The sequence below is a fragment of the Cibotium barometz genome, chromosome 46 (genome assembly GCF_041138505.1).
Source record: "Cibotium barometz isolate CiBa-2024 chromosome 46, ASM4113850v1, whole genome shotgun sequence".
In the NCBI taxonomy this organism is placed as follows: domain Eukaryota; kingdom Viridiplantae; phylum Streptophyta; class Polypodiopsida; order Cyatheales; family Cibotiaceae; genus Cibotium; species Cibotium barometz.
The window spans coordinates 16,823,740-16,967,918 of record NC_141091.1 but is presented as its reverse complement, the minus strand read 5'-3'; the positions used below and the strand labels follow the sequence as shown (position 1 = coordinate 16,967,918).

General features: G+C 38.6%; 4 protein-coding genes across 4 annotated transcripts; 3 read left to right on the top strand and 1 right to left on the bottom strand.

The window, feature by feature from the left end:
- The first annotated feature begins 800 nt into the window (after nt 1-800).
- On the top strand, nt 801-5,791 carry LOC147611939 (glyceraldehyde-3-phosphate dehydrogenase, cytosolic-like). The gene is made up of 14 exons (XM_086783802.1): nt 801-1,273; nt 1,852-1,922; nt 2,039-2,109; nt 2,230-2,268; nt 2,787-2,887; nt 2,983-3,095; nt 3,220-3,319; nt 3,475-3,621; nt 3,713-3,773; nt 3,895-3,992; nt 4,550-4,692; nt 4,902-4,985; nt 5,086-5,175; nt 5,273-5,791. Exons 1-14 carry the CDS (start codon nt 1,139-1,141, stop codon nt 5,334-5,336), a joined length of 1,317 nt encoding a protein of 438 aa, XP_086639928.1. The 5' UTR covers nt 801-1,138; the 3' UTR covers nt 5,337-5,791.
- A 6,806-nt stretch (nt 5,792-12,597) lies between these two features.
- LOC147611938 (uncharacterized) lies at nt 12,598-14,615 on the top strand. Its single transcript, XM_086783801.1, has 2 exons — nt 12,598-12,895; nt 12,971-14,615. The coding sequence occupies exon 2, from the start codon at nt 12,976-12,978 to the stop codon at nt 14,329-14,331; it is 1,356 nt and encodes a 451-aa protein (XP_086639927.1). The 5' UTR covers nt 12,598-12,895; nt 12,971-12,975; the 3' UTR covers nt 14,332-14,615.
- Nucleotides 14,616-54,247: 39,632 nt separating this feature from the next.
- On the bottom strand, nt 54,248-56,347 carry LOC147611937 (uncharacterized). Its single transcript, XM_086784148.1, has 3 exons — nt 56,291-56,347; nt 54,498-54,838; nt 54,248-54,414 (listed from the first exon to the last, which is right to left on the bottom strand). The coding sequence occupies exons 1-3, from the start codon at nt 56,345-56,347 to the stop codon at nt 54,255-54,257; spliced, it is 558 nt and encodes a 185-aa protein (XP_086640274.1). The 3' UTR covers nt 54,248-54,254.
- A 2,846-nt stretch (nt 56,348-59,193) lies between these two features.
- Nucleotides 59,194-112,124, top strand: LOC147611936 (uncharacterized). The gene is made up of 3 exons (XM_086784147.1): nt 59,194-60,125; nt 60,222-60,849; nt 111,986-112,124. The coding sequence occupies exons 1-3, from the start codon at nt 59,282-59,284 to the stop codon at nt 112,122-112,124; spliced, it is 1,611 nt and encodes a 536-aa protein (XP_086640273.1). The 5' UTR covers nt 59,194-59,281.
- Nucleotides 112,125-144,179: the final 32,055 nt, after the last annotated feature.

Sequence of the window (144,179 nt, the reverse complement as noted above, 5' to 3'; positions counted from 1 at the left end):
GTACTTTTTCTTTGAAAAATTAGAGGCATCATTGGGAGGCAAGGGTGCTACTGCTTGTGAGCTAGAGCCCGTAGTGTTTGGGAAACATATTTGAGTAAACCTAAGCATTTTCTTCATAACTTTCATCCGTTTACTACTATTTTTTGAAAAATTGGAGGTGGCATTTTTCCTTCTCTTGAGATGAGGCAGATTTTTCAAAAGTTAAACATGCTCCAAGATAAAGCAAACCCATCTTTTCCCAAACCCGGTTAGAGCAGAAGACTCATGAGGCAATTACTGCAAACCAGTGCTCACGAAAAACCAACCTTTAGTGTATTTTCAACTGGCTGAAATTCAAATTTCTCAGCAAGAATTTAACTGTCCTTATGATAACTGACTAAATTTTTACATATTTAGTTATAAAACTGGCTAGTAGCACGATTTTTATTAATGGAAACGGGCGAGGCTTGAACCTTGTCCTTTTTTAGACCGGTTGAGAAAAAAGTTTTTCGTGACTCGTAAGCACTCTGGTCCAAACGTGTGACTCGATGCTATAAAGGACACGTGTTTTGTAGAAAAAGCTGTTTGTAGACCAGTCCAAACGTGTGACTCCATGCTATAAAGGACACGTGTTTTGTAGAAAAAGCTGTTTGTAGACCAGTCCAACACATAAGTTACCAGCCAATGGTGTGGTGCGTGACGTGTACACATGTCTAAACAAATAAAGCGTGACGTGGTGGGCCCCCATCCCCAATATCTAAAATTTAAATGCCCGAAAAAGAGGAGCCTTTGAAAATAAAATTATTTTCAGAACTCGCTTCACCCGTTGGATGATGGGCGCAAGATCGGACGGTTAGACTGCAAGGGTGTTGATGTCCAGTGGGGTGGTGAAGCAGACGATCTCTGGGCCGTCGGATGAAGGATCGGTCGGTTTGACGGTGGGCCACGTCAGACGCGCGCTTCGAGGGTTTGTCTGCAGAAAGGGAGCTTCGTGTCTGCAGCGCTTCATCGTCTTCTTCGTCATCTTTATCGTGTGTGTAGGCGAGAGGGACTGCAATCCTGAGCTTCTTTGCCTGCTACATAGCTGCAGTTTGCCATCGCTGCGCTTCTTCCTCCTTCCCTCCCTCCCTCCAAGCTTCCTGCACAGGTCTTTTCACCGATGGCGGCCTCCATGACCTTCGCTCGATCTTGCCTCTCCTCGACCTCCTTAATCTCATCCGTTTCTGAGACTCACCAAGTCACAGCAGCTTCTTCTTCATCTTCCGGACGGTTCTCTGCTCCTCTCTTCGCCAAGGTTGGTCTTTCTGTTTATCTGCTTAGCTACTGCACGATAAGAGTCTCTCCGTTAAGCTAGGCTCTCTCTGTAACATTAGGGTTTCAGATCGCTTTTTGTTTCTTTCTTTCAGATGAGCCGCTAAGTTTATTAGTTGGGGTTTCATAGCATGCAAAAGATTTTTCTAAGATCTAGGGGGTTCTACTGCATGCAAGGAGTTTTGCTAAGCTGCTAGGTCAGATCGGTAGCGTCTTTTTTTTTTCCCCTTGCATACATGCAGAACAACAATTGCTGTTGAGCTAGGTAAACTGTTTCACAAGCTAGTGCTTCAGATCGAGCTAGGTTTTGATAACATGGTCATGCTCATCATGATCATTCTGATCATGATCATTCTCTTGCTGATAGAGTTTTCTGCTAATTTATGGTCTTGCAAAGTCTCTGCTAAATGAAGGTTTGGATCAAAGTTTTTCTGCTGAATAAGAGCTATGATGCATCAATTTTATCTGCCAAACTATGGTCTCAAATTCCATTTCTCGCTCACAAGGAAGGACGAAATGGATTATAAGTTTGAGACTTTTTTTTTGGGGTTTCTTGTTCAGAATGCCGGATTAACCTTGAAGTCCTCTGATTTTTGCGGCTCTGTTGCATCTTTAAAAAACGGCAGCTCAAGGTAAAGCTAGATCGCTCTGAATGAGCTTAGAGTATGTGTTCAAGAAGCTGATTAGTCAAACAACTGGCATCTGGTTATTGATGACTTTTGGTCATTCTAAATATTGGATCTGGTAGGTGCCAAAGTCTTCCAAGGCAATCACAAACAATCGGCGCAGTAGCCACTGAGATTCCTGCAAAAGTGCAAAGTATGGCTCTTAAATTGATTTTTGTTTTTGGTCCTAAATTTAACTGCAAAACTGCAAAGTATGTAAAACTTATTTTTTTTAAAAAGTATTAAATCCTTATTTTTCCACAAAAATTTTCAGAGCCTTCCACTAAAGAGGTTGTCAAAATTGGAATCAATGGTGAGCAGTTTACAACTTCACCCAAGTTTACTTCTTAGTTGGTCTTGTTAGATGCATTTACATATCAAGTTTTTTTCCCAACTACCCCTTTTGACAGCGTGTCCTTTGGTATCAACGAAAATGGAAGCATTGTTCACTTAGTAATTTGTGTTATTTTCTTTCTCACCTCAACCTTGTACTTGCATTCAACAGTGACTATGCGAAGAGTTTACGAATTTGGATTTCTGTGCTTATTAATCTTTCTTCATTAGGTTAAGCTTCTCATTAGTGTACTTAAATTGCTTCAAAGTAAACAAATATATGCATAGCAAGTGTGTTCAAATTTGGTTGATCTTGCATTTACACTGATGCATGGATTAAGGCACGCACACAATAATAAAGCATGACATAGGGATTCATCTGAATTTAATCTCAGATTTTTTGATGGAGGTAGAATGTGAGAGTTGAAATTTATGTGCAAGCAATCTTTGAATTTCCTATGACACTTAATTGCACATTTGTCTTATTCAACTCTGTAGGTTTTGGTCGCATTGGAAGACTAGTTTTGCGAGTAGCATTAGCTAGGCAGGATATCGAGGTGGTGGCCGTAAATGATCCCTTCATTGACACCAAGTACATGGTAAAATTATGGACCCTATATGCAAAGTATGAACTAATCTTTATGGGTGTACATTTGCTTGGTGTTAACAAGCGTTACGTCTGGTGTACTGGCAGGCTTACATGTTCAAGTATGACTCAACGCATGGTATCTACAAAGACGATACCAAGGTAATTGATGATACAACTTTAGAGATTGGTGGGCACTCCATCAAGGTCTTCGGGAAAAGGTCAGTGGCAGCTTCTCTCCTGAGCTTATTTGGAAAGATGATCTCTGATCATAAAAGCATTGAATTTATTTGACACGTGCACAAAAGATACAATGGAGGTCTAAGTCTAATCGTGTCTGTACAGAGACCCAGCTGAGATCCCTTGGAGCCAAGCTGGGGTGGACTACGTTGTTGAAGCATCTGGAGTGTTTACAACCATTGATAAGGCTTCTGCACATCTCAAGGTCAGTGTCAGAAAAATAACCGTCCTTAGTGTAATTTTCACTGCTCAAGTAGAGAAAAAACGGTTGTAATTTTGTCTATCACTTGGTGCCTGAATAGGCTGACAATCTGATTGGACTGTTCATTTGATAAGCAATTTAGTGTGGTGCTAATACAGGGTGGAGCAAAGAAAGTCATCATCTCAGCACCTTCTGCAGATGCACCAATGTTTGTCATGGGGGTCAACGAGGGATCTTACAAGCCAGAAATGCAGATTGTCTCAAATGCAAGCTGCACCACAAACTGTCTTGCACCACTTGCCAAAGTAATTTTATGAGTTTCCATTGTAGGGGCTCTGATACAGGTCATTTCCTTCAAAATGATGATGTACTCAGTTAGACACTGATGGCTTTCAGGTAGTTCACCAAGAGTTTGGAATTGCTGAAGGCCTGATGACAACAGTGCATGCTACCACTGGTGCTGTGATCTCAACTTAATATATTTGATAGTCATGTGCCCATCTCATATATAGTGCACCATCTAAAAACCAAAGCAAAAAATGACAATCAAAACTTACAGTTGACATTGTTTTTCTCAGCCACCCAAAAGACTGTAGATGGTCCCTCTGGGAAAGATTGGCGAGGTGGTCGAGGAGCTGGCCAAAACATCATCCCAAGTTCAACAGGTGCCGCCAAGGTGTGTAGAATCATGAGTTGCATAAGTATACAACCAATATCCTTAACATTTGATATAATGCTTAGTCATGATGTCCGACTACTTAAAATTCTACAAATGAGGTGCATCCTGAACTCGGTTGACACCATTGTTAACCTCAGATCGGATGACCTAGGCTTAAGGTAAACCCAGACCAGCTAAGGCTGAGGGTTGGGGCTAAAAGCTTTCCCAAGAAGAAAACCTCAGGCATAGATATCTTTGCCTGTGGATTCCTCCATGATTAATAATTGAGCCTGGGGCACACTTTTATAGACCGGCCCTAACTGCATTCAGCCCTATCCTTAGGCTTTTTGCTGCTTTCAGCCACTGGTCTGCTAATCTAGACCTCATCTTTGCTAGCCCTTGCCTCTTACCCAGCGTCTGATCAGCCATCCTAACTATAATCCTGTCCTAACCCTAAGCCAGAGACCCAAGGTTAACACTGGTAATCCCAGCTTGGGCTATAACACTCAACCCATGTGCAGTTGGTCCTCACAAGTAGTCATGGTATTTATGTTCAGTATTTATGATTACTGCAGGCAGTAGGGAAGGTGCTTCCAGAATTGAATGGGAAACTGACTGGAATGGCGTTCAGAGTGCCAACTGCTAATGTTTCAGTTGTGGACTTGACTTGTCGTCTGGAGAAAGGGGCATCATATGATCACATTAAGGCGGCTGTGAAGTAAGTTCATTTGAGCACTATTTTCTGTTGTATCGTTTCTGCACATCTTACTGTTACCAAGAGATGAGGTGCAGAAGGCCACACTTGTAATATAATCATTGTGAAAGTCTTGATTAGCCCTCATATCCTGGCTGTGCTCTAGGAGTAAGTTCAATCCAAAAGAGACTGTCTTTCAGGGTGAGGTGTGAACTTAATATGCTATTTTACAGGGCTGCATCTGAAGGTTCTATGAAGGGAATTTTGGGATACACAGAAGATGATGTTGTTTCCACCGACTTTGTTGGTGATGCAAGGTAACTGCAGAGACAAGGGCTGCAAAGTAATGCATTTCTTTCATGCAGGAAGTGTTGCTTTCCTCTAGGAGATTTTAACCTTGCATTTGGTTGGCTGCAGATCAAGCATTTTTGATGCAAAAGCAGGCATTGCCCTAAATAATGGGTTTGTAAAGTTTGTGTCGTGGTATGATAATGAGTGGGGATACAGGTACTCACCATACCTCCTATTACAAGTTGTAGCGGTTTTCTTAGCATTTTCTTCTACATCATCTCATACGCTTCAACCTGTCTTTTTGTAATGACAGCAACCGAGTTGTCGATTTGATTAGCCACATTGCAGTGGTTGTGGCTGCCAACAAGGGCAACTAGTTTACAGACATCAGAACAATATATACTTTCAGAGGAACTCAGAGAGATCCAATCAAAGTGCTTACAAAATTCTGCAATGCTATGGTATTGAGGTCCAAAACGGTGGTGTTAATTAGAGACTTGGAGCTTTAGAACAGTTTTGCAGAGGAAAGGTGGATCTCTCCTCTTATTGCTGAAAAATAAGGGATTTGTAGAGGCTGCTTCCTTGAGTGGCTGACTTGGTTTGCAGTTTTGATTCTTATTGCCGAATCTGGAACCTTCAATAGAAGCAAAATAAAGTATTTTTGGGTTCTCCCTGGAACTAAAGAGAAATGATGTATGTATGGATTATACGGCTTAACTTTGTTCGAGCTATTTGTTGATATAGGCACTGTGGGCTTGAAACCAGCTCTTATTCATCATGTCACTGGAATTATTAATGCCAAGGGCAAGTCCAACTTCTGAGCTTTGGGGAACTTGATGGTTCAAGTATATGCATGGTTGATACAAGTTTTAGGCAGTTGAGATTTCTCTGTTTTTGTAAGCATTGTGACTATGGTGTTATTGCATTGTTGTGGCTTCATTTATGTTTGTTGATTTACAAGGAATCTAGTGTGGAAAAAGTACAATTAATGATACTTGTGTGGGCCTGCTATGAATTTTAACTTGATGTGCATGTAAATAAATCATGTATCCCTTACTAATTAACCCTTAAGGTTGATTCCTTAGTTGTATGAACTGTCCATAGCATCTTGTTGCATATTGAAGGCCTTCATTTCAGACATTCCAGATAAATTACTGTATTTTGGATCTTAGCAAGGAAGTTGATACTTAGTTCAGAAAATCACTTCAACTTCTTATATTAAGTCAGGATTAATGAACTAGCACTTGAGTTCATTCTTAAAAGAAATAGCATTTTATCAAAGACCTTAAACATCTATCTGCTGTACTTTTTTTTTTTTTGCACTCACAATGACTCTTAAAGATGAGAAGGGTCTCTCCGCTATGTGAATTTGGACATTGACAGGCCATTTGACATGGTTCATGAACTTGTTTATAATTCCACATATATTCATGCACCAAGCAAGCTAAAGGATGATGAGGGCCTTGTTAGATAAATTTTGACATTTACAGGCCACCGCACATATGTAATGCATCAAGCAAGATAGAAGCAAGTACATAAAGTTAAAATTGTATAGGTACTAATGTTGCCCGTCTCTTGTGATAACGTGGTTCCTCGGGGCTTTCCATCCGTGATGGTTCCATGATCCTGCCAGCCCTGTTGCGTCTCGAGGGCTTTCCATCCGTGACGGTTCCATGATCCCGCCGCCCTGGTCCGTCGGCTTCCTGACATAATAACAAAGAGCATGTCACCAGAAGTCTTCAAGACATGTTACTGAGTTACCATGCTTGGTTCAAGTTTTGAGTTACCATGCTTGGTTGGAACTAGACCATGCTTGGTTGGAACTAGAACTTCATGCGCCTTGTCCTTTGTTGCTCTCATCACCACCAATCCATGGTGTTTTCCATTCTTTCGAGACGAAAGTAGACAGCCTTATGTGAAATTAAACAAGTTAAAGCACCATGTGTGCTCTGTGTCATTGAATACTAAAATAGGCCCTTACATGTCCTTTCTTTGAGTTTTGAAGTTATGTGAAATTAAGCAAGTTAAAGCACTATGTGTGCTCTCTGTCATTGAATCCTAAAATAGGCCCTTACATGTCCTTTCTTTGAGTTTTGAAGCAAGATGATGTGTAACATTCAGGTCCTCCAATGTCTCCAAAGATTTTAGTATTTCCTTAAGTACTTGATGCCTCGGGGCACAGGGTAACTAGAAATACCTGAGCCCATTTTGAATCTATCAAGCTAGGAGCATATCATCTATACCTGCGACTGGAATTTGTGTAAATATTCATGCCGGGCTTGTTAACTTGGTGTGCGGCCAACGATCAAACACAGAGCATAGGTGGTCTTTACACATGTGACTGCCCAACTCTATGGAGAAACCTTAACCATGCAAATAAGATGGCAGATGGACATGCAATCTTGCGCGCCCAACTCCCAAGCCCAGGCCATCTAACAAAATAGGGTATGTATGTATGGAAATAAGATGGAAGATGGACATGTCACATGCAATCTTGCCCGCCCAAGTCCCAAGCCCAGACCATCCATAAACATAGGGTATGTGTGTGCAGAGCATGATTTAGTAAGCCAAGGCCAATGGAGTCTCCCTTTAGCTTTTCATAGGCATTAGTTATTTGGTATTCGCATATAGTATGAATTAGAAAATCCGAAGAAGGATTGCAATGCAAATTTCCTTCAAGTCTGAAAGCCACTGGAAGGATTGTGAATTGTAGAAGTCATTAGGAAAGGAAGCCAATCTAAAAAAGTGTGAAAAATATGTAATTTGGGGTGTATAAAAGGAATGGACAAAAGGAAGACGAGGAGAAGCAAAAGAGATATCCGTATAGATGTTAGCATGCATCCCCAACATTGAATGAAGCTACTCTTTAAAAGGAGGGAGATATGGAGGAAACGACTCCAAAAGGGGTTTTAACTGGGCCTATTCTGCAGGCCAGTAAGCAGTTTGGATTCATATTAGATGGGATAAATGGTCTTTTGTCTTTGAACATAAGGTGTGGGATAAAATATGTAAATGACTGAATACTATGTAGTCTGTCTGGTTTTGAAATCATCAAATGTATATGGGTAACTTTTGAGAGATGAAAGGATGGTCATAATGTAATAGCCCTTATATAATATAATATATATTTCCCCAAAAAAGGAGGGAGATATGTGGGATGTGGTTCAAAAAAAATGGATAGAATGATAAGGGCTCAAACCTTAAACAATTTGAAACATATTATCAACCGTTTAGTATAGATAGACCAGAGAATGGGTAAGATATTGCTTACAACTTCACTTGCAACTTCATGACCCTGATTGAAGGAAAGAAAAATGATAAATGGAATGTTATGAAAGGTAGATCTAATACCTTGTGGAAATCAAATAGGGTGGAATTTTGTGAGTTGACAAAAGCATGTGGAAACGTAGATCTGATACTTTGTGAAAATCAGTTAGGGTCCCAAACTGGTTTTTTTAAAGGGACCATAGATCCATCTTTTTTTTTTTTCACCAATAATATTGATGAAGCCCAGGGAGACTTACTTGGCCTAATAAAGCCTTGTTCTAAATATTCAGCCAACTATTTTTCAACTTCTTGTCTTTCAATCAAACTTACTCTATAAGGTGGCTTACTAATTGGCTTTGAATCCTTTAAAAATTCTATGATTTATCCCTCTATTCGGAGGTAAACCTTTAGGTAATGTTTCTGGACAAACATGTTTAATAAATTGTTCAAAGAAGAATTAACTACTTCACAAATACTTAAATCAAGCTTTTCAAAATGGTTTTTAAATTGAGGCATTACATAACAAAAAAACATTTGTTCTATTTCATTATCTTGATGAAGCTTTTGGAGCTCAATATTACATATCAAAGGAGAAGATGGTACATTGTGCTCTCCTTGCAATGTAATAAATTTTCCTTTATGCTCAAATGTTAGTGTATTATGCAAATAGCTTCTTGAAAGTGTTTCCCCCAATGAAAATAACCATTCTCTTCCAAGAATTACATTTGTGCGGTTGACAGACACATCACTTGAAAATACAAAAGTACTTCATACTCTTGAATCTTTATCCCAACTTGGTTACCATAGTATCCCACTCATCTTTATCATAGCCATTAGCTAATGATACTATATACTTATGAGAGCTCGGGACTTGAGGCAACTTAAGTTTCTTAACCAAGTTGTAATTTAAAAAGTTATGTGTGGCCGTATTATCTATGAGGATTTTAACTTTTTTATTCTTAATATTTCTATACACTTGAACCAAATCATGTGGTCCAAATGATGGTTCCCACATAGATTTTGTCACCATACACCAATGCTTTTCATCAGAATGACAAACCTCGACCGATTTATATTTAGGAGAATCCTTAAGTGTCAACTCTTAAATAGTGTGTACTGATTTTCCTTTAGGTTTATTATTACCATTCCCAGTAAGTTCTTGTCCTTGGGACTTAGGATAATGCTTTTTATCGTGTCTTGGCTCAAGACAAGAGAAATAAAGTTTTTTTTTAAATTGCTCTCTCAAAATCTTTCTTTTTTAGAAACTTACTAGGATTGGATTTTTGCTTTTTTGAAGGTTCTTCCTTTTTAAAGAAAAAACCCTTTCTTTTTTGAGAGAGAAAATTTTTTCCATGAGGTTTATATGAAACATTTAAATCTTTTTCTTTACGATTACCATTACCCATGGTATCATCAAAATTGTTTGCAAATCTTATAGCCTCATCTAAGTTCTTTGGCTCTTTGGAGCGAACGTCCTTCTCGTACTTCCTTTTTAGGCCTCTAATATAGCGTCTTAATTTTTGAAAATTCTCTATTCCTATAAGCTTTAAGATAATTTCTCTATAGCGAGCTATATATTGAGCGAGATTTAAATTCTTTTGATCCATAGAACAATTATTCCACTCCTCCCAATTTCAGTCCTCTTCATTTTTATGAAGATATTTCTTTAAGAATAACTCCTTGAATGAATCCCAAGAATCGGGTACCTGCCTAGCTTTCCATAAACTCATCCACCACTTATATAAGTTTTTTCTTAGAAGGATATGCTAGCTTCAATGTGGCTGTTATGATTAGGCACATTTCTTAAAATATGCAACTTGCCATTTTTGTAGAAAAATATGGACCACATCTTTATTTATCTCCTTCTCTTCTCCATTAAAAATGGGTGCCTTTAAATCTTTGAATACCATACCCTAGTCTCTAGTTTTGGGATCCTCTTCAATTATGGTTTCATTAAACACTTTTTCTATAGTTTTTTTTCCTTCCCTCACCAATGTTATTTTTAGATATTTCTTTTCCAATCTTTCCCCTCCCATTAAGGAGCTAAGAAGACCCACCATTTTCTCAAGATTATTTTTTATATTAGAGATTTTTTGTTTCAATTTCTTCATTTCCATATCCTCATAATCATTAAGGTCTAAATCTTGCATATCTATTTTATTTGGTTTTGTAATATCCTCTTTCATGTGGAAAGAGGACATTAGGTTTTTCTCCTTCTCTCACCATTTTCATCCTTCCCACCTTGAGAAGCCATTTACTCTAACACTAACCAAAATGGAAAAATTCTTACAAAGCAAAAGAAAATTGCAACACAATGATCTTACTTGGTTGGGTAATTATGAATTGTCCCCAATGATGTGAAGAACAATTCCGTTGATCCCTCCTTGTTGCCATATTTGCTTCAAAGATCCTTCAAGGTTGTCTTGTACTTCACTTACTCCATGTATAACTCCAAAGTATGTCCAATTTATTATGCAAGAGATATTTTGTATGGAGAAGATTTGAGAAATATAGGTATTAGCTTATGGAAATGAACAGAGAAAAGATTAAGAAGTAAAGATTAGAGTTAGCAATGAGTAGCTCAATGAAAACATGAAAGAGAAAGAACTTGGCTCTGATACTAATGTAATGCTCCTTGAGTTATAAGCTTGAGGACTTGTAAGACTAGTACTTTGATTTTCCACCCAACCATATCCCAAATAGACCCTAAACTCATGGTTATATAGGCCTAAGTGGTGCATGACCTTCCAACTTCAACCCCTTGACCTTTCATTGGCTAAACATTGCCTTTTTAATCACCAATGCCTTTTCAACTACCCCTAGAAGGGGATGCCCTCCTCTATGTCCCTTGGGCTTCCATTGTGCACCATTTACTTCCTTTAAAAAAAAAAACTTTAATGCTTATTAACCATTGCTTAGGTATTTCCTATTTGAAATCCCATGAACCTTATTTATATACAAACCTTTTACATATAAATAATCTTTCCTAGTCTTCCTTTTAGTGTTTCCTGTCAGTCTCATAACAATGGCACTCTCCTCTCTCTCTCTCTCTCTGGCAAGCTATTGCTCAAGCTGGCATAGGGAATACCACCATTGGAACCTATTCATAAAAACTCCAAAGAGGGGTGGGAAATGGCTACCCTTTTAGATATGGATGATCCCACAACACGGAGAAGGCTGAGGAAGCCAAAGAATAATCGTACACAAGGGAAGGCATTAATAAAATGATGCGTGGTCCCGACTTCCTTACCTACATGCAGTTAGTGCTACTACAAGGTCAAGAGAGAATTTCGAATGAAGATGCAATAGAAGCTCCTCTTTCCCTAATGATCAGAGGTATAGTAGGACCCCATCGAGGAGTCAATGTAGGAAGGGGAAAGGGAAGAGGAAGAATAGTCACGTTCCCACACCGAGACCTACGTAGGAATCTAGTTCGGACTTAACCAACGACTATCCCAACTAATTTTCAAATGATAGTTGAAATCGTTTAACTTGTAGATATTGTTTAAATCGTGAACATACTTAGATTTACATGTTTTTATGCTTATTTGCTAGCTTGGTTTAGAAACCTAATTACTCCTTAGTTTACCAAACATTTCTAGTAGCGTGGTTTTAAAACCCTAGTTAATCCTTAGTTTACCAATCATTCCGAGTTTACTTTGAATGTGTAGTTTACCATATAGACCTTAGTTTGCCATATAGATCTAGTTTACTTTGAGTGTGTGCATGCAATATCCAGGTTTCTCGTAGTTTACTTTTAATGCGTGATACCCTAGTTTACATATAGCTACATCCCTAGTTTACTTTCAATTGAGTGTTAATTCTAGTTTATACTTGATTTTACTCTTCTCAAAAAGCCTTGTCTACCATATGATTTTCACATTTACTAAAATATTCTCATAATAGTCTCCAAATATTCTTGTAATGATCTCTTCTGAAAGGAAACTCGGGGAAAAGAAAACCACAAATTTTTCTCCAATATCCTTTGTTCACCTAATTGCCAAAAAGAGAGTGCTGAGAATTTTTTATGAACCCCCTAGTTTACTTTCCATAGTTTACTTATGCTAATTTACTTTAAGATTCGACAGTGGCGCAAGCAAAATCGTTTTTTTGCACGTCAATCCCACCTGTTTAAGTAATTGTTGAAAAGAAAATGCTGAGAGTTTTTTTCGAACCACCTAGTTTACTTTCCCTAGTTTACCTAAGCTAATTTACTTTAAGATCCGATGGTGGAGAAATGGCGACGCAAACGAAATCTTTTTTCACACATCTAGATCCCACAAGAGAGGTCTTTTTAAGACCTCATGAGATAGTGGAGAGAAAGAGAAGACATCGGATTTTATTTATTTATTTATTTATTTTTTGGCATAACGGCATCATGCATAGGGCACGTGACGTGGCATGCAGACGGCCGCGCGCAAACCTCCGTCTTCACAGAATGAACAGACGCAAACGATGCTATGTGATGCGCATCTGTGTCCTCGTGGGCATCTTGTCTTCACACGTGCCATGCTGCGACGTTTGGCTGCTCGCCCATCAGGCCAAAAGCCCTTACACCATCAATTGACGCCATGGCACCTCCATTGAACCAGTAAAAACCTCCAGAACCCTTTTCACTTCCTGTGCCGTTAGGGTTTCTCCCAACAGTGCGGCTGCGGCAGACCTTCAGGTACTTCTGTAACGCTCTCTCTTGCGCACATTTTCATCAAATCGGGTCATTGTTTTCTTCTCCGTATATGATTAGGGCAAATGTATACCTCGAGAGACAGAACAGGATTAGGATTTCAGCAGAGTACGCCTGGTTACTACTCCCCCTCTGCAAGATGTTACAGTCCTAGCCCATCAGCATGCCGTACTACTTGCAATCACTTATGTGGATGCCCCGTCTCCATCCCCCACTGTGCTAGGAAAACTGTGAGATTTGATCACAGAAACCCTCATGTCGGACGGAGCCGATCGGTCAGCAGAGCAGGTTTCCATGACACCTACCCGGATGGTGGCTCTGTATACAGGCATGGCAGCCCTACATTTTCCAGAGAGAGAGCTGTGGCATCGGATGCCAAAATGATGGAATATGCAAACCTGAATGTCCTCTTGCGTCGCCTTTCCATTCTCCAACTTGAAATGAAAGGGCTTTTAAATGGCAAGTCCCTTAGAGAGAGGGTGCAAATGATAGGGCAAAAGCTGGATGATGATAACCATGTCACAAACTCAAAGGGAAACCTGGGCAAGGATGTTTGGCTTGTGGAGAACAATTATGCTGGTAACCTTCATGGAAAATGCCATCATCAAGAGCAAAACCGTCCTGCAGAGACATACAAATGGCAACACCCACATCATCCTAAAAAGGAAGAACATTCATCTTTTTGTCGAAAGGAAGAAAGTAGCCCTGCCGGAGGTCTTGAAACTCAGGAGCAGCACATAGTTGGGCAGAAGAAGGGCAATGGGTTGAGTGAGGACAGGTTAGACCCAGATTGGAAAGAGAGGAAGCAGATTGTTCAGCTATGGCGGGAATATAACTGTGACTTGCATTTAAGAAGAATCATAGATGGGTCACGGAAGGAAGCCGCATGCAGGATACTGGAGAAGGTCGTGCATGCACGATTGACATACTACATGCTGCAGTATATAGCAGCAGTTGCAAAGGGGCTCATGGGGGATGAGAAGACACATTACTTGAGTTTCTTCAAGAGAGAAGGCCCCTTCAGAAACAAGCCATTGAATGAAGGGACATACGGCGAGCTGCTAAGCTTTGTGGGAAACCAGGCAAGCCCTGCCAAGGATGTTGTGAAGGCTTTGGAGGTATCAGAGGAAGGCTTGGAGGAGGAAGGTGGCAGAGGAGGGTACGATCCAAATGCCATTGGCGACATCAGAGCACAAATGAGGGTATTCTTCTCAGTTGCAGCGGCAGCCCCCTCCTCCTTACCTTCAAATTCTACTGCTGTTTCTCAAGCTGAAGATGATGAGGACCTTTTTACACCCGAGTTTCTTCAAGATCTCATCCAGGCGGCTGACCAGGGCAAGCTGGGCACCCTGCAAAATGCCCACAAGCTCATCAAGCTGGCCTGTTTCTTGGCCCTCAAGCGCTTGGATTCCTCCACTTAGGACTAATTATGGAGAAGAGAAACTCTAGGCCCCTGTCCCTTTTTGCTGGGAGGAAATCAGAGGGCCAGTATGACAAGCCGCCACAGAAGCAGCTTTCTGTCTCTCATGGGGACTTCGAGTTGCCAACTTTCAATCACTCCATGGACCAGCTCAATTTGAATACTGGATGGGGGTTGCTAAGTAACCACATTGCAGGAACAAGCATTGTTCTTGTACAGAAGGCAATGTGGTTGAGGGCATGGCGGCAAAGGAAACCTATCAATCAATGTAGCTTCTTCACTTGCTCGTTTTCTCACTGGAGAAAACTTAAAAATACCAAAGTGTCCAAATATCAAAATGTACATGTTATTCCAAATTACCATTCTGATATTTAAGAAAGGCTGCAAGCTTGTCATAACCTTATTTACGAATAAGGTTGCGAGCTTGTCATAACCTTATATTCTGATATTTAATGAGGCTGCAACCTTATTTTTGAATCTTCTTCACTAAGATTTTCCACTTTAATGAAGCATTGTGGCGGTATAATTGAAATTAAAGTAATAAACCACTTCCACACCCTCTTTCATCTTTACATGTAACCAATGGAGGATTAATCCTTCAATTAACCAGATTAATCAATGCAACTAACCCTTCAATTAAAGATAAAAAAAAGAGTATCATCTGCACATTGACCTTGATAGTGAGTATGAGCCCATTCAAAAGCACAAAAAAAACTATGCAATCCTCTCATCAAACGTTAAGGAAAACATGACAATGGTAGGGTTACATCACATAGATCTTTGGTGTGATGATCAATTTACCCTATCAACCCAATGACCACTTCCCATCCTCCCTTTCTCAAACCTAACTACTTTGTTACGTTTTATAGGAGATGGAGTCAATGGATTCCTAGGATATTGCAAATCCATTGCTACCTATGTAGATGGTAAAAGACATTATTCACAACATCAAGTAGTCAAACTCCTCCGTTCAATAGAAGATTGCAAAGCCCTCAGAAAGAAATTGGAGGAAAATGAGATTGAAATTGCAAGATTAAGGACACAAGTAAGGAGATATAGGGCAAAGGACACTAGCATTGGAGAAAGATAGAGGACGAGAAAGCTCAAAAACTTTGAGATCTTGAAGCCACGCTCAGGTGGTGTGAAGAAAAGAATTCAAGAAATCAGGTAATAAATGTATTTAAAGAAGTTGCTTTGTTAATATTGTCTTCTAGATGCTAGAATCTATCATTGTTCTAACTAGAGGGTTATAATGCAACCTGACAAAACGAGAATATCAATCCCAATCTCCATCCAGCAAAGCAATTAAAACCTTTGCTTACTTCAAGAACAGTAAAAGAATTGATGCAGGAAAAGAAGTTCAAGTTGATCAAAAGAGATTATAGAACATTTTGTTAGCAGTAATGTAGTTTCCACATCAGAAATACAGGAAGCTATGGATACTAATGGTGTCAGCAATCGTAAAGGTTACAATGATCTTCAGAAGTCACAATCTTCAGTTCTTAAGGCTGCCAAGATTAAAGAACATTTTGTTAGTAGTAATGTAGTTTCCACATCAGAAATACAGGAAGCTATGGATACTAATGGTGTCAGCAGTTGCGTAAAGGTTACAATGCTCTTCAGAAGTCACAATCTTCAGTTCTTAAGGCTGCCAAGATTATAGAAAATTTTGTTACCAGTAATGTAGTTTCCACATTAGAAATACAGGAAGCTATGGATACTAATGGTGTCAGTAGAGTCGTAAAGGTTACAATGCTCTTCAGAAGTCACAATCTTTAGTTCTTAAGGCTGCCAAGATTAAAGGGAGACTACTTCCAACTCCTATAGATGTTTGGGCTTTCCAGAGCAAGCTTAATGCCGAGGTCTTGCAATATATCGGTAAACCTTATCACATTGAAGAGGAGTTCAATGGAGAAAGTGGTAGCATTCAGTACAATGAATTCAATAACATATTCTTGGATATGGAACTTTTACAGAAGAGAATGGTGGAGTTCTATGACATAACTTTCAAGGAGACAGGAGGTCTGCTTAAATTTTTCATCAAGCTTGATGAATGCGAGATTATTAAATAAAAAAAGGTGAAAAGAGTGACAATAACACTGATGAATAGAGCACTTGATACAAGCATCAAGGATGATAAACCTCAATATTTTAGTGTGTAGTTTGAAGCAAATATTTGGTGGCTTGGATAATTTGAGGTAAATCACATTACATTAACTTCACATTTTTTTGGTATATTCTATTGATATTATCTATTTAAATATGTACACATCATGAAAGAAGATCATGAAACATTGTTTTGGATGTTTCATCATACATCAATTCCTGAGTTGGTTAGCCAACAAATGAATGGGATAAGAACACTTAATTAGTGTAGACGACATGGAAGACTTCTAGGTTGAGTGGCATCTTGCAGGTGACCTAAAGACTCTCAAGTGCTTATTTAATTGCAGCAAGGGAGCTAATGCAAAGTCGCCATGTCTTTATTGCATGGGCCTTGCAAAAGAGCTAGATTGTAAGTGGTGGAGAAGGCCACCAAACTGAAACTTGATTGATGATAACTTTCATCCTGCGTTTTCCATTCCTCTAGTCAATGTGCCATGTGCCGTATCATAGAGAAACTAGTGTTTCTGTACATTGGCTTTGCTTGGAAGATTAAGGAGGTGAAAGAGAGATAGGAAGCTATTGCATCATTAGAGAAAGTGTTCTCCGAAATTGGACTACATGGGCAAAATGTTTGTATTTTGCAAGACACAAAGAGGTTAACAAATGAGAAGGATGTTCCATTGAAATCATCCATTGGGGGTGTAAAAGCAAGAAGATTTCTTTCAAAACCTCTACAATCCCGGAAAAAGAAAAAGACCAAGACAAGAATGCTATACGAATCGAACTACGTTAGAAAAATCAAGTATGATTAATGGAAGAAGCTCCATAATGCTGTGAAAGACCAAGAGGGTGAATCAAGACATGCCAAAGCAGAGGTTTGGCGGTTAATTGATGTTCTGTTTAGGATGTTTGAGAAATCTACTTAGACAAAGCAATATAAAAAGAACTTTCAAGACAATCTGCAAACATTTAAACAAGTCGTGAAGGATGCTTGGACTGAATCCAACATAACACACTACATGGTAAGATTCATGCTTTTTTAAAGCAGAAGTAGCTTGTGTAATGCATAACCTTGTTTTTTTGTGTTGATTTGCAACATATTATCTACAATCATATGCCATTATTTATTCAAAAATATGGGTACCCAAGTATATGGAACATTCAAGGAATGGAGAAATCACATTACAAGGCTCGCAATGCATATTTCAGACATACACAACATGGTGGAGGAAGAAGAAAAGCAAACAACATGCATGAAGTATTCTTGTGGTTCTACTGCACAATACTGCACTAGCTTCATGGGAAAGAAACCTTTAAAAATTCAACAGCTATTGAAGCACAGAACATGTGGAGAGAAAAAAAGATGTATGTAAATCACTGCCGGATTAATAGATTGTAATGATGCAAAACTGCATTAATTAATTCTGGCTATCTTTGTATTGGAGTAGATGATTGTCAACTTTGTTGGTTGGTTGCTTGTATCTAAGAAAAAATGTTTACCATACTCATCTAACTTATCAGGATTATCTTCACCTACAAGACAGAGCGTATGCATGGGTAGAAGCACATGAGGCAATTTACAACAGTATGTCTTTTGGGTTGTAATACTCTTTCTATGAGAGATAAAAAGTTCCATTAAAAATTACAAACAAAATAGTATACAATATTGATGAGTATCATGATCATCATCTCACTGAAAAATCACTAAACCCTTCTCCTTTTCGGAGTTGCCTCATCGTCTACATGATCTTCGATTGGAGCAGGTAATTCTTTTTGATACGTGAGGAACTCCATTTTTCCAAAATCTTTAAGCAATTGGCTATCCTTAATTACACATAATAGTGCATATGTTGTGTAGGTCAAGTGATAAGGTCCTCTGAAGGCGTAAATGCCAGGCCCTTGACTGAAGACTTGCAAAGCCATTTGCTTCTCTAGTAGCATTATCTTATCGTTATTCCATCTGATAGGATAGTCCCCAAGATATCTAGACAAAGTCTTGATTATTGCAAACAATGGAAAACTTGCATTGTCTGAAAACTTTTGGTGATATATAACTAATTGTGGCAATTTGAAGGATTTTATGTATTCTCCAAGGGCTGAATCCTTTCCCAACATGAGCCTTTGCCTCGACAGATGAAATCATCTTCTGATGAGCTGCAAACAAGAAACACGTTTCATTTTAATAAGGAAACAAAACACATACATAATAGCTATCAAAAAGTGTGGATGATCCATTCATTCATAAACACTAGATTTTCATTTATTCTAAAAGTGTTATTTTTATTCTATGCATAGAAAAATGCATATTAGAAATATTTTTATTATAAAAGTGTTATTTTCATTAGAATTGATTTCTATGCATAGAAAGATGCATATTGGGAATATTTTGATTATAAAAGTGTTACTTTCATCAAAACTGATTTTTATGCATAAAAGATTTTTTTAATTATAAAAGTGTTACTTTCATTAAAATTGAATTTATGCATAAATAGATGCATAAAAGATTTTTTATTATTATAAAAGCGTTACTTTCATCAAATTTTGATTTTATGCATAGAAAGATGCATAAAGAAATTTATTTTTATTTCAAAAGAGTTATTCTCATCAATTTTGATTTTATGCATAGAAAGATGCATAAAGAAATTTATTTTTATTCAAAAGAGTTATTCTCATCAATTTTGTTTTTATGCATAGAAAGATGCATAAAGAAATTTATTTTTATTCAAAAGAGTTATTCTCATCAATTTTGTTTTTATGCATAGAAAGATGCATAAAGAAATTTATTTTTATTCAAAAGAGTTATTCTCATCAATTTTGATTTTATGCATAGAAAGATGCATAAAGAAATTTATTTTTATTAATTTTGATTTTATGCATAGAAAGATGCATAAAGAAATTTATTTTTATTAATTTTGATTTTATGCATAGAAAGATGCATAAAGAAATTTATTTTTATTTCAAAAGAGTTATTCTCATTAAAATTGAATTTATGCATAGAAAGACGCATAAAAGATTTATTTTTATTTTGAAAGTTTTATTCTCCTTAAAATTGAATTTATGCATAAATAGATGCATAAACGGATTTTTATTAAAGTGTTATTTCCCACTGAAGTTGTTCTTATGCATAAATAGATGCGTAAAGAATCTTTATATCAAAAATAAGAATTCACTTACATTCTATAAATAGAGAGATGTGATATGAATTAGATAGATGAGAATGAATAGAGAATGGATGTGATGAGAATGAGAGGTAAATAGATGTGATGAGATGTGATGTGAATCAGATAAATGTGAATGAACAGATGAGATGTGATGTCATGTGAATCAGGATGTAAATGAATAATATAGGATGTGAATGAATGTGTTAGCATGTAAATCGGGATGTGAATGAATGATATAGGATGTGAATGAATGTGATAGCATGTGAATCGGGATGTGAATGAATGATAAGGGATGTGAATGGATGTGATGTGATGTGATGTGAATCGGGATGTGAATGAACAATAAGGGACGTGAATGAACGTGTTAGCGCGTGAATCGGGATGTGAATGAATGAGATGTGATGTGAAATGGATGTGATAAGATGCGATGTAAACTGGATAGATGTTAATGTATGTGAAGTGATGAGATGTATGGGTAGATGCAAGAGGATGAGATCTGATGAGGATAAATGAGGAAATAAGTGATGAGATAGAAAAAGATGTGTTTAGATGAGAATGGGAATACTTATGAAATGAATGTGGATTGACGTGGATGGATATATGGATGATGTGGATTGATGTGTGGGTAATGTGGATTGACATGAATGGATGTATGAATGATGTGGATTGATGTGTGGATAATGTGGATTGACGTGAATGGATTTATGGATGGTGTGGATTGGCGTGTGGATTGATGTGGATGGATGTATGAAAGATGTGGATTGATGTGTGGATAATGTGGATTGACGTGAATGGATGTATGGATGATGTGGATTGATGTGTGGATAATGTGGATTGATGTGGATGGATATATGGATGATGTGGATTGATGTGTGGGTAATGTGGATTGACGTGAATGGATGTATGGATGATGTGGATTGATGTGTGGATAATGTGGATTGACGTGAATGGATGTATGGATGATGTGGATTGATGTGTGGATAATGTGGATTGATGTGGATGGATGTATGGATGATGTGGATTGATGTGTGGGTAATGTGGATTGACGTGAATGGATGTATGGATGATGTGGATTGATGTGTGGATAATGTGGATTGACGTGAATGGATGTATGGATGATGTGTGGATAATGTGGATTGATGTGGATGGATGTATGGATGATGTGGATTGATGTGGATGGATATGTGGATGATGTGGATTGATGTGTGGGTAATGTGGATTGACGTGAATGGATGTATGGATGATGTGGATTGATGTGTGGATAATGTGGATTGACGTGAATGGATGTATGGATGATGTGGATTGATGTGTGGATAATGTGGATTGATGTGGATGGATGTATGGATGATGTGGATTGATGTGGATGATGTGCATGGATATATGGATGATGTGGATTGATGTGTGGGTAATGTGGATTGACGTGAATGGATGCATGGATGATGTGGATTGATGTGTGGATAATGTGGATTGACGTGAATGGATGTATGGATGATGTGGATTGATGTGTGGATAATGTGGATTGATGTGGATGGCTGTATGGATGATGTGGATTGATGTGTGTATTGATGTGGATGGATGTATGGATGATGTGGATGATGCGATTGGATGTGATTTATGTGGGAATGATGTGATGTGATAGGATCGATGAAGAAAAAAAAATTATGGGAAGATGAGAAAAGATGGGAACTAATGTGAAAGGATGTGGAGTGATAAGAAAAGATGGAAATATTGTTGGAACTGTATTTGTATGTGAAATCTGTTTTTAAATGACTGTTTTATGTGAAGAATACTGGGGAAGCATTTTGACTGTCTTGTGAATGAGGTCGTGGGTGGAGACCTATCTGTTAAAGTTGCAACTGTTGAACGGAGAGTCAACGGAGGACGTCTCGCGTAGCAAGGTCGGCCGAGGTCTTGACCAGCCTCGGTTTGATTTAAATGGTGAGCATTCGGTATGAGGGACCAAGGAAGCGGCCTATGAGTGAAGCGCTAGGTGACCTGTGAAGGATCCTAGAGGGTGCTGACCATACACAGTGCTCGGGCTCTGGGTCACTGAAGATACCCACACGTACGTCGGGGAAGATATTGGAACAAGGAGTAAGAGTTGTTTTCTGAATTCGGGCATGGATCTGGTTGATTGACCTTGCTGGTCCTCAAAGGATGAGTCCATGGCTCTTTTATATGGATCTGTTGGTTGATCTTGCTGATCTTCAACGGAGACTCCATATTTGTTAAAGTGAATACTTGCCGGTTACTATGAGGTAGGAACTATCGAAAAGGCCCATGAGTGGACAGGGGGTGAGCGTTCTGGTTGCCAATGATGCCATAGGTACACCGATGAAGGAATGTTTGGAAATAAGGACTCAACTGGATAATTAGAGGATTATGATCAGTGACAATATGGTTTCATTAAATGATTGTTTTAAAGACTGTTGAATCTATGAAAAAGGCAATTTCATATTGTGTGTGTAAGTGGTGTGACTAGTTTTAAGTTTGCATGAATATCCGGCTAGGGGGCCTAGGAACTCTTTTCCCTGGTACCTGGGACAACCTAACCAAATTCTTAATTGGATCCCATCACTACAGTGGTTGGGCGGTTGGCTAACCCATGGGACTATAGGCTGGACTGATGGATCTCTAAATTGAGGCTCAATTCTGTTCTGGTTCGATAGATGAAGTAAATCCCGGACAAAAATTGTTCTATGGAAAAGAATCAAGGACTGTGCCTCTCAATGAAGAAAAAAGCATTGGTCTCTATGATCCAAGTACAATCTTTTCCCTGATCTGTGACTATGGGACTTACGGGTTCGGTCAGATCAGTTCAATTAGTTAAGGCTTTTGACTACGTTAGAGAAAAGTTATCTTGGAGGAATCGCCCGTGCTTTCCGGGCAAGGGAAGTTTTTCCGGGTTCGGTTTTGGAAGAACTGATGGATTAGTCTCTTGTCCGGATATCCGTTGGGTGAGGCCCCGAGTGTAGGACCCTGCCCCGCACAAGAAGTGCTACTTCCACTACTAGCACCCCTGAATTCGTTGCACGGTGGGGATAGGGACCCTACAGTCATGATATACTCTGTGTACACATTGTCATTAGGAAGTCTCACTCTATCTGCATTATGTATGTCATGCAACAAAGATACCCCCAATTAGGAAATTTGAAGCAATAAACAAACATGTGCAACCAATCTCGTATCTTCCTCTTGTAATTAGGTAAGTACTCCAAGGTGCATATAAGAGATTGGGAATTGTCAAGCATCCCCATAAGATAGGATTTATCTTCATCTTTAATGCAGGTAGCAGCAAATCATGTTCAATTTTTCCTCTGTGGTAATGTATTTTCTTGGCTCATGCCAAGGCAAAGAAAGGATAGCATGCTAGTAACACTCACCATTGCAAGAATCTTCAAGCCTCACATACTTCCATGCTTTTCCTCTATACAACACCTCCACCTCTCTTATGACCTTTTGTCTAGCCTCATCATCCATGCCCTTTGTCTTTTCATCCATTTTTATTCCATTTCATCCTTTGATAGAAAACATAATATAATAAAACAAGAACAATTAACGTAAGTTCATGTTTTCACTTTGCAAATGGAAGACATATATGTAATCTGACATTTTTAGAAATGCAAGTTACGAGTAGGAAATTACCTTGAAAACAAGTTGTGTGAGTATTTGAATTGGAATCTTGTACCAACCATTTTTTGCTCGTGCATCAACTATCTTGATCAACTCTACTTCAATCCATTTATTATCTTCAATCAACTCTACTTCAATCCATTTATTATCTTCTCCATCAAATTTAGCCAATAAGAGTAGTAAGGTCTAATTCCCCAAGTTTCATAATCTAAAAAAGCTTATCTCTAAATGTGTTGGGAACATACCCAAACTCATTGATCCTACCACACAAGACAACGTTTCAATCAACGACCCAAAATGCACATTGGTCAATCAGATGAGAGAATAAATAAGTTTAATCGGGGGAGAGAAATTTCTTACTTGTTCAATTGGGTGAGAGAAGACAAGGGTTCCCCAACACCATTGTTCTCAAACAAAACAAAATCACAAACAACACTGAAGTGCATCGACAAATCATTTTGTTATTCTGCAGCATCAAGTACACAATTATAAATAAGTAAAAAACAAGATTTTATCATCGACATAAACAATTATAATATAATGCTCACCTCTTTTAATGCAATCCATGAATGCTTTGTGGAAATTGTTTCCATCAAGTATGTGGATCATTTTGCCCCTAAGGTATGGACCCCACTTTGCATTTGTGTTTAAGAGTTCCTCAAACCTATCACTCATAGTCTTCCATGCATCACTCCAAGACTCCCTCCTCTCATCTGTCAGGGGTGTCTCCTCCCCCTCTAAATCAAGGATGGAAACAATGAAGGACCCCTTACTTTCCAAGTAACCACCCATCTTCATAAAAGACCTTAATAGATTTTTCTCTATTGATGGACTTAATTTTTTTATCGTCAAAATGAGCCTACATAGAGGGATTTTTGGAGGTGGTGTCGTAAAATTCACCCTAATTCTCTCTAGGAAACCTTGAGGTGTACTAGTTTTCAAGAGCTTACCAAATATCTCTATCTTCCTCTTATCCGTAGTTTTTGGCACATTTGTCTCCTGTGCACTTTCTTGTTGAGCACTTGATTCTTCAACAAATTCCTCACCTTTCTGATTTCCCCTTCAACACCTTCTACAGTCTCTTCTTCATCCCCCTTGTCATTACCTTCTTCACTCCCTTCATCATCCCCTTCAATATTAACTCCTTCCATCTCTTCTTCCCCATCCCCATCCCCTTCTTTCTCTTCTTCCGTATCCCCTTCCCCTTCTCTCTTACCGCTGTTCCCTTCCTTACCTTCTATGTTATCTCCTTCTGTCACTTCCCCTTATTTAACAAGAGGATGATCTTCAATGTCGGTTTCTCCAAGCTTGAATAAACCCTGAGCAATAGTAGATGAACCTTTTGCTACTTCACTTTGACGCACCTGCAAAATCTTTTTTTGCTTATGGTTAGGTCTTGGAATTTCAACCTCCATGTTTTCACATGATCGTTCAAGTTCATAGAGCAATATGACTTTGTAAAATATCTACTACCCTTTGACAAGCTAAGTGAACCCATTTTATTAGTGACATGAGAAAAACATAAGCAGTGACATGTTTTAAATTTTATTAGAAATAAAAATAAAAATAAAAATAAAAATTTCATTTTGTTTTTCTAAATTTTTTGGGATGGGGAATTCATATTGTCACTGGGTGAGTGATAATAAATATCCATACACGTATCTCAAAATTGCACCCATGACGTTGGTACTCATAATGTGATGTGCACCCACGACCTTTCTTACTCATAACAAATACATATTTTGAATACCATGCATTCAAGAAGACGCTAAAAATGTATAAACAAAGACATGTAGAAAACGAGAAAAAATTACTCAATTCGCATTGCTAATCGAACACTAGCTACCATGTAAGTTCCTCTCCCACTGTCTATGTGGAGTTACTATCTCCAGCTACAATGTAAGTTACTCAATAATTTGTTTTTGACTTAATTCTTCCTCTATCTATGTGAAGTCTTTGTCACTAAATTATTTCAAAAAACCTATGTGAATCGAACAATCTTTGTGTTTTTGAAGTCCTTGTGTCTGATTTAACTTTCATGTGATTAGGCTTCTAGTTTGATTGTGAATTAGCAGTGATCTATTGAAGCTAATGAATCTCTCTAGATTGAATCACATAAAAAAAGATGGTCTCTTTAGCTCACAAAATATTTATAATGAAAAACAAGTCAGAGAGTAAGCACCTTTAAGAAGCCCCCTCAACTTCCATGGAGTGATAATTCCCATCCACCATGGAAGGGATATTTTCTTGCATGCATCACAATCTCGTGCTTGCAAACATGGAGTTTTATTTGTGTGCCAAGAATAGCACAATTATTTGGTCACAATGCAAGTATGCAAATAGTAACATGGTCTTGTGTGGAGAACCATGTGTACTTTGAGATGGAATGGAAAGATTCTCATGTTCTTGATGAAGGGTTTAATCTTTGTTAACCCATTCTTAGGGTTAAAAAGGGCTAATACCATTATATTATATCAAGGAGTCAAGGTAGATACACCAACATGTCATACATACAAGATATGAAGCAATGGTGTCCAAATCTACAACTTGGACGTGTGCCCGTAATGGTCCTATGTAATACTTATGGGCTATTTTCGCTTTATGAGCATGTGATGCTAAGTTAGGATGAAGTCCCAAGTGATGTACTTCATGGATGTTTCAAGGAGGGTTAGGGTGAGCCATAACAATCTTGTGCATTGTAAGGATGATATAGTTATTTCATGGTTCTTCATGGATAGCTCAATCTATGCTGCAAAAGGAAGATGACATAGTTGTAAAGTTTTGTGTGATTCTAAGAGAACCATGTAGGCTATCTAGCAATGGCATGGGCCAATGTTTGAACTGATGTCATATGACCAATTGTAGGACTCCCATTTCTAATGTAGGACCAATTGTAGGACTCCCATTTCTAATGGCACCAAAGACATTTCACTCATAACACCACAGACATGTGAGTTGAAACATGTGATCACTAGAGGAACACTCTCTAAGCTTAAGCATACTCATTAAAGTACTCCTCAACTTTTTAAGGTCCTTGTCCCCACCGTGTAACGAATTTGGGACCGCTAGCAGCGGAAGTAGCACTTCTTGTGCGGGCCCGGGTCCCTCACTCAGGGCCTCACCTATGGATATCCGTACAAGAGACTAATCCATCGGTTCTTCCAAAACCAAACTCGGGAAAACTTCCCATTGCTCGGAAAGCACGGGCGATTCCTCTAGGATAATTTTTTTCTCTAACGTAGTCAAAAAGTCTTAACTAACTGAACTGATCTGACCAAACTCGTAAGTCCCATAGTCAGATCAGGGAAAGATTGCACTTGGATCATAGAGACCAACACTTTTTTCCTCATTGAGAGGCACGGCCGTTGATTCTTTTCCATAGAACAATTTTTTTCCGGGATTTACTTCATCTAGCATACCATAACAGAATTGAGTCTCAATTTAGGGATCCATCAGTCTAGCCTAACCCCATCCAGTCCCATGGGTTAGCCAACCACCCAAGCCAACCACCCAACCACTGTAGTGATGGGATCAAATTAGGAATTTGGTTAGGTTTTGTCCCGGGTACCAGGGAAAAGAGTTCCCAGGCCCCCTAGCCGGATATTCATGCAAACTTAAAACTAGCCGGATATTCATGCAAACTTAAAACTAGTCACACCACTTACACACCCAATATAAAATTGCCTTTTTCACAGATTCAGCTGTCTTTAAAACAATCATTTAATGAAATCATAGTCATTGATCATAATCCTCCAAAATTTTTTGGTTGAATTCTAATTTCCAATCATTCTTTCATCGGTGTACCTATGGCATCATTGGCAAACCAGAACGCTCACCACCTGTCCACTCAGGGGTCTTTTCGATGGTTCCTAGCTCATAGTACTCGGCAATATATTCACATAACAAAATGGAATCTCCGTTGAAGATCAACAAGATCAACCAGCGGATCCATATAAAAGAGCCATGGACTCATCCATTGAGGACCAGCAAGGTCAATCAACTAGATCCATGCCCGAATTCAAAAAACAACTCTTAGTGCTTGTTCCAATATCTTCCTCGACGCATGCATGGGTATCGTCGGTGACTTAGAGCCCGAGCACCGTATGGTCAACAACCTCTAGGATCCTTCGTAGGTGACCTAGCACTTCACTCATAGGCCACTTCCTTGGTCCCTCATCCGCTGTACCGGAAGCTCACCATTTTCATCGACCGAGGCTGGTCAAGACCTCGGCCGACCTTGCTACGCGAGACGTCCTCCATTGACTCTCTGTCAGCTGTTTCAACTTTATCAGATTAGGTCTCCACACGACCTCAATCACAAGACGGTTAATATGCTTCCCCAACATTCTTGACATAAAACAATCATTTAAAAACGTGTCATAAATACAATTTCTATAACAAAATCTCGTCTTTCCACATTGTTACATTATCAATCCACATTATTTCATCTGTATTCCCTTTCTCATCACATCATAATCATTCACATCACAATTCACATGACACCACATCAATTCTCGTCCATCATATTCAATTACATTACATCCATTTACACCCATCACATCTCATTCATTCATGTCCATCACATTCGTTCATTCATACCACCTCATACATTTTCATAACCATCCCATCACATACATTCTATCCACATTATATCACATCACTTCTGTCCACACCATATCTCATTCATACACATCCATCCAATCATTTACCTGTACGACTACCCACATCTATTTATACATTTATATCTATCACTTCACATCCACATATATTAATGTCACATCACATCATTTTTCATCACATCACATTCCTTTGCATACACATCCACATCACATTCTTTTACATACATTCACTCACATTCCATATCATTCATTTACACCCTGATTCACATGACATCACATTTCATCACATCTATTCTCCTCACATCTCTTCACCCCTATTCACATCACACATCTCATCACATCTATTCACCTCACATCTCATCACCTCTATTCTCATCACATCTATGCATCCCTTCATTCACATCTATTTGATTCACATCACACATCTCTTCGATTCACATCTATTTGATTCACATCTATGCATCCCTTCATTCACATCATCTCCATTCTCATCACATCTATGCATCCCTTCATTCACATCATCTCCATTCTCATCACATCTATGCATCCCTTCATTCACATCTATGTGATTCACATCACACATCTCTTCACATCTATTTACCTCTATTCACATCACATCTATTCATCCCTTCATTCACATCTATCACCTCTATTCACATCACATCTATTCATCCCTTCATTCACATCTATCTGATTCTCATCACACATCTCTTCACATCTATTTACCTCACATCTCATCACCTCTATTCACGTCACATCTATTCATCCCTTCATTCACATCTACGTGATTCTCATCACACATCTCTTCACATCTATTTACCTCACATCTCATCATCTCTATTCACATCACATCTATTCATCCCTTCATTCACATCTATCTGATTCTCATCACACATCTCTTCACATCTATTTACCTCACATCTCATCATCTCTATTCACATCACATCTATTCATCCCTTCATTCACATCTATCTGATTCTCATCACATATCTTTTCAAATCTATTTACCTCACATCTGTTTTTCTTCCTGAATTATCTTTCTCGAAAAGGGGGTGATATTTCAATTACTAATTTAGTGAATTTCATTCATTGAATATTCACGTTACTGATTTCTATATTAATCACGAATTTCGATGAGGAATAAATTAATCATTTATCTGAATATTTCGACTTCGATAGATTTCTTGAATTTTCTCTTTACAAACCGAGTGAATATGAAATGATAGAATTTTCTCTCTCAGAGTATTTACTTATTCATTTATCAAATATTCATGGAAATTAAACATATAATTAAAGAGAATCTAATTTTGATATAAAAATTCTTTATGCATCTATTTATGCATAAAATCAATTTAATAGGAATAATACTTTTAAAATAAAAAGATTTCCAATATGCATCTTTCTATGCATAGAATTTAAATCTAATAAAAATAACACTTTTATAATAAAAAAAATCGAATATGCATCTTTCTATGCATGGAAATTGAATCTAATGAAAATAACACTTTTATAATAAAAAATATCCAATATGCATCTTTCTATGCATAGAAATTGAATCTAATGAAAATAACACTTTTATAATAAAAAAATATCCAATATGCATCTTTCTATACATAGAAATTGAATCTAATGAAAATAACACTTTTATAATAAAAAAATATCCAATATGCATCTTTCTATGCATAGAAATTGAATCTAATGAAAATAACACTTTTATAATTAAAAAAATATCCAATATGCATCTTTCTATGCATAGAATTTGAATCTATTGAAAATAACACTTTTATAATAAAAGAAAATCCTTTTATACATCTATTTATGCATAAAATAGGAATAACACTTTTAAAATAAAAGGAATTTCTTTTAGAATGCACAAACGGTGGGGATTATTCTTTCTGAATAACATAAAGATAAAACTTATTTCCATAAAATTTAAGGACATTTTGCCACCATAACCTCCTTTGTATGGCTGACCATCTCTCAATTTTTACATTCTGAATTTACTTTAAAATTTATCCCAAGATGTAATAAAGCACTCTAATCTAATTAAATTTTCACTTCTAAAGAGTAATGAATAGGAAAAGTTTAACTCAATTTAATTGTTACTCATTTTAGAAAAAGTTTAACTCAATTAAATTGTTACTCATTTTAGGATAAAGAAAGGCTGAAGTTCTTAATGAAGAGAAGGGGGAAGCCTTTTCATCAAGGCTTATAATCCATAATCACATTAAAAAGCAAAGAATTCAGAAAATCATAGATTAGAATTAAAAAAAAGTAGAATTAATAACTTACATGGAATTTTGTGAGCTTTCATTTGGCTTGAGGGATTGAGGGTTCTACTCTTGTTTGGATCAAGAGTGGCCACCAATTCTCTGTAGAGGAATTAGTCAAAAACAAGTGAATTATCAAGTGAATTTAATGTTTTTGGCTCTTGGAGGAGTAGAGTAACAATGCATAAACACTATTAAGCTTTTACAAAGAGGGAGGCTTCTATTTATAGGAAAAAGTGAGTCTCAAACCAAGCAAACTGATTCTAGAATTTTCCAATTTAGTTTAGTCAAGTTTTGACCATTTTTGGGTCAGTTGAGCTTACTTTTTGAAACTAGACTTGAATTAGGAGAGAGGAGAGATGAAATATCTCATTTTATTGATTTAAAATGGAAAGCAATGATGAGAAAAAAGGAACCTCCTTCACAAGGGGGAATCCCCATTTTGAGGTGTCAAAAATCAAAATTTTAACTATTTTCCTTGGTCCTTAGTCCACTCTCATCTTATGTGAGTATTTACTCATTTTTGGGGGGGTTTTTCTTTATTTCTTCAATTTATCTCCTCCCTACATTTGGATTAATCTAATTGGTCCCTCAAAATCTTAATCCAAATTTTTAAAAAAATTTGGACCCTTAGGCCTTTTGAGTAGATTATAATTTGGACCCTTAGGCCTTTTGAGTAGATTATAATTTATTTCTAATGCACCTTAGGAAATTCTTTTTAAACTTCTGTTTCGGGGGAATTTAGTTTAATAAGCAAGGATATTTTTCCATCCAAAGATATCTAAAAACTGAGTTATCTCTCTCTAGAATATTTTCTCTCTCTAGGCCAAAACAGGTAGTAATAAGATCTTTTATTATTCTGAAAAGAGAATTGAAGAAACTGGACATCTTGAGGGGCTGGGGAGAAATCTTACATTCTCTCCCACTTGAAAAACGTGAGATGTCCTCATCTCGCAGGTGGAATATGATCTCTTTCATCTTCTTCTTCTTGTTCCCTTTATTTATGATTCAAATCTGATTTTAGATTCAACCGATTCTGGGGTTCTTTAGATTGGTCAGTTCCTCACAGAATCATGGGATAAAGATATTCATATAGAACTCATTATCAGATAGCAATTCATTCAAAACATCTCATTCATATCTTTAACACAATAATGGTCCATTAAACCGAAATTTCCATATGAATAGTCCTCCATGGGGATTTCAATTATATAGATTTTTTTTTTGGTCATCCCTTATCTTGATCAAATGGGTCAAGTGTTAATAGTAGCAATTTGTCATCACAATCCACTAATCTCATAGTGATTTGCTGAAGTCATTATCGTCATTCCAGTTATAAACATCATCACAGGGACTCGTCCCATTCATCCTCATTATGATTTTGTTCAGCTTATTACATTTCAACCAAAATTCAGGAATCATCATTTTTCAATCAGAATCCAAATCAATTGATTAGTTCTCAACCAGAATTTTAAAATCATATCAACCACATTCAAATTCATCATCTGGATAGCGTTTTTGCTTATAATTTCAAGATCTTAGATTTACTCGTATACACTGCCAGTAAAGAGCCGCAATTATATCCTCGGTATATACGGGTAGTCACGGTCCTTGGAATTATAAGGTAAATACCATCATGTCTAGGCCTCAAGCAAGTCATGGTTCTTGGAATTATAAGGTAAATACCATCATGTCTAGGCCTCAAGCAAGTCAGGGATTCCATATAATTGCGCTACTTCCATCTGAAGACCCAATTACCAATTTATGAATTTCAGTCTGAATAACAATTTGTATGAATTTATCACACAATTTCAACCTTTTACTGCTACTTCATTACTTTTTGACATTTTTGGCTTCTCAGTTGATCCACTTTAGCCAATTTTGCTCTGATACCAACTGTAAGGTGCCTGTTCCCACCGCGCAACGAATTTGGGGCCGCTAGCAGCGGAAGTAGCACTTCTTGCGCGGGCCAGGGTCCCTCACTTGGGGCCTCACCCACGGATATCCGAACAAGAGACTAATCCATCGGTTCTTCCAAAAGCGAGCCCAGAAAAACTTCCCATTGCCCGGAAAGCACGGGCGATTCCTCCAAGATAATTTTTTTCTCTAACGTAGTCAAAAAGTCTTAACTAACTGAACTGATCTGACCAAACCCGTAAGTCCCATAGTTAGATCATGGAAAGATTGCACTTGGATCATAGAGACCAACACTTTTTTCCTCATTGAGAAGCACAACCGTTGATTCTTTTCCATAGAGCAATTTTTTTTCGGGATTTACTTCATCTAGCTTACCATAACAGAATTGAGTCTCAATTTAGGGATCCATCAGTCCAACCTAACTCCATCCAGCCCCATGGGTTAGCCAACTGCCCAACCACTGTAGTGATGGGATCCAATTACACATCTCTTCACATCTATTTACCTCACATCTCATCATCTCTATTCACATCACATCTATTCATCCCTTCATTCACATCTATCCTTGACATCTATTTACCTCACATCTCATCATCTCTATTCACATCACATCTATTCATCCCTTCATTCACATCTATCTGATTCTCATCACACATCTCTTCACATCTATTTACCTCACATCTCTTTTTCTTTCTGAATCATCTTTCTTGAAAAGGGGGTGATATTTCAATTACTAATTTAGTGAATTTCATTCATTGAATATTCACTTAACTGATTTCTATATTAATAACAAATTCCGATGAGGAATAAATTAATTATTTATCTAAATATTTTGACTTCGATAGATCTTCAGAATTTTCTCTTTACAAACCGAGTGAATATGAAATGATAGAATTTTCCCTCAAAGTATTTACTTATTCATTTATCAAATATTCATGGAAATTAAACATAGAATTAAAGAGAATCTAATTTTGATATAAAAATTCTTTATGCATCTATTTATGCATAAAATAAATTTTATAGGAATAATACTTTAAAAAAAAGATTTCCAATATGCATCTTTCTATGCATAGAATTTAAATCTAATGAAAATAACACTTTTATAATAAAAAATATCCAATATGCATCTTTCTATGCATAAAAATTGAATCTAATGAAAATAACACTTTTATAATAAAAAAATATCCAATATGCATCTTTCTATGCATATAAGTTGAATCTAATAAAAATAACACTTTTATAATAAAAAAAATATCCAATATGCATCTTTCCATGCTTAGAAATTGAATCTAATGAAAATAACACTTTTATAATAAAAAATATCCAATATGCATCTTTCTATGCATAGAAGTTGAATGTAATGAAAATAACACTTTTATAATAAAAAAATATCCAATATGCATCTTTCTATGCTTAGAAATTGAATCTAATGAAAATAACACTTTTATAATAAAAAAATATCCACTATGCATCTTTCTATGCGTAGAAATTGAATCTAATGAAAATAACACTTTTATAATAAAAAAATATCCAATATGCATCTTTCTACGCATAGAGATTGAATCTAATGAAAATAACACTTTTATAATTAAAAAAATATCCAATATGCATCTTTCTATGCATAGAATTTGAATCTAATGAAAATAACACTTTTATAATAAAAAATATCCAATATGCATCTTTCTATGCATAGAAATTGAATCTAATGAAAATAACACTTTTATAATTAAAAAAATATCCAATATGCATCTTTCTATGCATAGAGTTTGAATCTAATGAAAATAACACTTTTATAATAAAAGAAAATCCTTTTATACATCTATTTATGCATAAAATAGGAATAACACTTTTAAAATAAAAAGAATTTCTTTTAGAATGCACAAACAGTGGGGATTATTCTTTTTGAATAACATAAAGATAAAACTTATTTCTACAAAATTTAAGAAAATTTTTCCATAACTTCTTTGTATGGCTGACCATCTCTCAATTTTTACATTCTAAATCTACTTTAAAATTTATCCCAAGATGAAATAAAGCACTCTAATCTAATTAAATTTTTACTTCTAAAGAGTAATGAATAGGAAAAGTTTAACTCAATTTAATTGTTACTCATTTTAGGAAAAGTTTAACTCAATAGGAAAAGTTTAACTCAATTTAATTGTTACTCATTTTAGGATAAAGAAAGGCTGATATTCTTAATGAAGAGAAGGGGGAAGCCTTTTCATCAAGGCTTATAATCCATAATCACATTAAAAAGCAAAGAATTCAGAAAATCGTAGATTAGAATTAAAAAAAAGTAGAATTAATAACTTACATGAAATTTTGTGAGCTTTCATTTGGCTTGAGGGATTGAGGGTTCTACTCTTTTTTTGGAACAAGAGTGGCCACCAATTCTTTGTAGAGGAATTAGTCAAAAACAAGTGAATTATCAAGTTAATTCAATGTTTTTGGCTTTGGGGAGGAGTAGAGTAACAGTGCATAAACACTATTAAGCTTTTACAAAGGGGGAGGCTTCTATATTCACGTAACAAAATGGAATCTCCGTTGAAGATCAGCAAGATCAACCAACGGATCCATATAAAAGAGCCATGGACTCATCCGTTGAGGACCAGCAAGGTCAATCAACCAGATCCATGTCCGAATTCAGAAAACAACTCTTACTCCTTGTTCCAATATCTTCCTCGATGCACGAATGGGTATCGTTGGCGACCCAAAGCCCGAGCACTGTATGGTCAGCACTCTCTAGGATTCTTCGTAAGTGACCTAGCACTTCACTCATAGGCCACTTCCTTGGTCCCTCACCCACTGTACCAGAAGCTCACCATTTTAATCGAACCGAGGCTGGTCAAGATCTCGGCTGATCTTGCTACGTGAGACGTCCTTTATTGACTCTCCGTTAGCTGTTGTAACTTTATCAGATTAGGTCTCCACGACCTCAATAAACAAGACGGTCAATATGCTTCCCCAGCATTCTTGACATAAAAAAGTCATTTAAAAACATGTCATAAATACAGTTTCTATAACAACGAACTCTCGTCTTTCCACATTGTTACATTATCAATCCACATTATTTCATATGTATTCCCTTTCTCATCACATCATAATCATTCACATCACAATTCACATGACACCACATCAATTCTCGTCCATCATATTCAATTACATCACATCCATTTACACCCATCACATCTCATTCATTCATATCCATCACATTTGTTCATTCATACCACCTCATACATTTTTATAACCATCCCATCACATACATTCTATCCACATTATATCACATCACTTCTGTCCACACCATATCTTCAAAAGGCTGATGAATTGGCTACTAAAACCTTGGCTTCTTTCAAAGTAGCTACTCTTGCATTAATGGATACAGGTTGGCCTAAGCTCCAAGATGTTCAACACTATTTAGATACAGGATACTTCCCTCCTGGATTGAATCCTCCAACAGAAGCAAAGGCCCACCAAGAAAGCTCATCCTTACACAATTCTAGGGGATGTTCTTTACAAGCAAGGTAAGGATAAGATTCTCAGGAGGGTAGTGAGCCTGGAAGAATCTAAAAGGATTATGGAATTATGTCATGAATGTTCAGGTCACTTTGCCTCGGCCAGCACAACTCGGAGGATCCTTAACAACACAGGTTATTATTGGCCTCGACTCAGCAAAGATGTCTGCAGAAGTTGTGAAGTATGCCAGGCATATGGGCATAAGCAATTGGTTCCCGGACCCTTAAACCTTATCCCAGCATATGGTCCATTTGAAAGGTGGGGATTAGATTTTGTGGGCCCACTTCCTTGTTCCTCACATGGAAAGTATTACATATTGGTGGCCACAGATTATGCAACAAGGTGGGCAGAAGCAAAGGCCATGGTCAATAATAAAGCAGTGGCTGTGGCATCCTTTCTCAGGGAATACATATGTGCCCGATTTGGGTGTCCATTAGAAATCCTTACGGATGGGAGGAGGTTCAGGAATGACTTGAATGCAGCTTTGGTGCAAAAATAAAAAATAAAGCATGCTGTGTCAACTTCCTATTATCCCCAATGTAATGGTTTAGTAGAAAAAACTAATGGACTACTTTGTGGATCTTTGTCTAAGCTAGTGGATACTATGAAGAGAAAGTGGGATGTGCATTTGCTAGAGGTCCTATGGGCCTATAGGACAACTCACAAACTCTCTCTTGGTTTAACACCTTTTCAGTTAGTTTATGGAATGGAGGCTATTTTTCCAATAGAATTGGAAATCACAAGCCTTCGCACATCTTTTGCACACTTGAATAATGAAGAAGAAACACATGCCCAACGCCTAGTACAACTGGAGACCTTGGATGAGAGGCTGCACAACAATGGCACTTCAAAATTTGAAGGCTGCACAACAACGGACAAGGCAAGGCATGACACTCTCACGAAGAAGAAGAAGAAGCCAGAACTCAAGCAAGGAAGCTTAGTCATGAGGTATGATGGGCCGTGTGGAGAAACGGCTAGATAAGAAGCTTCTTCGAGGCTGGGAAGGCCCCTTCAGGGGATAAAGCAAAAGTTCAAAAATAACACCTATCTTCTAGAGGATGCAAGTGGCCAGGAGGTTCCTGGACGTGCCAATGAGTACCGGCGGCTAAAGATATTTTACCCTCGAGCACAATGGCCAGCAGACCCCCAAGACAAGCACGGAGGATCTGCTGGGGGGGAGAAGATGTGACATGAAAAATTGATATCTTTCATTTTCAATTTTGTGCATATTTTGATGGTTTCTCAATGGTAATAAGGTGGAAGCTTGTCCAAGAAGATTGCGACGCCCATAATGGAATAATGGCGTGGTGATGCGGTGGCTTGGCGGCTACCTTGATAACAGTATTCTATCTTCAAATATAATGGTTTTACTTGATTTAGGATGCACACATTGTAAATGCCACAAGTATGCTTGATAAATACTTTGGTATGGTAGATAGGCTAGTGATGTGGAAAATAAAAGTGGGCCTTCATGCTCACATGGATTTTAATTATATTATTAATATAGTATTCACCATAAGGCTACAAGTTGGGGAGTGTGGAAGGCATGTGGAGGAGTGTGTGTAGGTGCATAATTGGGAAAGATTCTTCTAGAATGCCTACATGGAAGAGGAGAATTCTGCCATGTGTAAGTGGGATCTCCACCTACATGCCACTTAGACTTGGCTATTATCTCATCACACTTTCAAAGTCAAAAAGTCTTCAATTTTATAATCAATAGAAGACTTAGCCTAAGAGGACAATTGATGGTGACATCTACCCTTATGTCACTGAAGGGTTGAAGATTTTTATGTTGTAATTTGTAACAATGGAAGAGAGGGTGATTCTCCACCTATAAAAGGAGCCCTCCTCTCCCTTTCAAATCAATGAATGAAGCCTCCTCAATTGAGCATTTTGTGTCATTGCCATTCTCTTATGTTTCAAACCCTTATTCAAACACTCTCTTTACATGTGAATATCTCATTTAGCATTAGCTCCTCATGCTTAACCCAATTTTGGACCTCTTTGATGATTCATGATAAGTGGGATAAGGAGTTATTATCTTGGTGGGCCTGTGACTTTTCAAGGTAGCCCTTGCCTTATTGCCACCCTCCTTTGGAGGTACGAATGGTTTTAGCGCGGTAATGAGCATGCAGAAAGACTTTGGGGACCATAGGTAAATCTTTATGATTGTCCGCTGAGCAATGTTAACCCTTACCCTCTAGCTTGAATCATGAAGGAGATGAAAGGCAAGAGGCTATGTGAAAATTGAGGTTTCATGCAAAGAGAGGGAAGTGCAGTCTTTGTGGTCTAATATCCAAATTTCAACCGGTAATTACTCATCTCACTTGGGTATTGGTTTCTAAAATTGATCATATGTCTAGGAAGCTCTTTATATGCTCTTTCTACTCATGTAACTAATTTCTCAATCCTTTACTTCATTGATGATCAGAATTTCTCCCAAAGTTGCTAATTTTTAGGCGAATTTTGGTAGTTTTATAGTCTTGTAGTAAAATGCTCATAACTTTTCGCTCGGTTGTCCATTTTTGAAAGTTTTTATATAGACACGAAGCTCTCTTCACGCTCTACGTACCTATATAGTCCTCTTTTGTATAGTCTATATGGATTTAAAACTACAATTATTTGTGTATCTCTATTTTAATAGACTTTTGGCCATTATTTCTTCTTATTAATAATGATTAATTCCTCCTAATCTATCAAAAGGCAAATCCCATGTGTCTTATCCTCTTGTAAGTGATTGCTATATTCTTTTACTTCAATATGTTCCGTCCAAATTGCCCAATTTGAACGGATGAACCTTACCAACATTCCCCATATGTTTTCGTTCACATAATCCTAAGTCGAAAGATTTTCTTCCAACAAAGAATTGCCCTCTTGTTTGGAGCTGCCAGACTCGCAAAAATTCTTGCTTCTCCTGAGCCTTTCATCTTTCCTTCCATGAATTATGATCTCACCTTTGATGTGTTTATCCTTATCTTAACCTAGAGAGAGAAATGTCACCAGGTACAATGAGAAAAGCAAAATGGCTCTTGCAAGACTGAAGATAGTAGAAACAGCCAGAGTGGCATGGAGAAACCACTGCGAGACAAACTGCCTGGATCGGAATACCCAGACATGGAATGATCTCAAAAATTACCTAAGAACGAGGTTCTGTCCTCCCGGCTTTTTGGAAATAAATATGAACGAATTCTTAGAGTTAACCCAAGGGAGCAGAACTATTGAATTATATCACCAAGCGTTTGCTCTCCTCCTCAAACTCTCGCCACCGTTGGATGAAGAATAGCTGATGTCCATGTTTATTCGGGAATTGAACGAACCTTTAAATATACTCGTGAAGAATGCCAAACCAGTTTCCATGGCTGAAGTAGTGCAGATGGCGAAGGATTTCACCAAGGCCTTTGATGTCAAAGTCCTGCCGAAGGCAGCACCATCACCTTTCAAAAGGTTTTTAATTCCAGAAGGTGATTCCAACCTTCCGCCGCCGAAAAGATATCAGGGTCAAGCCCAGGATATGGGAAGTTCCAAAATGGAAGAAATGTCCTTTTTCCGAAACTCCATCCCCTGGAATTCAACTTCAGAAGTTCCACCCTTGAACAAGGGAGTGAAATGCTATAACTATCAAGGATTTGGACATCATAGTATGGATTTCCCAACACCTTTTGGATCAAGGTTTTCGGGGCAGGGAAATCAAGGATCAAGATTCGAGACTCCAGCTCCTTCCTTCTTGAATAATCAGGTTTCTTTCCGCCAAAATCAAGAAAATCCTAGAGGTAGACCCTCTAACCAACCCGCAGTCTCAATCCAAAGTAATGCAAGACCTCCGCCTCAGAATAGGGGAAGGCAAAGAGAGATATTTCCAAATCGGCCGTCCACTTTCAAGGCAGTAACGATGGAAGTAATTAAAGAAGAAGAAGAAGATGAAAGAGATCATACTCCACCTACGAGATGAGGACATCTCTCGTTTTTCAAGGAGAGAATGTAAGATTCCTCCCCAGCCCCTCAAGATGTCTAGTTTCTTCCCCTGTAATCAATCCCCTTTTCAGAATAATAAAAGATCTTGTTTCTACCTGTTTGGCCTACAGAGAGAAAATGTTCTAGAGAGAGATAACTCAGTTTTTAGATATCTTTGGATAGAAAAATATCCTTTCTTATTAAACTAAGTTCCCCAAAATAGAATTTTAAAAAGAATTTTCTAAGGTGCATTAGAAATAAATTATTATCTGCTCAAAAGGCCTTAGCCTAAGGGTCCAGATTTTTTAAAAATTTTGGATTAAGGTTTTAAGGGACCAATTAGATGAATCCAAATGTAGGGAGGAGATAAATTGAAGAAATAAAGAACCCCCCCCAAAAATTGAAGAAATAAAGAGATAAATTGAAGAAATAAAGAAAACCCCCCCAAAAATGAGTAAATACTCACATAAGATGAAGAGTGGACTAAGGACCAAGGAAAATAGTTTAAAAAATTGATTTTTGACACCTCAAAATGGGGATTCTCCCTCGTCAAGGAGGTGTCTTTTTTCTCATCATTGCTTTCCATTTTAAATTAATAAAATGAGATATTTCATCTCTCCTCTCTCCTAATTCAAGTCTAGTTCCAAGAAGTAAGCTGAATTGACCCAAAAATGGTCAAAAATTGACCAAGCTGATCTGGAAAATTCTAGAATCAGTTTGCTTGGTTTGAGGCTCACTTTTTTCTATAAATAGAAGCCTCCCCCTTTGTAAAAGCTTAATAGTGTTTATGCACTGTTACTCTACTCCTCCCGAGAGCCAAAAACATTGAATTCACTTGATAATTCACTTGTTTTTGACTAATTCCTCTACAAAGAATTGGTGGCCACTCTTGATCCAAACAAGAGTAGAACCCTCAATCCCTCAAGCCAAAGGAAAGCTCACAAAACTCCATGTAAGTTCTTAATTTTACTTTTTTTAAATTCTAATCTATGATTTTCTGAATTCTTTGCTTTTTAATGTGATTATGGATTATAAGCCTTGATGAAAAGGCTTCCCCCTTCTCTTCATTAAGAATTTCAGCCTTTCTTTATCCTAAAATGAGTAACAATTAAATTGAGTTAAACTTTTCCTATTGATTACTCTTTAGAAGTGAAAAATTGATTAGATTAGAGTGCTTTATTTCATCTTGGGATAAATTTTAGAAGTAACAATTAAATTGAGTTAAACTTTTCCTATTGATTACTCTTTAGAAGTGAAAAATTGATTAGATTAGAGTGCTTTATTTCATCTTGGGATAAATTTTAAAGTAAATTTAGAATGTAAAAATTGAGAGATGGTCAGCCATACAAAAGAGGCTATGGTAAAATTTTCTTAAATTTTATGGAAATAAGTTTTATCTTTATGTTATTCAAAAAGAATAACCCCCACCGTTTGTGCATTCTAAAAGAATTTCTTTTTATTTTAAAAGTGTTATTCTTATTTTATGCATAAATAGATGTATAAAAGTATTTTATTTTATTATAAAAGTGTTATTTTCATTACATTCAAATTCTATGCATAGAAAGATGCATATTGGATATTTAAAAAAAATATAAAAGTGTTATTTTCATTAGATTCAATTTCTATGCATAAAAAGATGCATATTGGATATTTTTTATTATAAAAGTGTTATTTTCATTAGATTCAATTTCTATGCATAGAAAGATGCATATTGGATATTTTTTATTATAAAAGTGTTATTTTCATTAGATTTAAATTCTATGCATAGAAAGATGCATATTGAAAATCTTTTTATTTTAAAAGTATTATTCTTATTAAATTGATTTTATGCATAAAGAATTTTTATATCAAAATTAGATTCTTTTTAATTCGATAATTAATTTCCAGGAATATTTGATAAATGAATAAGTAAATACTCTGAGAGGAAAAATTCTATCATTTCATATTCACTCGGTTTGTAAAGAGAAAATTCAAAAAATCTATCGAAGTTGAAATATTCAGTTAAATTCACTAAATTACTAATTGAAATATCATCCCCTTTTCGAGAAAGATAATTCAAGAAGAAAAAGAGATGTGAGGTAAATAGATGTGTGATGACAATCAGATAGATGTGAATGAAGGGATGAATAGATGTGATGTGAATAGAGATGATGAGATGTGAGGTAAATAGATGTGTGATGAGAATCAGATAGATGTGAGAATGAAGGGATGAATAGATGTGATGTGAATAGAGATGATGAGATGTGAGGTAAATAGATGTGTGAGATGTGTGATGAGAATAAGATAGACCACGTGAATGAAGGGATGAATAGATGTGACGTGAATAGAGGTGATGAGATGTGAGGTAAATAGATGTGATGAGATGTGTGATGAGAATAAGATAGACCACGTGAATGAAGGGATGAATAGATGTGACGTGAATAGAGGTGATGAGATGTGACGTAAATAGATGTGAAGAGATGTGTGATGAGAATCAGATAGATGTGAATGAAGGGATAAATAGATGTGATGTGAATAGAGGTGATGAGATGTGAGGTAAATAGATGTGAAGAGATGTGTGATGTGAATTAGATAGATGTGAATGAAGGGATATATTGATGTGATGAGAATAGAGGTGATGAGATGTGAGGTGAAAAGATGTGTAATGTGAATAGGGGTGAAGAGATGTGATGAGATGTGATGTCATGTGAATCAGGATGTAAATGAATGATATGGGATGTGAGGGAATGTATGTAAAAGAATGTGATATGGATGTGTATGCGAAGGAATGTGATGTGATGAAAAATGATGTGATGTGACATTAATATATGTGGATGTGAAGTGATAGATATGAATGCATGAATGATGTGGATAGTCGTACAGGTGAACGGTTGGATGGATGTGTATGAATGAGATATGGTGTGGACAGAAGTGATGTGATATAATGTGGATAGAATGTATGTGATGGGATGGTTATGAAAATGTATGAGGTGGTATGAATGAACGAATGTGATGGATATGAATAAATGAGATGTGATGGGTGTAAATGGATGTGATGTAATTGAATATGATGGACGAGAATTTGTGGTGTCATGTGAATTGTGATGTGAATGAAGGGAATACAGATAAAATAATGTGGATTGATAATGTAACATTATGGAAAGACGAGAGTTCGTTATAGAAACTGTATTGATGACATGTTTTTAAATGACTGTTTTATGTCAAGAATGCTAGGGAAGAATATTGACCGTCTTATGATTGAGGTCGTGGTGGAGACCTAATCTGATAAAGTTACAACAGCTGACGGAGAGTCAATGGAGGATGTCTCCCGTAGCAAGGTCGGCCGAGGTCTTGACCAGCCTCGGTACGATTAAAATGGTGAGCTTCCGGTATACGGTGGATGAGGGACCAAGGAAGCGGCCTATGAGTGAAGTGCTAGGTCACCTGTATAGGATCCTAGAGGGTGCTGATGACCATAGGATGCTCGGGCTCTGGGGGGTCATCGACGACGATACCCATGCGTGCGTCGAGGAAGATATTGGAACAAGGAGTAAGAGTTGTTTTTTGAATTTGGGCATGGATCTGGTTGATTGACCTTGCTGGTCCTCAACGGATGAGTCCATGGCTCTTTATATGGATCCGTTGGTTGATCTTGCTAATCTTCAATGGAGATTCCATTTTGTTATGTGAATATATTGCCGAGTACTATTAGCTAGGAACCATCGATGAGTGGATAGGTGGTGAGCGTTCAGGTTGCCAATGATGCCACAGGTACATCGATGAAAGAATGATTGGAAATTAGAATTCAACCACCCAAATTTTTTTGGAGGATTATGATCAGTGACTATGATTTCATTAAATGATTTTTTTAAAGATAGCTAAATCTGTGAAAAAGGTAATTTTATATTGAGTGTGTAAGTGGTGTGACTAGTTTTAAGTTTGCATGAATATCCAGCTAGTAGGGGGCCTGGGAACTCTTTTCCTTGGTATACCCGGGATAAAACCTAACCAAATTCCTAATTGGATCCCATCACTGCAGTGGTTGGGCAGTTGGCTAACCCATGGGACTACTAGATGGGGTTAGGCTGGACTGATGGATCCCTAAATTTAGACTCAATTCTATTATGGTATGCTAGATGAAGTAAATCTCGGACAAAAATTGTTCTATGGAAAAGAATCAACAGCTGTGCCTCTCAATGAGGAAAAAAGCGTTGGTCTCTATGATCCAAGTGTAATCTTTTCCTGATCTGACTATGGGACTTATGGGTTTGGTCAGATCAGTTCAGCTAGTTAAGACTTATTGACTACGTTAGAGAAAAAAATTATCCTTGAGGAATCGCCTGTGCTTTCTTGGCAATGGGAAGTTTTTCCGGGTTCGATTTTGGAAGAACCGATGGATTAGTCTCTCTCGGATATCCATGGGTGAGGCCCCGAGTGAGGGACCCTAGCTCGTGCAAGAAGTGCTACTTCCGCTGCTAGCGACCCCAAATTCGTTGCGCGGTGGGGACAAGGACCTTAAAGCTGGTATCAGAGCAAAATTGGCTAAAGTGGATCAACTGATGAGAAGCCAAAAATATAAAAAATTGATGAAGTAGCAGTAAAAGGTTGAAATTGTGTGATAAATTCATACAAATTGCTATTCATACTGAAATTCATAAATTGGTAATTGGGTCTTCAGATGGAAGTATCGCAATTATATGGAATCCCTCACTTGCTTGAGGCCTAGACATGATGGTATTTACCTTATAGTTCCAAGGACCGTGAGTGACTACCCGTATATACCGAGGGTATAACTGCAGCTCTTTACTGGCAGTATATACGAGTAAATCTAAGATCTTGAAATTATAAGCAGAAATGCTATCCAGATGATGAATTTGAATGTGATTGATATGATTTTAAAATTCTGGTGAATTGATTTGGATTCTGATTGAAAACTGATGATTATTGAATTTTGGTTGAAATGTAATAAGCTGAACAAAACCATAATGAGGATGAATGGGACGAGTCCCTATGATGATGTTCATAACTGGAATGATGATAATGACTTCAGAAAATTACTATGAGATTAGTGGATTGTACTGACAAATTGCTACTGTTAACACTTGATCCAGTGGATCAAGTTAAGGGATGACAAAAAAAAAAATCTGTATAATTGAAATCATCATGTAGGACTGTTCAGATGGAAATTTTGGTCTAATGGACCATTATTGTGTTAAAGATATGAATGAGATGTTCTGAATGAATTAATATCCGATAATGAGTTCTATATGAATATCTTTATCCCATGACCGGAGTGGATAGGTGGTAGCGTTCTGGTTGCCAATGATGCCATAGGTACACCGCCGAAAGAATGATCGAAAATTAGAATTCAACCAGAAATTTTTGGACGATTATGATCAGTGACTATGATTTCATTAAATGATTGTTTTAAAGACAGCTGAATCTGTGAAAAAAGGCAATTTCATATTGGGTGTGTAAGTGGTGTGACTAGTTTTAAGTTTGCATGAATATCCGGCTAGGGGCCTGGGAACTCTTTTCCCTGGTACCCGGACAAAACCTAACCAAATTCCTAATTGGATCCCATCACTACAGTGGTTGGCAGTGGGCTAACCCATGGGACTTGGATAGGGTTAGGCTGGACTGATGGATCCCTAAATTGAGACTCAATTATGTTATGGTACGCTAGATGAAGTAAATCCTGGACAAAAATTATTCTATGGAAAAGAATCAACGCGGCTGTGCCTCTCAATGAGAAAAAAAGCGTTGGTTTGTATGATCCAAGTGCAATTTTTCCCTGATTTGACTATGGGACTTACGGGTTTGGTCAGATCAGTTCAATTAGTTAAAACTTTTTGACTACATTAGAGAAAAAAATTATCCTAGAGGAATCGCCCGTGCTTTTCGGGCAACGGGAAGTTTTTCTGGGTTCAGTTTTGGAAGAACCGATGGATTAGTCTCTTGTTCGGATATCTGTGTGGTGGGTGAGGCCCCGAGTGAGGGACCTTGGCTCGCGCAAGAAGTGCTACTTCCGCTGCTAGCGGCCCCAAATTCATTGCGCGGTGGGGACAGGGACCTTACAACTGGTATCAGAGCAAAATTGGCTAAAGTGGATCAACTGAGAAGCCAAAAATGTCAAAAATTGAAGTAGCAGTAAAAGGTTGAAATTGTGTGATAAATTCATACAAATTGCTATTCATACTGAAATTCATAAATTGGTAATTGGGTCTTTAGATAGAAGTATCGCAATTATATGGAATCCCTGACTTGCTTGAGGCCTAGACATGATGGTATTTATCTTATAATTCCAAGGACCGTGACTACCCGTATATACCAAGGGTATAACTGCAGCTCTTTACTGGCAGTATATACGAGTAAATATAAGATCTTGAAATTATAAGCTAAATTGCTATCCAGATGATGAATTCGAATGTGGTTGATATGATTTTAAAATTCTGGTTGAGAATTGATGAATTGATTTGGATTCTAATTGAAAAATGATGATTCCTGAATTTTGGTTGAAATGTAATAAGCTGAACAAAATCGCAATGAGGATGAATGGGACGAGTCCCTCAGATGATGTTCATAACTGGAATGATGATAATGACTTCAGCAAATCACTATGAGATTAGTGGATTGTGCTGACAAATTGCTATACTGTTAACACTTGATGTGAGATCCCACTGCCCCCTCTATGCACGGGTTCCCGGATGGTAACAGTGGAAGCAGCTTCCTCTTGCGCGGGGCAGGGTTTCCCACTTGGGGCCTCGCCCTCGAATGTCCGGGCGCACGAGACTAGGCTGGTGGTCATTCCGAAAACCCAAACCGGGAAAATTTCCCACGTCGCCTGAAAAACGGGGACGATTCCACCATTTATATTTTCTTAACGAATTTTTCTAACGAGGTCAAGATATTGAACTAACCTTCACCTGAATAAACCAGATAGAAGGGAAACTGTTAGGTACAGACTTAACTTGAAGGGATCAATGCTTTTTTCCTAATTGAATCAGGCATAGCCATTGTTCTATTCATTTGAGAAGTCTTCAGGCTTTTAATTAACTACTCGAGCTCTAAGTGTAATCCTATTAATCAATTTTATTATTAAAACTCTAAGCCTATCCGGCCCATGGGTTAGCCACCGCCCAACCACCACTGGAGTAGTAGAACCAGGCAAGTACTCACCCACCCATAATTGAAAGCCTTTCTTAACTTTTTCTTTAGAATACAGATACTCACACACTCCTCTTTAGACTTTAATTTATAAAACAATCCATTACTAGTTACAGATGTCATAACTCAAAATTTCCATTAAATCCTTGTTTCTCACAAAATAGTATCACTCTGGACTCTCTGTTTTGAGACCAGCATGTCAACAACGAGATCCAGTAACAGATTACAATAATTTTCTCATCATCATTCATATATACATCCTCCATGACATAAGCATGGGTGTCCTAAGCACCGTGAGCCCGTGCATCACCTGGTCAGAACCCTCCAGGATCCTCCTTAGGTGTCCTGGCACTTCACTCAGGGACTGCTTCGTCGGCCCTCGCCCATCGTACCAGAAGCACACCATTTTACACCATACCCAGGCTGGTCAAGACCTGGGCAGGTTTTTGCCACGTGAGCCGTCCTTTGAACACTCCCCGCTGCCAGCTGTTGCAACCGAACTTCCCTTAGAAAAACACATATACCAAATGCTCCCTCCAGCATTCTGGCGTAAGATAGTCCTTTAAGAAAACATGGTTTCTATGCAAGTTTTTAGTTTTGATTTTCTTTTGAATACAATGAGTATATCTTAATTCCATATCCCAAGACTTCTAGATCACAGGTCTGGATTCCCAAGCAGAATTCCTCGAATTCTGAATTCTTGATCCTCAGATCAAAATCAAAGGTCTCAACTTAGTTTCAAATTCGGTGGGTGATTTGAGTGTAGATTAGTGAACTGGTTACATCGTCATTTCTTGAAACTGATGAAGGAGTTACGCCTTGGTCATAGTCTGATTCAGGGTTTGAGTCTGGAAAGATTCTCCCTGAACTATCTTTCTCGAAGGTAATATTTCAATTACTACTTTACTGAATTCAAAACTAAACACGAATTCCTATGAGGAATAAATTAGTCATTTATCTAAAATTCTGACTTCGATAGTTTTTCTGAATTTTCTCATTACCATCCTAGAGAATATGAAACGGTATAATTTTCCTTCACTGAGTATTTACTTATTCATTTTTCCAATATTCATGGGATTTAAACATAGGATTAAAGTGAACTCTTATTTTGATATAAAAAATTTTGTATGCATCTATTTATGCATAAAATCCAACTTCTATGGAAATAACACTTTTATAAAAAAGAAAATCCTTTTATGCATCTATTTATGCATAAAAATCAATATTGATGAAAGTAACACTTTTATAATTAAAAAAACTATATTTTATGCATAAAAATCAATATTGATGAAAGTAACACTTTTATAATTAAAAAAATTCTTTTATGCATAAAAATCAATATTAGTAAAAGTAACACTTTTATAATAAAAAAAATCTTTTATGCATCTATTTATGCATAAAAATCAATATTAGTGAGAGTAACACTTTTATAATAAAAAAAATTCTTTTATGCATCTATTTATGCATAAAAATCAATATTGATGAAAGTAACACTTTTATAATTAAAAAAATTCTTTTATGCATCATTTTATGTAAAAAATCAATATTAGTGAAAGTAACACTTTTATAATAATAAAAAATTCTTTTATGCATCTATTTATGCATAAAAATCAATATTAGTGAAAGTAACACTTTTACAATAAAAAAAAATCTTTTATGCATCATTTTATGCATAAAAATCCATTTTGATGAAAGTAACACTTTTATCATAAAAAAATTCTTTTATGCATCTATTTATGCATAAAAATCCATTTTGATGAAAGTAACACTTTTATAATTAAAAAAATATTCTTTTATGCATCTATTTATGCATAAAATCCATTTTGATGAAAGTAACACTTTTAATGGTTTTTTAATATTTGTTTTGTTTGAAATGGTAAATGGATGCTATGCCTTGTTGGAAAGGCTTTCCCCCTCTCTCATTCTTAAAATCAGCCCTTCTCTATCCTAGTTAAGTGGAATTAAACTTTTCATATTGTTCTCTTTTAAAAGTGAAAATTGATTAGTCTAGAATGCTTTAAACCAATTGGGGTTAATTTTTAAGTAAATTAAAGTAGGAAAACTTAAAAAAAGGGCAGCCATACAAAGGAGGTTATGGCAAAATTTTCTAAAATTTTGTGAAATAAGGTTCATCTTTTATTATTCTAAAGGAATAATCCCTATTGTTTGTGTATTCTAAAAGTGTCATTTTCATTTTATGCATAGAAAAATGCATAGTAGAAATATATTTATTCTAAAAGTGTTATTTCCATTAGATTTAAATTCTATGCATAGAAAGATGCATATTGGTTATTTTTTATTATAAAAGAGTGATTTTCATTAGATTTAAGTTCTATGCATAGAAAGACGCATATTGGTTAATTTTGTTTTATTACAAAGAATAAAGAAAAATATAAGATTTCTAACTTACATGAATTCTGGGAGCTTTCCTTTGGCTTGATGGTTTGAGGGATCTACTCTTGTTTGCAAACAAGAGTGGCTACCAAATCTTTAGAAGAGGGAATGGTAAAAAACTAGTGAATTATTAAGAAATTCACAATTCTTGGCTATTGGGAGGAGTAGAGTAACAGTGCATAAAACACTATTAAGCTTCAACAAAGGGGGAGGCTTCTATTTATAGGAAAAAGTGAGCTCCTAACCAAGCAAACTGATTCTAGAATTTTCCAGATCAGTTTGGTCAATTTTTGACCATTTTTAGGTCAGTTTACCTTACTTTTTGGAACTAGACTTGAATTAGGAGAGAGGAGAGATGAACGAGAGCCTGTTGGTGCCACCCGCCGTGTATGGCTAGGCTGGTGTCTTACCTATGGGACTGTCACTCCATAGGAAGACCAGGACATATTTATTTATATTTGATAATTTAAAACTCCACCACACATGTGAAATAGGCGCCTCCTTCATGAGGGGGGAATTCCCATTGTGAGGTGTCAAAAATCTATTTTTTTAGTATTTCCTTTGGTCCTTAGTCCACTCTTCATCTTATGTGAGTATTTACTCAATTTTGGGGGGATTTTCTTTATTTCTTCTATTTATCTTCTCCACACATTTGGATGAATTTGATTGGGCCCTCAAAACCTTAATTTAAAATTTTCAAAAAATCTGGACCCCTAGGATAAGGCCTTTTGAACAGATTATAATTGATTTCTAATGCACCATCTGAAAATCTTTTTGAACTTCTGTTTCGGGGGAACTTATTTTAATAAGAAGAGATATTTTTCCATCCAAAAATATTCAAAATCTGAATAACCTCTCTCTAGAACATTTTCTTTCTCTAGGCCAAAACAGGTAGAAATAAGATCTTTTATATTTCTGAAGAGGGATTTGATTATAGGGGAAGATGTTGGATATCTTGAGAGGCTGGGGAGGAATCTTACATTCTCTCCCCCTTGAAAAACGCAAAATGTCCTCATCTCGCAAACTGGGGGTAATCCCGCAACAGTTTGGTTTCTCTCTCCCGGGTGGCATCTTCAAAAGGATAGAACTTCCATTTGACCAATAATTCTCTCATAATTCTGTTCCTGAGAATCTTTTCTCGAACATCAAGGATTTCTTCAAGTTGGAGTTCCATCTGCCCTTGGGTTGAAGAAGTTAAGATTTCATCATCAAGCACATGATTTGGGCTTGGTACATACTTTTTAAGAAGGCTGACATGAAATACATTATGTACTTTGAGATGAGGAGGTAGAAGAAGCTCGTAGGCCAAGTCACCTACTTTCTTTGTAATCAGAGATGGCCCACAATATCTAGGGGATAACTTCTTGTACTTCCCAAGAGATAGAGAACTTCTTTTGGGGCGTACTCGAATGAAGACCATATCTGCTTCTTCGAATTTTTTGTCTGTCCTCTTCTTATCTGCATACTGCTTCTGTGTATCCTAGGCAGCTTTTATATCTTTACGAATTGACTGCATCTGTTGCTCCATGTCGTCAAGCATCTGTCTTGACATCTCGACCCTAATCAATGGGTCGGACCAAGTTAATGAAGTTAAGCAATCTTGTCCATACAGAGCTTTGAAAGGGCTCATCCCAATACTTCGGTGATAAGAAGCATTGTAGGCAAACTCGATTAGGTGCAGATAGCTTAGCTACTTCTTGGGTTCCCTGTCTCACAGCATGACCGAAGTATATCTTCGATTACTTGGTTCGCCCATTCTGTTTGACCATTGGTCTCAAGGTGGTAAGCTGTGCTAAGATCCAAGAAAGTTCCTACTGCTTCAAAAAATGCAGTCCAGAATCTTGACGTGAATTTAGGATCTCGATCACTTACTATTCTTCTGGGTAGGCCATTCAATTTGAAGATTTCTTTGAGGAACACTCTGGCCACATCCACTGCAGTGTAGGTTTCTTTTACTGGAGTCAGATGGGCAACTTTTGTTAGTCCATCAACTACCACGAAGATGGAGTTGTAACCTAATTGCACTGAAGGTAATCTAGTAATAAAATCCATATTGATGCATTCCCACTTCATCTGGGGGATGTCTAATGGATGTAACTTCCCATGCATTTTTACACTCTCGGCCTTGACTTTTTGACAGGTCAGACATTGATGTACATGATTAAGCACATCCCTTTTTAGACCAAGCCAAAAGAAGCTTTTCTTCACAGACATATAGGTTTTGATGAAACCTGGATGTCCTGCAATAAGGCTGTCATGGGCTTCATTCAGAATTTGACCCTTGGTTCCCTCATCATTGGGAATGCATAGCCATCAATTATAATACATAACTCCATCATCCAGGCTGTACCCTTGAACTCGGTTCAACTCCTATGGAGTTTTGCTTTCCTGCATAAGTAGGGTAGCAATAGGGCCAAAGAATCTCTTGCATGATCTTCTCCCTTGCTTCAATAATCAAAGGATTTGACACTACAGTAATTGCAAGCAAGGAGGCTTTTCTGCTGAGGGCATCTGCTACCACATTTTCTTTGCCTGGGTGATACTTGATTTCAAAATCAAATTCCTACAGGGTCTGCATCCACCATCTTTGGCACATGTTGAGATCCTTAAGAGTGAAGATCCACTTTAAGCTCCGATGATCTGTCATCAAAGCGAATCTTTGACCCAGTAGGTAATGTCTCCACAACTTCAAGGCATATACTACTGAAAGTAGTTCCAGGTCGTGGGGACAGCATAATTCCTCTCATGCGTTCTGAGTTTTTGGGATTCATAGGCCACCGCATGACCTTCTTGCATAAGTGCACCTCCCGGGGCAAAACCACTGGCATCAGTTACTACCTCAAAGGGTAGAGAGAAATCTGGTAGCTTTAGAATGGGATTGGTTACCAAGGCAATCTTCAGCTTATCAAAAGCACTCTGGCACCTGGCAGACCATTGAAACGAGATATTCTTCTTGAGAAGATTAGTCAGGGGGGGGAAACTATGAGAGCATACTTTGGTATAAAAATTCTATACCAACCAGTCAATCCCAAGAATCCTCTAACTTCTTTCACTGTCTTTGGTTTAGGCCAATCTATGATTGCTTGGACTTTAGTGGAATCTAGAGAAATTCCATCTTTGGATACGAGAAAGCCCAAAACACCCAGCCATTTGAAAATACAACCGATCGTGAGTTGTAGTTTTGAGAGACCAAAAAAATCCTTTAAAAACAATCCAAATCTAGCACCAAAAGAATCTTTGACGTGCCCAATAAAGTAGAACTTTAAAAAGAGACTTTTTTGCTTAACTTAAAACATACTTGCAAGTGATTCATTCGCTAAATTAAAAATTTGCCAAATTTTCCACTATTTGATGTCTAAGTACAAGCCTATCCCTACAAAATCTTAGAATATTTCAAACAAAAAAACATGACACAAAAGTTGCAATAGAGACTCACAACAAAGAGCTTCACTTTGAATACAAAATTATTGCTATCGTTACTAGAAAGCAAAATATAACTACTTTTATCGCACAACTTCAATGTCATGATTAAATTAATCTTCATTGATTAAAAAAACAAGTCTTATTATGAGACAATTCCTATAAATGCTTCAATAGAGACAACATTTGACTAATTTTTTGAACCAATCTCAAAACGCAAGCTCCTCAAAAAGATTTGTAATGCTAGTTTTGAATACAAACAAATGTTGTTCAAAACACTCTCAAAACCTAGAAATCCTTGAAGACCCCCAATGAGGATTTAAATACCAAAAATTGTTTGAAACTACAAGTGTCTAAATCTATTCTAGCATAGGAAATTCCTCCTCTTCATGACTAACTTCTTCATCAGTTTGCTCGCGTCCTACAACGAGTGGTGTTGACTCCGTAAGAGGAATATCAATATCCACAGTATGTGGATCTTCATAAGGCTCAAGATCTGCAAATTGCATTTCATCATCAGGTCCAAAGGGAGGCTGAGGTTCTCCAGATGCATCCACCACTCTTGGGTTTGCTGCCATGTTTTTCATTCCAACCTCTTGAAACTCATCCGGCAATTCTTTCATTGCAGTGACTCGTTGTTGAATAAAACGAACTTGAACTGGATCTAGCTCAATAGCAACAACATTCCTTCCTTTTTTAAGAGCACTAATAGTGGTTGTTCCTAAGAAAAAAAGAATCAACATGGTAAAGCTCACTTAAATGAGCAATATAAAATATGTAATAAGTTAAGGTTGCATGATTACCTGTCCCCGCAAAAAGATCCATGATCCACTCTCCTTTTAAAGATAGAAGCTCAATTAAATCCATCATCAAAAGTTGTGGTTTTTGATAAGGATTCATGATCTCATTTGAATCACCAGAAAGATCCCTGAGCTTTCGACACACGCCTGGTCTATCAAAAATATTTGTTCGGTTAGGTTTCGAAGCAAAATTAAAATTTCCTTTACTGTTCGGACCCGCAGGAGACCAGAAACCAATGGTAGCAAACTCGGCAGCAAAAGAAAGTCTGTCAAGCTTATAGCCTTTGATGTTAGGCTTTGTCCTACAAAAGAAAAAGTTAGCCTTTGATGTTAGGCTTTGTCCTACAAAAGAAAAAGTTAGGCTTTAACTTAAGCTTTTGTAACTTGCAAAAGAATGCTTGAAATTTAACATACCATATGCATAGCTGATGGACCATTTGATTGTCAACGAATGCTTTCTCTGCAGCAGAGATTTGATCATAAGCATGAAAAATTACCAGTGCCCATGATTCAACCGTTGTGACCTTTTTGAAAGCGTCGATGACTCTTTTATATGCACTTACACCATACTTTACTTCATCGTGTATTGAGTGTGGTGCCTTAAATCCATACGGAGCATCAGCAATGGCTAAAGTAAAATGTTGTGCAGTCACAAACGATTCCATGTTCTCTACTTTGCCTTCATGAACAAAATATTGAACTGGTTCTGCAGACACATCATCAGAAATGAAAATATTTGCCTCTTGAATGGTCTCCAAAGTTTGTGCCTCTTCTAATCTCTTCCGCTCTGCCCTTGCGCGACTCAAATGTTGCTCAAACTCTTGAGGAATGCTCTTTATGGGAGCACGAGGTGCTCGAGACTTGTTAAAATGAAAATAAGTAAACATTAAATATATTCTAGAATACACATACAAAAATCAAAATCAATTTTTTAAAATATTTGATCTAAATTTTTACAAAATCTTCAAAAACACTTAAATAAAAAAAAATCTATTCAAATATGTAGTTTACTTACTGCATTTTTGAAAAGATAAATGAAACGCTCTAAGGAGCTTGGCTGACTAGTGATGGGATGAAACATTTGAACCTCGTTCCAATCCTTGCAATTAAGTTTTTCAATCATGATTCTTTGCATGTACAAGAAAGTCTTTTGCCTGTTTCAAAAAAACACAAAATAAAAAAACAACTTTACATGAAATAAAATAAGTAGATTTAAAAAGAAGAATTAGCAACGTACTGTTCTAATTCCTTTGCCATTTCATCGAGTGTCAAAGAACCTCCTTTCACTCGTGCCAAGATGGGTATGATAATATTTTTCTCGCGTATTCCTTGCATTGCTCGCCAATTCGTGATACGCATTTCTTCAGGAATTGGCTTCAAAGTGTCCTCATTCCCTGTTCCTTTGCCCTTTTGACTTCCAGGTGGGAGCTTTACTTTTTGCCCTTTGATTTTACCTTCCTCCCAAAGCTTGAAAATGTCTTCTTGTAGATCCCATATCTCTCCATCACGAAAGGCTAACTGAAAGAAATTGTCATGACCTCGAACATTTATTTTTCCAGAGCGTCCAGCTTTGCTTGACTTCTTTGTGACAAGACCAACTTGCTCACAAAGCTTGATTTTGAAAGCTTCATCAACTTTATGACCTTGCTGAATATGATTGATCCACTCGTTGTGAAAAAATCTTATCTTTTGTAAGAAAGACATGGATAGTCGCATCTCGGAATCAATGTTGTGATCAAGGGCAAGTAGCTTTGCATCATCATCACCTAACCCAGCATAGACCCATGCTAGGACTGTCTTATAGCTCTCTACATGAGGATACTCAGCACATAACTCTTTTTTAGCAATGAGAGAGTGAGTTCCCCCCAAGACAAAGTATTTGTATTGATTGATTTTTGATCTCTCAAAACTCTCTTTCTTAACACAAGAAGACTTATCCACAAGAACAAGAAGGGGTAAAACATTTGTTGTTGGTTTCTCCTTCATCATTACTTTAAGATTACTCACATGTCCAGGGACAATGGTTCGAACTTCTAGTGGTCTCTTATTTGAAACAGGATCTAATGGAGGACGTTCTATATTAGACACTAGTAAAATTAAGGGTCTCTCATCAACCATATGAAACTTTTTGGCTTTATTTCTTATGGTATTAAGACCAGAAGATTCTGAAGGATCAGACTTTGGAGCTCCAGGTCCAGAAAGCAAAGTATCACTCACATCTTGAGACTTTGACCCAGAAGTCTCTTCAAGAACTTCAACATCTTCTTCTGAGTCATCTATGTCTGTACCTTCATTCTCTTCATAATCAGAATCATCAGTGGAGTGGTTGGAATTGTACAAATTATCATGATGCTCTTGAAATGCTTCAGAAAAAGACTACAAAAAAAGAGAAAGAAAAAGTCATTCTAAGTAGAAGAGGATTTTAAGACTTGATAGAGTGAACTTAAAAGTAAGAACCAAAGAGTAACTTATGTAAAAGTAAGAACACTTTAACCATTTCTTTGTATACTAGAATACATGGTAAACTCATTAAACCAGACATAAAAAGTAAGCCAAACTTCCTTCTTGCTAAAATTCATTCAAACTAAACAAAACAAACTTCTTGTATACTAGAATGCATTCTAGCATATGCTAGAGCAGACAAACTTCTTGTATACTAGAATACATACAAACTAGACTTGACTATTCCTCTAAGTGTTTCAAGATATGAGCTAGAAAGACAAGAATTAAATAGACTAAAAAACAAAGAATAGTTCTCAATGTATTCTAGAATACACAAAGATAAGAAGTTTTTTGAACTACGTGTATACTAGAATACATACAAACTAGACTAGACAAACTTCATGTTTATTAGAATACATGCAAACTAGAGTTGACTTGACCTCTACGTATTTCAATATATAAGTTTGAAAGACATGACTCAAACAAACTTAAAAAAGAATAACAGTTCTCTACATATTCTAGAATACACAAAGATAAGAAATTTTTTTAACACTAATGAAAAAAAGGTCGAGAGAAAGATATCCATACCCGTTTGCGAGTAATCATTGCATCTCTAAACTCTTGCTGGGTAGAAACAGGATTCATCTCTTCAAGCCGAAAATTAGCAGAGAAAACTCTAACTGCAAGAAACTTTCCTTTGTTGTTGTCTACCAGATGATGAATGATCCCACGAGATATACTTTCTTTGACTTCAACAATGCGACCATAAGTTAAATACTTTGTATTTTCAGAGTCTCCTTTTTCTTCCGCAATAGAAAGGAAAGGTGTGTTTGGCTCAACGATTGTCTTGTGCTTACCTACCATGCCAAATTGAATTGTCCAAGCAAATCCTTCTCGTGCTTTACCTCTTGCACTACTCCAAAGAGTTGTAGCTTCCATGCTTGAGGACTTTTTCTGCTGATGTTGAGTTAAAGGTGTGGTTCCTTGAGATGATGGAGGAAGTCCATGAGTAGCTAAAACCATTCTGCTTGATGGTGGTTGATCTTGTAACTCTGGAAACTGGTGAGCTGCTAAAAGTTGTCTTCTTGGCTCACTTGGACGTCTATCAGGGTTTGGAAGAGTCACAGTCACTCGAGGTGCTTGAAAGTGAGGACTAACTGGAGCAGGTTGAGATCGAGAAGGTGTCAAGACTCCTGAACGTCCTGAGCCACCCACAGGGACAGATGCAGTTGCTTGATTACTTTTCTTTTGCTTCTTAGAAGTTCGAGCATCACGTATTGGTGAGGCCATCTTAAACCTAAACAAGACAATAAAAAATCATTATCTCATTGCTAAGATAAAAAAATAGAGATAAAATTATATTTTTCAAAAATATGATTTGTTAAATGAAACAACATTTAAGATTAGTAAATGTGTATGTAGGGCAAACAAACGAGAAAGACAAAAAGTGAAAGAGAACAAATAGACATAGAGAGAAAGAGAGAGAGAGAGAGAGAGAGAGTGTTAACCTCCATGCAAGAACGGACCTAGATGTGTAAGCAAACATGAGATAGGAATGTAAGAGAGAGAGCTCCTCAGCACACTAGAGAAAAAGAGGGAGAGAGAGATGTATTCTAGAATACAACAGGTTGTTTCCTCCAAAGATGTGTTTTGTAATTGAATTTCAATAAATGACTTTCTAGAGCTGTGTATTCCAGAATACAACTCACAAGAAGCTTCTAACCACAATACACAGATATAAAAGAGAGGAGAAAGCACTAAGAGATGAATAGATCAAACCCAAAACAATTAGGATCCTTTGTATCATCAAAGTACTTACAGAACCTCTTTCTTGAACACAATTTGAGAAAAATTTACCCCCAAAATCTATCTTCTGCTACGTTGCTCTAATGAAGATTCTGACCACTCCGTTGGCTTCAAAAGGGGGGTAAAACCCCAGGACACCTGCTTGAAATACTTGCAGGTCGCTCCTCCTCCGTTTTTTATATTAAAACTACAGTTTGCTGTTTTTTTGCCGCGCGCGCGCGATGCGAACTCAAGAGCTTTTGCTTTATCCCAAAATCTATCTTCTGCTACGTTGCTCTGATGGAGATTCTGACCGTTCCGTTGGCTTCAAAAGGGGGGTAAAACCCCAGGACGCCTGATTGAAATACTCCCGGGCTGCTCCTCCTCTGTTTTTTATGTGAAAACTACAGTTTGCTGTTTTTTAGTCGCGCGCGCGACGCGAACTCGAGAGCTTTTGCTTTCTTTGCATGTCTTCTAAAATTAGATAAAAAGCAAATCTTTTTTGCATGAAGGTCTATTCTAATGGTTTACATTGAGTTTGGTTTACAGTAGAACACAGCTTGCCGAAGCCGTGTATTCTGGAATACAACTCAAGTGAAGAGAGAAGTTGTATTCCAGAATACAACTTGATGAAGATGTGTATTCTGGAATACAACTCAAGTGTAAAAAAAAGTTGTATTCCAGAAAACAGCTTATTGAAGCTCTGTATTCTAGAATACAACTCAAGTGTAGAGAGAAGTTGTATTCCAGTATACAACTTGCTGAAGCTGTGTATTCTGGAATACAACTCAAGTGCAGAAAGAAGTTGCATTCTAGAATACAGCTTGTTGAAACTGTGTATTCTGGAATACAGTCTCAAGTACAGAGAAGTTGTATTCTAGAATACAACTTGTTGAAATTGTGTATTCTGGAATACAATCTCAAGTACAGAGAAAAAATATATTTTTGAATACAGCTTGTAAAAGCTTCATATTCTGGAATACAACTCAAGTGTTGAGAGAAGCTGTATTCCAAAATACAACTTGTACAAGCAATGGATTCTGGAATACAATCTCAAAGTGCATAAGTGTTAAATTTTTAAAAATGTGACTTCAAGCTTTGTATTCTAGAATACAAACTACTTAATACACAAGAAACATGGCAACTTATCGATTTTTGTGTTGTATTCCAGAATACAACACAAGAATTAGCTTTTTAAAAAATGAAGTCATTATAATTTTTAAAAATTATTGATTAAATCTTTATTTTATAAAATATTATTTTTTCAACCTCTTTTTTTCTTAATTTACGTATGAAATCTTCGTTTTGGTATTTTTGTGTATTTAAAAGACAAACAATTCTTTCAAAAAAATACCTTTTTAAAAAAAGTCTATTTTTGAAATCACTTACCTCCTTAGATAATATTTTTGTTTTTCTTCTTAGCCATAATTTCCTCGTAGCAAACTTTGAACCAAATGACAATGAAAGAAAAATTCAAAATTGTAACAAATAACAAAGTAATCAAGAAAATGCATACCTTACAGAATTAAACTCAAGAAAAATGCTCCAAATTTAAAAAAATGCTCTTGTGGCTCTCTTAGCGGCAGACCCTTGGAATGTGTCTCTAAAAAGGACTTCCTCTCATCTTTTAAGTCCCATATTTTATAATAATTAATAAATTTTAATATTTATATTAATATTATTATTTTTGAATCTAAGCATTAAAAGTAAGTTATTTGGATTTGAGATTACACTCCACTTTGTAGCTTAGACCATTGTTTTTTAGAGAAACTTAGAGGTGTGAAGTTCCTAGTCATGGCAGGGCAACAAAAGTCTCTCTCAAGCTCATTTTGCTCTTTTCAAGTGCCTGTATCCGTACTCACTCCTAAAAGTCTGAGCCAATCTATCAGTGATGATGATGTTACAAGCCCACTATTTGCTAATTTATCAAATTCTGATACCGATGTTCCAGTTTCTCCATCATTAGTTCAGCCTATTCGTGTGGAGACAACCACTCCCTTGAGAAGAAAAGACAAGTTTTTGCATCGCAATGCATTGAGAGAGGCATGTAGGGTGTATTGTTGTAAAAAAAACTGCTTGAGGACACTTGGATTCAGAAAAATTAAGCAGGAACGTGAAAACTTCTTTGCTTTAAAACGTGCTCAACAAAATACAGCATTACATGGTTTTTTATTAAGGTCTGGAGAGAAGATAAAATATACAGTTTCTGGCACGATTGTGTGTCGAAAGTGTTTTTTTCAAGTGTTTTGTTTAAGCAATCAGCGGATGCAAAAGATCTTAAAGCAGTTGCAACGGGTGGAAGAAGATTCACGGTACTCATTTAGTACACGTGAGACTCCTCAGCTGTGTTTTCTCAAGAGCTGGATGGAACGATTTGTCACTTACAATGGTGAGCGCATGCCAAATTCAAAATTCACCCATTTGCCTGATAATTTTACAAAGGGAGAAGTTTACAACCTCTACGTGGAAACGTTGAAAGGAAGAAACATGTCATCTCTTTCATTTACTTCATTTCTTAGAGTTTGGAAACAATATTTTGCTGATGTGAAAATTCCCAAGAAAACTAGAATGGGGATTTGTCAAATTTGTGCAGAGCTCAAAGCCAAAAGAGATGTTGCAAAGACATTTGAAGAAAAAGGTATGTTTGATTTGTGTTTTTTGTACGTTTTAATTTATGAATGAGAATTCCAAGTGGTATAATTTAAACTAGCTTTACATTGTTTTGAGTTTTCAGGTCCTATTCTACAAGCACTTAAAGCTCATCGAGAACAACAAAGTACAGAGCGTCAAAAGCTAGCAAAGCATCGAAAGAAGTGCCTTGAGCAGAAAGAAATGTATTTGGGATTAGTCATAGATGGAATGGATCAAAAGAAGACATTGATACCCCATTTTATGCGTGCTCCAAAGAATTTGAAGGAAGAGAATTTCATACAACTACACGTTGTTGGAGCCCTCATCTTTAATGGCATCATGACGTCAAAAGTTTTTATAAACTTTCCAAATTTACACAACGACCCTAACTTGACCATCACCATAATTCAGAAAATAGTAAGTGAATGGCAAGGAGAATTACCTAGCACACTTTATGTGCAGCTAGATAATACGGCAAGGGAAAACAAAAATCAAATAGTGCTTGCTTATTTGAGTATGTTGGTGCAGCAGAAAGTTTTCAAAAAGGTCAAACTTGGATTTTTGTTGGTGGGTCACACTCATGATCAAATTGATCAGATGTTTAGTAGGTTTTCAGTCAAACTTGCTAGGAAAAGTGCATTTGACCTTCCAGAGGTGTGCATAATTCTTAAAGAAGCTTATGATCCTACGCCAGAAATTCATGTTTTGAAAGGCACCTATGATTTTAGAGAGTTTGCAACAGGCGGAGATTTTGCAAGCCCTGCATTCGCTCAGCTTAATGACCATAGTTTCCAACATCAATTCAAAATAAAAGAAAAAGAAGCTGAAACACGTTTGTGGTGTAAGAAGTACTCTAACTCAGAGGCATGGCATCCTCAGGATGGTTTGAAGTTTTTACTCAGTGTCCCAGAACGACAAATTCTTCAGGCAGCAAAAATGCTTTTGGCATCAAGCATTGAAGCAGCAAAAGCTCAAAAAGAAAAGCGACCCATCAATTATCAGCAATGTTTGATAGAAATTAAAGAGACCATACAATCAGCACATGTGTATTTTCCAGCTTGCTCACTTGGATGGTGGAATACATTTTTTCATGAGCAAGAAATCTTGATTGAGGAAGTTCAAAGCAATTCAAGATCACTGATAAATCTAGAGCCCTTTCTTTGGAGAGTACAAGAACTTGAAGACCGTGATGATAATATTCAAATGCCAAATCAACAAACAGAATTGCCTGAAGAATTGCAAACATTGGTGCATGGGGAGACTCGCGAAGCGTATGTTGGTGCTAGAAGGACTAGTCAACGACGACTGCAAGAGAAGGAAATGTGGGAAGGAAATATTGAGGAGCTCACTGTAGGTGCAATGATTGCAGTGTTAGCAACAGATGATGAAAGCGGATGTCCTTTTTGGTTGGCAAAGGTACTTAAAGTCCTTGAGGAAAATGGAAAAGTAAGCTCAATTGAGGTCCACTGGTACAAGGTCAATGGAGATGATGCATTATCAGGAAAATATTATCCAGAGATGATTCGAGTAAATAAAAAGGGAAAGAAAGCAAATCGTAGTCAACGTCGCGTGGATAGCCTAAGCATGGAGGATGTGGAAGTTCTTGTTTATGGTTTTACCTTGAAAAAGTCGGGTCATCTACGAGAACAAACCAAAAAAATTCTTCTGGAGAAAGTCAAAGATTTAACACGAGAGGCATAAGACCTCTCATTGTAACCAATTTTGTGGACATTATTATTTTATTGCAAATTGAGTATTTTTTTCTCAAAAAATGTGTGATTTTATGAGCAGCTCTATCATCTTTCAAAGTATTGAAGTGTAAAACTTGCACTTTTTAACAGTTTTTTTTAGCTTTTTAGGAGCTCATACTCTTTTTAGTTTAAAAAATAGTGTTTTTTGAGATATTTTAGCATTTTCAAAAATGGGTTGTATTTTTGATGGTTTAGTTGTACTTTCAAATGGCTGGATGTTCCAAGTATTCAACATGGTCGGCAGAGAAAGTGCATTTTCTCTTTTTTGCAAAGAGTTGGTGCTTCCTTAGAATCTCAAGAACTTTTCTGACATGAGCTTCTTGGTCAGCTGCATTCTTTGAGTAAATCAGAATATCATCAAAGAAATCAAGAACAAAATCATCCAAGTATTCTCTAAGAACAAAATCATCCAAGTATTCTCTAAGAACAAAGAAATCAAGAACAAAATCATCCAAGTATTCTCTAAGAATGTCATGCATTAAGCGATTGAATGTCCTACATTAAGCGATTGAATGTCCTGCATTAAGCGGTTGAATGTAGCTGGGGCATTTGTCAATCCAAACGGCATGACAGTGAATTCATAATGCCCATACCAAGTATTGATGGCTATCTTTAGGATATCTTGCTCATTAATCCTGATCTGATAATACCCTGATCTGATAATACCCTGATTTGAGATCTATCTTTGTGAAGATCTAGGCTCCACTTAGCCTATCCACCAGAAGCTCATCAATTATGGGGATAGGATACTTATTCTTAACTGTCACCTGATTGAGACCTCTGTAGTCCACACACAGAGTCTTAGCGTTCCCTCTTTCTTTTTCTGAAAGAGAACTGGCGCACCCCAAGGTGAAACACTGGGTCTTACAAACCCTTGTTCCAACAGCTGTCTAAGCTGTTCCTTGAGTTTGATGGCTTCAGGAACTGGCATTTTGTACGTGCGCAAGGCTACTGGCTAAGCTCCGGCGGGGGTGAATTCTATCACATGATCTACTTCCCGAATTGGAGGCTTCTCTCTGTTAGCTCTGCTGGGGAATAAATCATCATAGTCACTTAACCATTCAGGTTCTTTAGCATTTAACTTTGAGTCTACCGGATTCATTTTGACAAGATAAATGCGTTGCTTCTTTCTAAGTCCTTTTAGTAACTTAGAAGATTTTACTAACTACAGGCTTGGGGATCCTGAAATTTCGGTTCCTTGAACTTTGTTTCCATGAAGGTCACAGAAGGAAATGGTTCCATTATGACAGTGAATGTCAGCTTGATTTTTATGGAGCCAATCCATTCCAAGGCTCCCGTCAAAAACTCCCAAAGGTATAACTCTGAACTGACAGTCTGTTAAATTCCCATCTAGATTGAACTGAATATGATTTGTCTCAAGGTGAGTGAAAAGAAAGGTATAACTCTGAATTGACAGTCTGTTAAATTCCCATCTATAGATTGAACTGAATACGATCTGTCTCAAGGTGAGTGAAAAGAATCTTCCCACTTGCCAATTCAACTTGCATAGGTTTCCCTGATTTCTGATCTAAGAATAGCTTACACAAGCATCCAAGGGAAATGAAAGAATGAGTGAATCAATCAAAAGCTTAAAAGGCTTACCCTAATATTCAGCTGGAGTATGAATGACGAAGAATTGGCGATTTGGCCCTTGGTTTTCAATTGCAGCATGAATCTGTCCTCTTTCCTCTTCCCACTACTTGTGCAATTGTGACTGCTCTGGCTGCTGCAATCTGAGGCGGAACTCTTTCTCTTTGGTTTGCCCCAATTCTGGGAAGGAGTTTTGAGGCTACTCTGGAGACATAGGCAGATGGCTGAGCTAGAGTTCTCCTGGGATTTCCCTGATTTGGGCGAGATGGACCCTGATTTGACTGATAGGAAGGGGTTGGTCTTTACACTCTCGGTCCTTGAATTCCCTGTCCCCTTGACATGGCAGGAGTCGGGTAGTCTTTCAGCTAGTGACCAAAACCCTGGCATCCACAAAACACCGGTTCTCACTTTTGAGCTCATCCCTCTGAATCCTTGAAATAGGTGGGGCTCTTTAGGAAGTGTTTTGTGGGAAGGGTCTTCCTTCAGTTCTAAATTTTCCACTATCTTGATTCTGATTTGGGCCTTGCTACCTCTTTGGGGGAGGAAAGTTTGAAGTACTTCCCGAGGTTTGGAATCTTTTAAAATTAGAGGGTGTAGGCTTTGGCGCGGGACCTTAACAACAAAGGCTTTAGCAAAGTCCTTTGCCATTCTCACTACTTCGGCCATTGAGACAGGTTTGGCATTCTTCACTAAGGTGTCCAATGGCTCGTTCATTCCTTGAATGAACCTGGCCACCATCAGCTGCTCTTCATCCAATTGCGGGGAATATTTGAGGAGATGGGCAAAAGCTTGATGGTACTCTTCAATTGTCCGACTATCCTGCTTTACTTCCAAGAACTCATTCATCTTAGTTTCAAGGAAGCCCGGAGGACAAAACCTCTTTCTGAGGTAAGCTTTAAGATCGGTCCAGATCTGGGTATTCCGGTCGAGACGGTTAGTCTTGCAGTGATTCCTCCAAGTGACCCTAGCCGTTTCCACAATCTTTAACCTGGCGAGAGCCATCTTGCTTCTCTCATTGTAGCCAGTTACATCATCAAAGTATTCCTCCATTGCCTCAATCCACTTTTCCACTACTTCACCTAATTGCTCCCCTTCACCCTTGAAGGGACCAGGTTGGGATCTGTGCAAGGCTTTTCGAACATCCGGATCTAACTCTTCGTCCATCGGTTAGAGGATCCGGTTGCCTTGCACGGGCCGCGTGCCTCATGACTCTGACAAAACGAGATTTTCATCAACTTAGCTTTAATAATAAATTTATGATTATTTAATTTTTGCGATTTATTCTTTAAATAGATAATTATTTCATCATACATCATGAAACAAGATTTACTCTGATAATTTTATTAACCATATTCACAATCATAAAAACAATTTAGAATTTTTTTGCAAAACATCATTTATTATCAAAAGTTTTCGATATATACATAGAGCATCACGGCTCCCAAAATCATTGCCTCAATCGTATACACATAAAGAAGCGAAATTGCGAAGGAGACATGCCATGGTACACACGATTCATTACAGAAAGAGGTGCTGTAATTCTACTTCTAGGGATAAAGCGGCTAAGAAGCCTAAAAACTCGGCATGAAGTTCTGAAGTTCTTGGGTGAATGATCAAAGAGTTGTACATGCTGAACAAGTCCTAGCCTTATCAGAATCATGGCTAAGGAAATATTTTGCCTAAGCCTCTGACGCTGACTCGTATTGACATTAATACATCGTCCTCCACAGAACCACATATACCGACGTCGCTCATCAAGAGGATCAGGAAAGTAAAGACTCTCAAAATGACGTGCGAGTCCCACTCTGCTTACTCGGGTCATATAGCAGAGTTGATGAGGTGCTCAAATACAAAGGCTATCATATCCTGACTCTGGGAGAGTTCAGGAATGCCAGATAGATTTAAAAAGATGCAGGGGGGAAGAGAGCTTGAGCTCTTGCAAGCACACACACACTCACAAAACCCTAATAGAGAACACACAAGGTGAGAGGCTGAAAATCTTCTTCTTCTTCACACAACACTCAACACACCATATACAAGATAAGAGTACACATAATATGAAAGGTACTCAACCAATACATACACGGGTTCTCTATAGTGTGAACCCAACTAAATGAGCTGGCGCTATAACTATGCCAGTCTCTAGAATGGCTGTCACACAGCCTGTCATCCCACTGGCTGCATATCACCCATGATCTCACCAACCATGCCAGTGGTGTAAGTGTGGGGCCTATCCCCCCAGGCAGGTCATCAGTGTCCACCGCCTCACTAGACCAGCTCGATATCTCAACACTCCCCCTCGAGCTCAACTCCATCTCATGTACACCCAAAAGCAAAGCCCTGAATCTGCGGAGCTTCTCTGTACCCAATGCTTTGGTGAAGATGTCAGCTACCTGATCCTCTGTGCTGACATAAACAAGGTCAAGGTCTCCTTCCCAGACCTTCTCTCTGACGAAGTGGTAGTGGACCTCTATATGCTTTGTGCGAGCATGAAAAACTGGGTTCCTAGCCAACTGTATATTGCTAATGTTGTCACAAAAAATGACAACTTGTCTATCCACTGATAGACCCAAATCTGCAAGTAGCTTTCTCAACCAAGCTACCTCACATGCTGCCATAGCAGCTCCTCTGTACTCGGCCTCTCTGTACTGGATAGAGCAACCGTAGGCTGCTTCTTACTGCTCCAAGTCACAGTAGCACTCCCCAATGAAAACATGAATCCACTGGTAGATCTTCTATCTGAGATACTACCAGCCCAATCAGCATCTGTGTACCCATGTACACATATCTCTGTCCCAGTCTCATAGAATAGTCCACAATGCAAAGTAGACCTCACATACCTCAGTATACGTCTCAATGCATCCAAATGCAGTTTTCGTGGAACCTGCATAAACTGACTCACCAACCCAACAGCATAGCTCAAATCTGGCATGGTGATCATCATGTATATCAAGCTTCCTACTATGCACCTATACATAGTAGGATCCTCCAAAATCTCTCCTGAATCTGCACTCAACTTGCCATTCTGATCCAATGGCACTGAGATAGGCTTACAGCCTGTCATACCATACTTGGACAACATGTCCAAGCCATACTGTCTCTGCAGTAATCCAATACCATGTGGTGACCTAATCACCTCAATGCCCAAGAAATATCTGAGCTCCCCCAGATCCTTCATCTCAAACTTATGTTTAAGCAAGATCTTTACATCAAAGATCTCTGCATCATGGTCCCCCGTAATGATCAAGTCATCTACATAGATGACAACAAGCACAACCCCTCTATCACCATGTCTCACATACAGCGAGAAATCTGCATTGGCTACATGAAAGCCAATAGTGACAAGATATTCATAAATCTTGTCAGACCATGCTCTTGGTGCTTGCTTTAAGCCATACAAGGCTTTCTTCAACCTGTAAACATGCTCGGGGTGACTCACATCCTCATAACCAGGTGGCTGCAACATATATACCTCTTCTTGCAAATCCCCATGCAAGAATGCATTCTTTACATCCATCTGATGTAAAGACCATTGCTTTGACGCAGCCACTGCTATCACAACTCTCACTATTGCCATCTTGGCAACTGGGCTGAAAGTTTCCTCATAATCAATGCCATATGTCTACGCATACCCTTTGGCTACCAACCTAGCCTTATACCTGTTTATGCTTCCATCACTGTTATGTTTTACTTTGTACACCCACTTGCATCCAATGGCTTTCTTGCCTTCAGGCAATTGCACTAAGTCCCAAGTTTCATTTCCATATAGTGCATTCATCTCCTCATCCATAGCTTTCTCCCAACACACATTTCCAACAGCCTCATCAATGCATGTGGGCTCAACAACCTGCACAACCTTTGCCATATATGCATAGTGATGTGCCACATAACCATCATAGGTAAATCTCTGCATAGGATTTTTCACTCTCCTAGATCTTCGTAGCTTTTCATTCATGGCTTCCATAGCCTTCTTTACACCAGGTGTTCTCATAGCTGGGATCCCAATCTCCTCATCAAGGCTCATATCTGAGCCACTAGACTCTCCATCAACATGAGAATGCCTTGCAAAAATGTCAGGCATACCAAGGGGCTCAACCACTTTCTCTTTTCCTTTACGTGATGTACTAATCACATTTGCAGGACTGGTATTATGATGCAACCTGCCACTCCATGGTCTATCAATAGACCCACTAGATGAGGACTCTCCTGGTCCACTCAAAGACTGTGATTGTTGCTGACCTGCATTCTGTGCAACCACACTTCCACTCACATCAGCCCCAACAGCTTCTTTTTCAGCAGCATACCAGCTGCTCATCTCATCAAAGACAACATCCCTGCTTACCCTCAACTCATGTGTAGCAGGGTTATAACACATGTATCCCTTTTGCTCAAGGGAATATCTAATAAACACACATTTTTCAGCTTTTGGATCCAGCTTAGTTCTCAGCTCATCTGGCACATGCACATATGCAATGCATCCAAAGACTTTCAGATATGAGACAAATCTGGTTTTCTGTCTCAGTAAACCTCTCCTCTCTAGAGTTACATCATGTATGGCTGCAGTTGGAGTCCTGTTCATGATGTATACTACTGTAGAAACATCCTCAGTCCAATAGCTATGCAGCATATTCTTCTCTTCCATCAATGCTCGCGCAATCTCAGCAATGTGCCTGTTTTTTTGCTCAGTAACTCCATTTTTCTGCGGAGCGTATCTGCATGTAAACTGTCTCTGAATACCATTCTTCTTCAAAAATTCAGAGAACTTATTGGAGAAGTACTCTCCCCCTCCATCTGACCTTAGGCACTTTACATATTTCCCTGTTTGCTTTTCAACCAAAACTCTGAAATTCTGAAAGTGAGTGAACACCTCACTCTTCTCCTTCATGAAATATACCCACACTTTCCTTGTGTGGTCAATGAAAGTCACATAATACCTGCAGCCTCCCCTAGACATGGTCTTCGTGGGACCCCATACATCTGAATGCACAACATCTAGTGCATTTCTGCTCACATATCTGTTAAGTGGAAATACATGCTTTGTTTGCTTTCCAAATTGGCATGCTTCACATATTCTCTGCATACCTTCCACTTTAAACTTTGCCAGCCCTGTCACAATTCCTTTAGTCTGCATATAGACTTCATTCTCTGCACATTCACATGTCCAATTCTTTTATGCCAAATGTCTGTCTGCAACAATTCCTGAACCATTTGCAAACATCGCAGTACTCATTTCAGGCATGTCTATATTCAATGTAAACATTATGCCCACTCTGTTGCCTTTTGCAACCAACATGCACTTGTCTTTAAAGTCTTCAACATAACAACCATCAGGGTTAAACCGAACCTGCAAACCCTGCTCAATCATCTGGCCAACTGAAACCAGATTCTTTATTATGTTCGGAACGTGAAGTACATCTGCAAGGTACTTCACTTTGCCATCCTGAATAGACAATGGCACATCTCCAACATGGGCAATTGGATGAGCAGTGTCATCCCCAGTTTCCACAAAACCTGGTCTTTCTGGGTTTTTCATCTCCTTGAACCACTCCCCATGACTTGTCATGTGGTTCGAAGCACCTGAATCCACATACCATACATCATCTTTTTGTGCTGCTTCAACATTTTCAGACATGGCATTCACGACATGCTGCATAACAAACAACCTTTCATTATCCTCATTATTTCTGCTTGAGGATGCATAGTTGTTTTGCTGCAATTTTCCATTTTGCATGTCAGCCTGCTTCTTATAACATTCTGCCTGCACATGTCCAGGCTTACCACAATAAAAGCATTCACGTGCATCATTATACTGCCTTTGCCAATTTCCATGACCTCTTTGACTCCCCCTGCCCCTGAATTTGCCTCTTCCACCTACGTGTTGTTGTTGTTGTTGTGAATTCTGGGACTGTTGTTGTTGTTGCTGCTGACCATAATTCTGATTACCTGTTTGGCCACCTCCTTGACCGCGTCCACGGCTTCCTCTTCCTTGTCCTCTTCCTGAACTTGTGTAGAAGGCCTATTGCTCTGAACTGTTTTTGTTTTGTGAAGACTGTTGGTCTTCACCCAAGCTCTTCTCTTCTATAATCAGCATAGACACCAAATCTGTAAAGTTAGGAATGTTTTCCCGAGTTTGAATAGACGTCTTGAACGCCTTGTATTGTGGCCCGAGACCACGTAGACAGACTTCCACCTTATCATCATCATCTACTGACACACCAATAGATGCAAGGGATTCCACAATACCCTTTATCTTCAATGCATAGTCATTCACAGACATGCTCTTTTTCTCCACAGTATGAAGTTCATTCTTCAACTGTATCTTACGTGCCGTGGTATTTGTTTCATAGAGTTTTACCAAGGTGTCCCACGCCTCCTTAGGGGACTTGGCATCCTGAATGTGCCCAATCATGGTGTCCTATATATTAATGGAGAGCCAATACATAACTTTCTTGGCTCCTTGGTTCCAGTCTTTAAACTCTTTCATATCTGCAGCAGTCGGATTTATGTCCGGTATCTCCGGTGCCTCTTCATGCTCACCTTCTATGTAGTCCCAATAGCCCTTTCCCATAAGGAAATTCGTCAACCTGAACCTCCAAGCATGGAAGTTATTCTTATCAAGCTTCTCAGCCACAATCTGGGTTATGCCGTTATTTGACATCTTGCCAGATACACAATTTTACCAGAAATAGCACTCTGGTTTGTCTTGCAGAAACTGCTGTATTTTCTGCAACGGTACTGTAGTACTCTCAAATGTCACAACTAGTGACTTCAATGTGCATACATACACCCAATGGCAACTGTTGACCTCTTTGCAGCCCCCACAATGTCTGCACAGTCAATCTGTCTTCCTGCAGTTCTTAAAACAGAGTTCTGCAGAGAATCGATGACTTACCCACAGTGCTCGAAATCGCTTGCTTTCTGAAAAACGGAGGTCCAGACGCGCCCGAAACGCGTTTTCGGCTCAAAAAATACTGTCCGCGCGATAGGACAATATAGTTTCCCTATAGCTTTACTCCCCCGAAGAAAGCTCCTCAATCAGAGATTGTTTGCCGGTGCCTCCCGTAGAGCTCCCGACAAGGGTGTAGTCACCAACACAAATAGGGAAGAGTAGTTGAAGCTCTTACCCTCTTACCGCTTCCTGTGGTTCTCTTGCTTGTAGCTCAGCCCTTAGCATGAACAGGCTCTGATACCATGAAAAGATGTAGGGGGGAAGAGAGCTTGAGCTCTTGCAAGCACACACACACTCACAAAACCCTAATAGAGAACACACAAGGTGAGAGGCTGAAAATCTTCTTCTTCTTCACTCAACACTCAACACACCATATACAAGATAAGAGTACACATAATATGAAAGGTACTTAACCAATACATACACAAGTTCTCTATAGTGTGAACCCAACTAAATGAGCTGGCGCTATAACTATGCTAGTCTCTAGAATGGCTATCACACAGCCTGTCATCCCACTGGCCGCATATCACCCATGATCTCACCAACCATGCCAGTGGTGTAAGTGTGGAGCCTATCCCCCAGAGGCGGGTCATCAGTGTCCACTGCCTCACTAGACGAGCTCGATATCTCAACAAGATTCGGCGTATCCATCTATAAATTCCAATTCAATTTATGAGTTTTCAGTTTTTGAAGTTCCTTCAACATAATATTAACAAGCGAAAACATTATTTCCCAGATTTACTTTAAAATTTTTAAGCAATTTCTGTTGCTGTTATGTAAATTTACAACAGAACTGTGGGATCCCACTGCCCTCTTTGTGCATCGGGTTCCCGGATGGTAGCAGCAGCAGAAGCAGCTTCCTCTTACGCTGGGCAGGGTTTCCCACTCGGGGCCTCGCCACACCATCGAATGTCCGGGCACAAGACTAGGCTGGTGGTCATTCCGAAAACCGAAACCGGGAAAATTTTCCATGCCCAGAAAACGGGGACGATTCCACCATTTATATTTTCTTAACAAATTTTTCTAACGAGGTCAAGATACTGAACTAACCTTCTTCTAAATAAACCAGATAGAAGGGAAACTATTACAGACTTAACTTGAAGGGATCGCTTTTTTCCTAATTGAATCAGGCACAGTCGTTGATCTATTCATTTGAGAAGTCTTTAGGCTTTTAATTAACTACTCGTGTTCTAAGCATAATCCTATTAATCAATTTTATTATTAAAACTCTACTGATTCCAGCCATCCGCGGCCCATGGGTTTAGCCACCGCCCAACCACGGGAATAGTAGACCCAGACAAGTACTCACCCACCCATAATTGAAAGCCTTTCTTAACTTTTGTTTTAGAATACAAATACTCACACACTCCTCTTTAAACTTTAATTTATAAAACAATCCATTGACAAACAATTACTGGTTTACAGATGTCATAACTCAAAATTTCCATTCAATCCTTGTTTCTCACAAAAAAGTATCACTCTGGACTCTCTGTTGAGACCAGCAGGTCAACAATGAGATCCAGTACAAGATTACAATAATTTTCTCGTCATCATTCATATATACATCATCTTCCACGACATACGCATGGGTGTCCTAAGCACCCCGAGCGCGTGCATCGCCTGGTCAGAACCCTCCGGGATCCTCCTTAGGTTTCCTGGCACTTCACTCAGGGATCGCTTCGTCGGCCCTCACCCATCGTACCAGAAGCATACCATTTTATACCATACCCAGGCTAGTCAAGACCTGGGCAGGTTTTTGCCGCGTGAGCCATCCTTTGAACACTCCCCGTTGCCAGCTATTGCAACCGAACTTCCCTTAGAAAAACACATATACCAAATGCTCCCTCCAGCATTCTGGCGTAAGACACTCCTTTATAAGAAAACATGATTTCTATTCAAGTTTTCAATTTTGATTTTCTTTTGAATACAATGAGTATATCTTAATTCCATATCCCAAGACTTCTAGATCACAGGTCTAGATTCCCAAGCAGAATTCCTCGAATTCTGAATTCTTGATCCTCAGATCAAAATCAAAGGTCTCAACTTAGTTTCAGATTCGGTGGGTGATTTGAGTGTAGATTAGTGAACTGGTCACATCGTCATTTCTTGAAACTGACGAAGGAGTTACGTCTTGGTCATAGTCTGATTCAGGGTTTGAGTTTGGAAAGATTCTCCCTGAACTATTTTTCTCGAAGGTAATATTTCAATTACTACTTTACTGAATTCAAAACTAAACACGAATTCCTATGAGGAATAAATTAGTCATTTATCTAAAATTTCGACTTCGATAGTTTTTTTGAATTTTCTCATTACCATCCTAGAGAATATGAAACGGTATAATTTTCCTTCACTGAGTATTTACTTATTCATTTTTCCAATATTCATGGGATTTAAACATAGGATTAAAGTGAACTCTTATTTTGATATAAAAAATTTTGTATGCATCTATTTATGCATAAAATCCAACTTCTATGGAAATAACACTTTTATAAAAAAGAAAATCCTTTTATGCATCTATTTATGCATAAAAATCAATATTGATGAAAGCAACACTTTTATAATAAAAAAATTCTTTTATGCATCATTTTATGCATAAAAATCAATATTAGTGAAAGTAACACTTTTATAATTAAAAAAAATCTTTTATGCATCTATTTATGCATAAAAATCAATATTAGTGAGAGTAATAATTTTATAATAAAAAAATTTCTTTTATGCATCTATTTATGCATAAAAATCAATATTGATGAAAGTAACACTTTTATAATAAAAAAATTATTTTATACATAAAAACCAATATTAGTGAAAGTAATACTTTTATAATAATAAAAAATATTTTATGCATCTATTTATGCATAAAAATCAATATTAGTGAAAGTAACACTTTTACAATTAAAAAAAATTCTTTTATGCATCATTTTATGCATAAAAATCCATTTTGATGAAAGTAACACTTTTATAATTAAAAAAAAATTCTTTTATGCATCATTTTATGCATAAAAATCCATTTTGATGAAAGTAACACTTTTATAATTCAAAAAATATTCTTTTATGCATCTATTTATGCATAAAAATCCATTTTGATGAAAGTAACACTTTTATAATAAAAAAATATTCTTTTATGCATAAAATCCATTTTGATGAAAGTAACACTTTTGTAATTAAAACAAATTAACCAATATGCATCTTTCTATGCATAGAACTTAAATCTAATGAAAATTACTCTTTTATAATAATAAAAATAACCAACATGCATCTTTCTATGCATAAAATTTAAATCTAATGGAAATAACACTTTTAGAGTATATATATTTCTACTATGCATTTTTCTATGCATAGAATGAAAATGACACTTTTAGAATACACAAACAATAGGGATTATTCTTTTAGAATAATAAAAGATGAAACTTATTTCACAAAATTTTAGAAAATTTTACCATAACCTCGTTTGTATGGCTGACCGTTTTTCAAATTTTCCTACTTTAATTTACTTAAAAATTAACCCCAATTGGTTTAGAGCATTCTAGACTAATCAATTTTCACTTTTAAAAGAGAACAATATGAAAAGTTTAATTCCAACAATTAGATTACTTAACTAGGATAGAGAAGGGCTGATTTTAATAATGAGAGAGGGGGAAGGCCTTTCCAACAAGGCATAGCATCCATTTATCATTTCAAACAAAACAAAAATAAGAAAACCATTAAAAGAATAAACAAAAATATAAGATTTCTAACTTACATGAATTCTGGGAGCTTTCCTTTGGCTTGATGGTTTGAGGGATCTACTCTTGTTTGCAACAAGAGTGGCCACCAAATCTTTAGAAGAGGGAATGGTAAAAAACTAGTGAATTATTAAGAAATTCACAGTTCTTGGCTCTTAGGATGAGGAGGAGTAGAGTAGTAGTGCATAAAACACTATTAAACTTTAACAAAGGGGGAGGATTCTATTTATAGGAAAAAGTGAGCTCCTAACCAAGCAAACTGATTCTAGAATTTTCCACATGAGTTTGGTCAATTTTTGACCATTTTTAGGTCAGTTTACCTTACTTTTTGGAACTAGACTTGAATTAGGAGAGAGGAGAGATGAAATATCTCAATTTTTGATAATTTACAACTCCACCACACATGTGAAATAGGCGCCTCCTTCATGAGGGGGGAATTCCCATTGTGAGGTGTCAAAAATCCATTTTTTAAGTATTTCCTTTGGTCCTTTTTTCATCTTATGTGAGTATTTACTCAATTTTGGGGGGATTTTCTTTATTTCTTCTATTTATCTTCTCCACACATTTGGATGAATCTAATTGGACCCTCAAAACCTTAATTTAAAATTTTTAAAAAATCAGGACGCCTAGGATAAGGCCTTTTGAATAGATTATAATTGATTTCTAATAATGCACCTTCTGAAAATCTTTTTGAACTTCTGTTTCGGGAGAACTTATTTTAATAAGAAGAGATATTTTTCCATCCAAAAATATTCAAAATCTGAATAACCTCTCTCTAGAACATTTTCTCTCTCTAGGCCAAAACAGGTAGAAACAAGATCTTTTATATTTTTGGAAGAGGGATTTGATTACAGGGGAAGATGCTAGACATCTTGAGAGGCTGGGGAGGAATCTTACACTTGACCCAGTGGATCAAGTTAAGGGATGACAAAAAAAAAACAATTCTGTGTAATTGAAATCCCCATCAGATGGAAATTTTGGTCTAATGGACCATTATTATGTTAAAGATATGAATGAGATGTTCTGAATGAATTGTTATCCGATAATGAGTTCTATATGAATATCTTTATCCCATGATTCTGTGAGGAACTGACCAATCTAAAGAACCCCAGAATCAGTTGAATCTAAAATCGGATTTGAATCATAAATAAAGGGACTTAACAAGAATTTTCGTATTGATAGGAGCATGGATTGAGGTCGTCATGGTAGAAATGATAACCCCCAACTCGACGAGGAAGAGCTTGACTTGGATGTTCCTAAAACTCTTCATAGATCGCAGCCTAGACCTTTCAAGGGTGAAGGGGAAAACTTGGGTGAGGCTGTGGAAAAATGGATCGAAGCAATGGAAGAGTACTTCGATGTCATCGGGTACAAGGAGAAGAGCAAAATGGCTCTTGCAAGACTGAAGATAGTAGAAACAGCCAGAGTGGCATGGAGAAACAGAATACCCAGACATGGAATGATCTCAAAAATTACCTAAGGATGAGGTTCTGTCCTCCCGGCTTTTTGGAAACAAAGATGAACGAATTCTTAGAGTTAACCTAGGGGATCAAAACTATTGAATTATATCACCAATCGTTCGCTCTCCTCCTCAAATTCTCGCCACCGCTGGATGAAGAACAGCTGACGCCCAGGTTCATTCGGGGACTGAACAAACCTTTGAATATCCTGGTAAAGAATGCCAAGCCAGTTTCCATGGCTGAAGATACGCGGATAGCGAAGGATTTCACCAAGGCCTTTGATGTTAAAGTCCTGCCAAAGTCAGCACCATCACCTTTCAAAAGGTTTTTAATTCCAGAAGGTGATTCTAACCTTCCGTTGCCGAAAGGAATGGGAAGTTCGAGAATGGAAGAAATGTCCTTTTCCCGCAACTCAATCCCCTGGAATTCAACTTCCAAAGTTCCACCCTTGAACAAGGGAGTGAAATGCTATAACTTTCAAGGATTTGGACATCATAGTATGGATTGCCCAACACCTTTTGGATCAAGGTTTTCGGGGCAGGGAAATCACAGATCAAGATTCCAGACTCCAGCCCCTTCCTTCTAGAGTAATCAGGTTTCTTTCCTCCAAAATCAAGAAAATCCCAGAGGTAGACCCTCTAACCAACCCGCAGTCTCAATCCAGAGTAATGCAAGACCTCCGCCTCAAAATAGGGGAAGGCAAAGAGAGATATTTCCAAATTGGCCGTCCACTTCTAAGGTAGTAACGCTGGAAGTAATTGAAGAAGAAGAAGAAGATGAAAGAGATCATACTCCACCTGCGAGATGAGCACATCTCCCGTTTTTCAAGTGGGAGAGAATGTAAGATTCCTCCCCATCCCCTCAAGATGTTCAGCTTCTTCCCCTATAATCAATCCCCTTTTCAGAATAATAAAAGATCTTGTTTCTACCTGCTGTTTTGGCCTAGAGAGAGAAAATGTTCTAGAGAGAGATAACTCAGTTTTTAGATATCTTTGGATGGAAAAATATCCTTTCTTATTAAACTAAATTCCCCCGAAATAGAAGTTTAAAAAGAATTTCCTAAAGTGCATTAGAAATAAATTATAATCTGCTCAAAAGGCCTTAGCCTAAGAGTCCAGATTTTTTGAAAATTTTGGATTAAGGTTCTTAGGGACCAATTAGATTAATCCAAATGTAGGGAGGAGATAAATTAAATAAATAAAGAAAAACTTCCCAAAAATGAGTAAATACTCACATAAGATGAAGAGTGGACAAAGGACCAAGGAAAATAGTTAAAAAACTGATTTTTGACACCTCAAAATGGGAAATTCCCCTTCGTGAAGAAGGCACCTTTTTTCTCATCATTGCTTTCCATTTTAAATCAATAAAATGAGATATTTCATCTCTCCTCTCTCCTCTAATTCAAGTCTAGTTCCAAAAAGTAAGCTGAACTGACCAAAAAATGGTCAAAAATTGACCAAACTGATTTGGAAAATTCTAGAATCAGTTTGCTTGGTTTGAGGCTCACTTTTTCCTATAAATAGAAGCCTCCCCCTTTGTAAAAGCTTAATAGTGTTTATGCACTGTTACTCTACTCCTCCCCAGAGCGAAAAAAATTGATTTCACTTGATAATTCACTTGTTTTTGACTAATTCCTCTACAAAGAATTGGTGGCCACTCTTGATCCAAACAAGACTAGAACCCTCAATCCCTCAAGCCAAAGGAAAGCTCACAAAACTCCATGTAAGTTATTAATTCTAAATTTTTTAATTCTAATCTATGATTTTTTGAATTCTTTGCTTTTTACTGTGATTATGGATTATAAGCCTTGATGAAAAGGCTTCCCCCTTCTCTTCATTAAGAATTTGAGCCTTTCTTTATCCTAAAATGAGTAACAATTAAATTGAGTTAAACTTTTCCTATTGGTTACTCTTTAAAAGTGAAAAATTGATTAGATTAGAGTGCTTTATTTCATCTCGGGATAAATTTTAAAGTAAATTTAGAATACCAAAATTGAGAGATGGTCAGCCATACAAAGGAGGTTATGGTAAAATTTTCTTAAATTTTGTGAAAATAAGTTTTATCTTTATGTTATATTAAAAAAGAATAATCCCCACTGTTTGTGGATTCTAAAAGAAATTATTTTTATTTTAAAAGTGGTATTCCTTATTTATACATAAATAGATGTATAAAAGGATTTTCTTTTATTATAAAAGTGGTATTTTCATTAGATTCAAATTCTATGCATAGAAAGATGCATATTGGATTTTTTTAAATTATAAAAGTGTTATTTTCATTAGATTCAATTTCTATGCATAGAAAGATGCATATTGGATATTTTTTTAATTATAAAAGAGTTATTTTCATTAGATTCGATTTCTATGCATAGAAAGATGCATATTGGATATTTTATTATTATAAAAGTGTTATTTTCATTAGATTCAATTTCTAAGCATAGAAAGATGCATATTGGATTTTTTTTAATTATTAAAATTTTATTTTCATTAGATTCAATTTCTAAGCATAGAAAGATGCATATTGGATATTTTTTAATTATAAAAGTGTTATTTTCATAAGATTCAATTTCTATGCATAGAAAGATGCATGTTGGATTTTTTTATTATAAAAGTGCTATTTTCATTAGATTTAAATTCTATGCATAGAAAGATGCATATTGGAAATCTTTTTTATTTTAAAAGTATTATTCTTATAAAACTGATTTTATGCATAAATAGATGCATAAAGAATTTTTATATCAAAATTAGATTCTCTTTAATTTTGTGTTTAATTTCCATGAATATTTGATAAATGAATAAGTAAATACTCTGAGAGGCAAAATTCTATCGTTTCATATTCACTCGGTTTGTAAGAGAAAATTCAGGAAATCTATCCAAGTCGAAATATTCAGATAAATGATTAATTTATTCCTCATCAAAATTTGTGATTAATATAGAAATCAGTTAAGTGAATATTCAATGAATGAAATTCACTAAATTAGTAATTGAAATATCACCCCCTTTTTGAGAAAGATAATTCAGGAAGAAAAAGAGATGTGAGGTAAATAGATGTGAAGAGATGTGTGATGAGAATCAGATAGATGTGAATGAAGGGATGAATAGATGTGATGTGAATAGAGATGATGAGATGTGAGGTAAATAGATGTGAAGAGATGTGTGATGAGAATCAGATAGATGTGAATGAAGGGATGAATAGATGTGATGTGAATAGAGATGATGAGATGTGAGGTAAATAGATGTGAAGAGATGTGTGATGAGAATCAGATAGATGTGAATCAAGGGATGAATAGATGTGACGTGAATAGAGGTGATGAGATGTGAGGTAAATAGATGTGAAGAGATGTGTGTTGAGAATTACATAGATGTGAATGAAGGGATGAATAGATGTGATGTGAATAGAGGTGATGAGATGTGAGGTAAATAGATGTGTGATGTGAATCAGATAGATGTGAATGAAGGGATGCATAGATGTGATGAGAATAGAGGTGATGAGATTTGAGGTGAATAGATGTGATAAGATGTGTGATGTGATTAGGGGTGAAGAGATGTGAGGAGAATAGATGTGATGAGATGTCATGTCATGTGAATTAGGATGTAAATGAATGATATGGGATGTGAGTGAATGTATGTCAAAGTATGTGATGTGGATGTGTATGCGAAGGAATGTGATGTGATGAAAAATGATGTGATGTGACATTAATATATGTGGATGTGAAGTGATAGATATGAATGTATAAATAGATGTGGGTAGTCGTATAGGTGAACGATTGGATGGATGTGTATGAATGAGATATGGTGTGGAGGACAGAAATAATGTGATATAATGTGGATAGAATGTATGTGATGGGATGGTTATGAAAATGTATGAGGTGGTATGAATGGACGAATGTGATGGATATGAATGAATGAGATGTGATGGGTGTAAATGGATGTGATGTAATTGAATATGATGGTTGAGAATTGATGTGGTGTCATGTGAATTTTGATGTGAATGATTATGATGTGATGAGAAAGGGAATACAGATGAAATAATGTGGATTGATAATGTAACAATGTGGAAAGACGAGAATTCATTTTAGAAACTGTATTTATGACATGTTTTTAAATGATTGTTTTATGTCAAGAATGCTGGGGAAGCATATTGACCGTCTTGTGATTAAGGTCGTGGAGACCTAATTTGATAAAGTTGCAACAGCTAACAGAGAGTCAATGGAGAACGTCTCGCGCAGCAAGGTCGGCCGACCGTTCGATTAAAATGGTGAGCGTCCGGTACGGTGGATGAGGGACCAAGGAAAGCGGCCTATGAGTGAAGCGCTAGGTCACCTGCGAGGGATCCTAGAGGGTGCTGACCATATGGTGCTCGAGCTCTGGGTCGCCGACGATACCCATGCGTGCGTCGAGGAAGATATTGGAACAAGGAGTAAGAGTTGTTTTCTGAATTCGGGCATGGATCTGGTTGATTGACCTTGCTGGTCCTCAACGGATGAGTCCATGGCTCTTTTATATGGATCCATTGGTTAATCTTGCTAATATTCAATGGAGATTCCATTTTGTTATGTGAATATATTACTTAGTACTATGAGCTAGGAACCATCAAAAAGACCCCTGAGTGGATAGGTGGTGAGCGTTCTGGTTGCCAATGATGCCATAGGTACACTGATGAAAGAATGATTGGAAATTAGAATTCAAGCAAAATTTTTTGGAGGATTATGATCAGTGACTATGATTTCAATAAATGATTGTTTTAAAGACAGTTGAACCTGTGAAAAAGGTAATTTCATATTGGGTGTGTAAGTGGTGTGACTAGTTTTAAGTTTGCATGAATATCCAACTTGGGGGCCTGGGAACTCTTTTCCCTGGTACCCGAGACAAAACCTAACCAAATTCCTAATTGGATCCCATCACTATAGTGGTTGGGTAGTTGGCTAACCCATAGGACTGGATGGGGTTAGGCTGGACTGATGGATCCCTAAATTGAGACTCAATTTTGTTATGGTACGCTAGATGAAGTAAATCCCGGACAAAAATTGTTTTATGGAAAAGAATCAATGGCTATGCCTCTCAATGAGGAAAAAAGCGTTGGTCTCTATGATCCAAGTGCAATCTTTCCCTGATCTGACTATGGGACTTACAGGTTTGGTCAGATTAGTTTAGTTAGTTAAGACTTTTTGACTACGTTAGAGAAAAAAATTATCCTAGAGAAATTGCGCGTGCTTTCCGGGAAGCAATGGGAAGTTTTTTTGGGTTCGATTTTGGAAGAACTGATGGACTAGTCTCTTGTCCAGATATCCATGGGTGAGGCCCCGAGTGAGGGACCCTGGCCCGTGCAAGAAGTGCTACTTCCGCTGCTAGCGGCCCCAAATTCATTGCACGGTGGGGACAGGGACCTTACAGCTGGTATCAGAGCAAAATTGCCTAAAGTGGATCAACTGAGAAGCCAAAAATGTCAAAAATTGATGTAGCAGTAAAAGGTTAAAATTGTGTGATAAATTCATACAAATTGTTATTCAGACTGAAATTCATAAATTAGTAATTGGGTCTTTAGATGGAAGTACCGCAATTATATGGAATCCCTGACTTGCTTGAGGCCTAGACATGATGGTATTTACCTTATAATTCCAAGGACCGTGACTACCCGTATATACCGAGGGTATAACTGCAGCTCTTTACTGGTAGTATATACGAGTAAATCTAAGATCTTGAAATTATAAGCAAAAATGCTATCCAGATGATGAATTCGAATGTGGTTGATATGATTTTAAAATTTTGGTTGAGAACTGATAAATTGATTTGGATTTTGATTGAAAAATGATGATTCCTGAATTTTGGTTGAAATGTAATAAGCTGAACAAAACCACAATGAGGACGAATGGGATGAGTCCGTGTGATGATGTTCATAACTAGAATGATGATAATGACTATGAGATTAGTGGATTGTGATGACAAATTGCTACTGTTAACACTTGACCCAAAAATCTGTATAATTGAAATCCCGATGGAGGATTGTTCAGATGGGAATTTTGGTCTAATGGACCATTATTGTGTTAAAGATATGAATGAGATGTTCTGAATGAATTGTTATCCGATAATGAGTTCTATATGAATATCTTTATCCCATGATTCGATGAGGAACTAACCAATCTAAGGAACCCCAGAATCAGTTGAATCTAAAATCGGATTTGAATCATAAGTAAAGAGACTTAACAAGAATTTTCATATTGACAGAAGCATGGATGGACGTCATCGTGGTAGAAATAATAACCCCCAACTCGACGAGGAAAAGCTCGACTTGGATGTTCGTAAAACTCTTCATAGATCGCAGCCTGGACCTTTCAAGAGTGAAGGAGAAAACTTGGGTGAGGCTGTGGAAAAGTGGATCGAAGCAATGGAAGAGTACTTCGATATGATGTCACCAGGTATAATGAGAAGAGCAAAATGGCTCTTGAAAGACTGAAGTTAGTAGAAACAGCCAGAGTGGCATGGAGAAACCACTGCGAGACAAACCGTCTGGATCGGAATAACCAGACATGGAATGATCTCAAAAATTACCTAAGGACAAGTCCCGGCTTTTTGGAAACAAAGATGAACGAATTCTTAGAGTAAACCCAGGGGAGCAAAACTATTGAATTATATCACCAAGCGTTCGCTCTCCTCCTCAAATTCTCGCCACCACTGGATGAAGAACAGTTGATGGCCAGGTTCATTCGGGGGGATTGAACGAACCTTTGAATATCCTGGTGAAGAATGCCAAGCCAGTTTCCTTGGCTGAAGCAGTGCGGATGGCGAAGGATTTCACCAAGGCCTTTGATGTCAAAGTCCCGCCGAAGCCAGCACCATCACCTTTCAAAAGGTTTTTAATTCCAGAAGGTGATTCCAACCTTCCGCTGCCTAAAAGATATCAGGGTCAAGCCCAAGATATGGGAAGTTCCAGAATGGAAGAAATGTCCTTTTCTCGAAACTCAATCCCCTGGAATTTAACTTCAGAAGTTCCACCCTTGAACAAGGGAGTAAAATGCTATAACTATCAAGGATTTGGACATCACAGTATGGATTGTCCAACACCTTTTGGATCAAGGTTTTTGGGGCAGGAAAATCAAGGATCTAGATTTCAGACTCCAGCTCCTTCCTTCTAGAGTAATCAGGTTTCTTTCCGTCAAAATCAAGAAAATCCCAGAGGTAGACCCTCTAACCAACCCGCAGTCTCAATCCAAAGTAATGCAAGACCTCCGCCTCAGAATAGGGGATGGCAAAGAGAGATATTTCCAAATCAGCCGTCCACTTCCAAGGCAGTAATGCTGGAAGTAATTGAAGAAGAAGAAGAAGATGAAAGAGATCATACTCCACCTGCGAGAGAGGACATCTCCCGTTTTTCAAGTGGGAGAGAATGTAAGATTCCTCCCCAGCCCCTCAACAAAGATGTCCAGTTTCTTCCCCTGTAAATCAATCCCCTTTTCAGAATAATAAAAGATCTTGTTTCTACTTGTTTTGGCCTAGAGAGAGAAAATATTTTGGAGAGGTAACTCAGTTTTTAGATATCTTTGGATGGAAGAATATCCTTTCTTATTAAACTAAATTCCCCCGAAACAGAAGTTTAAAAAGAATTTCCTAAGGTGCATTAGAAATAAATTATAATCTACTCAAAAGTCCTTAGCCTAAGAGTCCAGATTTTTTAAAAATTTTGGATTAAGGTTCTGAGGGACCAATTAGATTAATCAGATTGTAGGGAGGGAATAAATTGAAGAAATAAAGAAAAACCCCCCAAAAATGAGTAAATACTCACATAAGATGAAGAGTGGACTAAGGACCAAGGAAAATAGTTAAAAAACTGATTTTTGACACCTCAAAATGGGGATTCCCCCTCGTGAAGGAGGCACCTTTTTTCTCATCATTGCTTCCATTTTAAATCAATAAAATGAGACATTTCATGTCTCCTCTCTCCTAATTCAAGTCTAGTTCCAAAAAGTAAGCTGAACTGATCCAAAAATGGTCAAAAATTGACCAAACTGATTTGGAAATTTCTAGAATTAGTTTGGTTGGTTTGAGGCTCACTTTTTCCTATAAATAGAAGCCTCTCCCTTTGTAAAAGCTTAATAGTGTTTATGCACTGTTACTCTACTCCTCCCTAGAGCCAAAAACATTGAATTCACTTGTTTTTTACTATTTCCTCTACAAAGAATTGGTGGCCACTCTTGATCCAAACAAGAGTAGAACCCTCAATCCCTCAAGCCAAAGGAAAGCTCACAAAACTCCATGTAAGTTATTAATTCTACTTTTTTTTAATTCTAATCTATGATTTTCTGAATTCTTTACTTTTTAATGCCTTGATGAAAAGGCTTCCCCCTTCTCTTCATTAAGAATTTCAGCCTTTCTTTATCCTAAAATGAGTAACAATTAAATTGAGTTAAACTTTTCCTATTGATTACTTATTAGAAGTGAAAATTTGATTAGATTAGAGTGCTTTATTTCATCTTGGGATAAATTTTAAAGTAAATTTAAAATGAGAGATGGTCAGCGATACAAAGGAGGTTATGGCAAACGTTTCTTAAATTTTATGCAAATAAAGTTTATCTTTATGTTATATTCAAAAAGAATAATCCCCACCGTTTGTGCATTCTAAAAGAGATTCTTTTTATTTTAAAAGTGTTATTCCTATTTTATGCACAAATAGATGTATAAAAGAATTTTCTTTTATTATAAAAGTGTTATTTTTTTTAGATTCAAATTCTATGCATGCTGAGTACTATGAGCTAGGAACCATCGAAAAGACCCCTGAGTGGACAGGTGGTGAGCGTTCTAGTTGCCAATGATGCCATAGGTACACCGATGAAGAATGATTGAAAATTAGAATTCAACTGGAAAGTTTTGGAGGATTATGATCAGTGACTATGATTTCATTAAATGATTGTTTTAAAGATAGCTGAATCTGTGAAAAAGGCAATTTCATATTGGGTGTATAAGTGATGTGACTAGTTTTAAGTTTGCATGAATATTCGGCTAGGGGACCTGGGAACTCTTTTCCCTGGTACTACCCGAGAAAGACAAAACCCAACCAAATTCCTAATTGGATCCCATCACTGCAGTGGTTGGGCAGTTGGCTAACCCATGGGACTGTGGATGGGGTTAGGCTGGACTGATGGATCCCTAAATTGAGACTCAATTCTGTTATGGTACGCTAGATGAAGTAAATCCCGGACAAAAATTGTTATATGGAAAAGAATCAACGGCTGTGCCTCTCAATGAGGAAAAAAGCCTTGGTCTCTATGATCCAAGTGCAATCTTTCCCTGATCTAACAATGGGACTTACAGGTTTGGTGAGATCAGTTTAGTTAGTTAAGACTTTTTGACTACGTTAGAGAAAAAAATTATCCTGGAGGAATCGCCCGTGCTTACCGGGCAATGGGAAGTTTTTCCGGGTACGGATGGATTAGTCTCTTGTCCGGATCCGTGGTGGGTGAGGCCCCGAGTGAGGGACCCTGGCCCGCGCAAGAAGTGCTACCTCCGCTGCTGCAGCGGCCCCAAATTTGTTGTGCGATGGGGACAAGGACCTTATAGTTGGTATCAGAGCAAAATTGGCTAAAGTGGATCAACTGAGAAGCCAAAAATATCAAAAATTGATGAAGTAGCAGTAAAAGATTGAAATTGTGTGATAAATTGATACAAATTGCTATTCAGATTGAAATTTATAAATTGGTAATTGGGTCTTCAGATGGAAGTACCGCAATTATATGGAATCCCTGACTTGCTTGAGGCCTAGACATGATGGTATTTACCTTATAATTCCAAGGACCGTGACTACCCGTACATACCGAGGGTATAACTGCAGCTCTTTACTGGCAATATATACGAGTAAATCTAAGATCTTGAAATTGTAAGCAAAAATGCTATCCAGATGATGAATTCGAATATGGTTGATATGATTTTAAAATTCTGGTTGAGAACTAATGAATTGATTTGGATTCTGATTGAAAAATGATGATTTCTGAATTTTGGTTGAAATGTAATAAGCTGAACAAAACCACAATGAGGATGAATGGGACGAGTCCCTGTGATGATGTTCATAATTGGAATGATGATAATGACTTCAGCAAATCACTATGAGATTAGTGGATTGTGCTGACAAATTGCTACTGTTAACACTTGACCCAGTGGATCAAGTTAAGGGATGGCAAAAATAAAAATAAAAAAAAATTTGTATAATTGAAATCCCCATGGAGGACTGTTCAAATGGAAATTTCGGTCTAATGGACCATTATTGTGTTAAAGATATGAATGAGATGTTCTGAATGAATTGTTATCCGATAATGAGTTCAATGTGAATATCTTTATCCCATGATTTTGTGAGAGGAACTGACCAATCTAAAGAATCCCAGGATCAGTTGAATCTAAAATCGGATTTCAATCATAAATAAAGGGACTTAACAAGAACTTTTGTATTGATAGGAGCATGGATGGAGGTCGTCGTGGTAGAAAGGGGAAAACTTGGGTGAGGTTGTGGAAAAGTGGATTGAAGCAATGGAAGAGTACTTCGATGTCACCGGGTACAATGAGAAGAGCAAAATGGCTCTTGCAAGATTGAAGATAGTAGAAATAGCCAAAGTGGCATGGAGAAACCACTGCGAGACAAACCATCTGGATCGGAATACCCAGACATGGAATGATCTCAAAAATTACCTAAGGACGAGGTTTTGACCTTCCGGCTTTTTGGAAACAAAGATGAACAAATTCTTAGAGTTGGCCCAGGGGAGCAGAACTATTTAATTATATCACCAAGCGTTCGCTCTCAACCTCAAATTCTCGCCACCGCGCGTTGGATGAAGAATAGCTCATGGCCAGGTTCATTCGGGGACTGAACAAACCTTTGAATATCTTGGTGAAGAATGCCAAGCCAGTTTCCATGGCTGAAGCAGTGCGGATGGCGAAGGATTTCACCAAGGCCTTTGATGTCAAAGTCCCGCTGAAGCCAGCACCATCACCTTTCAAAAGGTTTTTAATTCCAGAAGGTGATTCCAACCTTCTGCCGCCTAAAAGATATCAGGGTGGTCAAGCCCAAGATATGGGAAGTTCCAAAATGGAAGAAATGTTCTTTTCCCGAAACTCAATCCCCTGGAATTCAACTTCAGAAGTTCCACCCTTGAACAAGGGAGTGAAATGCTATAACTTTCAACGATTTGGACATCACAGTATGGATTGCCCAACAAATTTTGGATCAAGGTTTTCGGGGCAGGGAAATCAAGGATCAAGATTCCAGACACTAGCTCCCTTCTTCCAGAGTAATCAGGTTTATTTTCGCCTAAATCAACAAAATCCCAGAGGTAGACCCTCTAACCAACCCGCAGTATCAATCCAAAGTAATGCAAGACCTGGCAAAGAGAGATATTTCCAAATCCGTCATCCACTTCCAAGGCAGTAACGCTGGAAGTAATTGAAGAAGAAGAAGATGATGAAAGAGATCATACTCCACCAACGAGATGAGGACATCTCGCGTTTTTCAAGTGGGAGAGAATGTAAGATTCCTCCCCAGCCCCTCAAGATGTCCAGTTTCTTCCCCTGTAATCAATCCCCTTTTCAGAATAATAAAAGATCTTGTTTCTACCTGTTTTGGCCTAGAGAGAGAAAATATTTTGGAGAGAGGTAACTCAGTTTTTAGATATCTTTGGATGGAAATTTATCATTTCTTATTAAACTAAATTTCCCAGAAATAAAAGTTTAAAAAGAATTTCCGAAGGTGCATTAGAAATAAATTATAATATGCTCTCAAAAGGCCTAGCCTAAGGGTCCAGATTTTCTGAAAATTTTGGATTAAGGTTATGAGGGACCAAGTAGATTAATCCAAATGTAGGGAGGAGATCAATTGAATAAATAAAGAAAAACCCCCCAAAAATGAGTAAATACTCACATAAGATGAAGAGTGGACAAAGGACCAAGGAAAATAGTTTAAAAAAACTGATTTCTGACACTTTAAAATGGGGATTCTCCCTCGAGAAGGAGACGCCTTTTTTCTCATCATTGCTTTCCATTTTAAATCAATAAAATGAGATATTTCATCTCTCAGCTCTCCTAATTCAAGTCTAGTTCCAAAAAGTAAGCTGAACTGACCCAAAAATGGTCAAAAATTGACCAAACTGATCTAGAAAATTATAGAATCAGTTCGCTTGGTTTGGCTCACTTTTTCCTATAAATAGAAGCCTCCCCCTTTGTAAAAGCTTAACAGTGTTTATGCACTGTTACTCTACTCCTCCCCAGAGCCAAAAACATTGAATTCACTTGATAATTCACTTGTTTTTGACTAATTCCTCTACAAAGAATTGGTGGCCACTCTTGATCCAAACAAGAGTAGAACCCTCAATCCCTCAAGCCAAAGGAAAGCTCACAAAACTCCATGTAAGTTATTAATTCTACTTATTTTTAATTCTAACCTATGATTTTTTGAATTCTTTGCTTTTTAATGTGATTATGGATTATAAGTCTTGATGAAAAGGCTTCCCCCTTCTCTTCATTAAGAATTTCAGCCTTTCTTTATCCTAAAATGTGTAACAATTAAATTGAGTTAAACTTTTCCTATTGCTTACTCTTTAGAAGTGAAAAATTGATTAGATTAGAGTGCTTTATTTCATCTTGGGATAAATTTTAAAGTAAATTTAGAATGTAAAAATTGAGAGATGGTCAGCCATACAAAGGAGGTTATGGCAAAATTTTCTTAAATTTTGTGGAAATAAGTTTTATCTTTATGTTATATTCAAAAAGAATAATCCCCACCGTTTGTGCATTCTAAAAGAAATTCTTTTTATTTTAAAAGTGTTATTCCTATTTCATGCATAAATAGATGTATAAAAGGATTTTCTTTTATTATAAAAGTGTTATTTTCATTAGATTTAATTTTTATGCATAGAAAGATGCATATTGGATATATTATTTAAAATAAAAGTGTTATTTTCATTAGATTCAATTTCTATGCAAAGAAAGATGCATATTGGATATTTTTTAATTATAAAAGTGTTATTTTCATTAGATTCAATTTCTATGCATAGAAAGATGAATATTAGATATTTTTTAATTATAAAAGTGTTATTTTCATTAGATTCAATTTCTAAGCATAGAAAGATGCATATTGGATATTGTTTTTATTATAAAAGTGTTATTTTTATTAGAAAATAACAGTGTTATTTATTTTCATTAGAAAGATGCATATTGGATATTGTTTTTATTATAAAAGTGTTATTTTCATTAGAAAGATGCATATTGGATATTGTTTTTATTATAAAAGTGTTATTTTCATTAGATTCAATTTCTATGCAAAGAAAGATGCATATTGGATATTTTTTTATTATAAAAGTGTTATTTTCATTAGATTCAATTTCTATGAATAGAAAGATGCATATTGGATATTTTTTTTATTATAAAAGTGTTATTTTCATTAGATTTAATTTCTATGCATAAAAAGATGCATATTAGACATCTTTTTATTTTAAAAGTATTATTCCTATTAAATTGATTTTATGCATAAATAGATGCATAAAGAATTTTTATATCAAAATTAGATTCTCTTTAATTCTATGTTTAATTTTCAAGAATATTTGATAAATGAATAAGTAAATACTCTGAGAAGGAAAATTATATTGTTTCATATTCACTCGATTAGTAAAGAGAAAATTCAAAAAATCTATCGAAGTCGAAATAAATGAATAAGTAAATACTCTGAGAGGGAAAATTATATCGTTTCATATTCACTCGATTAGTAAAGAGAAAATTCAAAAAATCTATCGAAGTCGAAATATTCAAAAAAATGATTGATTTATTCCTCATCAAAATTCGTGGTTAATATAGAAATCAGTTAAGTGAATATTTAATGAATGAAATTCACTAAATTAGTAATTGAAATATCACCCCCTTTTCGAGAAAGATAATTCAGGAAGAAAAAGAGATGTGAGGTAAATAGATGTGAAGAGATGTGTGATGAGAATCAGATAGATGTGAATGAAGGAATGAATAGATGTGATGTGAATAGATATGATGAGATGTGAGGTAAATAGATGTGAAGAGATGTGTGATGAGAATCAGATAGATGTGAATGAAGGGATGAATAGTTGTGACATGAATAGAGGTGATGAGATGTGAGGTAAATAGATGTGAAGAGATGTGTGATGAGAATCAGATAGATGTGAATAAAGGGATGAATAGATGTGATGTGAATAGAGGTGATGAGATGTGAGGTAAATAGATGTGAAGAGATGTGTGATGAGAATATAATAGATGTGAATGAAGGGATGAATAGATGTGATGTGAATAGAGGTGATGAGATGTGAGGTAAATAGAGGTGAAGAGATGTCAGATGTGAGGTAAACAGATGTGAAGAGATGTGTGATGAGAATCAGATAGATGTGAATGAAGGGATAAATAGATGTGATGTGAATAGAGATGATGAGATGTGAGGTAAGGAGATGTGAAGAGATGTGTGATGAGAATCAGATAGATGTGAATGAAGGGATGAATAGATGTGACGTGAATAGAGGTGATGAGATGTGAGGTAAAAAGATGTGAAGAGATGTGTGATGAGAATCAGATAGATGTGAATGAAGGGATGAATAGATGTGATGAGATGTGAGGTAAATAGATGTGAAGAGATGTGTGATGAGAATCAGATAGATGTGAATGAAGGGATGAATAGATGTAATGTGAATAGAGGTGATAAGATGTGAGGTAAATAGATGTGAAGAGATGTGAGAGGTGAGGTAAAGAGATGTGAAGAGATGTGTGATGAGAATCACATAGATGTGTGATGAGAATCAGATAGATGTGAATGAAGGGATGAATAAATGTGATGCGAATAGAGATGATGAGATGTGAGGATAAAAGATGTGAAGAGATGTGTGATGAGAATTAGATAGATGTGAATGAAGGGATGAATAGATGTGATGTGAATAGAGATGATGAGATGTGAGGTAAATAGATGTGAAGAGATGTGTGATGAGAATCAGATACATGTGAATGAAGAGATGAATAGATGTGACGTGAATAGAGGTCATGAGATGTGAGGCAAATAGATGTGAAGAGATGTGTGATGAGAATTAGATAGATGTGAATGAAGGGATGAATAGATGTGACGTGAATAGAGGTGATGAGATGTGAAGAGATGTGTGATGAGAATCAGATAGATGTGAATGAAGGGATTAATAGATGTGATGGGAATAGAGGTGATGAGATGTGAGGTAAATAGATGTGAAGAGATGTGTGATGAGAATCAGATAGATATGAATGAAGGGATGAATAGATATGATGTGAATAGAGGTGATGAGATGTGAGGTAAATAGATGTGAGATGTGAGGTAAATAGATGTGAAGAGATGTGTGATGAGAATCAGATAGATGTGAATGAAGGGATGAATAAATGTGATGTGAATAGAGATGATGAGGTGTGAGGTAAATAGATGTGTGATTAGAATCAGATAGATGTGAATGAAGGGATGAATAGATGTGATGTGAGTAGAGATGATGAGATGTGAGGTAAATAGATGTGAAGAGATGTGTGAGATGAGAATCAGATAGATGTGAATGAAGGGATGAATAGATGTGACGTGAATAGAGGTGATGAGATGTGAGTTAAATAGATGTGACGTGAATAGAGGTGATGAGATGTGAGTTAAATAGATGTGAAGAGATGTGTGATGAGAATCAGATAGATGTGAATGAAGGGATGAATAGATGTGATGTGAATAGAGGTGATGAGATGTGAGGTAAATAGATGTGAAGAGATGTGTGATGTAAATCAAATAGATGTGAATGAAGGGATGCATAGATGTGAATCAAATAGATGTGAATGAAGGGATGAATAGATGTGATGAGAATAGAGGTGATGAGATGTGAGGTGAATAGATGTGAATGAAGGGATGCATAGATGTGAGGTGAATAGATGTGAATGAAGGGATGCATAGATGTGATGAGAATAGAGGTGATGAGATGTGAGGTGAATAGATGTGATGAGATGTGTGATGTGAATAGGGGTGAAGAAATGTGAGGAGAATAGATGTGATGAGATGTGATGTCATACGAATCAGGATGTAAATGAATGATATGGGATGTGAGTGAATGTATGTAAAAGAATGTGATGTGAATGTGTATCCGAAGGAATGTGATGTGATGAAAATTGATGTGATGTGACATTAATATATGTGGATGTGAAGTGATAGATATGAATTTATGAATAGATGTGGGTAGTCTTACAGGTGAACGATTGGATGGATGTGTATGAATGAGATATGGTGTGGACAGAAGGGATGTGAGTGAATGTATGTAAAAGAATGTGATGTGAATGTGTATGCGAAGGAATGTGATGTGATGAAAAATGATGTGATGTGACATTAATATATGTGGATGTGAAGTGATAGATATGAATTTATAAATAGATGTGGGTAATCGTACAGGTGAACGATTGGATGGATGTGTATGAATGAGATATGGTGTGGACAGAAGTGATGTGATATAATGTGCATAGAATGTATGTGATGGGATGAATATGAAAATGTATGAGGTGGTGTGAAAGAACGAATGTGATGGATATGAATGAATGAGATGTGATGGGTGTAAATGGATGTAATGTAATTGAATATGATGGACGAGAATTGATGTGGTGTCGTGTGAATTATGATGTGATGAGAAAGGGAATAAAGATGAAGTAATATGGATTGATAATGTAATAATGTGGAAAGACGAGGGTTCGTTTTTATAGAAACTGTATTTATGACATGTTTTTAAATGACTATTTTATGTCAAGAATACTGGGGAAGCATATTGACCGTCTTGTGATTGAGGTCGCGGAGTCCTAATCTGATAAAATTGCAATAGTTGAGACGAAGAGTCAATGGAGGATGTCTCGCGTAGCAAGGTCGGCCGAGGTCTTGACCAGCCTCGGTTCGATTAAAATGGTGAGCTTTCCATACGGTGGATGAGGGACCGAGGAAGTGGCCTATGAGTGAAGCGCTAGGTCAACTGTGAAGGATCCTAGAGGGTGCTGACCATACAGTGCTTGGGCTTTAGGTCACCGACGATACCCATGCGTGCGTCGAGGAAGATATTGGAATAAGGAGTAAGAGTTGTTTTCTGAATTCGGGCAAGGATCTGGTTGATTGACCTTGCTGGTCCTCAACGGATGAGTCCATGGCTCTTTTATATGGATCCGTTGGTTGATCTTGTTGATCTTCAACGGAGATTCCATTTTGTTATGTGAATATATTGCCGAGTACTATGAGCTAGGAACCATCGAAAAGACCCCTAATAAGTGGACAAGTGGTGAGCGTTCTTGTTGCCAATGATGCCATAGGTACACCGATGAAAGAATGATTGGAAATTAGAATTCAACTGGAAATGTTTGGAGGATTATGATCACTGACTATGATTTCATTAAATCATTGTTTTAAAGACAGCTGTATCTGTGAAAAAGACAATTTCATATTGGGTGTGTAAGTGGTGTGACTAGTTTTAAGTTTGCATAAATATCCAACTAGGGGGCCTCGGAACTCTTTTCCCTGGTACCCGAGACAAAACCTAACCAAATTCCTAATAGGATCCCATCACTACAGTGGTTGGGCAGTTGGCTAACCCATGGGACTAGATGGGGTTAGGCTGGACTAATGGATTCCTAAATTGAGACTCAATTTTGTTATGGTACGCTAGATGAAGTAAATCCCGGAAAAAAAATATTTTATGGAAAAGAATCAACGGCTGTGCCTCTCAATGAGGAAAAAAGCATTGGTCTCTATGATCCAAGTGCAATCTTTCCCTGATCTGACTATGGGACTTACGGGTTTGGTCAGATCAGTTTAGTTAATTAAGACTTTTTGACTACGTTAGAGAAAAGAATTATCCTGGAGGAATCGCCCGTGCTTTTCGGGCAATGGGAAGTTTTTTCGGGTTCGGTTTTGGAAGAATCGATGGATTAGTCTCTTGTCCGGATATTCGTGGGTGAGGCCCTGAGTGAGGGACCTTGGCCCACGCAAGAACTGCTACTTCCACCGCTAGCGGTCCCAAATTCGTTGCGCGGTGGGGACAGGGACCTTACAGCTAGTATCAGAGCAAAATTGGCTAAAGTGGATCAACTGAGAAGCCAAAAATGTAAAAAATTGATGAAGTAGCAGTAAAAAGTTAAAATTGTGTGATAAATTCATACAAATTGCTATTCAAACTGAAATTCATAAATTGGTAATTGGGTCTTTAGATGGAAGTACCGCAATTATATGGAATCCCTGACTTGCTTGAGGACTAGACATGATGGTATTTACCTTATAATTCCAAGGACCGTGACTACCCGTATATAGCGAGGGTATAACTGCAGCTCTTACTAGCAGTATATACGAGTAAATCTAAGATCTTGATATTATAAGCAAAAATGCTATCCAGATGATGAATTCGAATGTGGTTGATATGATTTTAAAATTCTGGTTTGAGAATTGATGAATTGATTTGGATTCTGATTGAAAAATGATGATTCTTGAATTTTGGTTGAAATGTAATAAGCTGAACAAAACCACAATGAGGATGAATGGGACAAGTTTCTGTGATGATGTTTATAACTGGAATGATGATAATGACTTCAGCAAATCACTATGAGATTAGTGGATTGTGCTGACAAATTCCTACTGTTAACACGACCCAGTGGATCAAGTTAAGGGATGACAAAAAAAAAATTGTATAATTGAAATCCCCATGGAGGACTGTTCAGATGGAAATTTCGGTCTAATGGACCATTATTGTGTTAAAGATATGAATGAGATGTTCTGAATGAATTGTTATCCGATAATGAGTTCTATATGAATATCTTTATCCCATGATTCTGTGTGAGGAATTGACCAATCTAAAGAACCCCAGAATCAGTTGAATCTAAAATCGGATTTGAATCATAAATAAAGGGACTTAACAAGAATTTTCGTATTGATAGGAGCATGGATCGAGGTCGTCGTGGTAGAAATGATAAACCCCAACTTGACAAGGAAGAGCTCGACTTGGATGTTCGTAAAACTCTTCATAGATCGCAGCCTGGACCTTTCAAGTGTGAAGGGGAAAACTTGGGTGAGGCAGTGGAAAAGTGGATCGAAGCAATGGAAGAGTACTTCGATGTCACCAGCTACAATGAGAAGAGAAAAATGGCTCTTGCAAGACTGAAGATAGTAGAAACAGCCAGAGTGGCGGCATGGAGAAACCACTATGAGACAAACCATCTGGATCAGAATACCTAGAGATGGAATGATCTCAAAAATTACCTAAGGACGAGGTTCTGTCCTCCCGGCTTTTTGGAAACAAAGATGAACGAATTCTTAGAGTTAACCCAGGGGAGCAGAACTATTGAATTATATCACCAAGCGTTCGCTCTCCTCCTCAAATTCTTGCCGCCGCTTGATGAAGAACAACTGATGGCCAAGTTCATTCGGGGACTGAACGAACCTTTGAATATCCTGGCGAAGAATGCCAAGCCAGTTTCCATGGCTGAAGTAGTGCGGATGGCGAAGGATTTGACTAAGGCGTTTGATGTCAAAGTACCATCGAAGCCAGCACCATCACCTTTCAAAAGGTTTTTAATTCCAGAAAATGATTCCAACCTTCCGTCGCCTAAAAGATATCAGGGCCAAGCCCACGATATGGGAATTTCCAGAATGGAAGAAATGTCCTTTTCTCGAAACTCAATCCCATGGAATTCAACTTCAGAGGTTCCACCCTTGAACAAGAGAGTGAAATGCTATAACTGCCAAGGATTTGAACATCACAGTATGGATTGCCCAACACCTTATGGATCAAGGTTTTCGGGGCAGGAAAATCAGGGATCAAGATTCCAGACTCTAGCTCCTTTCTTCCAGAGTAATCAGGTCTCTTTTCGCCAAAATCAAGAAAATCCCAGAGGTAGACCCTCTAACCAACCTGCAGTCTCAATCCAAAGTAATGCAAGACCTCCGCCTCAGAATAGGGGAAGGCAAGGAGAGATATTTCCAAATCAGCTGTCCACTTCCAAGGCAGTAACACTGGAAGTAATTGAAGAAGAAGAAGAAGAAGAAGATGAAAGAGATCATACTCCACCAGCGAGATGAGGACATCTCGCGTTTTTCAAGTGGGAGAGAATGTAAGATTCCTCCCTAGCCCCTCAAGATGTCCAGTTTCTTCCCCTGTAATCAATCCCCTTTTCAGAATAATAAAAGATCTTGTTTCTACCTGTTTTGGTCTAGAGAGAGGTAACTCAGTTTTTAGATATCTTTGGATGGAAAAATATCCTTTCTTATTAAACTAAATTTTCCCAAAACAGAAGTTTAAAAAGAATTTCCTAAGGTGCATTAGAAATAAATTATAATATGCTCAAAAGGCCTTAGCCTAAGGGTCCAGATTTTCTGAAAATTTTGGATTAAGGTTTTGAGGAACCAATTAGATTTATCCAAATGTAGGGAGGAGATCAATTGAATAAATAAAGAAAAACTCTCCAAAAATGAGTAAATACTCACATAAGATGAAGAGTGGACTAAGGACTAAGGATAATAGTTAAAAAACTGATTTTTGACACCTCAAAATGGGGATTCCCCCTCGTGAAGAAGGCACCTTTTTTCTCATCGTTGCTTTCCATTTTAAATCAATAAAATGAGATATTTCATCTCTCCTCTCTCCTATTCAAGTCTAGTTCCAAAAAGTAAGCTGAAAACTGACCCAGAAATGGTCAAAAATTGACCAAACTGATCTGGAAAATTCTAGAATCAGTTTGCTTGGTTTGAGGCTCACTTTTTCCTATAAATAGAAGCCTCCTCCTTTGTAAAAGCTTAATAGTGTTTATGCACTGTTACTCTACTCCTCCCTAGAGCCAAAAACATTGAATTCACTTGATAATTCACTTGTTTTTGACTAATTCCTCTACAAAGAATTGGTGGCCACTCTTGATCCAAACAAGAGTAGAACCCTCAATCCCCCAAGCCAAAGGAAAGCTCACAAAACTCCATGTAAGTTATTAATTCTACTTTTTTTTAAATTCTAACCTATGATTTTTTGAATTCTTTGCTTTTTAATGTGATTATAGATTATAAGCCTTGATGAAAAGGCTTCCCCCTTCTCTTCATTAAGAATTTCAGCCTTTCTTTATCCTAAAACGAGTAACAATTAAATTGAGTTAAACTTTTCCTATTGATTACTCTTTAGAAGTGAAAAATTGATTAGATTAGAGTGCTTTATTTCATCTTGGGAAAAATTTTAAAGTAAATTTAGAATGTAAAAATTGAGAGATGGTCAGCCATACAAAGGAGGTTATGGCAAAATTTTCTTAAATTTTGTGGCTAACCCATGGGACTATGGATGGGGTTAGGCTAGACTGATGGATCCCTAAATTGAGACTCAATTCTGTTATGGTACACTAGATGAAGTAAATCCCGCACAAAAATTATTCTATGGAAAAGAATCAACGGTTGTGCCTCTCAATGAGGAAAAAAGCGTTGGTCTCTATGATCCAAGTGCAATCTTTCCCTGATCTGACTATGGGACTGACGGGTTTGGTCAGATCAGTTCAGTTAGTTAAGACTTTTTGAGTACGTTAGAGAAAAAAATTATCCTGGAGGAATCGCCCGTGCTTTCCGGGCAATGGGAAGTTTTTCCGGGTTTGGTTTTGGAAGAACTGATGGATAAGTCTCTTGTTTGAATATCCGTGGGTGAGGCCCCAAGTGAGGGACCCTGGCCCCTGCGCAAGAAGTGCTACTTCCGCTGCTAGTGGCCCCAAATTCGTTGCGCGGTGGGGACAGGCACCTTACAGCTGGTATCAGAGCAAAATTGGCTAAAGTGGATCAACTGAGAAGCCAAAAATGTCAAAAATTGATGAAGTAGCAGTAAAAGGTTGAAATTGTGTGTTAAATTCATACAAATTGCTATTCAGACTGAAATTCATAAATTGGTAATTAGGTCTTCAGATGAAAATACCGCAATTATATGTAATCCCTAACTTGCTTGAGGCCTAGACATGATGGTATTTACCTTATAATTCCAAGGACCGTGACTACCGGTATATATCGAGGGTATAGTTGCAGCTCTTTACTGGGTAGTATATACGAGTAAATCAAAGATCTTGAAATTATAAGCAAAAATGCTATCCAGATGATGAATTCGAATGTGGTTGATATGATTTTAAAATTTTGGTTAAGAATTGATGAATTGATTTGGATTCTGATTGAAAAATGATGATTTCTAAATTTTGGTTAAAATGTAATAAGCTGAACAAAACCACAATGAGGATGAATGGGACGAGTCCCTGTGATGATGTTCATAACTGGAATGATGATAATGACTTTAGCAAATCACTATGAGATTAGTGGATTGTGCTGACAAATTGGTACTATTAACACTTGACCCAGTGGATCAAGTTAAGGGATGACAAAAAAAAACTGTATAATTAAAATCCCCATGGAGGACTGTTCAGATGGAAATTTTGGTCTAATGGACCATTACTGTGTTAAAGATACAAATGAGATGTTCTGAATGAATTGTTATTGTTGCCATATATATATAGGCAGTGATGTGTGTGAACACACTTAGGACCGCCGGGGCACTTTTTCCCTCTTTAGGAGGTTTTTTCCCTCGGCTTGTATATACGCCCATCCTTCTAGGGCTAACTTATCTTTGTACATTGACACAATCTAATACACTTTGTGTTGTGTGCATTCTTGCTTCTTCTTCTCCAAGCTTTGTGTGCTTTCCTGCAACCCTAATTCCAACAATTGGTATCAGAGCAGGCATCGGCTCCCAGGGCTACACCGTCAGCACCCTCCGACTCACGTTCTCCGATTGAGGTGAGTTTTCACGAGCGCTTGCGTTCTCAGAATTTACATCTGAGGTCGTTTCGGGCTCCGTTTTTGCATTTCAAGTTCTGCACAGGTGTTTTCGTCATTTTCTGCAGAAATTTCGACAGTGCAGTTTTCTGCAAAACAGGCATACGTACTCTATTGTGGACCGTGCTACATAGCACGAGTTGTTTTCTATTCAGTCTTTGCTTCATTACAGGCAGCTTTTGCATCAGTTTCAGTCAGTGGCCATGGCTGATAACAGCAATGATGTATTTTGCATGTTGTCTGCTGAAGACAAACTGGATGGAGACAGCAACTACCCACTTTGGGCATACATGATGCAGCATGTTTTGGTTGCAAAAGGAGTGTGGAACATTGTGCAGGGTATGGATGTACGTCCAGGTTCTGTGGATGTAGGATCTGTTGAGGATGTTGCAGGTTCTAGCAGCTCTACTGTTGGTGCTGTTTTACCCACTGCTGAACAAGCTCGTTGGGATGGTAAAGATGCGCAGGCTCATGCCTTGATTGCACTTTCTGTCAAACGTAACATCACCCCACATATTCGTTCAGCTAAAACAGCAAAACAGGCTTGGGATATTCTAGCTGGTTTGTATGCAGGTCGTAACGAGGCAAAAATCGCTTACCTGCGTAAAGAGCTAGAATTGAAGATTATGCAAGAAGATGATGACATGAATGTTTTTCTTGCTGAGATTAAAGATCTCAAAGAACAGTTGATTTCTGCAGGTGAGATTATTCCTGATCATTCTCTTGTGCAGACTGTTCTTGATGCTTTACCTGAGACATATCAGACTTTTGCTTCCACATGGAGACTTCTTAATGAGGACAGACCTGATGCTGTCAAGTATGATACTTTAGTCAACAAGCTCTTGCAAGAAGCGCAGTCCAGGCAAAACAGGGCCAGGCAGCGTGCAGTTGATCAAGCATTTATTGCTGCCCAGCAGCAGAGAAGAAGTGGTAAGGCAGCCCCTTCCACTGTTTCTTCTCCTATTAGTAGGTCTGCAACTTCTTCTCCTTCCACAGGTAGTAGAAATAAGTCTGAGAAGGCTCTTGATAAAGGCAAGAAAAAGACCAGGTGCAACTATTGTAAGGCAAATGATCATGTCATTAAGAATTGCCCTAAGCTAAAGGCTAAAGAGGCAAAGAAGAAAGAGTCAAATGCAGCCACAATAGCGGATGCTTCTACAAATGCAGATTCTGCAAATGTTGTGCAGGATACAGAATGGGCGTTTAGCATGTATTGCCAGTATGACCCATTTGTACATGATGCATGTTTGGCAGTTTCTGTTGACTCTCATGTTTGGTATTTTGACAGTGGTGCTACAAAGCACATTACCTCGCATCGTGATATGTTCACTTCTCTTGAGGCTGTCCCTAATGGGAATACTGTCACATGTGCCAATAATGCTTCTTTGGTAAAATTATGCTTACTGCTGCAAATGGCAGCGCTTTCACACTTTCAGATGCTTTGTATGTGCCAGGGATAAAGAAGAATCTATTGTCTGTCTCTGCGCTTGCTAGACTTGGATTTGTAGTCAAATTTGTGGATGACAGATGTACTGTTCATGATTTGACTTTTGGTGATACGATTATTGCATCTGGAACCTTGTTTCGTGGGCTGTATAGGCTCAATTCTTATGACAAGTGTGTGGAAGATTCAGCAAATGCAGTTTCTGATGAAAAGGCACTTTCAGATGCAAAACTATGGCATGCTCGTTTTGGTCATCTGAACTTTGCTAGTTTGCTGCGTTTGCAGAAATTTGATATGGTTGCTTCATTGCCCCCTCTTGAGGCACCATTGAAACATGTTTGTGAAGGCTGTATTTTGGGCAAAATGCAGCGTTCTGCGTTTCCAAAGGATGGTTCTATGCGGGCCACTCGCAAATTGCAGCTTGTACATAGTGATGTATGTGGGCCTATGCAAACTCCGTCATTTGGTAAACACTTGTACTTCGTGACTTTCATTGATGATTACTCAAGGCATGCATGGGTATATCCACTGAAGGCAAAGTCCGAAGTGTTATTGTGCTTCAAACAGTTTTTCCTTATGGTTGAAAATGTATCCAATTGTACTGTGGGCACCCTCCGTACTGATCGAGGGGGGGAGTACATGTCTAAAGAGTTTGATGCATTTCTGGCTAGTCGTGGGATAAAACACCAATGTACAGTGCCATATACCCCTCAGCAAAATGGTGTTGCTGAGAGGAAAAACAGGTCACTTATGGAGATGGCACGATGTATGGTCAAGAGCCAAGCTTTGCCACATGCGTTTTGGCTTGAGGCTGTCATGTGTGCTGCATATGTACTCAACAGGTGTCCCACTAAGGCCTTGCAGTCTATTACTCCATATGAAGCTTGGCATGGCAGGAAGCCTTCTATTGGTCACTTGCGTGTCTTTGGTTGCTTGGCCTATGCTTTAGTGCCTGTGCAACAACGCAGAAAATTGGATGATAAGGCTGTCAAATGCATTTTTGTTGGTTACAGTGCTGAAAGCAAAGGTTACAGATTATATCATCCACAGTCAAAGCGTATCTTGATTAGTCGAGATGTTGTTTTTGTAGAAGATGCTGTGCAGCCTTTGTTATCATGTACCAAAGAGACAGGTGTGAGCTCATGGGATGTATTTGATACATTGTTGCCTCTGTTTACAGGTGGGAATTCAAATGTAAGTCCTAATGAGGCAAATATTCAGCCTATGCAGATTTCAAACGACATCATAGATCAGCCTATTTCTGATGCAGATTTACAGGATGTAATTCATGAGGATAGGGCTGAAAATGAGCAGGCTAGAGGTATGCCTAAATGGCTGGTGCAAACCTTGCGTGATAGTAAGATTGATGCACCTATGCCTAGTCGTACTCGTTCAAGTTTTCAGCATGCCTCTTATGCATCAGATTGTTATGCTTTGGCTGTGTCTAGTATGTGTGAAGAGGAAGAACCTCTTTCATTTGATGAGGCACAAAATTCAGAAAATTGGTTGGCTGCAATGCAAAGTGAATATGATGCTATAATAAAGAATGGTACATGGTCTTTGTGTGATTTGCCTATTGGTAAAAAGGCCATTGGATGTAAGTGGGTTTTTAAGTTGAAACGAAAGCCAGATGGCAGTGTTGATCGCTATAAAGCTAGACTTGTTGCAAAGGGTTATGCTCAAGAAAAGGGCATTGATTTTGATGAGACCTTTGCTCCCACTTGTCGTATGACTACCATTCGTAGCATTTGTGCATTGGCAGCTCATAATGGTTGGAATGTACATCAGCTGGACATAAAGACTGCGTTCTTAAATGGAGATTTGCATGAGGAGGTGTATGTATCGCAGCCTCGTGGTTTTGTTCAAAGAGGGCAGGAAAACAAAGTGTGCAGGTTAAAAAAGGCTTTATATGGTTTAAAGCAAGCTCCACGAGCTTGGTATGAAAAAATACATGCATATTTGACTGCACATGGGTTTCAGAATAGTCCAACAGAAAGCACTTTGTATGTTAAACGTGTGGATGGTGTACATCTAATCATTGCTCTCTATGTCGATGACATGCTGCTCACAGGACCAAATGAGAGTCATATTGCTGATTTTAAGGCTGATTTGAATGCCTCTTTTGAGATGTCAGATTTGGGGCATTTGCATCATTATTTGGGGATACAATTTAAGCAGTGTGATGGAGGTATTGCTTTGTGTCAGACAAAGTATATTGAGACATTGTTGCGGAGATTTGGCCTTGAAGACTGCAAGCCTATTGCTACTCCAATGGAGACAGGTTTGAAGTTGAGTCTTCATGATGCTGGAGATCACCTTGATGTCACACTCTATCAGACAGCTGTTGGTTGCCTCATTTATGTATGCATTACGAGGCCGGACATTCAGTTTGCAGTCTCATAGGTGAGCAGGTTTATGCATAGCCCAGGGTCTCAGCATTGGAAGGCAGTTAAACGCATCTTTCGCTACTTGAGTGGCACCATACATCTTGGGTTGTTTTATCCCAAGGGGGGATCGTTGCCGCCAGATTTACATGCTTTTTCGGACTCAGATTGGGCTGGTTGCTATGACACAAGAGTGTCCACAAGTGGTTTTTGTTTCATGCTCGGTAGCTCATGCATATCTTGGTTGAGCAAGAAGCAACATACTGTGGCCACTTCTAGTTGTGAAGCTGAGTACAGGGCAGCTTTCACAGCTACGGTTGAGTGTGTGTGGCTCAGACGGCTTATGGCTGACTTGGGTGTTGGACAGGAGTCTGCCACCTCTATCTTCACTGACAGTCAGAGTGCATTGGCAGTTGCGAGAAACCCAGTTTTTCATGCTCGCACAAAGCACATTGAGGTGCATTATCACTATGTCAGGGAGAGACTCTCAGCAGGAGAGATCAGCTTGGCCTATGTGCCAACACAGGACAACCTCGCCGATCTTTTCACAAAGGCGCTTCCTCGTGAGAAGTTCGAAGCTTTCCGCAAAGCTTTGGGCTTGCTTCCCTTTGTGGACTGATCTACTTCGGGCATGGCACTCCCCTATACATGAGTGCCAGCTCTCGTTCACACCATCACTCCCAGGGGGGATTTGTTGCCATATATATATAGGCAGTGATGTGTGTGAACACACTTAGGACCGCCGGGGCACTTTTTCCCTCTTTAGGAGGTTTTTTCCCTCGGCTTGTATATACGCCCATCCTTCTAGGGCTAACTTATCTTTGTACATTGACACAATCTAATACACTTTGTGTTGTGTGCATTCTTGCTTCTTCTTCTCCAAGCTTTGTGTGCTTTCCTGCAACCCTAATTCCAACAGTTATCCGGATAATGAGTTCTGTATGAATATCTTTATCCCATGATTGTGTGAGGAACTAACCAATATAAAGAACATTAGAATCAGTTGAATCTAAAATTGGATTTGAATCAGTTGAATCTAAAATTGGATTTGAATCATAAATAAAGGGACTTAACAAGAATTTTCGTATTGATAAGAGCATGGATCGAGGTCGTCATGGTAGAAATGATAACTCCCAACTCGACGAGGAAGAACTGGACTTGGATGCTCGTAAAACTCTTCATAGATTGCAGCCTGGACCTTTCAAGTGTGAAGGGGAAAACTTGGGTGAGGCTGTGGAAAAGTGGATCGAAGCAATGGAAGAGTACTTCGATGTCACCGGGTACAATGAGAAGAGAAAAATGGCTCTTTCAAGACTGAAGATAGTAGAAACAACCAAAGTGGCATGGAGAAACCACTGCAAGACAAACCATCTGGATCGAAAAACCCAAACATGGAATGATCTCAAAAATTATCTAAGGACGAGGTTCTGTCCTCCCGGATTTTTGGAAACAAAGATGAACGAATTCTTAGAGTTAACCCAGGGGAGCAGAACTATTGAATTATATCACCAAGCGTTCACTCTCCTCCTCAAATTCTCGCCACCACTGGATGAAGAAGAGCTGATGGCCAGGTTCATTCCGGGACTGAACGAACCTTTGAATATCCTGGTGAAGAATGCCAAGCCAGTTTCCATGGCTGAAGCAGTGCGGATGGCGAAGGATTTCACTAAGGCCTTTGATGTCAAAGACCTGCCGAAGCCAGCACCATCACCTTTCAAAAGGTTTTTAATTCCAGAAGGTGATTCCAACCTTCCACCGCCGCTACCTAAAAGATATCAAGGTCAAGCCCAGGATATGGAAAGTTTCAGAATGGAAGAAATGTCCTTTTCCCAAAACTCAATCCCCTGGAATTCAACTTTAGAAGTTCCACCCTTGAGGGAGTGAAATGCTATAACTGTCAAGGATTTGGACATCACAGTATGGATTGCCTAACACCTTCTGGATAAAGGTTTTTGGGGTAGGGAAATCAGGGAGGATCAAGATTCCAGACTCCAGCTCCTTCCTTCCAGAGTGATCAGGTTTCTTTCCACCAAAATCAAGAAAATTCTAGAGGTAGACCCTCTAACCAACCCGCAGTCTCAATCCAAAGTAATGCAAGACCTCCGCCTCAGAATAGGGAAAGGCAAAGAGAGATATTTTCAAATCGGCCGTCCACTTCTAAGGCAGTAACGCTGGAAGTAATTGAAGAAGAAGAAGAAGATGAAAGAGATCATACTCCACCAGCGAGATGAGGACATCTCACATTTTTCAAGTGGGAGAGAATGTAAGATTCCTCCCCAGCCCCTCAAGATGTCCAGTTTCTTCCCCTGTACTCAATCCCCTTTTCAGAATAATAAAAGATCTTATTTCTACTTGTTTTGGCCTAGAGAGAAAAAATATTCTAGAGAGAGATAACTCTATTTTTAGATATCTTTGGATGGAAAAATATCCTTTCTTATTAAACTAAATTCCCCAGAAACAGAAGTTTAAAAAGAATTTCCTAAGGTGCATTAGAAATAAATTATAATCTGCTCAAAAGGCCTTAGCCTAAGGGTCCAGATTTTTAAAAAATTTTGGATTAAGGTTTTGAGGGACCAATTAGATTAATCCAAATGTAGGGAGGAGATAAATTGAAGAAATAAAGAAAAACCCCCCAAAAATGAGTAAATACTCACATAAGATGAAGAGTGGACTAAGGACCAAGGAAAATAGTTTAAAAATTGATTTTTGACACCTCAAAATGGGGATTCCCCCTCGTGAAGGAGGCGCCTTTTTTCTCATCATTGCTTTCCATTTTAAATCAATAAAAAATGAGATATTTCATCTCTCCTCTCTCCTAATTCAAGTCTAGTTCCAAAAAGTAAGCTGAACTGACCCAAAAATGGTCAAAAATTGACCAAACTGATTTGGAAAATTCTAGAATCAGTTTGCTTGGTTTGAGGCTCACTTTTTCCTATAAATAGAAGCCTCCCCCTTTGTAAAAGCTTAATAGTGTTTATGCACTGTTACTCTACTCCTCCCTAGAGCCAAAAACATTGAATTCACTTGTTTTTGACTAATTCCTCTACAAAGAATTGGTGGCCACTCTTGATCCAAACAAGAGTAGAACCCTCAATTCCTCAAGCCAAAGGAAAGCTCACAAAATTCCATGTAAGTTATTAACTCTACTTTTTTTAAATTCTAACCTATGAATTTTTAAAATCTTTGCTTTTTAATGTGATTATGGATTATAAGCCTTGATGAAAAGGCTTCCCCCTTCTCTTCATTAAGAATTTCAGCCTTTCTTTATCCTAAAATGAGTAACAATTAAATTGAGTTAAACTTTTCCTATTGATTACTCTTTAGAAGTGAAAATTTGATTAGATTAGAGTGCTTTATTTCATCTTGGGATAAATTTTAAAGTAAATTTAGAATGTAAAAATTGAGAGATGGTCAGCCATACAAAGGAGATTATGGTAAAATTTTCTTAAATTTTGTGGAAATAAGTTTTATATTTATGTTATTCAAAAAGAATAATCCCCACCGCTTGTGCATTCTAAAAGAAATTCTTTTTATTTTAAAAGTGTTATTCCTATTTTATGCATAAATAGATGTATAAAAGGATTTTCTTTTATTATAAAAGTGTTATTTTCATTAGATTCAAACTCTATGCATAGAAAGATACATATTGGATATTTTTTATTATAAAAGTGTTATTTTCATTAGATTCAATTTCTATGCATAGAAAGATGCATATTGGATAATTTTTTTATTATAAAAGTGTTATTTTCATTAGATTCAATTTCTAAGCATAGAAAGATGCATATTGGATATTTGTTTTTATTATAAAAGTGTTGTTTTCATTAGATTCAATTTCTATGCATAGAAAGATGCATATTGGATATTTTTTTATTATAAAAGTGTTATTTTCATGAGATTCAATTTTTATGCATAGAAAGATGCATATTGGATATTTTTTTATTATAAAAGTGTTATTTTCATTAGATTAAAATTCTATGCATAGAAAAATGCATATTGAAAATCTTATTATTTTAAAAGTATTATTCCTATTAAAATGATTTTATGCATAAATAGATGCATGAAGAATTTTTATATCAAAATTAGATTCTCTTTAATTCTATGTTTAATTGCATAAATATTTGATAAATGAATAAGTAAATACTCTGAGAGGGAAAATTCTATCGTTTTATATTCACTCGATTTGTAAAGAGAAAATTCAGGAAATCTATCGAAGTCTAAATATTCAGATAAATGACTAATTTATTCCTCATCGAAATTCGTGATTAATATAGAAATCAGTTCAATGAATATTCAATGAATGAAATTCACTAAATTAGTAATTGAAATATCACCCCCTTTTCGAGAAAGATAATTCAAGAAGAAAAAGACATGTGAGGTAAATAGATGTGAAGAGATGTGTGGTGATGAGAATCAGATAGATGTGAATGAAGGGATGAATAGATCTGATGTGAATAGAGATGATGAGATGTGAGGTAAATAGATGTGAAGAGATGTGTGATGAGAATCAGATAGATGTGAATGAAGGGATGAATAGATGTGATGTGAATAGAGATGATGAGATGTGAGGTAAATAGATGTGAAGAGATGTGTGATGAGAATCAGATAGATGTGAATGAAGGGATGAATAGATGTGACGTAAATAGAGGTGATGAGATGTGAGGTAAATAGATGTGAAGAGATGTGTAGTGAGAATCAGATAGATGTGAATGAAGAGATGACTAGATTTGATGCGAAAAGAGGTGATGAGATGTGAGGTAAATAGATGTGAAGAGATGTGTGATGTGAATCAGATAGATGTGATTGAAGGGATGCATAGATGTGATTGAAGGGATGCATAGATGTGATGAGATGTAAGGTGAATAGATGTGTGATGTGAATCATATAGATGTGATTGAAGGGATGCATAGATGTGATGAGCTGTGAGGTCAATAGATGTGAAGAGATTTGTGATGTGAATCAGATAGATGTGATTGAAGAGATGCATAGATGTGATGAGATGCAGGATGTAAATGAATGATATGGGATGTGAGTGAATGTATGTAAAAGAATGTGATGTGGATGTGTATGCGAAGGAATGTGATGTGATGAAAAATGATGTGATGTGACATTAATATATGTGGATGTGAAGTGATAGATATGAATGTACGAATAGATGTGGGTAGTCGTACAGGTGAATGATTGGATGAATGTGTATGAATGAGATATGGTGTGGACAGAAGTGATGTGATATAATGTGGATAGAATGCATGTGATGAGATGGTTATGAAAATGTATGAGGTGGTATGAAAGAATGAATGTGATGGATATGAATGAATGAGATGTGATGGGTGTAAATGGATGTAATGTAATTGAATGTGATGGGTGTAAATGGATGTAATGTAATTGAATATGATGGACGAGAATTGATGTGGTGTTAACAAGAATTTTCGTATTGATAGAAGCATGGATCGAGGTCGTCATGGTAGAAATGATAACCCCCAACTCGACGAGGAAGAGCTCGACTTGGATGTTCGTAAAACTCTTCATAGATCGTAGCTTGGACCTTTCAAGGGTGAAGGGGAGAACTTGGGTGAGTCTGTGAAAAAGTGGATCGGAGCAATGGAAGAGTACTTCGATGTCACCGGGTACAATGAGAAGAGTAAAATGGCTCTTGCAAGACTGAAGATAGTAGAAACAGCCAGAGTGGCATGGAGAAACCACTGCGAGACAAACCGTCTGGATCGGAATTCCTAGACATGGAATGATCTCAAAAATTACCTAAGGACGAGGTTTTGTCCTCTCGGTTTTGTTGAAACAAAGATGAACAAATTCTTAGAGTTAACCCAAGGGAGCAGAACTATTGAATTATATCACCAACCGTTCGCTCTCCTCCTCAAATTCTCGCCACCTCTAGATGAAGAATGCCAAACCAGTTTCCATGCCTAAAGCAGTGCGGATGATGGCAAAAGATTTCACCAAAGCCTTTGATGTCAAAGTCCCGCCGAAGCCAGCACCATCACCTTTCAAAAGGTTTTTAATTCCAGAAGGTGATTCCAACCTTCCGCTGCCTAAAAGATATCAAGGTCAAGCCTAGGATATGGGAAGTTCCAGAATGGAAGAAATGTCCTTTTTCCGAAACTCAATCCCCTAGAATTCAACTTCAGAAGTTCCACCCTTGAACAAGGGAGTGAAATGCTATAACTGTCAAGGATTTGGACATCACAGTACGGATTGCCCAACACCTTTTGGATCAAGTTTTTCGGAGCAGGGAAATCAGGGAGCAAGATTCCAAACTCCAGCTCCTTCCTTCCAGAGTAATCAGGTTTCTTTCCGCCAAAATCAAGAAAATCCCAGAGGTAGACCCTCTAACCAACCCGCAGTCTCAATCCAAAGTAATGCAAGACCTCCGCTCTCAGAATAGGGGAAGGCATAGAGAGATATTTCCAAATTGGCCGTCCACTTCCAAGGCAGTAACGCTAGAAGTAATTGAAGAAGAAGAAAAAGATGAAAAAGATCATACTCCACCTGTGAGATGAGGACATCTCATGTTTTTCAAGTGGGACAGAATGAAAGATATTGAAGAAGAAGAAGATGACGAAAGAGATCATACTCCACCTGTGAGATGAGGACATCTCGTGTTTTTAAAGTGGGAGAGAATGTAAGATTCCTCCCCAGCCCCTCAAGATGTCTAGTTTCTTCCCCTGTAACAAATCAATCCCCTTTTCAGAATAATAAAAGATCTTATTTCGACCTGTTTTGGCCTAGAGAGAGAAAATATTCTAGAGAGAGATAACTCAGTTTTTAGATATCTTTGGATGGAAAAATATCCTTTCTTATTAAACTAAATTCCCCCGAAACAGAAGTTTAAAAAGAATTTCCTAAGGTGCATTACAAATAAATATAATATGCTCAAAAGGCCTTAGCCTAAGGGTCCAGATTTTTGGAAAATTTTGGATTAAGGTTTTGAGGGACCAATTAGATTAATCCAAATGTAGGGAGGAGATAAATTGAAGAAATAAAGAAAAACCCCCCAAAAATGAGTAAATACTCACATAAGATGAAGAGTGGACTAAGGACCAAGAAAAATAGTTAAAAAACTGATTTGACCAAGAAAAATAGTTAAAAAACTGATTTTTGACACCTCAAAATGGGGATTCCCCCTTGTGAAGGAGACGCCTTTTTTCTCATCGTTGCTTTCCATTTTAAATCAATAAAATGAGATATTTCATCTCTCCTCTCTCCTAATTCAAGTCTAGTTCCAAAAAGTAAGCTGAACTGACCCAAAAATGGTCAAAAATTGACCAAACTGATCTGGAAAATTCTAGAATCAGTTTGCTTGGTTTGAGGCTCACTTTTTCCTATAAATAGAAGCCTCCTCCTTTGTAAAAGCTTAATAGTGTTTATGCACTGTTAGTCTACTCCTCCCTAGAGCCAAAAACATTGAATTCACTTGATAATTCACTTGTTTTTGACTAATTCCTCTACAAAGAATTGGTGGCCACTCTTGATCCAAACAAGAGTAGAACCCTCAATCCCTCAAGCCAAAGGAAAGCTCACAAAATTCCATGTAAGTTATTAATTCTACTTTTTTTTAATTCTAACCTATGATTTTCTGAATTCTTTGCTTTTTAATGTGATTATGGATTATAAGCCTTGATGAAAGGCTTCCCCCTTCTCTTCATTAAGAATTTCAGCCTTTCTTTATCCTAAAATGAGTAACAATTAAATTGAGTTAAACTTTTCCTATTGATTACTCTTTAGAAGTGAAAATTTGATTAGATTAGAGTGCTTTATTTCATCTTGAGATAAATTTTAAAGTAAATTTAGAATCTAAAAATTGAGAGATGGTCAACCATACAAAGGAGGTTATGGCAAAATTTTCTTAAATTTTATGGAAATAAGTTTTATCTTTATGTTATTCAAAAAGAATAATCCCCACCGTTTGTGCATTCTAAAAGAAATTCTTTTTATTTTAAAAGTGTTATTTCTATTTTATGCATAAATAGATGTATAAAAGGATTTTCTTGTATTATAAAAGTGTTATTTTCATTAGATTCAAATTATATGCATAGAAAGATGCATATTTAATATTTTGCTTTTAATTATAAAAGTGTTATTTTCATTAGATTCAATTTCTATGCATAGAAAGATGCATATTGGATATATTTTTATTATAAAAGTGCGATTTTCATTAGATTCAATTTCTATGCATGGATAGATGCATATTGGATATTTTTCTATTATAAAAGTGTTATTTTCATTAGATTCAATTTCTAAGCATAGAAAGATGCATATTGAATTTTTTTTAATTATAAAAGTGTTATTTTCATTAGATTCAATTTCTATGCATAGAAAGATGCATATTGGATTTTTTATTATTATAAAAGTGTTATTTTCATTAGATTCAATTTCTATGCATAGAAAGATGCATATTGGATATTTTTTTATTATAAAAGTGTTATTTTCATTAGATTAAAATTCTATGCATAGAAAGATGCATATTGAAAATCTTTTTATTTTAAAAGTATTATTCCTATTAAATTGATTTTATGCATAAATAGATGCATAAAGAATTTTTATATCAAAATTAGATTCTCTTTAATTCTCTGTTAATATCATGAATATTTGATAAATAAATAAGTAAATACTCTGAGAGGGAAAATTCTATCGTTTCATATTCACTCCATTTGTAAAGAGAAAATTCAAGAAATCTATCGAAGTCAAAATATTCAGATAAATGATTAAATTATTCCTTATCGAAATTCGTGATTAATATAGAAATCAGTTAAGTGAATATTTAATGAATGAAATTCACTAAATTAGTAATTGAAATATCACCCCCTTTTCGAGAAAGATAATTCAGGAAGAAAAAGAGATGTGAGGTAAATAGATGTGAAGAGATGTGTGATGAGAATCAGATAGATGTGAATGAAGGAATGAATAGATGTGACGTGAATAGAGGTGATGAGATGTGAGGTAAATAGATGTGAAGAGATGTGTGATGAGAATCAGATAGATGTGAATGAAGGGATGAATAGATATGATATGAATAGAGGTGATGAGATGTGAGGTAAATAGATGTGAAGAGATGTGTGATGAGAATCAGATAGATGTGAATGAAGGGATGAATAAATGTGGTGTGAATAGAGGTGATGAGATGTGAGGTAAATAGATGTGAAGAGATGTGTGATGTGAATCAGATAGATGTGAATGAAGGGATGCATAGATGTGATGAGAATAGAGGTGAATAGATGTGATGAGATGTGTGATGTGAATAGGGGTGAAGAGATGTGAGGAGAATAGATGTGATGATATGTGATGTCATGTGAATCAAGATGTAAATGAATGATATGGGATGTGAGTGAATGTGTGTAAAAGAATGTGATGTGGATGTGCATGCGAAGGAATGTGATGTGATGAAAGATGTTGTGATGTGACATTAATATATGTGGATGTGAAGTGATAGATATAAATATATGAATATATGTGGGTAGTCGTACAGGTGAACGATTGGATGGATGTGTTTGAACTGTGGCTAGATCACCTGCATCAGGAGAAAAAAAGGGGCTCCTAGAGCCCTCCTGATGATCTGTGCTAGCGCAGATCATTAGGGAGGCTCTAGGAGCCCCCTTTTTTTTACGTAGATCATCAACGTGTGCGGAATTAAGCCAGCTTCATTAATCTGATTACTAATTATCTATGCTGCCCCTTGTGTGACACAAGATGATTAGCATCATTGGCATGCTGATGTTCATGATTAGCAGCATTAATCAGGCACATGACTATGTCCAAGGCCAGCATGGTGATCCAGGAGAACGACGATCATCTCAGCGTTTCCCATCTCGGCCGCCAAATGTAGTTGACGTCAACCACACCTCTCTATTGCAATTAGCCATAGAATAATGCAAATCATGGGCTTTATCAAGGTTTAGGCCCTCCCCTATCAAGGTTTAGGCCCTCCCCTATCACCATGAGTCTCACTGGCCAGCTTTGTCTGGCAAAATAAAAATCCTAACTACAGTCTATTCTATTGTACTCCACAAAAAAAAGGGGGCTCCTAGAGCCCCCTTTTTTTTGTGGAGGGGATCCTAGATCCCCTAGCGCAGATCATCAGGGGGGGCTCCTAGAGCCCCCCTGATGATTTGCGCCGCTAACCCCCTTTTTTTGTGGAGGAAAGGAATTAAGACTCTTAGAAAGTTGGTTACTGCACACTGGAATCGGCGCTACACACGCGATCTCTTCTTTGGTTGGAGCTACACATTGGAATCGGCACTAATCTCCTCTATTGTACCAGCTCAAATTGGCACTAATATCCTCTCCACAGTGTTCGTCCTCTCCAACTGGTCTACGTCCCTAGCAAGGTGAGCGTGGAGATCTCCCTGAGGCAATTGTGAGCACAATAGCAGACGTGGTAGCTTTCCATCGAACCTACAAACGTCCACAGCCACACAATTTGAAGATAAGGTTACACGGTTACACCTACAAACTGTTATCCGAATGTCCAAGTCTGATTACCAACTGTTGATTGTCCAACTCTGGTTATCCAACTATCGACTGTCGACTATCGATTACCGACTGCCGACTGTCCAACTCTGATTACCACTGTCGACTGTGTGAATCGCTCCCGGAGTCCTACCGATCCCTCCGCCATTTCCGCCACCACTGATCAGTTTTCATCGGTACATTCCTTTAGGCCGTCGACACCTTCAGCTTGGGCTGGTGAACCGTCCTGTTGCCGCCATGACGGTCAAATACCCGAAGTTTTCCAAGCGTTCATCGAATGATGTAGATGCGCATGTTTTGTTGTTCGACAGTGCATGGTGAGTTAATGTTCTAGGTGTAGTGGATCAGCCAGTTGAAGAAGGCAGCCTTTGTTCCGATCCTCTGCAAAGAAGGCGGCTGTCTGGATCATGCAGTATGGCGTGGGCCATTTTTCGACTTATGATGTGCTGCGCGATCCTTTCTTGGCCTGCTACACCGGGAGGAGAAGACCTCCGTTCATGTGCTCGACAAGTTGGGTTGGATGAATCATAAGGATCTTATGGTGGAGGGTTATGCCACCAAGTTTCAGAAGCTCCTACGACGGCGGGCTAGATCCGGCCAATCAGCCAGCGAGGACATCCTCAATTCTTATTTCATTAAAGGACTGAGTAAACCTTTGAAGCGGGCTAGATCCGGCCAATCAGCCACAGCGGAGGACATCCTCAATTCTTATTTCATTAAAGAACTGAGTAAACCTTTGAAGCGGGCGGTGACGGCTAGTGACCTGGCTACTGCAACCTTGGAAGATATAGTGGAAGCGGCCGGCTGTTTGTGCTGAACGAGTCTTGGTGATGACCACTAAGCAGAAGAGTAAAGGCAAGTCCACATGTTGTGATGGGTCGGATGAGGAGGAGGAGAAGTGCCATGAGAGCGGAAGAAGTCGAGTAAGAAAGTCGAGAAATTGGCCCAGGAAGGGAGCTCAGGATTTTGAAGGTGGCACAGGAACTTCTTAGCATACCTCGTTCAGGAGCATGGTGTACTCTCTGTCGGAACCATGGCCATATGGCGGAAGAATGTGGCTTGAATGACTTGTGGTGGTGTGCGATTTGTCAGACAGCGATGTGCTCCACTAATGCTTGCAGATATAACGAGCGGCGAGCTCCGCAGTCTATAGTTGGGGCAACTGTTGCCGCAGTGTTGATGGTCTAGCCGACATCTCCGGTGGCTCCTATTGCTTAGCCTCTGAGCAGGTGCACCGTACTTTTTGGCCACGCGTGCGGTTTGCTGCTAGTGCAGGATAGGATGGGCAATCAGTGGTACGAAAGGTGGTGTGCTTCTATTGTGAGGCTCCGAGCCACCGCAAGTCAGAGTGTGAGCTGTGGAAACGACATAAGGCGGAGAAGGACAACAGCCGGGGAACATGTGAACCATTGTCCTCCTCCAAATAGCCTACGATGAATGCGGTGGCCATTGTGGCTCTAGATGGGCCAGAAGTGATGGATGAAGATCAGTCCAACCACGAGCCCTCACTGATGGCTATCACCCGCTCCAGAGGAATACCACCTATGCAGCCCACGGAGGATGGTGCTCCGGGAAGGAAAGGAAATGGATTGGCAGGATCAGGATAAGATTTGGACTCAGGTCATGAAATGGGTCACAGAGATTTAGCCTTTTGAGTCCTCTGGGCGGCCAAGTGGAGGCTCTGGTCTGAGGGTACCACCGGTCATGGTGGAGCCAAAGGTGACAAAGATTTCGACATGTGAATCGTACCTTTTGGGCTATTCGTAGAACCCCTTTGAATTCAGAGTTGAAATGCCTTGGTTGGACAATAGATAAGACAAAGTGCAACCGTTACATCCAAAACTCATCAAGTGAAGTAGTTGCTCCATGTTTTTTTTCTGCGAGAAAACATCCTAGACTTGGCAGTGCCACGGCATAACTAATGTGGTTCTATAATGATGATGTCACCCACACATGGCACCCAGACAACAACATCAGTCATAAGCCTATGACCCACCGAGTGGCCTGTGGACATTGGGACAAAAATCACTGAAGCTGAAGTTGACATGCTAGAAGCAGTTGGGTTTTGTCTAAAAAGAGTAGGGAATGTAGTAGGCACACATGAGGAAGTCCAAGAACATGGAGCAGAGAATGCAATAGGCATACATGAGGAAGAAGTCCAAAAACATGGAGCAGGGAACGCAGTAGGCACACATGAGGAAGAAGTCCAAAAACATGGAGGTGAAAGTAATGTGTGAAGGCCCAAATGGAGACATGGGATCTCACAAGAGGCAAGCAAGAGGATTTCTAGTGCTGTTTCAATGGAGGTTATTTACATTGAAGAGGATACCATTATCCCACAACATTCAATCTTTCACATGATGACTAGTACCTTAGAGACAACATATGATGTGCATGTAACTACTGAGCCAAGATGCACTTGCCCTGACTTCCAAAAGAGGAAGCAAGGGAACAAGTCATATCTTGCTTGCAAGCACATCTATTATGTGTTTTTGTGCGTTTTTGCTTTTAGCATGTAAATTGTCTATCAATCTGTTTTTATTCATAACCATTAAGAACATTCAAATAAATTGCATGTATAAGCATGTAAATTGTGTAAGTCATGGGAAAATTATGTCAGATTGTGAAAAAATCTCGCAAAATCCTCTAAGATACCAAAAAAGCTCGTAGGAAATGCTCGCAAAAAAAATCCCCCCTAATAAGGACATGCTTTGTCACTAGATTGTAACACTTTTATGCTTTCATGTCTTGTGGGCTAGACATATTCGTAATCTTCTCCAATGGTCCACATTGGCATCAATATCACCAACCATTACATTCTCACTTTTTTTATACCACCTATCTCATTAAATATCACATCACGATTAATAAGGACATGTTTTGTCACTATATTGTAACACTTGTATGCTTTCTTGTCTTGTGCATACCTAACGTGTTGAGATATCAAGCTCAACTAGTGTTGCATCACACATTGATGACTCGCCTGGGTGATAGCTTCTACACTTATGTCATTGGCATGATTGGTGAGATTATGGTTGATATGCCGCCAGTGGATGACATGCTATGTGACAACCACTTTGGAGTACTAGAGTTATGGCATAGTTATAGCACCATCTCATACAATTGGGTCCACACTATAGACTGACCACTTTCATGTCATGTATGATCCCCCCATTGAGAGGGCCCAAGAGCTTGAGTGTTGCCATGCACGTGTGAATGCCTCACAGCCAACTTTTCCACTTGCCAGGCTATGATTGCTCATTTCCAGTGGCAAAAGGTGTAGCCGTTGTGTGTGTGTGAACCCAGCCTCACACTTGGCTTTCTTGCTTTCCCTCTTTCTGGACCGCAACCGCATGTATCCTCACACTTGGCTTTCTTGCTTTCCCTCTCTCTGGACCGCAACCGCATGTATCCTCACACATGAGTATAAGGTATGATGGTCCTATCTCATTTTGGCATGCTATTTCTATGTTTTCCTGCTATTTTAGTATGTTGTTTTATCCATTTCCATAGTTGGAGTTAGCTCCATGAAATTTGGTATCAAAGCTTTGCTCTTGATCCTCTATTTTCATAAATCTATCAAATTTTCTCCTTGTCGTTCATTATCGTTAACGGGTATCTATTCCTATCGAATTTTCAAATCCGCTACCGGTTGAGCTCGTTCCATGCTATAGGAGAGTACTTTACCTTTATGTATGTACTCTTATCTTTTAGATATATGTTGTAGAGAAGAGAAGAAGATAGAAGAAAATTCAGCCATCCATCTCTCTTGTGTCTTGCACTCTCTTGTATATGTGTGTGTTTTCTTGCAAGGAACTCAAGCTCTCTCTCTACCCCACATTCTCTTTTTGGTATCAGATCTCCGGTTCGTGTGAGAGCTAAGGAGGCAAGCAAGAGGCAACAACAAGCAAGCAAGGAAGCAGTACACGGGTAAGGAGCGTCACCATCTCTTTCCCTTCTTGGTTTAGGTACAACACCCCTCGATAGCTTCGGGAGTTACATATCTCCTATTGAGGAGCTGTCTTTGCAGGCTTGGAGGTGCTTGTGTGGTACACAGTACTTTGTACTATAGGTTTTCAACTAGAATCGTATTTCGGGCACGTCTTGGTCTCCATTTTGTCACTGTGCAACGTATTTTCGATAGTTTTGAGAAGTTCTAGTTGAGAACTGTCTCTGGTCAAAATCGAGTGCAGAAAGTGTTCACATGTATTATTGACATTGGATGTATGTACATGTACTTTGGTCAGATTTGGTGACCTACAGGTTGTGCTGAAGTACTGCTCTATAGTAGTCACAGAAGTACTGCTCTATAGTAGTCACAGAAGATATTGTTGTTTTATAGGCTCCATACAGAAATTGTATGTTGCAGTTTTTGATTGTTTGCAGGAAAACATGTCTGGGGATGGAATTAATAAGATTGTCAGTGAGAAGCTAGGCAAGAACAAATTCCATGCCTGGAAGTTCAGAATGACCAATTTTCTTACGGGGTACAGGATTTTGGGACTATGTTGAAGGAGACAATGAGGGGTCTCCTGAGTTGTCTGAAGAGAATGCCACTCTAGCAGACATAAAGGCATTTAAAGATTGGAACTAGGGTGCAAGGAAAGTCATGTATTAGATTTCAATTAATGTCACAGACAAGATGATAGGACACATACAGGATGCCAACACTCCAACAGTTTTTACGTGTGGTAGAATCTAGTGCAGATGTTCCAGACCAACACAACGGCAAGGAAATTGCAGCTAAAACAAGAGTTGCATATTGTGGAAAAGAAAAGCATGTCTATCAATGAGTATGCTTTAAAGATTAAGGGAATTGAATCCCTTGGGTCTATCAATGTATTGGTGGAAGATGATGACTTGGTAAGTGTCTGTTTGAATGGGCTTGGCAAAGAGTATAAGCCATTCAAGACCTCGATTGCAGTCAAGGAGAATATTCCCAACTTTCGGGACTTGGTGTCTATGTTGTGATCATAGAAGAAAAGTCTTTAGGTGACGACTCTTCTTCACAAAGCAAGAACACATTAGAACATGCCTTCTACTCCAATTTAAGTTGAGAAAGAGGTAGAGGTCGTGGTCAAGGCCAAGGTGGTGGCCGACAAGGAAATCAGAATTCTGGACAACAACAGTACAATGATTCGCAGCACCAATCATACATAGTGGAAGAGACCAGTCTAGAGGCAGGGGGAGCCAAAGAGGCCTAGGTGGTTGGAAAAGAAATCAGAATGCAAATATCATAGAGTGCTATTATTGTGGCAAACCAAGGCACATGGCAAAGGATTGCTATAACAAGCAGAATGGCATTAAAAGTGGAAAGTTGTAGCAAGGCAACTATGCACCATTTAGTAAACATGGAAGTGATGACATAAGTGAGTAGTTGTTTGTGATGCAGCACATTGTCAAGATCTCAAGATACATGGTATGTGTATTGTGGTGCCTATGACCAGTCATGCAGAGACATACAAAAAATGGAAAAACCATGTTATGTAGAAATAGGTGATGATACTCTGCATCCTATTGCGCATGTGGGTAGAGTGCCATTGTCTATGCAGGATGGTAAAATGAAATACTTGGCAAATGTACTTTATGTTCTAAATATTACAAAGAACTTGGTTTCTTTTGGACAGATGGTTGAGCAGGGTCTACAAGCCTCAAGGATGTTTTGTGAAAGACTTCAAAAATCAGTGTCACTTGGTTTTGCAAAGGGTAACATAGTAGACATTGTGCCTACTTTAGATGTGAACATGCCTAAAGTAAAGGCATCCATGTTTGCACATGAAATAGGTGTCATTGTAGATATTGACATATGGCACAAGTGCATTGGTCATGTGAATGTATAGGACTAAAGTCTATGCAGGCCCAAAATATTGTTGCACGTTTGCCAAAGTTTAAGGTTGATGGTATGCATAAAGTATGTGAAGCATGCCAGCTTGGTAAGCAAGCCAAACATGCTTTTCCACATAAAAATCATGTCAGTGCAAGGCCATTAGATGTCCAACATTCAAATGTATGGGGACCGATCAAGACTGCAACAATTGCAAGTTGTAGGTATTATGTTACATTCATTAATAACCACACTAAGAAAGTGTGGGTTTATTTCATGAAGGAGAAAAGTGAGGTGTTTGCTCACTTTTAGAGATTTAAAGCCTTGGTCGATAAGTAAAAAGGCATGCAAATAAAATTCTTGAGATCATATGGTAGGGGAGAAGATTTCTCCAATGAGTTCAGTAATTTCCTGAGGAAGCAGGGAATCAAGAGATAGTTTACATGCAGGTACACTTTGTAACAAAATGGTGTTGTAGAAAGAAAAAATAGGCACATTACAGAAGTGGCACGTGCCTTGATGGCTGAAAATAATATGCCACATTATTTTTGGGCAAAAGTAGTAGCAACTACTGTGTACATTATGAATAGGACAACCACTGTAGCTATTCATGGTATGATGCCTGAATAGGAGTTTACAAGAATAAGACCGGATGTGTCTCACTTGAAAGTGTTTGGGTGTATTGCATATGTGCATTTTCTTGATGAAGTGAGAACAAAGTTGGATCCAAAGGTAGAGAAACACATCTTTATTGGTTATGCTATGAAGTAGAAAGGTTATAGATGTTATAACCTTACCACTCGTGAGATGCGAGTAAGTAGAGATGTTATCTTTGATGAGATGAGTAGCTGGTATGCACCAACAATGAAGGCAATAGAAGATCTAGATGTAAGAAGTGTTGATGCTGCACCACGTGTAGAGTAGCAATCACATGTACTTACTAGACTTGGGGAGTCCTCTAGTAGTGGATCCAATGTGAGCCCGTGGTAAGGCAGGTTGAGGACAGATGTAGGTACACATGTAACACGCAGAGGGAAGGAAAAGATAGATTAAACTTTTGTGCTTGATCTGTCAGCAGGTCACTTATATGTGGATGGTGACTTTAGCAGCTCTGAGTAGAGGCTTGACGAGGAGCTTAGCATTCCATCTGTGGTTACTCTTGGTGTAAGGAGAACGAGGGATATTTTGATGACACTTAGCAGTGATCCAAGTGTACGTAGGTCTACGAGGGGGTTAGGTACCCTATTGAAAAGTTGAGATATGATGGATATATAGCCCATCATTATGCTTACATGGTTAAAGCAATAAAAGAATTAGAGCCCACTTGTTTTGAGTAGGCACTTGGAAATAAGAAATGGGAAGATGCCATGAATGAGGAGATAGTAGCATTGGATACAAATACAACATGGGAGTTAGTGCCTTTGCCTTCTTTATGTAAGTAGCAATCACATGTACTTACTAGACCTGGGGAGCTAGTAGTGGATCCAATGTTAGCCCGTGGTGGTAAGGCAGGTTGAGGACAGATGTAGGTACACATGTAACACGCAGAGGGAAGGAAAAGGTAGATCAAACTTTTGTGCTTGATCTGTACTCACAGCAGGTCACTTATATGTGGATGGTGACCCTTTGCCTTCTTTATGTAAGTAGCAATCACATGTACTTACTAGACCTGGGGAGCTAGTAGTGGATCCAATGTTAGCCCGTGGTGGTAAGGCAGGTTGAGGACAGATGTAGGTACACATGTAACATGCAGAGGGAAGGAAAAGGTAGATCAAACTTTTGTGGTAAGGCAGATTGAGGACAGATGTAGGTACACATGTAACACGCAGAGGGAAGGAAAAGGTAGATCAAACTTTTGTGCTTGATCTGTACTCACAGCAGGTCACTTATATGTGGATGGTGACTCTAGCAGCTCTGAGCAGAGCCTTGACGAGGAGCTTAGCATTCCATCTGTGGTTACTCTTGGTGTAAGGAGAACAAGGGATATTTTGATTAGCAGTGATCCAAGTGTACGTAGGTGTACGAGGGGGTTAGGTACCCTATTGAAAAGTTGAGATATGATGGATATGTAGCCCATCATTATGCTAACATGGTTAAAGCAATAAAAGAATTAGAGCCCACTTGTTTTGAGTAGGCACTTGGAAATAAGAAATGGGAAGATGCCATGAATGAGGAGATAGTAGCATTGAATACAAATACAACATGGGAGTTAGTGCCTTTGCCTAAGGAAAATGTCAGGACTATGGTCCTACGGAAGTCGAACCCTAGCATAAGTTAATAGCTTTCGGAGTCTCGAGAGTATTATTAGTGCTAGCGGGGTTCAGGGGTTAATGGGCGTTAGGGTTTGGTCGATGTGTGTACACATCTAAGTTAGCACGGCTCTTAAGTAAGATGGGCGGCCGGGCTAGGAGGTGTGGACACAGGCCAGGGTTTTGGTATAAAACCCAACGAGAAACCCTAACTCGTCATTATATGGTTGGGAGGTGAACCGACTTCCACCCTCTCTTCTTCTCCACGCCTAGGCTATGGCGGCTTGAGGAAGACGCAGCCGTATAGCGAAGGCGTTACACTGGTATCAGAGCCAGCGGCGGCCGACGTGACCTGCACGAGAGGTGAACCGACTTCCACCCTCTCTTCTTCTCCACGCCTAGGCTATGGCGGCTTGAGGAAGACGCAGCCATATAGCGGAGGCGTTACACTGGTATCAGAGCCAGCGGTGGCCGACGTGACCTGCACAAGAAAGAGCTCAACGCTGCAGCAAAAGAATCGAGCGCAGTCGTCACCCGTACGGTGACCTACACGAGCGCAGCCGCAACATATCGCGCCTGCGTGAACAGTCCACAGCCAGCGCCGCCGCCGCCTACCCGTCGTCCGTACGGCCACCACAGCAGACGCCTAAGGCGGAGACCGGCAGTCCTCGAAGGCGATCGGTGAGCGATCGTTGGCGAGCTCGCGAGAATTCTCTCTTACTTGAGTGGCACAAGGGGGAGGCTTCACCATCCAAGGAGTGGGGTTTTGAACCCACAACCTCAGGCTCCAAGGCAAGTGTGCTAGCCACTTCACCTTTTCACTTGTGTTGTTCTTCTCTTCAAAAGAGCTCTACTTATTCTTTCAAGGGAGGACACAAACTACAAGGAAAGTGACACAAACTACAAGGAAAGTGACCTTTTCACCTTCAACTTTCCTTCTTTCAATTTGTGAGAGGAGTTTTCTATGCTCCAAGTTTGGAAGTTTTTGGTGGACGGATCTTCAACGACATGCTACATGCAACACACTTTTTTGCATGCATGTGTTGATTGACGACTCGAGTGGTGATTTCTTCTCGATTTCCGTGCATGCAAGAGGAATTCTTCTACGACGCTTCAATTGGAGTTTGCTTTTGAAGGTAATCCGTTCTCTATTTGTAAGCACGTGCATACCATGGCCTCAGCGGAACCGTCTCATGTTCACTTCGATTTTGAGAATGATATGCATGATGTTAGTGAGGCACACCCTTTGGGGGTGGTGGTGTGGGTGATTCGCGACAGGCCGTTGCGCCTGATCGGGATGACAACATGACCGATGCCGAAGGGGGTGCGAGTCCAATAGATGATTATGGTTTGGTAGACACGGTACTCTCACTTCAAGGGTAGTTGCACTTGAGCGGACTATAACAAATGTCAATACCAATCTCACAAACATGAGCACGCTTTTTACTGAATTTATGGCACGTTTTGCTGGTGGATCGGCGGCAAGTGGAGGGCCTATTCTGATAGTTATGCCTCCTCTTGTTCCAAATCCTACTGTAGAATCTATTGCACCCTCTGCAACGCAGGAAGGAGCTATGTTGAAAAACGTGAAGCCGCCTGTGTTTAAGGGAGAGGAGCGCGATCGTAACAAGGATGCGGTCCGTACATTTTTACACAAGTGGACGGACTTGCATCGCTTACGCCGCACTCCCGCTGTTATGGTCACTGAGACGAGTCTCACACTTGAAGGTAAAGCCTACAAGTGGTGGATGAGTCTACCTATTGAAACTCGCCCTAAGACTTGGGAGGAGTTTGCGGCAGCATTTAAAAAGGAGTTCTTACCGCAAAACGAGAAAGATCGGAGTTGGACAGCCTGGGACAAGTGCAAGATGGAAGGTCTTACACTTAATCAGTATGTGTCCAAATACCGTGAAGTCATTCTCAAGCTAGATGGTTTGGACGACTTTCAAAAGGTTCGTGGGTTTGTTATAGAGGCCTTGATAAAGAATATCAGGCAAAGGTTAAAACCTAGTATCCTAAAACTTTGGAAGCGCGGCTATCCAAAGTGCCCTTATCTTTGATGACACCATGGATAAGAAGGGCATGGATAGACCGGCCAAATTCAATGGCTCGCAATTTAATGCTAATAAGCGTAAACTTGCCAGCAATTCTACTGAAAACACAAAGAAGTCTAAAGGGTCAAGTGGCCCGTTGTCTCCACAAGACTATGAACGGGCCAAGAAGGAGAAACTATGTTATCATTGCTTAGGTAGTGATCATGAGAAGAAAAATTGTCCACAGTTGCCTCGCAAGAATAAGGATAAGGTCAAGGAGAAGGCTGTACACATGGTGCAAACGCTTCCCTTGGATGCTGATCCTAAGTATTCTGCGGTAGAGGTTTCGCACACTGCCGAGTTGCATGAGTGTAATCTCACTGCATCTATGTGGCAAGAGACAGTTGGACCACACGATTTGGTCCGTATGCATGGCTCCATTTATGGTCATCGAGTATGTATTCTCATTGATGATGGTGCCACGCACAATTTCTTGAACTATGCATTAGTTAAGAAATTAAAGTTGCCGGAGACAAAGAGTTCTCATCGTTATGTGGTGTCCACCATTCAGGGGGATGATCACGATGTGTGGGATACTCTAGTACGGCAAGTGCCTGTGTTTGTGCAAGAACACACTATGGTTCTTGACTTCCAAGTGATGAATATGTCTCATGCGGATGTCATCTTAGGACGGGAGTGGTTGTATGGGTTAGGGTCATCACTCAAAAGGAGTTATGAACATAATACGTTTACGTTATGAACATTTACGTTTACGTTATGAACATAATACGTTTACGTTTGAGGCCAATGGTAAGCATGTTTTACTTATTGGGGAACGCGATGTACCCCCAACACCACTCATATGTAATGCCGAACTCTCTTTTTTGGAGCATAGTAATCAAATAGAAGAAGTCTATTTTTGTTATTGTGTGTCTCAAACTAGTGGGTTTGATGTGCATGATGTTTCTTCTTCAAATGAATCTTCCTCAGCGATGCCTTCTTTCTCTTTACCTTCTTCTAAAATCTCTTTAAATAATCTTAAGCAACCAGTTAATGCTTTGTCTTTGCAACAACTGTTACAAGAATTTAAAGATATTTTTTCTAATGATTTACCAGAGGGTTTGCCACCCGAACGAGCTTTGCCTCATCGCATTGATGTCGTTCCAGGCACCAAACCAATTAGTAAGCCGTCGTACAGGCTTAGTGCGACTGAAGCAGCTGAGGTGGAACGTCAGCTTGCTGATTACCTTAGTAAGGGCTTCATTCGCCATAGTGCTTCACCATGGGCATCGCCCATTCTTTTGGTGAAGAAAAAGGATGGATCCATGCGCATGTGCGTGGATTATCGCTCCTTGAATGCGGTAACAATTAAGAACAAATACCCGCCGCTACCTAGGATAGATGAGTTGTTTGATCAACTCAAAGGTGCGAAGTATTTTTCTAAAATTGATTTACGTTCAGGATATCATCAAGTGCGTATTAACGCTGATGATATAACCAAGACTGCGTTTCGGACTCGCTTTGGACACTATGAGTTTTTGGTTATGCCGTTTGGGCTTACTAATGCCCCGGCAACGTTTATGACGCTTATGGATAGTGTACTAAGGCCGTACTTAGGCAAATTTGTCATTGTCTTTCTTGATGACATTTTGGTCTATAGTTCGACTTTAGAAGAGCATTTGGAACACTTACGAAAAGTTTTTCAGTTACTACGCGAGAATGCACTTTACGTGAAAGAAAGTAAGTGCGAATTTCTCAAGGATAGCATACAATACCTAGGTCATGTAATTTCTGCAGACGGAATTGCTATGGATGCTAGTAAGGTTGATGCTATTATGCGATGGCCAACACCTCGAAGTAAGGAAGAACTTCAAATCTTCTTGGGAATGGCAGGATTTTATCGCAAATATGTGAACGGTTATGCAAAGATTGCCGCTCCCATGACTGATCAATTGAAAGGTGCGGCAATTACCTTTCAATGGCGTGAGGAGCAACAACGTAGCTTTGATAAGCTTAAAGTTGCTTTGGCTACAGCTCCCATCTTGGCAATTGTGGATCCTCAAAAACCATTTGTGATTGAAACGGATGCCAGTGCTAAGGTAGTGGGTGCGGTTCTCATTCAAGATGGTCATCCTATTGCCTATGAGAGCAAGAAGCTCAATCGTGCTCAACAAAATTACTCAGCTTACGAGCGTGAGCTCTTTGCCATCATATATGCCTTACGAAAATGGCGACATTACTTATATGGTGCGCAATTCGAGCTTGTTTTTGATCACAAAAGCATAAAGTGGTTTATGAACCAAACAGATTTGCAGGGTCGAAAGGCCAGATGGGCTGAGATCCTTCAGGAGTATGATTGCAAGCTACGCTATCGCAAAGGACGTTACAATATTGTAGCTGATGCTTTGAGTCGTATGCCGGAGATTAATTCGCTGCTATTCACAGAGTTGAAAAGAGAATTGTTAGAATCTTTACGAGGCAAATGCAAGCAGGATTCAACATACTCAAAGGTGTGGAATCATGTTCAAATGAGGGGTCCCTCTCACTCAAACGGTAGTGTTCCCAGTTCTTCCACACATGGTTCTTCTTTATCACAAGATGAACTACAGCGATGGAAAAACTTTTCCATCGATGATGGATACTTACTCCACAAGGGGAGAGTTTGTGTTCCATTGGACTTAGACACTAGGCGCCAAATTCTTTTTGAGTGTCATGATAGTCCAAGTGCAGGTCATGCGGGCATTCGCAAAACGTATGCTCTCGTAAGAAAGCATTTCTATTGGCCTGGACTTCACAAGGATGTTACTGACTATGTTTTGCAGTGTCAGAAGTGTCAAGTGAACAAAGCAGAACGTCTTAAAGCTGGCGGGTTACTGCATCCATTAGAGATTCCTGACGGAAAGTGGGAAAGTATCTCTATGGATTTTATAACGAGCTTGCCCACAACGAATCGTGGACATGATGCCATTTGGGTAATCGTGGATCGATTAACCAAGCTTTGTCGGTTTGTGCCTACTAAGAAAACAGTTACAACTCCAGAATTGGGACGCCTTTTCGTGGAGAATGTTTATCGACTTTATGGCTTACCATCCAATATTGTCAGTGATCGCGATCGCAAGTTTAACAGCCATTTTTGGCGAGCAGTATTCAGTAAGCTGGATACTATGTTGAATCTTAGTACAGCTGATCATCCGCAGACAGATGGTCAGACTGAACGGGTTAATCAAGTGCTAGAAGATATACTTAGGGCATATGTCAGCAAAAAACAATCTGATTGGGAGTCTTATTTGCCTATTCTTGAGTTTGCTTACAATAGTGCAAAGCATGTCTCGACAGGCTTTAGCCCTTTCATGTTGATGTATGGTTTTCAGCCACGTTCACCAATGTCGGTGGGACTGGCGAATGAGAAAATCAGTCAGGTTAAGGATTTTATCCAAGACCATATGGATATGTTGCGCCTTGCACGATTAAATGTTCGTCAAGTGCAAGATCGTTACAAGAAGTTTGCGGACCAGAAACGTAGGCCACTTCACTTTCAAGAAGGTGATTGGGTGTTTCTGAAGGTACCAAAACACTCCACCAGTTTAAAAACGGGTCCCGTACCAAAATTGTCACCCCGATTTTGTGGACCGTTTAAGATACTCAAGAAGGTGGGCCCAGTAGCCTATAAACTTGAGTTACCAGCACATTCCAAGGTTCATCCCATCTTTCACGTAAGCCGTTTGAGGAAACGCCTTATGGGTCATGAAAGGCCGGTGGATGATTCTTTCTTGGTAGAATATGTGGAACCCCCAATACTGCCTCATGAACCAGAAAGAGTATTGGATTACCACATGTTACGTACTCGCCACCAAGTTCGGAAACAAGCTCTTATCAAGTGGAAGGACCGTCCAGAGGAAGGCTCCACTTGGGAAAACATTAGTGTGATGAGGAAACGTTTCCCCACTTTTATTTTCGAGGACAAAAACTCTTTTCGAAGGGGGGAGTAATGTCAGGACTATGGTCCTACGGAAGTCGAACCCTAGCATAAGTTAATAGCTTTCGGAGTCTCGAGAGTATTATTAGTGCTAGCGGGGTTCAGGGGTTAATGGGCATTAGGGTTTGGTCGATGTGTGTACACATCTAAGTTAGCACGGCTCTTAAGTAAGATGGGCGGCCGGGCTAGGAGGTGTGGACACAGGCCAGGGTTTTGGTATAAAACCCAACGAGAAACCCTAACTCGTCATTATATGGTTGGGAGGTGAACCGACTTCCACCCTCTCTTCTTCTCCACGCCTAGGCTATGGCGGCTTGAGGAAGACGCAGCCGTATAGCGGAGGCGTTACAGAAAAGAAGGCAATTGGATGTAAGTGGGTGTATAAAGTCAAGTATAATGCTGATGGTTGAATGAGTAGGTATAAGGCAAGATTGGTGGCCAAAGGCTATGCGCAGACTTATGGCATTAACTATGAAGATACATTCAGCCCGGTTGCAAGAATGGCAACCATGAGAGCTGTCATTGCTATAGCTGCAGAAAAGGGTTGGTGTTTACATCAAATGGATGTAAAGAATGCCTTCTTGCTGCATGGTGATTTGCAAGAAGAAGTCTACATGATGCAACCACCACGTTATGAGAGTGTTATGAGAGTGATGTACACCCAGATTTTGTGTGTAGGTTACGAAAGCCTTATATGGCTTGAAGCAGGCACCCAGAGCATGGTCAAACAAGATTGGGGAGTATTTTGTTACCATTGGATTTCAGATATCCAATGTAGATTTTTCACTTTATGTGAAAAAGATAGAGAGAGGGATCATGCTATTAGTCATCTATGTGGATGACTTGATTATCACTGGTCATAGTGATGTTGACATACATGATGTCACGAGGATTTTAAAGCAAAAGTTTGAGATGAAGTATTTTGTTACCATTGGATTTCAGATATCCAATGTAGATTTTTCACTTTATGTGAAAAAGATAGAGAGAGGGATCATGCTATTAGTCATCTATGTGGATGACTTGATTATCACTGGTCATAGTGATGTTGACATACATGATGTCACGAGGCTTTTAAAGCAAAAGTTTGAGATGAAGGATTTGGGTGAGCTGTGATATTTTTTGGGTATAGAGGCGGTGAGATTACCTCGTGGAATTTTGTTATTGCAGAGGTAATATGGCTTGGACATGTTGTCCAAGTATGGTATGAAAGGCTGTAAGCCTATGTCAGTGCCATTGGAGCAAAATACAAAGCTTTCCATAGATACATGTGAGCTTTTGGAGGACCCCAACCCACTACGTACAGGCGCATAGTGGGTAGCTTGATCTACATGACCATTACTAGGCTAGACTTGAGTTATGCTGTTGGACTTATGAGTTATTTTATGCAAGCCCCTAGGAAGCCACACTTGGATGCAGCTAGACGGATTCTCAGGTACATAAAGTTCACAGTTGATTATGGACTTTTCTATGAGTGTCATATAGAGATACATGGGTACACAGATGCTGATTGGGCTGGTAGTGTTGTAGACAGAAGACCTACCAGTGGTTTTATGTTCTCATTTGGGAGTACTGCTATGAGTTAGAGTAGTAAGAAGAAGTCAATAGTTGCCTTGTCGAGTACAGAGATAGAGTACAGGCAGCACCCCTGTACTCTGTCTGGTAGTGTTGCAGGACAGAAGACCTACGAGTGGTTTTATGTTCTCATTTGGGAGTACCGCTATGAGTTAGAGTACTAGTAAGAAGAAGTCAATAGTTGCCTTGTCGAGTACAGAGATAGAGTACAGGGGTGCTGCTATGGCAGCTTATGAGGTAGCTTGGTTTCAAAAGCTACTTAGTGATATGGGTGAGCCCATGTGGATAGGGCAATTGTCATTTTTTGTGACAACATGAGTGGCATACAATTGGCCAGTAACCTAGTATACCACACTAGAATGAAGCACATTGAGGTGCACTATCACTTTGTGAGGGAGAAGGTTCTAGCAGGTGATGTAGATTTGGTATATGTCAGCACCACAGAGGATCAGGTGTGGCGCACTGACATCTTCACTAAGGCATTAGGCACACATAAGCTCCATAGGTTTAGGAGCATACTTGGAGTACAGTGTGTGGAGATGAGCTCGAGGGGGGGAGTGTTGAGATATCGAGCTCAGCTAGTGCTATGGGTGTGGCGGCAAACATTGATGACCTGTCTTGGTGATAGCTTCCTCACTTATGTCACTGTCATGGTTGGTGAGATTATGGTCAGGGGATGAAAAATTGTGTGACAGCCACTTTGGAGTACTAGAGTTATGGCATAGTTATAGCGTCAGATCATATAGTCAAGTCCACACTATAGACCGACCACTTTGTATGTTGTAGGAGAGTGCTTTTCCTTTATGTATGTACTCTTATCTTTTAGATATATGTTGTTGTAGAGAAGAGAAGAAGACAATATAATTCATCCATCCATTTCTCTTGTGTCTTGCACTCTCTTGTGTATGTGTGTGTTTGCTTGCAAGGAACTCAAGCGCTCTCTCTCTCCCCCACACTCTCTTTTTGAATGAATACACACTTTTTGCCTTCAGATCTGATTTCCTTATCTTCTCATCAAGCACATGTACATAAGCCACACAACCAAGAACTTTCAAGTGCTTAGCTAGCCATCCTCAGCTCTAGTGTACTCTTATGAATAGCTGCTACTATAGGTTTCTTGTTCAACAAGTATACCACTATTGCACATGCTTCTGCGCCTAATAGAAATTTGGCATACACTTCTCATTAAGCATGGCTCATGCTATCTCAACAATGACTCTATTCTTGCTCTCAGTAACTCCATTTTGTTGGGGTGTGTATTTGCATGTAAGTTGCCTTTGTATCCCATGATCTCTCAAGAAATCATCAAATGCACGTGAGGTGAAGTCACCTCCAACGCCTATCCTCAAACATTTGATCCACTGTCCATTTTTCTTTCAACATATGCTTTGAACTCTCTGAACTTCCCAAATGCTTCACTTTTCTCTCTCAAGAAGTAGATCCATGTCATTCTACTATAGTCATCAATAAAGAAGTAGATCCATGTCATTATACTATAGTCATCAATGAAGGTGATATAATAGCTGTAACCATTTTGAAAAGATTAGGGGAGGAGAGAGAGCTTGAGCTCTTGCAAGCATACACACGCTCACATAATAATATATAAGAGACACACAGAGATGGAAGGCTCAAATCTTCTTCTTTTTCTTGCTCTCAAAAGGAAGCTACAAAAGATAAGTGAAAACTAAACATAAGTACTAGAGTACTATATACAAGCAATCCATAATGTGAATGCACTAAATAGGTGAGCTGGCAAGATAAATATGACATAACTTGGTTGGACTAGGTAGGTGTAATCACTGGTGAATATCCATCATGTGTGGAAAGCCCTTGCACCATAGAAAGAGTGCAGGAACAAACCAATGTCGTGGGGCTTTGCCCAACCAAACTCGGGAGCATAAAACAACTCAACCGAGAAGCCAATGTTCCATGACCTAGCTCACAAAATCATGGGTAGGATGTGTCACTTGTGAATACTTGTGCTTGTTGGGATCCTCATAGGTTGCACTCTCGTAGGAGCACCTGTTGAGAGCTCCACTTTGCCACCACCTCCGTACTCCAAATGCACCTTGACCCTCCTCTCACTCTCTCTCTCTCTCTCACACACACACACACATGCAATGAGCACACAAGAGCTCAAATCGAAGTAGGAAAGCAAGACACAAGAGAAAAAGAGAGTAGAGAAGAAGAGCACTCTATTGATTATGCATAAGAGAATAAGTCACGAAAGTTACATTTTAGGTTTTGTAGGTGACCTCACACTCTTGGACAGCCAAATTTAAAAGTCTGGTCCTCATGCTCATTTGGTCACTCTAGATAGTGTAAATAATCTAAAGCTAGCACTCTCATCCTAGGATCCCGCAGTGATCCTTTAACAGACAAGTAGTGAGCACACAAGTAAAATGTACAATACATGGTTTTCCCATGAATTTCGGCCATTCCGACACTTGTGGCCCAAAAGAAGTGAAAATAATATGGTGGCCAACATTGACGCCATAGTGGTCTCTGGCAAAGGTTAACATATCCCCCTACTTGATGTAGATTCCGTCCCTGAAATATGTCCATGAAGATGCATCGAGGAAATGTGCTCGATGCATGTTGGTGTGTTGGAAGTGTTGTAAGATCTGTAAGGCAACATGGTATAACCAATAAGGTATTCTTATGGAAAATAATTAAAATTTAAGCATAATACAAACACTTAATCAAGCAGTGAGGAAAGATTGTTGTGACTGGTTAAATTTTTCAAGTTAAAGACAAGGGTAATATTAAGGTTGGTCTAAATTTAATCTAAACTAAGATGGAGCAAAGAGCATGCCTTGGGTTATGATCCTAGTCTCTACACACTATCACTTTGATGAAACCATCTCTAGCTATTATCTAGCCTCATAAATGAAACTACACACTATCACTTTGGTGAAACCATCTCTAGCTATTATCTAGTCTCATAAATGAAACTTCATAGTGAATATTACAAGCTTTGCCTTTGTTTTTTTTTTAAATTAATAAGAAGAGAAAAATGTAAAAGTCAAGACTCACCCTACAGAGACCCAAGCAATGGCCTAGAGACCTCATACAAGAGTATTTAAGAACCACTAAGTACCTCTACATCAATGATTTTTTTTTATAATCCCTTTATTAATAGGTTTTTAGCCATAAGGTCCCATCCCATGGAGATCAAGGCTACAGTCCCAAGGGTCCATCACTAAGAGCCAAAAGTCTTACCTAGATCGCACATGGCGATAGTTATCTTCTTGGGATTTTTTGGGAGTTTTTTTGGTTTTTTTTTGTTTTTGGTTTTTTTTTGTTTAAACTCTTTTAGTTTCACAATTCATGTAGAAGGCTCTGTTTTAACTAAAGGGGGCACACTAAGGAAGGTGGAGTACGTGGCATACTTTAAGGTTGATCTCAAAAAGAATTGAACTAGGACCAAATTCTGAATGATTATCCAAGTAATAGCTATAGAAAAGTGATAGACCAATCACAAAAACAATGCAAGAAACCACTCAAACAAACATTAAATGAAGAATAATAAGAAAGAATAAAATTTAAAACAATAGCATTAGTTGAGGATGGGTTTAGAATACACCTAGTTTGTTGTTTGGTTGGGAAGTCGGTCTTGCGAATTGTACTTGTAACATTGAGAACTTTCCTTGTGCTTCTTGTGAATCTTAAAAAAACTTAAAAATCAGTGCAATAGATCGTCATCAGATAGCGGTAACTCATACACTAGGTTAGACTCAATGTCACTAAGCTCATTATCCTCATAGTTTTCTTCTTATATATATGTCTCTTCTGGTAGTTGAGGCAATGGTCTGAGTGCATCCTTACTATGATATGGCATGGATAGTATAAATAAGTGAGCTAAGTAGCTACTACCACTAGCTAAGCTGTCTAGGTAATGACCCACCATGATCCAGAAGGGATAAGGAGTCAATAACATTATTTCATAGAATGATGGTGTAAGTGCACAAGTTCTTGCCCTCCTCCCCTGCTCTACAAGCTCTTCCTAAGCATTTCTTACTTGATAGGGTTCTCCCACTAGGTGAAGTATACGCACGTCATCATGTGGTTAGTACGGTGTCTCTCCTACCATGGACGACAATAGCCCTATCCCATAGCACCTAAAATAAGTTCTACAGTGCCAACATAAGTAGGACGCTGCGTCATGGGTAAAACATGGTGCAAGGGGATGAAACTGTAGGTATAAAATGTCCACAAAGGTGGCTCCACAGCATTGCTCTCCCCTAGTGGTGCATAAAAATAGTGTGAGTGGGTTTGGAAAGGAGGAATACTTCGCTACCCTTAATAGTACCATTCTAGACAATCCAAGTCCAGGATAGGGTCGCTCGTATCAATCCATGAAAAGTCCATGCTCACAGCCTATAGTCATAGAAGAGTCGTACTTCATTCTCTTATTTTGACATGTGCTCTTTCTCATCATCTTCATTCTCTTATGTGCTCGTTCTCATCATTTTTAAAAAAAATATGGTTAGTTGGATTTTTATAGTATGTGTATAGGTGAAATATTGCTATACATGTTGGTGCAAGCTATATTGTCATGAGTTAGTTTTTTCCAACAATAGGCTCCCTCTTGATATGGACATGAAATTTGTCAGGCAGCGGAACTTGGGGGTAAATATTTAGGCTTTATCGAAACGCCCCCTTCCAATTGTAGGTCATCCCTGGACTTCACGAAGGCTTATGTAAGCTTTTTGTAGCGATCGTCTCCATCTTTTATCCACTTGGGACTCTGGCTTTAAGATGTACCTGGTTGTTGATGATGTTGAGTAATCAAGGATTAAAGGTGGTAATATGCTTTCATAAGCACAGATAGGACTTACAGGTTCTTGTTTGGAAAGGTGTTGACATTGATGCGAGAACTTGTTGGTGGGTAGCAGACCTTTCCTCAAGTACTGGGCTCTCTTGAAGTACTTTTGAAAATGGAGATTGATTAGGCATTGAAGAACTTGTAGAGGCCTCATGGAAATTGTAAGCTTTGTCAGAGTCTTCTTTTCTTAAAGGGAAAGCCATCTTTTAAATAGCTTTCAAAATCCAAATCTTTTGGAATGTTGGCAATCAAGGTATATCAATTTATTTTCCCTTGTCTGCTCTTGATTGGGGTTGGCTATTGAGATTGTTGATTGGCCGACATATGTGTCCCCGTGAATGATGAGGCTATAGACATCTACATCCTCTTCAACACCCAAATCCATGTGTTACCCTCTTAGTATCCTTGATTCAGTTCATGACTTTCTTTCCTCTTCTATCCCATGATGAACGACCCATTCACATCTATGCCATATGGCAACTCGCATGGATCATGTGGTGGTATCGCTCTCCTCGGGGATGGATCACAAGTGTGGGATGATGAACCCCTGTCTCCTGTTTGTTGGGGAGATGTTGTGGAAGACTTAGTGACTCTCCCAAAGCAAAAGCACTCTGCTCCCCCACCGCTACTACATCTACTAAAGCCCCTAACCTCCCTATTTCGATGTGGTAAAGATGGACATGAGGGAGAGAGGGTGGATCTAGTTAACGTGGGTATACTAGATTTTAGTGTAGGCTTATCACATTGATAACGTGATGGGCCTACACCAATGGAGTAGAGTGGCCATGTGGAGGACTAGCCAAATGATGAGAGACACCTTATGCATAAGGCTTAGGTTAATACATGAGGCTATGCAACCATTAGCCTCATGTATTATGCATAAGAATTAGCATCATGCATAATGCATGAGGTTAAGGGAGGGCTAATCTAATGCATGAGGCTTATGCATGCATTAGCCCTCCATTAACCTTATGCATTATGCATGATACTAATGCTTATGCAAGCATTATCCCTCCATTAACCTTATGAATTATACATGATACTAATGCTTATGCAAGCATTAGCCCTCCATAAACCTCATGCATTATGCATGATGCATAAGCATGCATTAGCCTCATGCATGCATAATCCTCTCATACATTCATAATTCTCATGCCTAATGCATGAGACTTATGCATGAGCCTCATACATTAGCCTAAGCCTCATGCATTAGGCTCATGCTAAGCCTTAGGCATTAGCCTAAGCCTCATTACCCTAAGCCTCATGCATAAGGTTTATGGTATATAGATAAATTCTAAAACATATAAAAATCAATTAAAAGCAAAAAAAAAACAAAACACAAGCATAAGCAAATAAACTTATGCTTATGCATAAGCATAAATTTTTATGCATAAGGCATATGCTTATACATACACCTTATGTATAAGCATATGCTTTATGTATAAGTATGTGCTTTATGCATAAGCATGAGCTTTATGGCTTATGCTTCATGCTTATGCATAAGCATAAAGCTTTATGAATATGCCTTATGCTTATACATACGCCTCATGCATAAGCATATGCTTTATGTATAAGCATGAGCTTTATAGCTTATGCAAGGTTTATGCTTCATGCTTTATGCTTATGCATAAGCATATGCTTATGCATAAGCCATAAAGCTCATTCATATGGTTTATAACCATATGCTTTATGGCCTATGCATAACCATATGCTTTATGCCTTATGCATAAGCATGAGCTTTATGGCTTATGCATATGGTTTATAACCATATGCTTTATGGCCTATACATAACCATATACTTTATAGCATATGCATAAGCATATGCTTCTGCATAATCTATAAGCATATGCATAAGGCCATGAGAATAAGCTTAACATTACTATATCCTACACCTTGGCACCTAAGGGTGTAATAAAAAATTAAAATAGATAAGCATAATTATGTTTAGGAGCTTACCTCAAGGAATAGAGAATGTATCTTAGCTCTAAAAAATAGAAAACCTACAACAAACAAGATGCAAAAACAAGAGCATGAGGCTTATGCATGAGCCTATGCATGCCTAATCATATGCATAAGCCTTATACATTCGATTAGACTTATGGGTAAACCTTAAGACATGAAAATACTTATGCATAAAAACACTAAAATATACAAAACCCCCCCAAAAAAGAGAAAAAACACAATAAAGAGAGATCTCTTACCTTCAACGGGGCTTGCAAGTGATCAATTGATAGTGTTAAAGGAGACTTTAAAAAAAGGTAAGTATTATGTATAAGTGAGTATTATTCATAAAACGTACATGAGAAGCGCAAGAGGAGAAGAGAAAAAGCAAAAGGACAAAAGCAAGGTTATTAACCCCAACCCTTATTCTTGCTCTAATCCTAATCCTAATCCTAAGAGAGAGAAAGGAGAGTGAGATGGACATGGGAAGGAGAGGGGAAGAGAAAGAGAGGGGAAGGAGAGGGGAAAGGGAGAGAGATGTAGAGGGGAAAGAGACATGAAAGAGAGGGAAAGAGAAGGAGAGGGGAAAGTGAGGGGAAGAGAAAGAGAGAGGAAGGAGAGGGAAAAGAGAGGAGAAGAGAAATAGATGGGAAGGAGAAAGAGAGGGGAAGGAGAAGGGGAGAGAAAGAGAGGGGAAGAAGAGGAGAAGAGATAGAGATGGAGAGGATGAAGAAACAAATATTATCATGAAGGTGAAGATTTCACGGAAAGATGGTGGGAGGTGGTGGAGAGGAAGCAGAGGCACACCTTGCTTGGAGGTGCTTGTGGATAAGATGGAGAGGATGTAGAGGATAGTTGGCAACACCCTGCACACACGTCACCTCCACACGTTTTGTTTTTGGGTGCCCTGTTCTCAAGCGGTGTCGATTTAGGTGTGGGGTCCTTTTTGTAAGTTGGAGAGCAGCAAAATAATGTTGCCACTTTGGCTACTATGTGTTAAAATTACAGCAATGTGATGAGCTATGGTGGATCAAATGCTAGAATCAACATCGTTAACAAAGAGATTAGATGATAATTAAGATGTGATTAATGAGTAATTAACTAATAGCTTAATGTAGACATGGATAATCAAAAACTAGCAAGTTCTTATTAGGCCAATGCCTCAATTTATAGAGTTTACATCCAAGCATCTAATCCCGTTGATTTCTCCTTGATTCACTCCACCTCTTTTGCTTGATTCTCTCCACCTCTCCCAGAATATCTCCACACCTCCTAAATCTTCTCTCCCAGTAGATTCTTCTTACCTTTTCACAGGTTCTCTCACATTTATAGATTCTCTTTTACAGCCTCTAGCCAAGGGCTTGTTCTCGCACACATCCTATTCACTTGTATATTTCAACACCTCCCCTCAAGTGAATACTCCTAGCACACCAGTGCCTAGCACATCACCACCTCCTCCGTCTCCCTCCCGCCTGGCTTAGCCCACTTAGACACCCTCGACATGACCTCTTCATCTAAGGAATTGTGGAGAAACTTTTTGGAGGATCTTGCCACCAACAAGAGGATCCCCACAATCACCACAACCTACTTCACAAATGTCTTCCATTTGTCTACCATCCCTAAACCCTTCGAGGGGATGGGTTGCTTTGGCATCTTTGCTCAATGAGTGGATCCTCAACATCAAGGACTTGGTCTTAGGGATGACACCCCATCTCAAGTCACCACATGATCCTACCTCCCCCATCATCTCCTTAGATACCAGCACGTTGGTCTCATCTGCTTCACTCCACCCATTGCACATATTTGTATATTATTATCTTCTCAACCGTATTGCCCCCACTCCCACCCAGTGGTGTCCTCCACCTTCCACTCTATGTGATGCATCTTATGCCTCCATCTTGGGCAACCCTTCTATTGGTGGGCAGTCGTTGCCTCCTCAATCATCACTGTGCATGGCCATCTTGCGGCTCACATCCACCTTGACACCTACACTTTGTTTCACCTCACCATTATTCACCCACGTTACCTAACATTTCTACACCCATTCACCCACGTTACCTAACATTTCTACACCCATTCAATCTCTCATCCAAAGCGGCTGAACCCCATCATCGCGGCTGCCCTCACCGAACCTTACCGTCAACATCCCCACCCTCCTCTGCACCCATCGGCTCCTAATTTTTATGGCATGTATAGGCTGAGGCGATCTTTCGGGTTTATGATCATCATTGTGTGTAATGGCCCATCGTTAGCTTGAGATTCTTTTATTTTTCTCATGTTACTGTTTTTTGTTCCTCAGCATTGCCTAGATTCTCCCTCTCAATTCTTTGTCTAGTGCCAAAAGACTTGTGTTCTTGGGTTCTCTTTCTCGATACTTTGCATACTTTGCCTGGGAGGTAGCGCCGAAGGAATCGTCTTAGGTACAAGTTCACGCCTCTGAGAGTTGTCTTGTCATATGCTTTTTCTTATCTCGCCATAAAAGAGCAAGATGAGAGAAAAAGCAAAAGGAGAAAAGTAAGGTTAGTAACCCTAACCCTAATTCTTTCCTTAATCCTAATCCTAAGAGAGGAAAAAAAACCTTCAAAAGAGAGGGAGTGGAAGGAGAGGGGAAGAGAAAAAGAGCCGAAAGAAAGTGGAAAGGGAGAGGAAGGAGAGGGAGCTGGAGAGAGGAGAAGAGAAAGAGGGGAAAGAGAGGGGGAGGGGGAGAGAGAGAGGGGAAGGAGAGGAGAAGAGATAGAGAGGATGAAAAAACAAACCTTCTCATGAAGGTGAAGCTTTCATGGAAAGCTTGTGGGAGGTGGAGAGGAAGAGGAGGCACGCCTTGCTTGGAAGTGCTTGTGGAGAAGATGGAGGGATGGTTGGTAACACCCTGCACACAAGTCACCTCCACACGTTTTACTTTTTGGCACTCTATTTTTGGGTGGCGTTGATCTAGGTAGCGTCAATATTGCACTACTCTACATTTCTGCATTTTTTTCCCCTCTAACATATGCAAATTTTGGTTATGTAATGGTCTACATTAGATGTTTTGTTTTGTAAGAACCTCTTTTCATATATGACATGTATAACTCAAATGCAATTTTTGTTCTCTCTGGAGTTTTTTTCTATACCATCGTTTTTTTGTTGCTACCGTTGCTGCTAAGCAAGAATTTTATGTTGCTCTGCAGCATTTTTTTGTATGTCAGTAGCTATATAACATGCGAAAACGCTCCTAAGCAATGTTATTGAGCCCCGACATCCCCACTTACAAAACATTGCTAGAACGCTACTAGAAAATGTTGTTATGCCAATAACGTGTTGTAGTGAGTCTTCTCAAGAAGCATATGAAGCACTTGACAAATTGTTTGGGGCAAAGGAGGAGAACTCAAAGATTGCATTAAAAAATGAGTGCTTTGAGCTAAAGCTTGATATTATTTAGTCTTTTGCTACTTATATCAATCATATGAAGAGTCTTATAACTCAACTCTTGGCCATTGGAGCACCGGTGGAAGATGATGATGCAATTGTAGTGCTCTTAAAGAACATACCAAAGGAATATAACAATCTTATAAACTACTCTCAAGAATATACCTTCTCCAATCTTTGAAGGGATCATCAAGTCCTTCCAGGCAAAGGGGGACTAATTAGAAGGCACAATATGAAAGTCCCAGCAGGCAAGGACTGTACATTTAGAGCCAAAATAATGAGTTGTAGATATACTTGAAGCTGGCTCAAAAGCAAAGATGCACTCACCTCCCATGTGCACCAACCGCTAGCACTACCAGCTCTCTCTCTCTCTCTCTCTCTCTCTCTCTCTCACTCTCTCTCTCTCTCGTGTGCGCTGCCCCTGCCCGCTACCCACATCACCACTTCCTCTGTCTCCCTCTGGCTGTAGATAAGGCCTTCCACATTGTTATCTCTCTCTTTTTGTTTTGTCTGCCTGCCTAGCCCCACCAATTTTTCTTTTTTGCTTTTTTTTTTCTTTTATTTTTCTTTTCATCATTCTTCCCTTATTTTTTCTTTTCTTTCTATTTTTATATTTATTTTGTTTTTCTTTTACTTCCTTCTTCTTTTTCTTTTTATCATATATAATTAATTAAACAAACAAACAAAACAAAACCACAAAAAGAAGCTTTATCTCTTTTTCTCTCTCTTGCTTTTTCTCCAAAAAAAGAATGAAGAAGAAGAGGACAAAACCAGCTCTCTCTCTCTCTCTCTCTCTCTCTCATGAAAAAAAAGAACAAGATAAAGAAAAGAAGAGGAAGAAGTGTTGGATATGATAATTCAACTATGAAGATTGATCAAGACATACTCAAGGTGGATCAAAGCTTGTACAAAACATCATGAATATGAGGGACAAAAACTAGTATATGCAGAAAATTGTATTGAGATTAACACAAAAGGACACTAATTAAGATTAGGCATGAACCAAACTTACATAATCACTTGATCACGACTTGTACCTTATTTAGAGACTTTTCTACCCTATTTTTAGTTGCGTGAGTTGCATGAACCACATGCACCAACCATTTGTAGGCTTTACACCAACCACTGACCACTAGCCTAACCACCACACATTAAATTGGACTAAGGAGTTGGGATTACATTTATCCAACAATCCCCCCTTAAGACCAACTTCTTACAAGAACATGAACAAGTCTAACAATCCTAATTGACACAATGAGTAAGAGTCCCCCCTTAACAACAACATAGGGTGGTGTACTCTCCTCTCCAACTCGTCAAGTTGGAACAACATAAGTCTTGACACATGACATAATCTAAAAAGCATAATCATCATCTACATCTTTTATACTAAGACTAGAACAAAGATTTGTTTCTTCCACTTGGTTGACTTCTTCAATCACATGTGCCTTTGCTAGCTTTTGATCTTTTTGGTAGCACTTTGCGGATGGATGATTCGTCTTTCCACAGCATAAGGATCTATCACATCTTTTGTAATCTTCTTGTCTTCTTCCTGCAAAGAATTTATGATACTTTCCAAGGAAGGGACTGGCTCCTTCTCTTTAAGTACTGTCACAATTTGCCTAAAGTTTGAAGGTAAACTTTTAAGCAATATAGCAATAGCATCCTCTTCAGGAATAGGAGACTTACCATAAACCAATTGTATCATTAAGCTCTTCAACCTGTTAATCATAGCTGTTAAATTTTCATTACTCTCCATGGTTAGATCAAAGAGTTGCATCTTCAAACTGATCTTGGAATGCTTTGCCTTTGCACCAAAAGTACGCTCTAATAATTCCCAAGCTTCCATAGCTGACTCAACATTATCAATATAATGAATAAAATCATCTTCTAAAGCAGTAATGATAATACCAAGTGCTTGCTCATCTTTTACTTGAAGTGCAGTCGTTGTAGCTCTTGTAACTGCAGCAGAAATACCTGCTTCATCTTCAAGAAGTGGCTTGACCGTACTCCACAGATTTTTCTTCATCTTCAGAAGTGGCTTGACCGTACTCCACAGATTTTTCTTCATGAGGTAGCCCTTCACCTTGATTTGCCAGGTATGAAACCCAGTTCCTTTGAATTTGTCGGGGAATTTGGAGCTCATGATGATGCAATATGATGCTTGATGTTGATAACTTGCTCATGTAGATGATTTAAGCCCAAATAATAATAATATCATCAATATAGATCAAAATAATAATCACCATGTTGTTGGAGCAAAAGAGGCAAAAAACAGGCGACTGGAAAAACGCGTCGTACAGCACCTCCTGTGGACCAATTGCTACAAGATTTGATATGCTGAATCCTCACATGATAGACTTGAAGCACCTAAGAGGAATTAGACGAATTCGTAGAGACGACGCCGGATGAACCCGATTAGCAGAAAACGGCCTGTTTTGATGGCGATGGCGAATTCGTGAAGATGCGATCAAATTGACCTTCGAGCTGCGTTTTAGGGCAAGCGTGGAAGCAAAGCAAGAAGCCTACATCAAAATATTGGAGTATAATCACCTCAGATGCAAGCATGGAAGCAATCTACAGCATGCTGTCCAAACAGAGAAAAACTATGGTGATTAAGAGAAAAATTAGGGTTTTTCTAATAAACTAAACCTAATTGGGTCATGCTCTCATACCAAATGTTGGATATGATAATTCAACTATGAAGATTGATCAAGACACTCAAGGTGGATCAAAGCTTGTACAAAACATCATGAATATGAGGGACAAAAACTAGTATATGCAGAAAATTGTATTGAGATTAACACAAAAGGACACTAATTATGATTAGGCATGAACCAAACTTACATAATCACTTGATCATGACTTGTACCTTATTCAGAGACCTTTCTACCCTATTTTTAGTTGCATGAGTTGCATGAACCACATGCACCAACCATTTGTAGGCTTTACACCAACCACTAACCACTAGCCTAACCAACCATTTGTAGGCTTTACACCAACCACTGACCACTAGCCTAACCACCACACATTAAATTGGACTAAGGAGTTGGGATTACATTTATCCAACAAGAAGTAGACAAGAAGCCGTTATACATATATATCTCTCTCCCTCCCCCCTTTCATTTTTTTTCGAGCAGCCTTGCAAGTGCTCATTCACCCTTGGTTTGGCCTTCTGATGTCCCAAGCCATCCCAGTGCCACTGAACACTTTTTATTCTATGATAAACAGGTCTCCCTTCGCGAGCCAGTTCTAGCAACTACCTCCTTGGCATGGAGCTACAGCATCGTGCCTACTACCAGCACCATTTCCCCACATGGAGTGTCACTCCTCTCGCAAGCCCACCATCGACTTCAGTGTCCTCTTCTCGTTAGTATGGTCGGCCTTGATGGGAGCACCTCGAGTATGTGCTTCCACTTTGTCCCCACGACATCATCATCAGCGCCTCATGGGAGCGGTGGATCATCTTCATGATCGACCACCCCACACCGGCACCACCACTCGCTTAGGTATCCTTACTGTGTCACCTATTGGTCCTGCTTTAAGTTCTATCCTCTCTATGCAAAATCTAGCTACGGTGGGCTTGGCCCACTTTGACACCCTCAACATGAGCTCTTCATGTGAGGAACTATGTAGGACCTTTCTAAGGGGATCTTGCCACCAAGAGGATCCCCACACTCTGAGGGAATGGGGTGCTCTGGCATCCCGGCCAATGAGTGGATCCTCAACATCGAGGACTTGGTGTCTCATGGATGATACCCCATCTCAAGTCACCACACGTTCCTTCCTCCCCCATCATCTCCCTAGATGCTAGATGTTGGTCTCATTTACTTCACTCCACCCATTGCACATATTTATATATTATCTCTCCTCACCCACATTGCCCCCCACTACCACCTAGAGGCATCCTACACCGTTCACTCTATGTGATGCATCTTATGCCTCCATCTCGGTTGACCCTTCTATTGGTGGGTAGTCATTGTCTTGTCATCACTGCGCATGGCCATCTTGCGGATCATATCCACCTTGACACTTGCATTGTGTTTCACCTCACCATTATACACCCACATTACCTAAAATTTCTACGCCCACTGAGTCTCTCATCCAAAGCGGTTGAACCCCATGGATACCATGACTACCTTTTGCCTACGCACGTGGGCTTGAGTGGTTTAGGATTCCTCGTTCCCTTCCTCATAGCCGCCACCCATTGCACCAAAACTGATCACTCCCCCGTGCACCCTCCTCCGCATTCCTCGCCACCATGGAGCCTCCGTTCACCTCTTCTCCATCACCAGCAATCTTCATCTCCCATGTAGTCAGCTCAAATGTGTCACCTATTGGTCCTGCTTTAAGTTCTATCCTCTCTATGCAAAATCTAGCTACGGTGGGCTTGGCCCACTTTGACACCCTCAACATGAGCTCTTCATGTGAGGAACTATGTAGGACCTTTCTAAGGGGATCTTGCCACCAAGAGGATCCCCACACTCTGAGGGAATGGGGTGCTCTGGCATCCCGGCCAATGAGTGGATCCTCAACATCGAGGACTTGGTGTCTCATGGATGATACCCATCTCAAGTCACCACATGTTCCTTCCTCCCCCATCATCTCCCTAGATGCTAGATGTTGGTCTCATTTGCTTCACTCCACCCATTGCACATATTTATATATATTCTCTCCTCACCCACATTGCCCCCCACTACCACCTAGAGGCATCCTACACCGTTCACTCTATGTGATGCATCTTATGCCTCCATCTCGGTTGACCCTTCTATTGGTGGGTAGTCATTGTCTTGTCATCACTGCACATGGCCGTCTTGCGGATCATATCCACCTTGACACTTGCATTGTGTTTCACCTCACCATTATACACCCACATTACCTAAAATTTCTACACCCAATGAGTCTCTCATCCAAAGCGGTTGAACCCCATGGATACCATGACTACCTTTTGCCTACGCACGTGGGCTTGAGTGGTTTAGGATTCCTCGTTCCCTTCCTCATAGCCGCCACCCATTGCACCAAAACTGATCACTCCCTCGTGCACCCTCCTCCGCATTCCTCGCCACCATGGAGTCTCCGTTCACCTCTTCTCCATCACCAGCAATCTTCATCTCCCATGTAGTCAGCTCTCCCATGTAGTCAGCTCTCACTGATCAGCTCACCAGGGGTAGTGACTTCAATAACCTCGCCCACCATTAGGTTATTGCAGCCCACCATCGGCTTCCCTAACCATCACCAACCTTACCCTTGACATCCGCTACATCCCCACCCTCCTCTGCACCCATCCTTTTACTATGGATCTCTATGGAAAGTGCAACCTCTCCACCCCTTATTATATCCCTTCTCTCCCCACTAGCCTCACCACACCAATGATTCCACCCACCATAATAGCAAAGGCACTATCCCCAGTTTCCATATCCCCTCCTTCAAGCCACCCACTATCACCCTCATCTATGGTTTGTTCCATACCCTGTACCCCCTACCGCCATCTTCTCAGAGCCCACCACACGGGTGATCTTAGTGCACACAAAGTACTATCGCACTCATGTGGGCACCTCATGTAACCTTTCTCCCCATCCTCAAATTTGTATGCCGCCCTTCCTTCCTTTGACACACCATGTTCACCACTT

Coding starts and splice junctions, on each gene's coding strand:
- LOC147611938 (XM_086783801.1), top strand. CDS start 12,976: ATGTATACCTCGAGAGACAGAACAGGATTAGGATTTCAGCAGAGTACG.
- LOC147611939 (XM_086783802.1), top strand. CDS start 1,139: ATGGCGGCCTCCATGACCTTCGCTCGATCTTGCCTCTCCTCGACCTCC. Junction 3,096..3,219: donor ATCAAGGTCTTCGGGAAAAG/GTCAGTGGCAGC, acceptor GTGTCTGTACAG/AGACCCAGCTGAGATCCCTT. Junction 3,320..3,474: donor AGGCTTCTGCACATCTCAAG/GTCAGTGTCAGA, acceptor GTGCTAATACAG/GGTGGAGCAAAGAAAGTCAT.
- LOC147611936 (XM_086784147.1), top strand. CDS start 59,282: ATGGCAGGGCAACAAAAGTCTCTCTCAAGCTCATTTTGCTCTTTTCAA. Junction 60,126..60,221: donor AAAGACATTTGAAGAAAAAG/GTATGTTTGATT, acceptor TTGAGTTTTCAG/GTCCTATTCTACAAGCACTT. Junction 60,850..111,985: donor GGCACCTATGATTTTAGAGA/GTTTGCAACAGG, acceptor CATGATTAGCAG/CATTAATCAGGCACATGACT.
- LOC147611937 (XM_086784148.1), bottom strand. CDS start 56,347: ATGAATCCTGTTTCTACCCAGCAAGAGTTTAGAGATGCAATGATTACT. Junction 54,839..56,290: donor CAATGATTACTCGCAAACGG/GTATGGATATCT, acceptor GTCACAAAGAAG/TCAAGCAAAGCTGGACGCTC. Junction 54,415..54,497: donor ATGGCAAAGGAATTAGAACA/GTACGTTGCTAA, acceptor TTTTTGAAACAG/GCAAAAGACTTTCTTGTACA.